This window comes from Carassius gibelio, chromosome B22 (assembly GCF_023724105.1).
Source record: "Carassius gibelio isolate Cgi1373 ecotype wild population from Czech Republic chromosome B22, carGib1.2-hapl.c, whole genome shotgun sequence".
Classification (NCBI taxonomy): domain Eukaryota; kingdom Metazoa; phylum Chordata; class Actinopteri; order Cypriniformes; family Cyprinidae; genus Carassius; species Carassius gibelio.
In genome coordinates this window covers 30,913,352-31,026,529 of record NC_068417.1, presented here as the reverse complement: position 1 = coordinate 31,026,529, position 113,178 = coordinate 30,913,352, and the positions used below count along the sequence as shown (strand labels likewise).

The 113,178-nt window shown below is 38.2% G+C and overlaps 2 protein-coding genes and 3 long non-coding RNA genes across 15 annotated transcripts; 1 reads left to right on the top strand and 4 right to left on the bottom strand.

Annotated features, from left to right (window-relative positions):
• Positions 1–13,369: 13,369 nt before the first annotated feature.
• Positions 13,370–16,297, bottom strand: LOC127987350 (uncharacterized). The gene is made up of 3 exons (XR_008161172.1): positions 15,601–16,297; positions 14,913–15,029; positions 13,370–14,117 (listed from the first exon to the last, which is right to left on the bottom strand). It is a non-coding gene; the product is annotated as an uncharacterized LOC127987350 (long non-coding RNA).
• Positions 16,298–18,403: 2,106 nt separating this feature from the next.
• LOC127987528 (beta-1,3-galactosyltransferase 2) lies at positions 18,404–69,932 on the top strand. Of its 10 annotated transcripts, none has more exons than XM_052589892.1 (6): positions 18,404–18,646; positions 21,033–21,421; positions 28,209–28,632; positions 28,785–28,952; positions 32,619–32,857; positions 65,748–69,932. In XM_052589892.1, exons 4-6 carry the CDS (start codon positions 28,927–28,929, stop codon positions 66,572–66,574), a joined length of 1,092 nt encoding a protein of 363 aa, XP_052445852.1. In that variant the 5' UTR covers positions 18,404–18,646; positions 21,033–21,421; positions 28,209–28,632; positions 28,785–28,926; the 3' UTR covers positions 66,575–69,932. The 10 variants fall into 10 exon arrangements, with proteins under 10 accessions (XP_052445852.1, XP_052445849.1, XP_052445853.1 ...); XM_052589889.1 differs by lacking the exon at positions 65,748–69,932 and having other exon boundaries at positions 18,443–18,646; positions 21,033–21,109; positions 21,251–21,421; positions 32,619–35,217; XM_052589893.1 differs by lacking the exon at positions 65,748–69,932 and having other exon boundaries at positions 18,443–18,646; positions 21,033–21,160; positions 21,251–21,421; positions 32,619–35,217.
• Positions 33,887–67,064, bottom strand: LOC127987543 (uncharacterized). The gene is made up of 2 exons (XR_008161245.1): positions 66,918–67,064; positions 33,887–33,978 (listed from the first exon to the last, which is right to left on the bottom strand). It is a non-coding gene; the product is annotated as an uncharacterized LOC127987543 (long non-coding RNA).
• Positions 69,933–76,963: 7,031 nt separating the features above from the next.
• On the bottom strand, positions 76,964–81,355 carry LOC127987540 (uncharacterized). Its single transcript, XR_008161241.1, has 5 exons — positions 81,217–81,355; positions 80,901–81,070; positions 77,826–77,866; positions 77,391–77,717; positions 76,964–77,228 (listed from the first exon to the last, which is right to left on the bottom strand). It is a non-coding gene; the product is annotated as an uncharacterized LOC127987540 (long non-coding RNA).
• Positions 81,356–88,954: 7,599 nt separating this feature from the next.
• Positions 88,955–102,565, bottom strand: LOC127987536 (CD276 antigen homolog). Of its 2 annotated transcripts, none has more exons than XR_008161234.1 (4): positions 102,256–102,565; positions 89,952–89,992; positions 89,545–89,871; positions 88,955–89,285 (listed from the first exon to the last, which is right to left on the bottom strand). XR_008161234.1 is itself a non-coding variant. In XM_052589904.1 (4 exons), the coding sequence occupies exons 1-4, from the start codon at positions 101,613–101,615 to the stop codon at positions 89,188–89,190; spliced, it is 477 nt and encodes a 158-aa protein (XP_052445864.1). In that variant the 5' UTR covers positions 101,616–102,119; the 3' UTR covers positions 88,955–89,187. The 2 variants fall into 2 exon arrangements, 1 of the variants encoding a protein (XP_052445864.1); XM_052589904.1 differs by lacking the exon at positions 102,256–102,565 and adding an exon at positions 101,605–102,119.
• Between the last annotated feature and the right edge of the window lie 10,613 nt (positions 102,566–113,178).

Here is a 113,178-nt window from a genome sequence, read left to right as displayed (position 1 = left end):
GAATGACGAGGGTACCCAAGACCTCACAGAGGTATTGGAGATTTGTATGATCTGTGATGACAGTAAAGGGGTGGTTAGCTCCCTCCAGCCAATGTCTCCATTCATCCAGAGCGAGATTGATCTCTAACAGTTCCTTGTTTTCTGGTGTCATAATTCTGCTCTGCTGGGGTCAGTTTCCTGGAAGAGTAAGCGCAAGGTTGGAGGGGTGGAGGCTCACGGAACTGCTAGGATGCCGGCTCCAACGCTGGTGGTGGAGGTGTCCACTTCGACCACGAATGGAGACTCTGGATTTGGGTGGCGAAGGATGGGAGCCATGCTGAAGGCTTCTTTAAGGCTTTGTGGGCAGTGGAAGTCCAGGGCAGGGACTTGGGCTTACCTCGAAGGAGAGAGGTCAATGGAGCAGTTTGAAGACTGAAATCTTGAATAAAGCGTTGGTAGAAGTTAGCAAATCCTAAGAACCTCTGGAGTTCCTTCACGGACTGTGGAACTTGCCACTCCTTGATGGCGGTCACCTTCCCCTGGTTCATCTGGATACCTTCTGGGCTGATGTTATAGGCGAGGAACTGATCCATGGAGTGGTGGATCTCACATTTCTCCAGCTTCAGAAAGAGATGGCGTTGTCGTATCTTGATGTTGTTGTAACAAATTCTGGGAATATATTAGGATATCGTGAATGTACAATATGACTGACTTGTTTAGGAATTCCAGGAACACCTTGTTCATGAACCCTTGGAAGACAGAGGGGCTGTTGGTGAGTCCACACAACATAACACAATACTCACAGTGTCCAGAAGGGGCGATGAAGGCTGTCTTTCATTCATCGCCTTTGCGTTTGTGAACGAGGTTACAGGCACTCCGCAGGTCCAGCTTGGAGAAGATGCTGGCTCGAGTTCCTCAAGGGCGGCAGGGACCAGGGGAAGTTGATAAGGGAGTTTAACAGTCTGTGAGTTCAGGGCTCTGTAGTCGATGCATGGACACAAGCCCCGGTCCTTCTTGCCCATGAAGAAGCTGGAAGCAACCGGTAAGCTACATGGTCAAATGAATCCCTGCTTGAGGGCCTCCTGGATGTATTGCTCCATCACCTTTGCACTCCAGAATGGACAGAGGATAGACATGACTCTTGGGGAGTTTAGCATCAGGCAGAAGGTTAATGGCACAGTCCCATGGCCTGTGAGGTGATAAGTAGTGAGGCAGTGTTGATGGCAAAACCGACTCCAACGGACTACCTCACTTGAGTCCCACCTGATTTCCGGAGAGTGTAATGTGAGCCAGGGGCATCCCAGGATGATATCTACTGATGGTCCCTCCAGTACCAGGAAATTAATTTCCTCTTCATGGAAAAGACCAACATTGAGGGTTAGCCCATGCCCACGTCCTAACGGCTTTCCCTGGATGGTCTCCACTTTCGAGTCAACCAGCGCTGAAACACAGATAGTACAATCGGGATTGACTATTCGGACTGCAAGAGTCTCTGTCCCTATATAGATCAGTTTCAAATATTTCCCATCAGAGTTTTATATGATGTAACGATTACAGCTGCATTGATGTGATTTGCAATTTACTTGTACTGAAGCTATTTGTTTAACTATATACTATTGGATAGATTAATATGTTTAGAGATACTGTAAGCTCATTGATTTCAAAGGATAGGCAATACAACATTTGAAAATTAATTAAAACTGACTGACAAAAGTAATGGAAGAAAATTATAATGTTTATCTCTAAGATGTAGTCTAGTCTAGACTACAACTATAAAGCTGCTCGAAATTGAATTACTTAAATACAAGCACCTTGAATTCACCGATATAAAGCTGGTTCGACGTTTGACATTTGTCAGAGATTCAGCCTAGGAAATCTTTTAATAGGTCTTTAACGATTTAGCACAATGACAAGAAATGCGGTGTTATATTTGTTTTCAAATGTAGAAGAGAACACAAAATGTGTTTTATTTATTTTAATTTGCCAAAGGTATTGTAACTGATAGACCTGACAGACTGTAAAAGTGCAGGATAGGGACCATCTGCAAAATGCAAAACAAAAAGCAAAAGAAAAATATAAAATTAAACAAACAATGGATTAGTTAACAAATAAATAAAATTTTCTATCTCAGCTTTAAAGGCTGTGTCTTCAGAACATTTCTTAAATAACATTTTCCAGTAGCTTTTAGGCTCAATCCCAATTCTACCCCTCAGCCCTTCCCCTTTCCCGTACCCGTGCGTTCACGTGAAGGGGTAGGGGTGTCTCGATTCTCTTTTGGTTGGAGGGGAAGGGGTAAGGGGAAAGTCCAGATAGCTCTTCAAAAGAAGATTTTTCGGGACCACACTTCAAATGAAGGGGTATGAATTATCTCGGCAACATGGCTGCTAAAGCGAAGAAAAAGACACATAAATGTACGCTGTACATTTTTCAACTACAATAAAACACATACTAACCAATAGATAATTCAAATAAATACAATCTAAGCTACAAAGGCTGTTTTGTTACAGATTTAATAAAATACATTTTGCAATCATTTTCATTGTCAAAAGTGATGCCAAATTCATGCTATTGACATTTAAAAATCGCTTGCCCAGCCTTCTTTCTGGCATTACTGCCCCCTAGAGGAAAATACTGCAGTTATTTTGAATGAGTTTGATATTCAAACTTATAGATTCATTTAAAATAAATAAAATCTTATATTTCAATTTTTAAATGTCAATAGCATGAATTTGGCATTACTTTTGACAATGAAAATGATTGTGAAATATCCTTTAAATCTGTAACAAAACAGCCTTTGTAGCTTGGATATAAGATTGTATTTATTTGAAACTAAATCATGTATTAATTTCATTTTCCATAGTATGTGTTATATTATAGTTATGTGGCTAAAACCATCATCAAAATGTTCTTCTTGGATCCAGTAATACGACATACCCTTCAGATTTGAGAAAGAAAACGGCATGCATTTCATTTTATTAAAATATTTGATTTTAATTCAATAGCATGTATCCTGAATTAGAAAATGCTTTTCAGGCCCAGGTAACAAGACACACTTTTGAAGTTGAGATGAAAAACTATATACATTTTAATTGAATTTATTAAAATATTTTGAACGTCAAAATAACTGCAGTATCTTCCTCTATGGGGCAGTAACACTGGAGACTCTTTGGAAGGCTTTGCAAACAATTCTTGAATGTCAGTAGCGTTACTTCTCCATCGCTTCTGACAATTAAAACTACTGGAAAATGTTTGTCTAGGAACCTCTAAGAATACAAAGCCTAAGGATATGAGAAAGAAAGCTGCATGCTATTTAGATTAATTCATTAACATATTTGAATTTAATTGAATAACATGTATCCTGATTTATATATGACCGTAAAACTTGCATAGAAATAAGTTTAGTTCCAACCCCAATCAAACATACCTTAACAAACAATTATTGAAAACAATAAAAAGACACACCACAAGGTTGATACAGTGTATGCATTTTAAATGAATACATTTATTGGTTTTAATTTCAATAGCGTGTTCTTTTTTGTTGTCACAATTCTGTGAATATAACAAACAAACAAAAATGTTCCCACAAGGACCTGGAATCAGCCTACTGCATAACCACTGGATTATGGAATGATAATGCCTTTAATGTTATTTTTTAATTAATATATTTATTAATAGTAATAATATAATAATAACCTTTATCACATATCTTGTTTACAATATTTCTCATTTAAATTCAGGTGAGTATCATAATTCTTCTAGGCTGTGTATGTAAAGATAAAGATTATTTAAAATAGTGTTTCGATCGTATACTGTTTAGTTTTCGTTTTAGTTTAAAATACTGTTTAGTTTAGATCCAACCCTAATATATATATTTGCCATCTTAAAAGTAGTTAAACACTTTATGCTATACGCACAGCTCTAACTTAAAAAGGAAAATTAAACTTTGGTAGAGTGTTGTAAAAAGTTGCTTTTTAATGTTGAGCACTTCCTGTAATACAAATTTCAGACAGATTGATTCTTAATGGATGTTTTTATTTTGTTTATAATGACCCATCCTGCAAATAAAGTGAAATTTATTTTTTTACCTGGCCCAACCTGTCATCACTACTGTCTATGCAGGGTCAGATAGCTCTCGGATTTCATCAAGAATATCTTCATTTGTGTTCAGAAAATGATTGATCTTACTGGTTTGGAATTGGAATTGGTTTCTCTTTCTGCCCCTGGAGACCTAGTGTCCTGTAGAGTTTAGTTCCAACCCCAATCAAACATATTGCTTGATTGATTGATTGAATACTTTATTGAACAACAACAATCAACACGAAGTGTTCAAAAGGATAAAAACACAAAAAGTCTATAGGCTTGTTTCCATACATACACTAACAACATTGAGGACAATAAAGAAAAGGGTCATAAAAGTATGACTCGAGTATCAAAAAGCTATTTGGAATCACTGCAAACCTCAAAGATTTGGTTCAGGTCTTTATCCAGTAGAGGACGCCACACAACAGAGAGACAAATGACATGACAGTGTAGTAACACTAGAGAATTCAATCCAAAATACCATAGCTAAATATATGAGGACAATCCCAAACGATAAGAATATCAGATTCATTACTGTCACCACAAAAAGAACATTGGTATCGATGTCGGATTTAAACCTTTTCAGAAAACCTTTAGCTGGGTAAAATCTGTGTAACACATTCCTCCAGTAAGACACCATATATGGAGTTGTTACAAGCTCCTTCTGAAAAAGTGATCTTATCTTATAGTTACTACGTGATGAAGGATGTGACAACAAGAATAGTTTTCCTACTGGGATTTCAAATGGGTCTAAAGATAAAGATAATGTGCTGGATGTTCTAACAGAGTCCCTTAAAAGCATAACAGAGAGCTTTCCCAGATAGCATGTAACCATTGAAACAATGTTGAGTCAGTGTTGATGTGTCAACGCTGATTACATTGAAATAATGTTAGAAAAAGTGATGTTTCTTTAACATCACTCTTGCACCCTCAGTTAATATTGAAATAATGTTCAGATTTCAACCACAAATCAATGGTGTTAAGATTGCTTCAACATTACAAAGTGATGTTGTTTCAATGTCACTTTTGCACCCTCGGTTAATATTGAAATAACGTTCAGATTTCAACCACAAATCAATGGTGTTAATATTGCTTCAACGTTACAAAGTGATGTTGTTTAAACGTCACTTTTGCACCCACATTTGAAACATTATTAATATTGAAGACAAAAACATGCTCATAACATTGAATCAATATTCAACCAACTATATAAAAATACAAAAAACAAACACTGTTTCAATCTCATTCTTTTTTAGTTTCCAGTCTTTGTTCTTTTAATTCATTCAACTCAAAGCACTCAATTCCATGTAATTCCATGTTGTTTGAAGTGCAGTTCCACCCACACGGTACGGTGCATATCGGAGCCATTTCTGGACTGCCTGACTATATTCATACTTGGAAACTTTTCCCACACCCATCTGCAAAGTCATAGCATCTAACAAAAGAAAAACAACAGGATATGAAATGTATTCAATTTAATACTTTAATGAAGGAACTGGAACAGGGAAATATTGGATGAAGTAAGGTCAATTCTGGGAACACAAAAGGCAGAACGACAATTAAAATCATTGATAGTAATAATTCACCAAATATACACATATTCAAGAACGTATCCTTGAATGCCCTCTTTTGCCTTGACTGCTTTTTAACCATCTTCCCAGCCCAATTTAGTGATGATGCCAGCTCATTGGTCAGTGCACAAGAAAGCATGAGACGGACCATAACTTCCAATGAGGTTCCTCCAGTTATGCTGAAGTGTTTTACCTGCCATACAAAATGTGAACACAAAGCAGAGAGAACATGTAAAAAAAAAAAAAAAAAAAAGGGTTAACAACAAAATGGTACCTACATAGAACCACAAACCATTATTGTCCTTGCTTCACTGGATGCTAATATCTCCTCTGCACTCTCAAGCTCATCACTATTGTGCAGAGGGACTGAGACAGGCAAGGGTTGCAGCGGTTAAGAATTGTGAAGAATTCCTGACATTCCTCACGCAGTTCCTTCACTTCTTTTACAAGTTCAGTTACAGTTACGATCAACTTTTGTAAAGCAACATCTTGTGGAAAATAAAAAAAAACATTACAGGTCAAAACATATTTAACATGTATACTGTATAAGTAGGAAAACTTCTCTGCACTTGCCTTTCATTAACTCTCTTGCAGAATCCCTTGCATCTGCAACAAGAAAAAACTATTGCTAGTGAACAGATTAGCAACCAAATTATATTTTAGGATAAAGTAACAGTATTGTATATTGGTGTAAATTGCCTGAAATTAGGAAGTTGGACATTAAAATCAAAGCAAATATTGGTCTCATTGCAAAACTGCCAAAGCACTTCTGGAATGGATACCCTCATGATCCTTGGAAGATGGTTCCTGGCAGGGGTACATGGCAGGCAGGGCTGTTGAGTCACTTGACTCAATCAAGTATGGAGAACTGCTGCACATCTGGTCAGAGGACTCTGGAAGCTGATTGAACAGGAGCCATTATATTGGAGACTGCAGTGAAACAGATTTTACGTGTTAGCAAAATTACATTTTGGAATGTCCACATAAATGGAACAATTGCATATATTGTGCCACTCAGTCTTAGTTACATAACATCACTGTTATACCTGGAAATAGAAGTCTAGGAGCTGGGCAGAGCTTTCTTTCTTTAACTTCCTCTTCTGTATCAGATGTGTTGTAAATGGGATTGGGTCTAATAGAGAAATAAAACTTCAGATACATCTAGGAATTTCATGTTATGATTATTATTTCCCCTTGTCATACATTGTGTTACATGGATTTTCTTTTTTTAAACTTCTCAGTTTCTACTTGAGACTGAATGTCACTTGTGTCGCAGTTCTCCTGTAGGTATCTTTTCAAACCCTTCTCAGCTTCTTCATATGTGGCTGCAAGTTATATGTTGTGAGTGTAATAAAGTCCACAATAATTCAAATTCCAACTCATATTAATTTATACACTCACCCCGAATTGCAAGGTGTCTTAACAGGTTCATAGGACAACCATTCCTCAGTAGGCAGCTCATATTTTTCACTGCAGCCTGTATCTTGGCTGTGTCTTTGGGTGGATATGGTGACCAAAGAAGCTTATTTCCAATCAGCCAGCTGTGTGGCACAATTTCTGTGCCACCATTTTGAAATTGATTGATGCACCACTACTTCGTTTTTTTAAAACAAAATAACTCCCCTACAACACGAGATTAGAAATGTAAACTTTTCCTTGGAGATGGAAAAGCAGGAACTAATTATGTTAAGTACAAGCTTTTCTTACAACAGCAAAATCATGTTTTAATCTACAAACAATTAATTATGTCATATGGATGAGTGGCATGGCAATGAAAACATTCTTGTCAGGACAGAGGAAATATTTCAGCTTAATATCTTGGAGCCTGGCCATTTCAAGATTGTCATGCAACTCCCAAACTTTATAACAACCAACTATTTGTACACAATTATCTCCTTGCACTATTGACAGAGTGTACTTTTCAGTGACAGCTTTTCTGAACTGTTTGCCAAGACTAAGGCTATGAAGAACTGGATCGTCAAAATGTGTCTGACTTAAGTTGCACTCATGAGGCTTTGGTGAATCTGGACTTGGCATCTCAGATAACCTTTTCACAACTTGCTGTAAGGGTAAGGGAGACGTTTTATTTGTTTTATATGCGCAAAAGACGTTTTATTTGTCCTAAATAATTCTCAAAAGGAAATGCTGACACATTATCCAAAGGTCCAAAGAGACGATACTCTTCAGCCAGATGAGTGAGCTGGTGTATATTGTAGACTATTTCATGTTTACCATACAGTTGTCCAAAGTGGCATACAAATGAGACAAGCCTCTAGGGTTCCAGAGGATAAAAGCAAATGCATTGCAACAGAAAACAGCATAAAGTTCTCATACATCGGCATTTGAATGCAATTCTGAAGCACAACAGGGCCTGTATACAACATACTGTAAATGAGTGCAGCTCAGTCACTTTCCAGCGGTCAATTTCTGATAACCCTCTTGGCTTCCGACTAAACTCAACCGGCGTGTAGGAACTCAGCAGCTTTAAGTTTTCAGATATGTCAGCTACAGTTTGAGTGGACAACCTAGTATGTGATTTACCTCTGATCCATAAGTTTAAAAGTTTCCTAGTGACGCCTAGACAGCACAAGTGCATATAATCTAATGGAAACATGGTAACCATTTTTACCAAGCCAGCTAAAGGAGAAAGTGTTTGGTTCAAGTGGTGGTCTTCATCAATCATATCATTAAAATCAGAATCCGTCCTCAACTTTGCATCAGTTTCTGGGTATGTCATTTTATTTTGCCACTCACCCACTTGAACACATTTGTCACAGCCTGAGTAGCCATTGTGAGATTTTATATTTTTAACAAAGGCTCTGGCAGGGGCATCACCTATATGTTTTGACCATTGTAAACAATACCACCCATAAGAACATCAGCTAAATCATCAATAAATGGCTTTAAGAACTCAAATATGCACTTGGACTTTTTCATACCACAGTAAAGGCCAACGAGGAAGGGATGTTTAGTATAGTCACAATTGACAATGGCAAGAATTGGCCAGAACTGAAGTGTATTGCTTTTGAAAAGTGGAAGGCCATCTAAATTGAATTGTACTTTAACTATTTTCAATCGTTCAGGCAGAATTAAGCTTTTCAAACACGACAGTATCCCCTTTGCCAAGCCAAAATGATAATACTCTCCACCTTGCATCTTTATGGTAAATACATGGGTTTGGGTCTTAAGAATTGTCCTGGCATCTGTGGGCAATTCTGGATGAAACATTCTCAAAATACTTAAAAGTGCACTGAGTGCAGCAAGTGAGACTGAGAAGGTTGAGGCCCAATATCGCAAACTCCTTAAAAGAAACTCACTCAGTATCAGAGTCAACGTCTGATAAGTTGAATGTGTCATTATTAAAGGGTATTTCATGCATACTGAGTTTTTTACACTGTTAAAGAGTTGGATTCCCATGCTAAACATGGACAAAGTTTCAAAAATTAAGTTGTACGTTTGAAGGAGTATTTCTGTTCCAAAAATACTCCTTCCGGTTTGTCACAAGTTTCGGAAAGTTTTTTTCGAGTATGGCTCTGTGTGACGTTAGATGGAGTGGAATTTCCTTATATGGGTCCTGAGGGCACTTCTGCCGGAAGAGCGCGCTCCCGTATAGCAGAGCACTGAGAACACACCAGACATTCACTGATCAGAGCGAGAGCGTCGCGAAATGTCACAAAAGAAGTGTTTTTGGTTGCCAGGGCAAGACAACCCTGCACAGATTACCAAAGAAAAAACAGCATTAAGGGACCAGTGGATGGAGTTTATTTTTACAGAGCATCAACGGAGTTGTGCAAGTGTTTGTTCCCTGCATTTCTAAAATGCTTGTTTTACAAACAAAGCCCAGTTTGACGACGGATTTGCGTATCATTTATTTCTTAAGGATGATGCAATCCCAAGGAAAAAGGTCACGATCGTGTGTTGGAACCGCAGGCGGTGAGTAAAACTGATTAAAATATCTCTGCCTCCTTGTTAGTGTGTCCGCCTCCCATCGGAGACCCGGGTTCGAGCCCCGCTCGGAGCGAGTCCTTGCTGCTGCTGCTCTCGTTCAGTTTCAGCCTTCACAGCTGTCACAGCTTCTAAATGCTCTCAACGCAACTGGCGCTCGTGATTCTTTAGCTCCGCCCTCACGTCGCGCCTCCAGATGCTCGTGTTTTTCCGGGAAAAATCGGTACAGACTATCTTTCTATTATGAATATAATAAAATTAAAGACTTTTTGGAGTTATGAAGGATGCAGTACTACTCTATAGGTACTCAAGATTAACATGATATTGAGTGAAAACGAGCATTTCACCCCCCCTTTAACATTGTGTATATTGGTTGGATGCCACAGAACCTCATCAGACACCCCAACAGGGAACTCATCTGTGGCTGAATCATTACAATCTGAACCAGCTGAGTCTATAACAACTTTAGGGTATTCAACATAATCTTTTACTGCTTCAACATGATTTTCTTCTGACACAGAATTTTGTGCACTGGTTTCATAGAATTGTTGTAGTATTTCTGCCTCTGTGGACTTAATCATTGATTTCAATTTACGCCTCTTTGACCACCGTGAAGTCATTATTGCTGCAAGTGGTGCAACTGTTCAATTTGATCAAATCTGGCTCAGACTGTGTCTCTTTTCTTTTGGATTCTCTGAAAAAGTAAAATAAGTTCTCATACATATAACATACATGCATACATACATACATAAAGTCACATAAAAATATATTGAAAATATAACATTTACTTTTAACTATTTATGAATACAGACAGTTAGAACATGATTTTAGTATCACTGATTTAAACTAATCTAAACTCTATTACTGTTTCAATATATTTTACATTTTGTGCTTAGGACATTTGCAAATGGAAGAGCTATAATACACAAGACATCAGTATGTTGACGGTTTGTAAATTTTATGGCACCTAATTTACCAATAACCTATTTATTGTAGCATATGAAATGTTCTGAATTTAGTTTGTGGGATGAGCTTAATTATAAAGCTGTTTCATTAAAGCTGCAGATTTACCTAATGCTAAACCAGTAATCTATTTGAATATCACATGAAAACATCTTTGGTTTTGAGCTGTACCTTTTAGAACTGTTACGTTTGATACTTCTTCAGGAATATGAATGTTTACCTAATAAATCTGCTAGCAGGAGATGGGATACAATCCAATCTTGTGACAGGCAGTTGTGCTGTGGACTACAACTCAATGTATGATCAATGTCAGCATGATTAAGGGTGTGCTTCTCTTTTCTTTAATTATCCATCCTCATCAGCCTTAACCCCTCCTACTGAATGCCTTGGAGTAATTGTAGAGTAACAGAAACATAGGCTATGTCAAGTTTAATATTCATGCTCATGAGCTCTTAGAGATCAGCTAAATATTGTAGAATTTTATCAATCAAGGCTAAAGATGAATTGGAGATAATTTTTCATCACCCACTTCCATTTTGGCTCTTGCCTTTAATCAAAATATCAATGATGATTCAACATGTTTTGGATGAAAACACTACATTGTATCAATGTCCCACGCTTCTGTACAATTTATTTCAACACTTTTTACTTACTTTGAAAATTAATGTATGTTAGTAGATTTAGTAACAATAAATACAATGCAAGTAAAAAGCATGCTAAAAACAGAAATTAATTATATGCACCATTGTTTGAAACTCAGAGAGGTCATGCATATCAAGACTTCCGTATAGGACGCACCTTGTGTTTTCTCTCAATAAGGAAGCATCAATTAACTATTGAGAAGCCCACATGCAAAACCAAAATGGGCGTATACCAATTAGTGCCAATTTTCAAACTACAATTGGTTTTTCAACCATTTTTCTAAAGACTTGCTAAAATCATGAGGGCCCACCCCTAAACCAAACCCCCAGTGTATTAGAGCAAATGAGGCATTGAAAGTGCCCATCATAAACTGAAACGCCCCACTGATGTGGAAACCCCCAGTAGTGTTTTGCACAGATACATGCCTGCAAGATATTGTGCTCATGAACTAAGACTCAATGTTAGTTCAATGTCACTGTCTTCACCCATGTGTGCTGTTCCCTTTCATCAAAATTTCAATGCTGATCCAACACACTTTAAACATTGAAATTGTGATGTCAACCAAAATGATGGTTTGGATCAAAACTCAACATTGAATCAATTTTACCATGCTGTCTGGGAACTAATTGTACATTTATTGTATAAAAGTGTTTTCGTATATTTTTATACAATATTGAACAAAGTCAAATTTGATCTTAAGTTATATTCAACAAATGTTCAATGCTTTATTTATGAACTCTGTAGCTGTAAATAACATACGTTATTGCAGTATTGCAATGCAGTATTTCCCCACAGCCTTGCACTGAATTCATGGCGGGACTCCGCAAGTTAATTTTCTGCCAGCAGGAGGCGCTAAGCGGGAGAGGTAGAGGTTTCTCCGGTGACGACTGCAAAGCGGCGCTGAGCTCACAAACACTGCCTAATCAAGCACATGCAAAAAGAATTTGAACATTTTCTAAATACAGTAGTTTTCCTTCTGAAATACAGTGATAAAAAACACCCGCTCTGTTTTTTGAAACCCTGCAATGTAGTCATTTTAAACCATAAAAAAGCAACCCAGCCGGCTGGGTTAAACATGATAACCCAACTGGTTGGGTTAAAATAACCCAGCATTGGGTTTGTCCCTTTTTGACCCAGCGCTGGGTTGCCAAAATAACCCAAATTGGGTTGTTTTCAACCCAGCAGTTTTTAGAGCGTATACACGGTATACTGTCCATGTCCAGAAAGGTAATAAAAACATTTTCAAAGTAGTCCATGTGTCATCAGAGGGTCAGTTAGAATTTTTTGAAGCATTGAAAATACACACTCTAAAAATGGCTGGGTTAAAAATAACCCAATTGGCAACCCAGCACTGGGTAAATATTGGACAGAACACATGCTGGGTTAAAGTAATCCAGCATGCTGGTTTACACATTTTAACCCAGCATGCTGGGTTATTGAGAAAACCCAAGATAGAGTCATTTTTACCATTTGTGGGTTTGCATTTTTATGATTCTGGGTTATTCTTGCTGGGTTATTCTCATAATTTCACTTTTGCTTAACAAAGCAATCATGGATTAATAAATAATGAAGAATACAGGTTATTTAGACTGTAAAAAAATATTTTTAATGCCATCTGACATTAAAAAATTTGTACCAATGACAAACAACATGAAATTTTCCCTTTTTTTGTTTCCAGCAAATGCAAAATAAATAAATAAAAATCACAGAAATACATTTGCAATAAATAAGAAAATTATTTCTGAATGACCTGTGTCTAGCTGTTTAACTATTACATTTTGAGATTTTTAGCTATTTAAATACACAGTGAAATGACATTGACAATTAACATTCTTTAAATTTAAATGTAAAATCATTTAAAGATGTCCTTAAATTTATATCAAGTTTATAAAGACTCCTACGTAGGTAGATGTGCACTGCTTAGGGTAGTTCAACATATAGTTCACCAAAAAATGAAAATTCTGTCATTTATTACTCAACTTCATGTCGTTGCAAACCCGTAAGCCCTTCGTTCATCTTCAGAACACAAGTTAAGATATTTTCGTTGATATTCGAGAGCTTTCAGACCAGGGTGAATAATTAGTGACAATTTTCATTTTGGGGTGAACTATTGTCAAACACTTAAGCTCTGAAGCAAAGATCTACACCTGAGAGCAGTGTACTCTGTTATAGAGCCTGTTAACTGAAGGACAATTTTCAAAAGGAATTGCTAATTATATTTTCAATTGCGTTTTCCACATGTGACAAATTGTGACAATCCAAACACAATTGCAAATCTTGAACAAAAACAGTTTCAAAAACACTGAACAAAAATTACGGTTTCAGTTTTCATGAATGCACAGTGACTGCCAAATTTCAAATGGAAAAACAAAGTCAGTTTGTAGCTGTATTTTCCATGTATTATGAGTAATAAGCCTGTCATATTGATCAAATACTGCATCATAGCAGCTTTACAGTATTAAATAGGAAAATAGTGTATAATAATGCAAAGGGACAAAAGTAAACACTCAGTTTTCAGTTAAAGTCAATTCGTCATTGATTCAGTGATGTATCGTCCCTCTGTGCAATCAAGTGGATGATATCGCTTGATATTAATTGTCCCCAACTAAAGAAAAACAAGGAACCAAAACTCCATCGGTGACAGAATGGAGAAAAATCCTTGGGAGAAACCAGGCTCAGTTGGGGGTCAGTTCTCCTCTGACCAGACGAAACCAGTAGTTCAATTCCAGGCTGCAGCAAAGTCAGATTGTGCAGAAGAATCATCTGTTTCCTGTGGTCTTGTCCTGGTGCTCCTCTGAGACAAGGTCTTTACAGGGGATCTGTATCTGGGCTCTAGTTGTCCTGGTCTCCGCTGTCTTTCAGGGATGTAGAGGTCCTTTCTAGATGATGATCTCCATCTGATCTGGACACAGACTGGATACGGGTGGCTACGGTGACCTTGGAATAAGAGAGAAACAGACTAATGTTAGCATAGATGCAACATAAGAACAAGTACATGAGGTTTTATGAATTACCATGTCTGTTTTTTCACTGTGTCGCACATGTTACCTGCCAAAACTCAAATGGAATCTTTAGCATCTGAATTTCCAATGCCTCACATTGAAAACTGTCAATTTTTGTCAGAGGTGGGACCATACTATGGAGAGTGTTTGTATTGGGAGGTGACGTCACTCAAAGACAACTGTGCAAAATGCTTTGAACAATGGAGGTTAAGGCACTACTAAAGGCATCTGCCGCTCCGAGAGATGTGTGATAAAGAACAGACAGTGCAACCCGGATCTACCTATATTCTTGGCACCTCACACAATAAATAATTCTGTCATTTTTACCCCAAATGCAGCTACTAACCCCTGCTAACCGTTAGAGCCACATGGTACTATTGGTCAATATTCACCATTAACCAAATGCTTTTCACCGGAGGAATAAAATATAGGGTAAGATGCAGCTAGGTAAATAAGAGTAGAACTGCAATGTTGTTTGCTGACGTGCATCAGAGTGCAAACAGTGAGAGATTTGGGGTAAAAACTACAAAATATCTCCCAATACAAACACGCCCCATAGTATAGTCCCACCCTTGACACAAATTGACAGCTTTCTGTGTAAGGCATCTGAAATAAAAATGCTTTTCAATTGAGTTTGGACTATGTCACAATGTATATGTCCACATGTGGAAAAATACAATTAAATATACAATTTGCAATTCCTTTTGAAAATAGTGCAGAATATCCTTACCTTTCCATTGATTATGATCAATGCCTGAGAGATCTGCTGTCATTTTTAAATCGCCACGACAACTGGATGGGGTTTTGTGGACTCTGCTCAGTTAAGGAATTCCATGTTTGTTCCAACCTTTAAAATAAAGTTTAAAAAAAAAGAAAAAATACAAATTGTTTTAATAACAGTGATTCAGTTCAATTAACTGTGTGAAGTTAATCATGAAATTGACCCATCATGATTATGAGTTAAATTCACCTATGAGTTGCTCTACAGAAGCAGAATATGATATAGTGATTGGCTGAAAGGTGTGCTTTCAAACTGTCTAATCAATGGGATGTTCCAGTCATTATAAATCACAGTTTTATGTTAATATGCTGGCTATATCAAACACACACAGTCACTGGCACAGATAAGGGAGATCACACTGCATGCGCGCACACAGACATTTCTATGACAAGTCACGTAGGTAAAACAGTCCATATATAAAAACTTATAGATGTACCAAAGTGATAAGGACAAGTCAAAAACACGATCTGGAAAATTAATATATGATGTTTACGCTCATAAATTAGGTACATTCTGGTGCAGCTTTAACTATAGCACGAATTAAAAATATATGTGCGTTTAAGTTACGTGAGGGTTAACGTTAGTTGATTATCACAGACAAACAATTATGTAAAATGTATAATAAACACGAACTTACCGTTAGACGCCTCAATAAGACTGCACTCGACGAGTTTTTCTCTCACAAATGTATCCATGCGCTTTTCTGACAGGAAAAAAACACATTTTGAATTATAATTTGTATGTAAAAAGACTTTATAAACCACAAAAGCATCAAATCACTTCACTAACGCGGCCAGCGTCACTCGCTGTGCGTGCGCGCACTTTGAAATGCCCTGAGACGTCGATTCTTTTCCGGGAATCACTTTGTTCGAGAATTACTGAACCGGTTTACTTGAACTGGGTCGTCGGTTCTTTTAGACCTGCGGTCCGACTATATTGTACGTAATTTGTATGATTTAAATGTCGATATGGACAACTGCAGGCGTTTACATTAGAGCAGAAAGTCGTATTCACTTTTTGAACTCATTTGACTCACTTAAATATCAAATTCACTTTTCAGTGTCAGAAACTACTTTTTCCTCTATTTTCACAGGTATTCGCATATTTCAGCCATCAGTCACTGTCTGAAACTTAATAAAACTTTATTAATCTGTCGTCTCAGATACCTTAACACGATTATGCGAGTCGCGTAACGTAGGTTGGCCGTTTGAGGTAAACAGTTCATCATTTAACGTAAATAATGTTGGCCTGTAGACGTTTAACAGTATTGTTGCTGCAAAAAAAAGTTATAATTCTGCCAATTTAAAATAATTATTATTGAAAACATTAAATAAACTTACCTTAAAACAGTTGAAAGCCGTGGCTTTGCCCCGTTGTTCTTCCAAAATGACAGTTGGGGAGCGATTTAAACATCTTCAAGGCGCGTTAAATAACCCAGCGCTGGCCTGAAACAACCCAGCGACGCAACCCAGCAGGTTTAACCCAACACCTGGTAAATTGAAACTACCCAAAAGTGTTTAAAAACAAATTAAATAACCCAACAAAATGACCCAAGAGACTCAACCCAGCATTTTGGGTTAAAAAATAACCCAGCCGTTTTTAGAGTGCATTTTGGTCCAAAAATAACAAAAACTATGACTTTATTCAGCATTACACTGCAGTGTAGTGTTATCCGGTTTGTGAACTAATCATTTGATTTAACTGGATCTTTTTAAACCAGTTCACTAAATCGAACTGAATCATTTGTAACAGTTCGCGTCTCCAATATGCATTAATCCACAAATGACTTAAGCTGTTAATTTTTTTAACATGGCTGACACTTCCTCTGAGTTAAAACAAACTAATATCCCGGAGTAATTCATTTACTCAAACAGTACACTGACTGAACTGCTGTGAAGAGAGAACTGAAGATCATTTGTGGATTAATGCGTAATGGAGACAAGAACCGTTTCAGTTCGATTTGTTGAACTGGTTCAAAAAGATCCGTTTACATCGAATGATTCGTTCGTGAACCGGATATCACAAACTGCTTTGTTTTGAACTCTCTCTCACAACAGACACGGAAGAGAAGACAATGCTGAATAAAGTCATAGACTCTCTGATGTCACATGGACTATGTGATGACTATAGATGATGTTTTAATTAAATTTCTGGACGCGGACAGTATACCGTACACACAGTTTCAATGGAGGGACTGAGAGCTCTAAGATTAAATATAAAATATCTAAAACTGTGTTGCAAAGATAAATGGAGGTCTTACGGGTTTGGAACGACATGAGGGTGAGTCTTTAATGACATTTTTATTTTTGGGTGAACTAACCCTTTAAACTGGAATTATAAATAAATTGACTACAAGTTGGCAAAGAGCCCATCTGCAACTTTCCCTGAGTAATGTGTCAAATGAAGTGAAAGTGATTTTGCCAAGTAGGATATGTGTACTGGGTTAACATTCTCGTTGGTCATGGAACAACATCCCTGTCAACCAATCAGATTTCAGGGTTGGGTTTGGGGCTAAAATGTTAGGGTTAGGCTGGGGTTAATGTTAGGGCATGTGAACTGTTCTTATCAATCAATAACTGTCCTCTAATCTTAAGGGACGTGTTTTTTGGACTGAAATGTTGCTCCAGGATCAAACAAATAATAATAATTATATATAAACAAAGCTGTTGATCTCGAGAACCATATCTTACAAGAGCTGTTTTGTTTGTTTTCCTGAAACATGGGAGAAAATGTTCTGCACATTGGTTCCCTCAGGAACTACTTGTGGGATTTTATTATTTGTGAATAATAATAAAAAAGGTCTGTGGTTGTGAAACTTTTGTTTTCCTAATGTGAGTCTGCAGAGCTCACATCCCTGAACACCATGTATACAAAGAAAAAATAAATAAATTGACTGATGTTAAATGAATATGAAGCTTAGTTTAATTTCTCTTCTTCACTGTTTAAACTACAAAATAGTGTGCTATTTTCACAAAACAAAGAAAATTATCCTGAATATTTTTAACTCTGAATATGATTCATAATATGAAGGAGGATCTTCACCAAATTACCCTACTGGTAAAATGTTCAATGTTTTAAATGGCTTGTAAGACATTGAAATGAACATAACATAAAAATAATAGCAATGCACCACAAAAACAAAAATACAACATGCTAATGTCAGATCAAAATAATAGTTTCAGCTTTGACCAAAAAAAAAAAAAAAAAAAAAAAAAATATCATGGATTAATTGCATTTTGTGAAAAATTATTTGAAAGTCAAAATCTGGATTAGAATTCTTAATGTTGTTATTATAACCTAAAGATGCTATGTGAACGTTTTGAATAGTAATCGTTAAATTGTTCTTGGTAAACAAAACACATTTGTACTCAAATGAATCAAAATGGATTTATTGCGTGGTGGATCCAAACTCTTCATATAAAGAGAGAGAGAGAGAGAGAGAGAGAGAGAGAGAGAGAGACAGACTTTATTTCTGAAATACTATTATGTCAACAAAAAGAAACGTGAATCTCCCACGTCTTTTGTTTATGTTTTTTGGGGTCTGTACTAGATAATATAACGTCATCTATCGTCATCTATTTCTAGGTAAAAGAGCTTTTAGAACGATGTCGTGTACACTACACGAAAACAGCGTTTCATACAGAATTCATCGATGATCATCATGGCAGCTCAATAATATCAATGTAAGTTTAATTTGACAATACTACTTATACATTTTTCACGAATTAGGGTGAAATTCTACTTTTTCATCAATGTATTATAAACTCTTCTACTTCTGTGTAATATTCTCAGATGTAAATTACAGCTGACACGAAAAAAAAAGTCGTCTTCAGACTGACTTCAACAACAGGCTGACTTTCATGCATTTTTTCACATATACTATTATCTTGATCTTCAACTGAATTTCCACCAATATTAAGGAGAAACTCGATTTGAAATGAGCGAACGATTGCGCAAGTAGGCTACAGTGCGTTTACTTTCATTTCCGCATTCTGAACCCGAGAAACTAAAAGAGAAAGAAAGCAAGTTTCACAGCCTTGTTCAAACAGTTTTTTTTTTTTTTTATTATTTCATTGACATGTGAATATGTTCTTTTGCGTTGCTTTAATGCTAATAGATTGAATATTAAAGTTATATTATTCATATGATAAAAAAGGTTTTACAGTGCTAAAACATTGCTATCATTAAATTATAGACATATACACACAATTTATAAACTCAAAACAAGTGAAAAAATAGACCATTTCCATGCATTCTTTACATTTCAGACCGTCCTCCAAAAAAAAAAAAAAAAAAAAACTTATTACGACCCATATTTATGTTTTAGAGTTAAAAATAACGACAGTGTCGTGTTGAATTTGTCGTCATAAAATGATGCATGACTGTAATTAGCAGTTAAAAAGCATGTTTATTTAAATGCAATTATGGACTCCCGATCTCACTGGAATTTGTACATATTTAAATAGGTGGCTAAATCATTTGTAACCTACCCTCACAGAAATCGAGAAAATAAATCATTATTTATAGTGTTAACATTTTATGAGCGCAAGCATTCTTTGAGATCAAACCCATGATCGCATGATTTATGCATATGCAATGCTCTACCAACTGAACGAAACCCGAATTATAATGCAGATAAGAGACTACAAATCATTAATATGAAAGCGTCCTTTTGCCGAAAGAGGCACAATTGTAGTATAAAGGTTTCGTATTTTAGGCCTATATGCTCCAAACTAGTAACCAAGTAGGTTTTTTTTTTGTTTTGTTTTTTAATCCGATACTTTTTTACTCTTACTCAAGTAACTATTCAGACTATTACTAATAAATACTTCTATAAGTACTTTTACTTGAGTGCAGTTTTTGGGTAGGCTACTCTATCCACCTCTGAAAGTAACGCATTACATGTATACATGTATATTCCCATCCAGTTACATAAGACTGATAGACTGCAATGGTTTGAGCTCAAAATCTCAGTTTGTGTTCTACTGAAGAAACAAAGTCGCCTACATCTTAGCAGATAATCATCAAATTGTAATTTTTTAGGTAAACTATGCCTTTAAGCTTTACACAATCAGCAGCCACATTGTGCATGATCAATATGTTTTTACGATTTATTTTTGCCGCTTTGCCTTTATTATGATAAGACAATTGAGAGCAGGGGATGTGGTAGGGTGGGATCAGGACTTGGGACGCCTGTAACGCAACAACGTTATAGGGGCAACACACTTGTCCACCAGGCTATCCCTGTATATTTCATATATTGATGCATAAAACTACAAGATTTTTTATTTTTTTTATATATTCCCTCAAAGCAAGTCTTGTGGTCATACAGATTTTTGTTTCTTAAATATATTGAATTAAAGAAACTACTACAACTACTTTTATTTATTTATAAATACATACTATGTTTAGGTGGAAAAGGTCAGGGAACAGGTCAGGATGCTGCATACAAGAGCCCAATTTGTTCAGTTTGATTTTTATAAAACCAAAGAAAAGGATTTGCATATGAGCTCATCTCATTTTGTGCAATGTAATATCTAATTTGATGTGCATTAACAGAATAAAAACATTTTTCTCATTAAATATATTTCTAAAGGTGCTGTTTACATGACATTTTCACCAGATGTCGATAGCAACCCAAGTAATCCATGCACACAAATAATAATAATGATGATAAATTCAGAAATGATGTTCTTTGTAATAAAATGGGATGACACAGGGGAAAATGTATTGAACACGCTTACTGAAATCTATTTTAATACTTCGTACAAACGCCTTTGTTGGTAATGACAGCTTGAAGAGTCCTCCTGTCTGGAGAAACTAGACGCATGCATTGCTCAGGTGTGATTTTGGTTCATTCTTCCACACAAACAGTCTTCAAATCTTGAAGTTTCCATTGGCCTCTTCCTCTTCAGACTTGTTCCACTTCTCTAAATACCAATTCTTAGTGGTGATGGTGATATGCGTGGTGAATTATCCATTTAATGAGCTAATGAGCAATGTGAAAACTGCTGATAATACAGATTAACCTTATATAATAATGCTTATATAGGTGTTGTATTCCCATAGGTGGATGGGGATCAGCTGATGCAAGCTTGACTAATGTGACCTGCCAGAAATAACGCTACACTTGATATTCATCTTCAGTTTGACATATTCATCTAACAAATAACTTGCATGCAAAAGAGGAGCACTTTGTATTGTATCATAACAGAATAACGCTATATTATATTACTTCACAGTGATCAGACTTGTTCTTAAATACATGCGTCTCATTTATTTTGCAGGTGAGCCATCTGAGGTGTATCAACTGATGGCACTGTTTGATGTTTAACATTCACTAAGGCACCAGGATGCTTGAATTCTGAACACTGCTGCAAATCAAAACAGCCCACGTCCATTCCTCTAACAAACTCTGCTGCTGATGGACTGATGAGAGAATTAAGGAATCAGATCTGGTAAATGATGTGCATCTTAAAGGGGACATGACACACACAGTTTCACCCAATCTAACATTGATCTTGAGCAGAGTATGTGAGCGGAGTCGAGCGGCAACAATTTCCCCTCCGCGCTCCAAGCATTTAATAATCACTCCCCTCCGGGTTCACCATTTCCTGCTCGCACTCCTCCGCCTTCACTCCGCAGCTAAAGTATTTCTGTATGTTTGAAATATCACAGTTCTGTTCATTATATAAACATAAACAAATCAAAACACATGACAAGTTAATAACATGGTTGTCAGGATTAAAAGGTATAAATTGCTGCTTGCTGATGTGTATATTTTGTTTTTGATGAAAATAACAGTACATTTTCATTAGTTATTTTACCTACGGATTGCTGCATTTCTTACATATTTCTGCTCATTCGAAATCGGATACAGATGAATTAGCACTGTAAATTTATATTGGTTTAAATGCATTATTGAGAGAGCGATTGCATGTAGATAAGTGTTGTAGTACTTGTTTAAATCATGCTTTCCCTACTGAAAGTAAACTTAATTCGTTTAAAATTGAAAAAAAAAAGTCATATGCTAACAAAAAATGTATATTTAAATATATATAAAAATAGTAGCATTATGCTTATGCCTATTCTCACAATACAACTTTTAACACACTTTAAAACAATTGTAATTTAGTATACTTTTTAAAATTACTTGGAGATACATTGTTTTCAGAGAGTAATAAAACAAATAAATAAAGTGAATGCATTATAAAGTGTACAGTTAAGTTAACACTGTCTATATTGCATGGCTAAAACACTCAATCTGCAATAATAGTATTATATCCCTGCATTATTATAACATTATACATTTTATGGAGAAACAAAGCTGAAGAACAACATTTGGCATTGATATCTGTATAAAGCTGCAGAAGTAGTTCCCCATGATCAGTTTTTAGACCTTTTCAGTATTGTTTGGAAGAAGAATGTCATGCAGTTTGTCTTTAGACCTAATTACACATTTACATTTGAGTGATTGAGGATGGACAGCAAATATATTATGATACACTATATACATGTTGAGGATATACTGTATTTAGCTGAATATCTCTAAAACAATATGTTCCTCAATGCAAGCTCTTTAGTTAAAACACAGAATCTGTTTGTGGTGGATGCAGAAGATGCCCCATCCTCACACATAAATTAAACGGGGTCATAATTTCAAATGTTCCATCACTTTACTGTTCAACAGATTTTCTTTTTCTCTTTTTAAGAGTCTTGTTATTACAGGAATGATAAAGAACACTGCTCAAAAAATATTACATTATGTCAGGTTCCTGTTCAAACACGACTGCATCAATTAAATAGATATTTTTTTTTCTCTTACTTAAAAAAAAATTAAAAATAATAATAATTATTATTTTATAATGTTTTTGTAGAAAATGTATAGAGTATAGGGCTATATGTTGTTATAACTAATAAATACATAAACAATAGTAAATACATTTACTAATATTTACTATATTTCCCTGAAGAAATTATACATTGAATTTACAATTTTTTTTAAGGAAAGTGATTGCAATCAATTTATTTTAGCTACATTTAAATAAACAAAATTAGCTGAGTAACTTTTAAAATATTTTGTATAATTTTTATGTTTTATATCAATGCTACAATAAGTGTTCTTTTTTTAATGTAATAACTAGGGATGCACCAATAGCACTTTTTCCAGAACAAGTCCAATAACGATACTTTCATTTTTTGGTACTCGTTGATACTGATACCGATACCAGTATTTTCACAGCCTATTTTTTTTTTTTTTTAACAAATGTTTACAAAATAATAATAGTAAGAAAAAGAATAATCATAATGTGAATTGGCTTCATTACCAAATAGAGATTTCCTTCTGTTATTTACACACTTAATTATACCTGTTAAAATGTATTGTATAAGCTTTTTGCATTGGTGCAGAATGAGAGAGACACTTTTAGCTTAGCGCATTTCACACTGTCTGCTAGTTTCACTTTTGTTTTAATCGTGTATGTTTGACGTTTAAAATAAATGTTGTTCATAGTAAATGGCCATATCATTTTTTTGTTTGTTTTATATTTATGATTTAGTTTTAATCAAAATGCATGATGCGCTAATGGAGCAAACAGCGATCACGATCATGCAACAGAAGTGCGCTATCTCTTTCTCTCTCGCTCTCTCTCACACCCCCGCTCTCTTACGAATCTCTAGCTATACTCACCGTCAAATAACTTTAGTAACTTGTGTAGTGTTTTACTTGCTTGCGTTTTACATATCTGACCGAACTAAACTTTCCAGTGATGTCTGTGGGATATTCACTCAACAAGATCGCGCATTTGCGCAGCCACGTACGGAGCCCTTAAAGGGTCATTGTGGTGAAAAAAAAAAATCTGAATAAGTGAAAAAATTTGGGGCGTTCTCTCGCAAAACTTTTGCGTTCTCTCGCAAAGATATTTGCGTTCTCTTGGAAACATATTTGCGTTCTCTCGCAAAACCAGCTGAGTTCAGACAAACACTTCCTGTTTAGCTTGTAGTGGTTCATACAGCTCCATAAGTCCACAATGGAGCAGTTCATAGAGTTTTCTTTTGAACTCGGAGAAATAGTCAGTGCATGCTTATTAAGGCATGGTTTTGGGACATAGTAAAACTATGTAAAACACTGTGTGACGAGAGCCGAGGGAACTGAGCGAGGCCGGTGGAGCACCTGCGCCATTCACTGGTATCGAGTCCCGCAGGAGTTTCGGAGGACAGTGTTGGACGAGAGAGGACCAGGCTAGGACTTTATTGGGTTTTGGTTCTGTTTGTGTGCGACAGTCATCCACGAGAAGGGGAATGACCGGCCTATAAAAAATAGCTTAGGAATCACTCATTATACCATATTTTCACCCAATCTTGGATTCAATCTTTTTGTCAACTTGTTCTCTTTCAATTAGGACTGATTTTGCATTTAATTTTCAAACTATTTAATTGTAGGAGTCATTTATCCGAGCTTATGCACCTCAGTTTTTGAGTGAAAAAAGCATTATTTGTTAATAATTTTGTCAATATTGTGAAAAAGGTGAAAAAAAGTGTTGATCACACTAGCCTACTTTAATGTTTAACCAGGAATTTTTTTTTTTTTTTAAATGCTTTTATTTCGTACAAAATGGCACAAAGTCACACTTGGGATGTTCACGGTCAAAAATGGCCGGCCATTGAAAGTGAATGTAGAAGATTACAAAACACAGGGCTTGTATTTTGAAATGCTTTAATTTTCAGAAAAGGGGTGCACAGTAACACTTGTGCTGTTTCCTGACAAATCTGACCATTGTGACATACAAAAAATAAACACATTAACGCTGTCATATAGAGAACACAAATCAAACACTGTTCATTTTCTTTCAGTTTTCAAAATTATGAACTAACCAAAATAAGAAACTGTGACGGTCTCTGTGTGAATTCATGCAAGTGACTAACAAAAGCATTTTTAAGGTAACTTGCAATTGGTCATTTTGTGTCACTTATGCACATGACTGACAACAGTATAATGTATGTGCCTTGCAAATGTGCACTCTGCATTTGAAACAGACAGTGCCTGTTTTCACATATTTTGGGGCACACAAACTGCCTCTCTTTTGTTTCTCTCCTTTGCCTGTGCCAGCTGAAGGACCTGGTTTTGGTGTTTGTATGTCTCTCACCAACGTAGCAGAGGGCAGTGCTCTGGGTATATTTTGGCGCCTCTGTATCAGGGGGGTCACCATGGATTTCCCGAGCTCTTCTAGGAACAGCCTCCTCCTGAAGGTTTTCCTTGTGTAATACTCAAAAAAGATTGTGTGTTTTAACGTGTGTGTGTGTCTGGGTAGCGTGTGTATAAATGTATCGATACATGCACAGGTCCAAGGGTTCGATGTTTGCAAGCACATATGCTCATATGTGTACATGAAAATAATGAACATGCTCCTGAAAACTAAATTGTTCTGTTATTTTCAGTCTCCCCATTCACTTTCAATGGTCGGTCATTGTGGGAACACCACAAGTGTGACTATGTGCCATATTTTTTACAAAACTAAAGTTTCAAAATAAAATTCCTGGTGAAACATTAGAGTAGACTAGTGTGATCAACAATAGCCATTTTTTTCATATTTTTTTTTATATTTCCAAATTTACTCATAAATTATTTGTTTTTTACTCAAAAAATGAGATGCCTACTCTCAGATAAATTAGGCCCACGATTAATCAGATGCAAACAGAAATATAAAACCAGTCCTAATTGAAAGAGAACAAGGTGACAAAAAGATTTAATCCAAGATTGGGTGAAAATATGGTATAATGAGTAATTTATAAGCCATTTTTTATAGGCCAGTCATTTTTAACCGGGAACACCACAAGTGTAACAAGGTAACAAAACCCTCACAAAAAAGTAATAAAATTTCCCCCAAAAATTTTTATTTAGTTATACCCTTTGGGAACAAAGTCACTAAGTTTCAGTCCAAAGTGATAACATTAACTATTATTTTCGGGAAAAAGAAAATCTTCTCAAATGCCATACAAATGAAGCAATGTAATGCATGGTTCTCCTCACTGTATGACAACCACCTTCTTTTGGTGCCATCTTTACAGCAGAAAACCTTTTGAACCGAAGCTTTGCTTGAATTTTGTTGAGGGTGGAACTTGAAAAATATGTCTAGCTTTTGTGATGTCGGTACAGTGAAGAAATCAAAGCTGCGGATGGCTTCCTGACTCTGACTTGGTCTATCTTCCTGAATCTGAATTAATTAATTAATTAATTAAAAACCATTACCCCTATGGGATGTCCCCACTTCTCACAAAAACAACCGTGTGTGTGTGTGTTAGTGGGTGAAGAAATGCATTTCTGAAATGCAGTGTGATGGAAAACACAGTTTTATGTTATGCATTACACGTGGGTAATCATTAAATTTTTAAGCTTACAGATGTATTAATCTGTTGTCAGTATGAAGTGGCAGGTCTACTGACTGATCTGGAATCAAATGTGAGCATAAACTGTGATCTTGAATAAAATTATGTTTATTGGATGTTTATTTACTGAAAACACCACAAAAATTTTATTTTTACTACACCAGACTGTAAATATCATGTATTAAACTCATAATACTTAATAAAATTAACATCATGATTAGCAGAGAGGAATTCCTAAAATGAGGTGCTTCCAGAAGTCATAGATCCTCTTCTGACTATTATTAATTCCTCATTGTCATTCGGATATGTCCCCAAAACCTTCAAACTGGCTGTTATTAAGCCTCTCATAAAATAATAATAATAAAAAAAAACACAACCTGACCCCAAAGAACTAGTTAATTATAGACCGATCTCGAATCTCCTCACAATTATATTCATTCTTAGAGAAAAATGGTATCTGTGAGGATTTCCAGTCAGGATTTAGACCGTATCATAGTTCTGAGACTGCTCTCCTTAGAGTTACAAATGACCTGCTCTTATCATCTGATCGTGGTTGTATCTCTCTATTAGCGCCATTGGATCTTAGTGCGGCGTTGAACAGTATTGACCACAACATTCTTTTGCATAAACTAGAACACTGTTGGCATTAATGGAAGTGCAATAACATGCTTTAAATCGTAGTTATATGACCGCCATCAATTTGTAGCAGTGAATGAAGAGGTATCATATCGATCACAAGTGCAGTATGGAGTACCTCAAGGCTCAGTACTAGGGCCGCTACTCTTCATGCTTTACATGTTACCCTTGGGAGTTATCATTAGGAAACATGGTATTAGCTTTCACTGTTATGCTGATGATACTCAGCTCTATATTTATTTGCAGCCCGGTGAAACACACCAATTTAAAAAACACTAATGGAATGCATAGTCGATACAAAAAAACTGGATGACGAGTAATTTCTTACTGCTAAATTCTAAAAAAAACAAAAAAACGGAGTTGTTAACTTAGGACCTAAAAACTCTGCATGTAATAATCTAGAACACTGTCTAAGACTTGATGGCTGCTCTGTCAATTCTTCGTCATCAGTTAGGAACCTAGGTGTGCTATTTGATCGCAATTTTTACTTAGAAAGCCACTTTGTAGCATTTGTAAAACTGCATTTTTCCATCTCAAAAATATATCTAAATTACGGCATATGTTCTCAATGTCAAATGCAGAAATGTTAATCCATGCCTTTATGACCTCAAGGATTATTGTAATGCTTTATTGAGTGGTTGTTCTGCACGATTAGTAAACAAACTACAGCTAGTCCAAAATGCTGCAGCAAGAGTTCTTATTAGAACCAGGAAGTATGACCATATTAGCCCAGTCCTGTCAACACTGCATTGGCTCCCTATCAAACATTGTATAGATTTTAAAATATTGCTTATTACTTATAAAGCCCTGACTGGTTTAGCACGTCAGTATTCGAATGAGCTCTTGTTACATTACAATCCTCCACGTCCGCTGCATTCTCAAAACTCAGGCAATTTGATAATACCTAGAATATCAAAATCAACTGTGGGTGACAGATCCTTTTCCTATTTGGTGCCTAAACTCTGAAATAACCTACCGAACATTGTTCGGGAGGCAGACACACTCTTGCAGTTTAAATCTAGATTAAAGACCCATCTCTTTAACCTGATTTACACATAACACACTAATATGCTTCTAATATACAAATCCGTTAAATGATTTTTAGGCTGCATTCATTAGGTAAACCAGAACGGGGAACACTTCCAATAACACCCGATGTACTTGCTACATCATTAGAAGAATGGCATCTATGCTAATTTTAGTCTGTTTCTCTCTTACTCCGAGGTCACCGTAGCCAACAGATCCAGTCTGTATCCAGATCAGAGGGTCACTGCGGTCACCCGGATCCAGTACGTATCCAGACCAGATGGTGGATCAGCACCTAGAAAGGACCTCTAAAGCCCTGAAAGACACCGGAGACCAGGACAACTAGAGCCCCAGATACAGATCCCCTGTAAAGACCTTGTATCAGACGACCACCGGGACAAGATCACAAAAAACAGATGATTCTTCTGCACAATCTTACTTTGCTTCAGCCTGGAACTGAACTGCTGGTTTCGTCTAGTCAGTGGAGAACTGGCCCCCCATCTGAGTCTGGTTTCTCCCAAGGTTTTTTTTTTCCATTCTGTCACCGATGGAGTTTTGGTTCCTTGCCGCTGTTGCCTCTGGCTTACTTAGTTGGGGTCACTTTGGAGTATCCCTTTCTAGAGTATGTTAAAAGTTGTATTGTGAAAATAGGCAAAAGCATAATGCTAATATACTTTTTATACATTTAAAGATTGTAATTTTTTGTTAGTATATTTACAGTGTTCTATTAAAACAGTGAATATATTACAGATATATATATTTTTTTTTCACTAGGGTATCACAGGTGCAAAAAAACTACAACAAAAAAACAATTGCTTTCAAGCTCCACCTCTAGTTAACCTGTTGCTAAATATGAGAGAGAGGTTTTTCAACAGGGAATATGTGAAGCTGCAAGATCATAGCTGCACTCCTCAGAATGGCTACTAAAAACATTTGGCAAAGGTAAGCAATTTCTTCCTTTATTATTGTTATTATTATTATTATTATTATTTTATTGTATTTATTTTTTTGCTTCATGTTATTTGTGTTATTTACATACAATATCTTATTACAGTCTTAGTAACTTGATGTGCTTTGAAATGAATCTGTCTGAAATCAAATTAGAACAATTATCTGTGCCAATACTGATCATATCTGCTTTAATTAGAAGGTGAGCATGTGTGTGTCTGTGTGTGTATGTGTGTGTGTGTATATATATATATATATATATATATATATGTAAAGAAAGAAGGAAACTGGCAGTCCTGGCTGTCAAATTGTAACATCTCAGTTACATATTGTAACCCTCGTTCCCTGAAGGAGGGGACAGAGACACATCTGTGACCTGCGAGATGGGATATCGGTCTGATAGACCAATCTACTTTGAGTGAAAACTAAATGAGCCAATGCACACTGGCATGCAATTATTGCATCCAGCTGCTGCTGATCACAGCGTGAGTATAATAAGGCAGCAGGTGCAATGCATACCAGGTTTTTGCTGAGTAGCCGAGCCGGTGACCCAGCTGCTCAGTGGTGATACAGCAACCGTGGCGATGTGGTGACCAATGAATTGGGATCCCTACCAAAGCGCCATGGGGACTGCCTCTACTGGGTGAGCACTACCTCACTGGGTGAGATTGGATAGCACTGGGAAACCGTACATGTTTCACTTGGAACAGGGATGCTGCAGAATTCACGTCCTTCCCGAAGGAGTTTTCGGAAGCAAATACAAATATAGCATCTATTTTGGTGTATATGGAGAATCTTGAGGTGATTAAAACCCTCTTGGGAAGGCAGATCTCTGCTGGGGGGAAACAGGCTCTAAGGCTATACCGTGGACTCTACACATATGAGTAATGCTTAGGTCTGAATATGGAACCCAGCCTTCCATGGTTCTCACAGATTCATCATGAAGCAGGGTCTACAGTACGGACACTCTGGAGCAGTTTTAGCAAGCTGACTCCAACTGGGGCCTCTCTGTACCACTACCCATTAGTGGTGAGAACAAAGGAGGATACCAGCTCCACACAAAGGCTATAGAATATAGCGAATGTGTTATGGGTCAACCAGCCCTTAGCTCTACAAATATCTGTCAGCAAGGCGCCATGAGCCAGCTTAAAGATGGCATTACCCTTCTGCTGGCCTCCGTAACAGACAAAGAGCTGGTCTGAGGTCCTGAAGCTTTGTTTCCGGTCTACGTAGCACCTCAATGCTCGGATTGGACAGAGCAAAGCCAGGGCTGGGTCTGCCCCCTCCAGGGCCAGCGCTTGCAGGTTCACCACTTGGTCTTTGAAGGGTGTAGTGGGAACCTTAGGCACATAGCCGGTCCGGGTCCTCAGGATTACCTAGGAATCAGCCAGCCCAAACTCAAGGCATGAATCGTTGAAGAATATGTGCGGGACCCCTACCCTATTGGAGGCCAGTGCAAGAAAGAGCAGAGTTTTCTATAAAAGAAACTTTAGCTCAACTGAATTGAAAGGCTTGAATGGGCCTTGCTAAAGTGATTTTAGCACTAGAGTCAGGTCCCAAGAAGGTATGGGGGGGGGGGGGATTTAACTTCCTGGCCCCTCTAAGGTACCTGAATAAGAGCTCATGCTTACTTAAAGACTTCCCATTGACAGGGTCATGGTACACAGGACGTGGTTGCCACACTGTGCCCCATTTCTGAGTCAGTAGCTCCTTTCCATAGAGGAATCGATCAAGGAGTGTCTGTGGTGATGAGCACTAGTTCGAGGAAACAGGTCTTGTGATGGGAGTGCAGACCACATTGTCGGTTGATGTACGCAATAGGCACTGTGTTGTCTGTTTGGTCCAGCATGTGCTTGCCTCGTAAGCACCTTTGAGACGGTTCAATGCAAGACGCATTGCTAACAACTCTAGGCAATTGATGTACCAATGCAGCTGCCGGCCCTTCCGAAACCCTAAGAATGCATGCCCGTTGTACATGGCCCCCCAGCGCCTGGAGATCTGCTCTAGGGACACCCCGGCCCGGAGGAATGCAAGATCTTACCATGGGGTGAATGTTTGGTGACAGGCTGTTATAACTGCACTTCCACGCCTACCTCAGAACTCAGCCATAAAGCCAGTGCTTGAGCGGTCTTATGTGTAACAGGATAAGCAGTGTAAGGGTCCCAAGAGCCTCTGAAAAAGTTTCAGTGTGACGCTGTCCTGCCCTTGAATGTATTCAAGAAGGCTAGCACTATGAGGCGCACTGTCTATTCGAAACCAACTCCATACAGAGAAAAGAGATCCTCTGCATCAGGTAAGCTTGTTCTATTCCCAGTTGACCTGAAGGCACAAAATGCTGAGGTGCTGGGGCACTAGATCCCTGTGCTCACACAACTGATCCCGATGCTCTGTAAGTATAATGCACCCGAAGATGCATATCTGCGTCAACATCATGAATGGTAGCTGATGAAGGGTCCGGTTCAAAACTCACAGATCCAAGACTGGCGCCGTAACCCACCGCCTTTCTTGAGTACAATGAAGTAAGGGTTGTAAAACCCTGCCATCATATCGGCTCAAAGGAGGGGCTCTATCGCATCCTTCGCCAGTAGGACTGCAATCTCTACCAACAGAACAGGGGCATAGGCCGCTTTCACTGTAGTGAAGGCGAATTGTAACACATAGCCGAGGCTAATAGTCCACAGAAGCCAGCGAGACAGGCTGGTTAGAGCTTACCAGGTGCCAAGATCCACAAACAGCGAGTGGGGCAGCGAGGTGGAACACATGGATCCAACTCGGGTGGCTTGTGAGAGGGCTGGATGAGGGATGAGGGGTGTGAGTGTGGAGTGCATGGCTCACCTGGTTACACAGGTTGGCAGAGGGTGTGTGAGTAGGGTGAGCGAGTATGCTCTCGAACTGCCCACTGCTGCCATCTGGCGAAGGAGGAGGATGAGTGAGGTCCGTTGCTTGGCCCTCTGTGCCCTCCTGGGACTCTGACATAGAGAAACCACTCTCTTGTCGAGATTTCCAGATTCTCCACCCGGCCCTCCTCCAGGGCAAAAGCAGCTACTCCTCTCTGGGTCATCTGTCCCTGGGCCTTTTGCTCTTCCGCTCCCTGCCAGGACGGGTGTGGCGGCCTGCCTATGCCCAGCTCTACACCGCCACTTGCTGGAGGCTGCTTTGGATGCAGCGCGTGAGTGAGGGCGGACACAGGGGGCCACCCTCGGCAAGGAGCAGGCTGGGGAGCTGTGGCCAGCAGAAGGGTGGAGGCAGCAGCTGCCCTTTGGGCAGAGGGTTGGACTGCCTGAATCTGCTCCTGTGCAGCCTAGAACTGCCGGGCAAGGTTCTCAACTGTGTCGCAGAAGAATCATGGAGAGATGGTCATCTTTTTGCATTGGGAACATGACTCATCCACGAAAGCCACCTCAGCGTGCTCTTTGAGAGAAATTTGCTCTTTAGGAAATGCTCTTTTAGTGCTCAGGCACACAGTGAAATTGGCCACTTGCAACACGACAGGGGGTAGTGCAGCCACCCACAAGTGCGCAACCCACAACTGTTGTTTTAAAATAATAATAACAATTATAAAAATTTATTAATTACAGGCCTATTTAAAAAAACACATTTCAACAGTTTATTCTCACTATGAAATATATTTTTGATCCATTTCTCTTTTTTTCTCTGCAGTTTGGCTCAAGATTGTGGTCTATTTAAGCGTCACATGAAAAAGACATTTATTCTGCTGCTTACATTAGCATTTTTATTGTCTGCTGTTGCTTATGTCTTTGAGACCACTACATTCTCTCAAACCTGGTTGAATAAAGTCATGAATCGGACTCATTATAAGGTAATTAAAAGCACTTCGGCTGATCGTAATCAAAAGGATTTATTAGCACCTTTGCCCAATCAGTATATCCAACCAAGAGGTACAACTATCTATCATCATGTGGCTCATCCAAGCAACTATCATTTCATCTTGGATGAACCTGATAAATGTAAGCAGGATCCGTTCCTGGTCTTGATGGTCCCTGTGGCCCCCCATCAGCTGGAGGCTCGTAACTCCATCCGCAGCACATGGGGGAATGAGAGCTCAGTGCAGGGAAAAGCAGTGCTGACTCTGTTCTTGGTGGGTTTGACTGGAGGAGCTGTAGCTCAACATCAGCTGGAGGAAGAGAGTCGGCAACACAGAGATTTACTGCAGAGCAACTTCGTGGACTCCTACTTCAATCTGACCATAAAGACCATGGTGATCATGGACTGGCTGGCCACCCATTGCCCTCAAGCAGCTTATGCTATGAAGGTTGATTCTGATATGTACATAAACCTGGAGAACCTGATGAGCCTCTTATTGTCACCCAACACACCCAGACAGAACTACATCACAGGTCATTTGATGAGGAACGAGGTTGTTGTCCGAAACAAAAACTCCAAATGGTATGTGGCAGTGGAATTGTACCCTGAACCGACATACCCCACATACCTACTGGGAATGGGCTATGTTTTCTCCAATGACCTGCCAAAAAAATTAGTTCAGGCTTCCAAGAAAGTAAAGCCCTTTAACATAGAAGATGCATATGTGGGCGCTTGTCTGAAACAGTTGGGCGTTGCACCCTCATCTCCCCCAAACCCTTCACAATTTAAACTCTTTCTGGGACAAGATAATCAAGAAGATTTTCTCAGAGTTATCACGACAATCCTGAGTTCCCCACAGGAGCTAATAAAGATTTGGAAGGACTTAAAGGGGCTCACATAAGTCTATTTAAGGCCTCAGTCAGTGAACATTTTGTAAATGTCTGAAAGCTGAGATTGGGTCTCACATGTGAGACATACACATGTGGACATGGTGACTCTATTTAGACGGGGCAAGGGGATTGTCTGAGGAGCCACTCATGCAAAATGCACTCCTGGGGAAGAACTTCTTGAGACATGTTTAACTTCTTTTACCATGAAACAGGGTTTTAAAAACACAGCATTCCACCTGAGGCACAAATATCAAAGAAATCAGCAATGTTTGTTTACAAAGAAAAATAAAAGAACAAAAATGAACCTTTCACAGGCTCTATTACAACTTTTAAGATTAAATGTATAGTTTTCTGAAATTAACACAAAAGTATAGACTGTATGTATACATACACAAAGATTAATTCCACATAATAATAATTATAACTGAAAGGTTAAACAGTGTTTGAAAAGCAAAAGTATTTTTCCGTAAATCTCTTTTGGGGCAGGTTGTCAACTGGTGTTATATTTACCTTGTATGTTGATAACTGTAAACTAATTAATTTACCATTTCTGTGGGTAAGAACAAAGGATGGATTTATGTGCATTGTTTTTCTTTTTTATTGATTTGTGAGTTATTATGTGTTTCATAACTTAATTATTCTTTAAGTATTGCTGAGGAAATGTTTTCCTAGATCAATGCTCAATCTTCTGTCAAATTTTTAACTTAAATGTGCCGTATATGTGTTATTTTTTATTTTTTTTTGTTGTATACATCTGTTTTTGTTTGCGAACTGTGGGTTTCATTTTACTTTTAAGGTTCACATTCTTAAACAGTGATCTCAGCCTTGCATTTATTTTAAGTATTTAAGTAATATGAATTAGATTGCCTTTACAAGGTACACAGCTGATAATATGCGCACACGTTTCTACATTTCTAAGCAATGTAATATTATATGAGACATTTCATTTAAATAGTAACTAATAATTTTGGGCAGAAAAACTTCCTGTTTGAGTGGGCAGCAGGCCAACTCTCATCACCCTTGTTCCCTCCAAAAAAAGCTAAAGCATTTCTCCTTTGGCTTTGGGTGGGATTACTCCAGGAAATAAAGTTTATGATTCTTGGATATTTTATCAATATAAACTTCATAACACTATAAATCAATACAAGCTTTATGCATTTTGAAGCCTAATATATAATCACTCTTCATCCATCGTATGAACATCCATCTGTCCATCTTGTGAACAGCTGATAATAACGGCGTACACACTACACTTTATATTTATATACACATACACTTTATTTATCTAACACACATACTTAGTATACACTTAAATTTTGCACATAATATATATGTACATACATAACTGCATTTTGTAATATACCTGCCTACAATTGTCATTTGTATATTGTCATTCACTATCTACTTATTTGTATTTTTTATTCTTTTATTATGTGTTTTATGTTCTGTCGCTGTCATTCTGTTGTACTGCGGAGCTTCTGTCACGAAAACAAATTCCTCGAATGTGTAAACATACCTGGCAATAAAGCTCATTCTGATTCTGATTCTGATTCTGATCACTAGCCACTTTATTTGCATTCCTGCAGCATCTGAAGACTAGACTGTAGGCTTTCTCAGTAATGATCCTTTTCTGAAGATAATGTAATCATGTGGCCTAACAGTAACACAATATTCTATGGGCCTCTTTTATGACTCTAGCATAGATGAATTATATGATTTATATAGAAATATGTCTTGCAAACTCATGAAATGTATGAAATAATATTGATATCCTACAAGTAAACGGTTACCGTTGGTTAGAGTTTTAATTTTCATGAAGACAGAAAAAGCAATGGGTCTCATTCACTAAATATGCGTAGGCACAGATTTTTGCGTGAAATGTGTGTACGGACGTTTTCACGAATAAATCATGATTCATCAAAAACTTTCGTACTAAAATTCATTCTAAATGTACGAAAAGATTCAAGAACAACTTATACCACACGTACGCAATAATCATGTACAAACGGGGGCCTTATAAGCATGTGTTAAGAACCCTATATAATTAGATGTTATTGATGAATTATAATTACAGTTCCAATTATATATATATGTATATATATATATATATATATATATATATATATATATATTACATGGCCGTTTGAAGGAATTTGGGGGCCCCAAGCAAAATGGACATAGAGCCCCCCCCCCCCCCCCCCCCCCACGCAAAGCCTACAGGAACCACAGCATAGCCATACAGTTTAAGTTCACCCGCACTTTATATAAATAAAAAAAAAAGTTTACTGTGCAAATACTGCTTGAAAATATAGTTTGGTGGGAATTCAATAGTGATTTGCACTGTTTTTTTTTTTTTTCTTCAAATAATATGACAGCACATACTTATCAGTTTAAACTCTGGGCTGTGCAGGATATCAGCTATGATTATAGAGCTTGTGGTACCTTGGCTATATAGAGGAAACATCAGCACTGAGAAGTGATGCATCTGTTGATGTTGAGGATGAAGTTGATGGTGTAGCTGGGAAAATAATTGAAACAAAAATCTGAAATTACCTGTGAAGACAACCTCAAACCTGAAGCTAAACCCACTGGTTTTTACCTCACAGTGTGGCGATGTGTTCCTCAGTTATGGCCGTAAGATGATGAAATCGCAGCGATTCCACATAGGAATGTAGAAATTAGGAATATTTTGTCCTAATTACCATTTCACTGTTTTTGAAAGAGGTCACTATTACCAGCTCAGGGGTGTGTTAAATAAACAACTAAGTTTCATTTTTTTTAGAAAAATAGAATGCATATACATCAAAAATAAACATTTAATTATTAATAATTGTTTTTCTGTCTGTACTTGTACTTTGAACATTGACAATAAAGTTGACAGATGAATTAAGTGCATTTAAATTAAACACCAAACATTAATTTATCTTTTAATTATTGAAAATTAAGCAAACTTAACTTTTTGTTAAACAAAGGGGATTTACTATTAAAAATAAAACATTGAAGAAATTGTGTGATTAAACCTTAAAATTTTAAAAAAAAATGTTTGATTTTTTTTTTGTAGTAGGCTATGTACATTCTGCTGAACAATAGTAATACATCTCTGGCAAATACTTGTCTAAAACAGGACTTTTAGTTTGACGGGTTGACGTACCTTTACAGCTCTGTGTATGTGATGTGACTCTAATTTTACTCAAATCAAACGGTCAAATGCTCATGAAGTGACTGTCAGAGCAGTTCTGTAGATGTTGTTCATGTGTTCACATGCTCATTTAGTGAGACATCAGACGCGAGACTGAAATCACCGCGAGCGTCGCGCGCGCTTCAGTGTGTTAATAAAGGAAGACGCGCTTCTGCTCCTTTCATTAACAGAGACACGCAGGATTCATATTTAAACAGACTGTTCCTGCTTAATATTTACAGATATTAGTTCGTATCGTGGTTTGATGTAAACGCAATGCCCTATTTTTAATTAATTCATTCAAAAATTTGGCAAATTACGTGTCATTCTGCGTTAAACTAAATTCGGTTTTTATGACTGGATTCCGCGATTCTTGCAATCGATACACGCCACAACGTTCTCTTTACGTTTGCCTGAGCCCTCAAATCAAAACACTGCTGACTCCTTGCAGATCTGCGTTTTCCTTATACCGTAAAAAAAAAAAAAAAAAAAAAAAAAAAAACACATATTACAGTAACCATATTACTTCCGTTCGAAAAAAAAAAGAAAAAAAAAAGCAGAGATCACTTGACTTGGTTGGCTGGCTGCTGTCAGTGACTACTGAGAGGGGCCCCCTTGAGGGGGATCCCGATGAAGGTGTCATTATAAATGTCATTACATTATATATAATATTAGAGGTCCAAACAATAATCACCTGATCGATCCTTATATAAACGGTGATTAATGGGTCTCATCTTGTGTTTAGAGGCATGGCACACTTGGTACTGCTTGAAGACATCACGGCGCGTGCTGTAATGAGAGAGTGCGTCTTTAGAGAGCGCACAGATATGTTCGCTTAGAGTGACGAATGGCTGTTCAGTCGCTTTAGGTTGCCCAGAGAAGTCCTCATTGATTTATGTAACTCACTGGAACCACACCTAAGCCACATCACCAACCATTCTCACCACCTTATCTCCAAGCCTGTGTTATAATGCTTCCTTTTTACCTGTGCCCGTTATGCCAGTGGATACACTTTTAAATAACAAATAATTTTTCCTGGCTTCCACCTCCGACAGCAAAACCTCACGTTCATTATCGTTAAAGTTATTTTTCTTTGTCTTTTGTTTCGGTGCCATAATTGTCTTTCTCTGTACAAGTGCCTCGTTGTGGAAAGCCCTTATATGGAGCTGGTTTGGGCGTGAATTATGCTAATTCCTGACCTCGTGCACGCGGGCGCTCATTTAGAAGACTCCAAATTCACTAACAGAAGAACGAGTTTAAGAACAAGCTCATGTGCGTACGCACGTGTTGTGAATTAGGCGGAAAGTTCTCGTGAGTAGTTCAAATGTGCGTATAAATAAGAAAATTGTACGCAAAAATTAGTGAATGAGACCCTTTTCTTTTGACATTCCTCTTTAAATGCTGCCACCTGCTGGTGACTGTTATGAATTACTGTGCAGTCTGTGAATCAGGGAGAGCTGTTTACATAATAAATTAAATTAAGCACTGTATAAAGCACATCAATATAGTTTTCAATGTACGTGCACTGATAACTTAAAGCTTTTTATGTGTTTAGCTGAACCCAGATAGCACATGTGCGTCTGCAAGATGTTTGTTAAAGATAACTTGATCTGGAAAGCATCGGTGTGCAAACATCTGGCAGACATCTGTAAGATGTCAGTTTTGCACATATTCTAAACATCTTAAAGACATCTAAATGTCTATTTGACATCTGATGGGAGACGTTCTATAGGCAGTGGCGGCTCCAGACAATTTTGATTGGGGGGGCAACGGGGGGGGGGGGTCCTGGTCTTTTCAAGGGGGGTCTCATGAAAACCAACAAAAAATACAGTGGACATGGCTAATAACTGCATATTTCTGCTACTAAACAACAAAAACACCTTTGCAATGCAAAAAAATGACAGGCTACATTTGTTATTCATATCCTTCACACTGCACTTTGATGTCAGGTATATTATGCATTTTTATTGACATTGATATTTTTACATTTATTTCCAGATAGATATTATTGAGTTTACAGGCTAAAGTGGTCTTGCTGTTGTAAACACTGTTGCTATTGTAGAAAAAAATATTTGCATGACATTTAAATTATAATTATATTTAAATTCATTTCTGAATTGATTTTATTTTTATAATGATAATTCAGTGAATGAGAAAATCTGAATAAGCCTTACCAGTGTTGTGATAATTATTTTTACGTGTTAAAAAGAAATAAGTACTGTAATATAATAAAAGTTTATTCAAATAACATAAAAAAGACCAGACCCTTCGATGCATGTGAAACTTTTCTCCCTCAAACAGCACGCTAGTGTTACTTCTACACTACAGGCTACACACAGCAATATAAACAACGTATCTGCATGTTCTCACATCACATCGTTCTTGTGAAATAATAATAAGTAAATAAACATCAAAATCTCTTTGCTGAGAATGAAACACCACTTTCCAGCTTCCACAGTGTTGAAAATATCCTCTAGCAAATAAAAAATGCGCGTGCAGCGTGAGGAATCTTCCCGGTTGGATGAGGTCGTTGTCAGGTGAAATGTCATCATGTTGGTCATTTTATTTACGGCTAAATTATTATTAATAAATTGTACTAATATTATGATTGGGCGTGGGCAGGCATTCACAAAAGTTTATGTTATTACAAAAAAAAAAAAAAAGAGGAAATTTTGCTTTGACAAAAGGGCACTTAAGGGGCAAAGGAGCAGGTGCTCAAATGAACCGGTTCTTTCGGACAATTCGATCAAATAAACCAGCTGAAAAAAAAATGGTTCACCGGTTCTTTTGCGCTCAATGTAATGCGGTCATTGGTGATGATTGCCCTTCATTCAAGCCTTTGGTTTACCCGCGCTTATAACATTAGCACAGAATCAGTTCAGAATCAATCACCAAAAGAATCAGTTCGGTTCAGATGCGCTCTGTGTCAGTCTGCTTCACGCTGAATCACGCATGCGCAGTTATCATCAGCTCATCGGTTCTCGAATCGGACACGTCCGACAGAAACGGTTCTCGGTTCAGTGTATGAATAAATGTCGAAATAATTATTATTTATTATTGTTCTGCGTAGTTTGAAGAGAAACATTTTTGGATCTTTATCCCGAATATATATATTTTTTAATCAGGAAGAGGCTGGGGGGTCAAATGGGGGGTCAAGGCAGTTTTTGGCAGGGTCTTGAGACCCCCCAAGACCCCCCCTGGCGCCGCCGGTGTCTATAGGTGTTTTGCAGATGAGCAAATCCTCTAAAAATACGTCTTGTAGATGTCAAATAGACGTCTTAGTGATGTACGTGTGCTATCAAGGAAATGTTTTTCATGTCAAGGTAGTGAATGTTGTATACGGTAGCTATTTAAATGAAAAAGACCAAAAAAACTCAAAAGCTGTTTGTCAAGATTTAAATTACCAACAAAATCTGACAACAATGGCATCACACATTTGGATCAAATTATTATTATTTTTTTTAATATATAAATACAATTATTACAACCACCATAGTGATCATTGACCCTTTTCTCATTTCTGGGTTTCTCAGCAGTGGAAGTCATCGTAGTTGGGTTAACCTCTAGAATGGGAGAGTACCACAAATAATCTTATTTTTTTTTTTTTTTTTTTTTTTTTGCATTTTCATTTGCTCAAATAGCATAAGAAAAACTCCATGATGGTGTTTTCACAACTTTCAAAACTGGGAACAAATTGAGAGAGACATTCAGAAGAGAGAATGATGATAAATGTGACCCTATATCACTCTTACGTCACACAGTTATATCTGTTGCAATATACAACAATGCATAGTTTCGGTATAAATCATTAGGATATTAGTGTAAGTAAAGATCATGTTCCATGAAGATATTTTGGTTAACTATTGGTCAGTATTAACAAACCATACATTAATGAAAAGCTAATTTATTAAAAGCTAAGTTTTTTTTTTTTTTTTTTAAACAGACCCTGATATGACTTTTTTTTTTTTTTTTTTTTCAGGGTTACAAATTTACTGTTCATTCCATGGACACTGCATTATAAACACCTTCGCATTGTGATTTCATGCAAAAGTGATATAATACAAAGTATAGTGTTATAAATGTATGCTTACATCCATAAAAAAAAAAAAAAAAAAATATATATATATATATATATATATATATATATATATATATATATATATAAAACTTTAGGAGATGTTGATGATGATGTTGATATGCGTCATCACAGTCTGGTGAAAGGGGTCCATTGCTTTTTACCGTGTATTTTTATATGAGTGGTCCATTTCCCCAGCCCACACGATACCCACGCCCAGCCCACACTGTACCTACACCCTCCCCACACCCAGTCCACACTGTACCCACACCCAGCCCACACTGTACCTACACCCTCCCCACACCCAGTCCACACTGTACCTACACCCTCCCCACACCCAGTCCACACTGTACCCACACCCAGTCCACACTGTACCTACACCCTCCCCACACCCAGTCCACACTGTACCTACACCCTCCCCACACCCAGTCCACACTGTACCTACACCCTCCCCACACCCAGTCCACACTGTACCCACACCCTCCCCACACCCAGTCCACACTGTACCCACACCCTCCCCACACCCAGTCCACACTGTACCCACACCCTCCCCACACCCAGTCCACACTGTACCTACACCCTCCCCACACCCTCCCCACACCCAGTCCACACTGTACCCACACCCTCCCCACACCCAGTCCACACTGTACCCACACCCTCCCCACACCCAGTCCACACTGTACCCACACCCTCCCCACACCCAGTCCACACTGTACCTACACCCTCCCCACACCCTCCCCACACCCAGTCCACACTGTACCCACACCCTCCCCACACCCAGTCCACACTGTACCCACACCCAGTCCACACTGTACCTACACCCTCCCCACACCCAGTCCACACTGTACCCACACCCTCCCCACACCCAGTCCACACTGTACCCACACCCTCCCCACACCCAGTCCACACTGTACCCACACCCAGTCCACACTGTACCTACACCCTCCCCACACCCAGTCCACACTGTACCCACACCCTCCCCACACCCAGTCCACACTGTACCCACACCCTCCCCACACCCAGTCCACACTGTACCCACACCCTCCCCACACCCAGTCCACACTGTACCCACACCCTCCCCACACCCAGTCCACACTGTACCTACACCCTCCCCACACTCTCCCCACACCCAGTCCACACTGTACCCACACCCTCCCCACACCCAGTCCACACTGTACCCACACCCAGTCCACACTGTACCTACACCCTCCCCACACCCAGTCCACACTGTACCCACACCCTCCCCACACCCAGTCCACACTGTACCCACACCCTCCCCACACCCAGTCCACACTGTACCCACACCCAGTCCACACTGTACCTACACCCTCCCCACACCCAGTCCACACTGTACCCACACCCTCCCCACACCCAGTCCACACTGTACCCACACCCTCCCCACACCCAGTCCACACTGTACCCACACCCTCCCCACACCCAGTCCACACTGTACCTACACCCTCCCCACACTCTCCCCACACCCAGTCCACACTGTACCCACACCCTCCCCACACCCAGTCCACACTGTACCTACACCCTCCCCACACCCAGTCCACACTGTACCCACACCCTCCCCACACCCACACTCTCCCCACACCCAGTCCACACTGTACCCACACCCTCCCCACACCCAGTCCACACTGTACCCACACCCTCCCCACACCCAGTCCACACTGTACCTACACCCTCCCCACACCCAGTCCACACTGTACCCACACCCTCCCCACACCCAGTCCACACTGTACCCACACCCTCCCCACACCCAGTCCACACTGTACCCACACCCTCCCCACACCCACACTCTCCCCACACCCAGTCCACACTGTACCCACACCCTCCCCACACCCAGTCCACACTGTACCCACACCCTCCCCACACCCAGTCCACACTGTACCCACACCCAGTCCACACTGTACCCACACCCTCCCCACACCCAGTCCACACTGTACCCACACTGCTGCTTAAACCAGCTCATGACCAGCGGCCATTCTTCAAACATCCCTAACAAGCATATGCTGGAGTTTTCAACAGGACTTGTGTGTTTATTAATTGAATTTTGCAGTATTTATATATTTTGGTGATCAAAGCTGAATTTTCAGCATAATTACTCTGGTCTTCAGCTGTCTTTACAGATATATACGTGAGGTACATTTACTTAACTTAGCCTATTGGTTAACACTAAATCTGAAACACCAGAATCAATGTGCTCGTCTCTTCGCAGTTTTCAGTCAAGCTAATGGTTATAGGGGTTTTTTTTTTTTTGGGGAGATTTGGTTTAATGTGCCAACGGAGGAACTGTTGTTGTTATTTGCTAAATTAACTAACGTTGGCCTGGCCATTCATGTATATCAACAAAATATTAGTTTAAATGATCTATAACTAGACATTTTTGTCTTTTCAAACAGAGTTTCAAAATGCCACATAATGCTACCCAGCTTATTGAATACAGTATCGAACAATTATCAAGTATATTCATAGACAGCATGATGCACATGCAGTCGACCATATATTTGAACTTTCCTTACAAATTGCAATTTACTAAACTGTGTAAACAAGTACTAAAGATTTAAATTGATCTGAAATAAAAACAAGCTTTTGGAGTGAGTGAGTTTGAAAAAGACAGAAAAGTCAAACAAAATGCACTTGGAGTTCCTTATGTATATGGACAACAAGGTTTCTTTTTCTTTTTCTTTTTATTGTGCCACAGTTCCTCCAAATAAGTTACTGGAGCAATTGAGCTTGAACAAGACTGGTGTACTTCAGGAAGTTGCACATTTGTAATTAGATATTAACTCTTTAACTATTAACTATTTTTTTTAGACAACTGTTATTCACAGTTCCTTTAAACAGGGTGCTGGAACAAGTTCAATTCGATTCAATTCAAGTTTAATTGTATAGTGTTTTTTTACAATACAAATCATTGCAAAGCAACTTAACAGAAAACTACGTTTCTACAATATTTATTAGTAGCTTATGTGTGGTGATCAGTTTATGTGCATATGACAGGAATTTTCAGCTCAAATTGTTACACTCACAATTGTTTGTTTTATTTTATGTTTGTTCATGTTAGAAGTAATTTTTTTTTTTTGTATGTGTGTGTGTGTGTGTGCCAGACCAAGGTTTACTTTATATATATATTCCCAAAAAAGTGATGTTAAAATGGCTTACTTTTTAATAAGTTTTAAGATCGAAAGTGAGTTAAAGTCCTACAAGCGTTGTTTGGGGATCTGTTTTCCCAAGAGCCAAGATTTTGTTGGCTAAAGGTTTCTTAAACATTGTGTTGCAACACTAAAATGGATAAAAGACTTAAAGTGAAGAAAGCAGTTTAAACTTTGTTGGTGCATGTTAAAGCCTTAAAAAAAATATTTGCCTGTTTTCTGTGCTTTTTTTTTTGTTTGTTTTTTTTTTTGCTTTTTCTGTAGATAACTGAACTTTTGATAATGCTTTGCGTCTTAGTGCTGTCCTCTAAAACAAATCCCCAGCTGAAAACGAAACCCGTTGTATTCTGCTGAAGTTAAACTGAGGAAGGAAATGAAGTGAAGCCCTGGCCATTATGCTCTGTTATTCAGCGTAAGCTGTGTTGTCGTGGAAAGACCAAACTAGCAGCTTATACAATCTTGACATCAACCCTTTGCAAGCATGTAGAGGTAAGAGAAATACTTCATTGCATTGGTGATTAAAATGAAGCTTTGACAGTTTAGCAAAAGGGTTTGCATAAATTTAGCGTGTGTGATATATGTCATCTGTGATAATACCATAGTTGCTATTTTAACAATGTTTGATTTGACATTATCAGTATTTTGCCAAGAGCCAAAGAAAGCACTTCTACAGAGTGCTGTGAAGTCTAGTAGATCAGACTAGTACGCGTGCATATAGATTGTATTCAGTCTGTTTAAATGCATTTAAAATGATCACAAAATTGAACATATAGGGGCAGAATATTTATATATTTAAATCATTTCATAGTAAATCAATATCACATGAAGAGTTCTGTGTTTTCCTTCAGAAATCAGCATGATTACACACACATTAATAACAATACAACAGTTTAATAAATAAAAAGTTAATTAAGAGACTTGAGATTTAGACACCACATTGCCTGTTTTTGCTCTATTTCGAAAACAAAAGTAATTCCAAACACAGCCACCATAGTACCGTTTTGCGCCTCTCCCATAGACTGTTACAAAAACGCAATGACGGTGTTTCGTACGTGAATGAATCACCAGTTTAAATGATTCGGTTCAATCAATGACTCACTTATTGACTTATCTTATGGTTTCATTATTCAAATGAGTATTTAACATCGTATGTCTTATATATCAAAACATTTTTTTCTGCATTTGTAACTGCAGGTTAAATGCATTCATGTCCTGCATTAAACAGCGGGTAAATACATCGAAATCCCACTTCCGATGAAGCTTCTGTGTTTCCTCTGCATTGAAAAATGTAATTCTGTTGATACTTATTATTATTATTATTATTTTATTCTAAATAACTGATTCCTTTAATTAAAAACAACTGGTTTGAGATTTATAGGCCTACTATCCCAGGGGTGTCAAACTCAGCTCTGGCTCAAACACACATACCATGTAGTTTTTGGATCAGATGTGTTTAATTATCGCTCTTGGTCTGTCCCGTTTTTGCCTCCCTCTGTAAAATGTAAATGAGTAATATTAAATCAGATACTTTTTACTTTTACTTGAGTAGTTTTTTAGAATTGTACTTTTACTTCTCCTTAAGTACAATTTTATTAATGTAATGGTACGTTTACTTGAGTAGACTATTTTTGTGCTCTTTCCACGTCTGCTTTCCTGTATGAACTTATCAGTCAAACACTTCCTGTACAGTATCCAAATCACCAACACAATTTAGTGTTTACATGACAGTGTTTAATCTGGTTTTGTTTGTGTATGTTTTTGGACTCCAAAAGTCATGGTTCCCATCTACGTACACAAGACTGATAAACTGAGATTTTGAACTCTAACTATTGCAGTTTGTGTTACCGAAGAAACAAAGTCACCTACATCTTGGATGTCCCGGGGGTGAGCAGATAATCATCAAAGTTTCATTTTTTGGGTGAACTATCCCTTTAAGTTTTTCACAATTAGCAGCCACATTGTGTGTGACCAATTTTTTTTATCATTTTTATTTTTATTTTGGGGCGTTTCGCATTTATTATGATAAGACAGTTGAGAACAGGCAGGAAGTGAAGTGCAAGAGAGATAAACAGGAAAGATCCTTGGACTGGAATTCAAACTTGAGACGCCTGTAATGCATCAAAGTTATACAGGCTGACCACTTGCCCACCAGGCTATCTGAGACAACAATATATATATATATATATATATATATATATATATATATATATATATATATATATATAGTTTTGTGCATAAATACCTGCATATTTCATATGCATTTCATTGATGCATAAAAAATACAGATTATACAGATCATAGAGATTTTTGTTTCTTAAATATATTGATTTAAAGAAACTACTACAACTACTTTGGTTTATTTATTTATAAATACAAACTGTGTTTAGGTGGAAAAGGTCAGGGAACAGGTCAGGATGCTGCATACTTGATTTTATACATATCTTGATTTTATAAAACCAGAATGAGGATGATTTGCATTTGAGACCATGTCATTTTGTGCAATGTGACATCTAATTTGATGTGCATTAATAATAAGTATTGAACACATCATCATTTTTGTTAACATGACATTTTCACCAGATGTCGGTAAAAACCCAAATAATCCATACACACAAATAATAATAATGATGATCAATTCGGAAATTATGTTCTTTGTAATTAAATGGAATGACACAGGGAAAAAATATTGAACACGCTTAATGAAAAAAAGCCTTTGTTGGTAATGACAGCTTCAAGAGTCCTCCTGTCTGGAGAAACTAGACGCATGCATTGCTCAGGTGTGATTATGGTTCATTCTTCCACACAAACAGTCTTCAAATCTTGAAGTTTCCATGGGCCTCTTCTACGTATGAACTCTAATATTTAGTTCTTTCCAGAGATTTTCTATTGGCTTCAAGTCAGGTGATTGGCTGGGCCATTCTAGCAGCTTTACTTTATTTATTTGAAACCAAATGAGAGTTTCCTTGGCTGTGTTTGTGATCATTGCCCCGCTGGCAGTGGAGGACGACGTACACAAATCAAGTACTTGAGTAAAAGAACAGATCCATATAATCAAATATAACTCCAGTAAAAGTAAAAGTAGGACTCGGTTTTTAATTTTATTTGAGTGAAAGCATAAAAGTACTTGAGTAAATTGGGGAAACAAATTCCACTTCTCTAAATTCTGATTCCTAGTGATGATGGTGATTTTGCCTGCCGAATTCTCCATTTAATGAGCTATTGAGCAATGAGAAAACTGCTGATAATACAGATGAACCTTGTATAAGAATGCTTATATAGGTGTTGTATTCCTATAGGTGGATGGGGATCAGCTGATGCAAGCTTGACTAATGTGACCTGCCAGAAATAACGCTACACTTGATATTCATCTTCAAACATATTCATCTAACAAACCCCTTGCGTGCAAAAGCAGAGCATTTTGTACTGTATTATAACAATATAACCAGTGCTTGAATTGAAGGGGTGGGGGTGTGTGTGTGTGGGGGGGGGGGGGGGGGAGCATTTAAGGCATTAGGGACCCCCCATTAGAAGTAAAAAATAGACCTGGGGGTCCCTCAGATATTTTTATTTGAGTAAAAATTATAATGACAAACGTGATTAAATTCACGCAATGGATATGGTAAATTCGGTGAATTCATTATTTACAATCATTTATATCAAGTTTGTTTGTCATGTCTCTTTAAATTTTAAACGCTGCTTGATTGGCACCGCTCCAGTGAAGCTTCCTTCAGCAAAAAAAGAAAAAAAAACAAGGAACAATGAACCACCACTCGCAGTCGGGAAGAGGAAGCTTCTCACGAACTTTTATTGAGGGGAAATTCTCTCTCTCTCTCTCTCTAAATATATCTTCCCACTATATTTATCAACTCCATGTTGGGACTTTTCTATTTCGGAAAATATTTTTAGGCCTGGTTCAGGGGTGCTAGAGATCTCAATGAGATGACTGACAACTTTTTTGTAATTATAGAAGGAGTGTTTGTTGTGCGGTTTCTGTGCTATATATAATCTATAGCAATTACATTGGCGTATAAATGCAGGAATCACTCTTGAAATAGCTATGATTGACATTGCAGAGTTTTGGACTGAAATGGTTGAATATAGTCTCCAGACTGACAGACACACTCATAACAATCCCTTGCCGTCATCTACTAGAGGTTACTATGTAAACTGCACTGAAATCATTAAATAATCCCAGCCAGTCTTGTCACAATTTATAGTTTTAATATATAGTAAACTAGTTTCTTGCATTTAAACAAACCTTTTGGAACAAACAGTATCACAAAGTTTCAATCATCCAGTTGTCTTTAGAGAAAATAATAAATAACTACAATAATAATAATAAAAAAAAAAAAAAAAAAAACTACATTTGTAAATAATTCTAGAATTATTCTGTTGGAAGTACATTACTGTTGAAAAGTCATTTCTGTTCACCAAGCCTGCACTGATTTGATCCAAAATACAGTAAAAATAGTATAATGATGTATCATTACAATTAAAAAAATATATATTTTTCTTCACATGATCTTCAGAAATCATTCTAATATGATGATTTGCTGCTCAAGAAACATTTCTGATTAGTATCAATGTGAAAACTGTTTTTCATTTTTTTTTTCAGGATTCTGTGATTAATAGAAAGTTCAAAAGAACAACATTGATCTGAAATAGATATATTTTGTAACATTATAAGAATTAAAATTATTTTTTTGGATGGTAAGAAATTGAAGAAATTAATACTTTTATTCAGAGAGGATTCGTTGAATTGATCCAAAGTGACAGTAAGTGACAGCAAAAGATGATATTTCAGATAAATGCTCTTCTTTTGAACATTCTACTCGTCAAATGATCCTGAAAACAATTTGTTCACAACTGTTTTCAACATTGGTTTATGTCTTCACCCACCGCTTCCTGTTATGGATAAATGAATTGACCTTTGAGAATATCCTGGACATGCCTATGATAAACTTGTGAACTATTATAAAGACTATATGCTGTTTGCCCAGTTGTCTTGCACTCTTTGTATAGTACCATATCTCATCTCTATAGTATCATTACAGCCTGATAGCTTTTTTTCATCCTTTTGCTACTGTTTAAGTAATAAATAGGCCTAAACAAGTCCATTTCAAGTTACTGACTGCTCCTTTATCACTTTTTTTCTCAGATTTTATTAAATAATTATTCTTGTGGGCTGCTGCTTTGTCACCCTCTAAATCCATTATTACTTGGAGTAAGCCATGCAACATTGGAATGATTATTCTTGTAACACATGCCTGTTTTTTTGTTTTTTTTATTTTTAGTATATAGCTAGGTGTGCATATTAAGTCTTTTGGTGGGGACATTTCCTCACAGTGATCAGACTTGTTCTTAAATACATGCATCTCATTTATACTGCAAATGAATAATCTGAGGTGAATCAGTTGATGCCATTTTTTTGAATATATAAATGTGTATGTGTATATATAAAAACACATGACAAGCTAATAACATGGTTTTCAGCATTAAAAGGTTTAATGCAAAAGTATAATGCTGCTCTCTCTCTCCTCACAATCAAATAACTTTAGTAACTTGTGCAATGTTTTGCTTGCTTTCTTTTTATATCCGACCGAACTACCAACTTTCCAGTGATGCCTGTGAGATATTCACTCAAGACCGCGCACCTGTGCAGCCGCGCGCTCAAGTCATGCTTCATTTCTTACGGTAACTCCCTTCTACTCTCAGGGTTTCTTTTTCTGGACGCGGCTCTGTTCACACGCTGTGTGGCTTTTCGTATCGGGGCATTTTTACAGAAGCGAAAGTATCGGTGCAGCCCAAGTAATACATGTAACTCATAGCAAAATATACATTTTAAGATGTTTCCTAAAAATATTCAAAAACCGTGACCATTTTCTAGTAAGTCCCATGACGTCGGCCCGTCCAATCACAGATGAGCTGAGCTCACTCAAAAACAACAGATAAACATTTCAAGCTTCTTTATTCCTATTTAAAGAGCTTTTCTTATCTTGTCTTATCTTATTATTTAAAGATTAACCATCTCAGCAACACTAATATATTTGCTGGCAAAAAGGAACTAACATGACATAACATAATTGATATAAAAATAACTCTGAATTTGGAAACAGGAACAGATGGTACATTTGAATGTGGACATATATATATAAAGAGAGAAAGAGAGAGAGAGAGAGAGACAGCACACTATAATAAGAAGCTTTTGAAACCGTCTCAGAAGACACAGTATTAAGCACGTATTAATCCATGTTGTGAAAACTGACGGGAAACCGTTATATCCTGCTCCCACTCATACTCGTAGTTCACAGTCTAGTGTGTCCGCCCCTTCAGGCGTCTGCTGCTGTGAATCATCACTCTTTTGTGTGTGGAACACAATCTACTACATATACACAACTTCATTTGACTGAAAAATAACAAATGAACAAATACATAATCATAATCCATGACAAAAGTACTATTATAAACTAGGTTAGTGGATAATTCAGCAGCAAAAGATACTCTAGATTCTAGAAAAATCACGGGAGCACAATAATTTGATCAAATCTAGTGAAATATTTTATTTACAAATAAAAGAGAATAAGTCTAACATCGGGTAAAATGTACGCATCGCTCTTTGTATTGTTGAAAATTACATTAATGTAAAAACTAGGGAGAGCAGGGGCGAAAGTACCATTTTTCTGAAAAAACTTCATTTTAAAAGATAATGTTGTATAAAGAGATATATTTCTGCTGTGGCCAGTAACTCAGAAGTGTGGTCTAAAAATACCAGGTGGTAGAAATGTAGAAAGACTTCAGTATAATTTCACTTTGAACATAAGTTGAACATTGTTACTTTCGACCCCCTGTTAGTCTTGATTTTCTTAAGTATACCTGATTGTGACCTTGTTAATAAGTAACTGCAAACATATTTTGTCCTTTATCTTTGCAAAAAAAATTATTAAATTACATTTTCATATTTTCATTTTATATTTAGGTTTAAGTGTCATCAGATATCTTAAAACCTGACTGTATTTTTTATTGTAAATTTTAATGTATTTTTATATAATAATAAAAAAGTTCTACAGAATGCACAATATAAAAATTTTATCACATTAGCATAATTAAAAAAAAAAACTCATAATGCAACAGTAGACCTATTTATGTTTCCATCCAGTTGTTTTTATGCATGAATTGAAAATGTGCATTAAAACATCTGGAAACATTGCAAATTCACAAAGTTTCATCCTTCATGACAGCATCCCACAGTACGCTATTATGAAACCTCAAATTCATAACAGATGAGGGTGGTGTCAATATCACCATATCAATTTGAGCCGGTTTCAGAGCCCGAGAATATTTCAATAAATCACGCACATGATTTACGAAGGTTTGTGGAAATCAATTTGCCGGTATTTGTGCCCATTATCTCCATTCTACCTTTGTTAAAAAATGTTTTCCTCCAATTCTGCCTCCACTTTGGAACAGATTGCATAAGGTCCTGGGCGAGCCCAAATCAATTTTGGAAACGTTTCTTTGATTGTGATTTTGGGCACAGGTCCAGTTTTTTTTATAGCATTCCCCTGCCATTCACATTCAAACAGTGCATGCCTTCCTTTTTGAACCTTTTTGATGTCTTTTGTAATTTTACAGTCGCTTGTTATGAGCTGTGGAGATGACAGATAAAGCAAAAGCTTCACATTAAGTAACGGTAATTTTCCGTTATTCAAAAATACAGTTTTTACATGAGATTTTCTGCATTTTTTCTGCACAGCTTTTAATGTTCAATAAGATGTTTTACATAAATATTGTGGAAAAAACATTAAATTATCATACATTTTGAACACTGCTTTAAATCAAATAATGATCATAGCACAACTGCAACAATATTCCAATAGTTTGTCCATAACTGCAATACTATAGAAAATATTATTACAAATGATCATCATACTGCAACAGTATTCCAATTAAAAAATAAGCCCAAAAGTTAAAATTAGATCACAACTTATCAATTCAGTATGTTCATAACTGCAACAGTATATATATATAAAAAAAAAATATATATATATATATATATCATAACTGCAGCAACACACTATAAAATAATTGTTAAAAACTGCAACAATATAGAAGTTTGGTAAACAAATATCAATTAATAATTCAATTGTCCTTAAAAGTGAACCACTTGTGAACAGATTAATTCATCTTGACAACAGATGATGCATGAAAAAAAAAAAATTATTCAAATGAAAGCAAATAATCAGCAAGTATTTTAAGTCTGTGACACTGTCAAGAATTTGTAAAACTGTAATCACAAAAAAATTTGCAAAAAAAAACTGTAATCACATGCGGTTGTCAGATGCGTTTGCTGATAAATTGCATTCAGTTATGAACAGGATATTGCGCAGCTTGTCAGTGAACTACAGCTCTGTGTATTAAATGCTGCTCCATTTGAAAACAGCTGATGGATATTCACTACTAATCACAGGTCCACTGATGAGACACACCTGACAAACGCATGTGATTAATCGGGCAGCCCTAGAAGCGTGTGTGAGGATGTGTGAGTGTAAGGATGCATTTGTAAGGGTATGTGAAAGTGTGTAACTGTGTGTGTGAGAGTGTCTGCAAGAGTGTGTGGATGCATGTGTGTGAGTGTGACACGAGTTAGAGTGAGTGTATGAGTGTGCGTTTTACCCTTTGCACAATTTCTTGCATTTCTCCTTGGGTTCCTGGCAATGAAATGTTCAAGCAGTAGTATGAAGCAATCATCAACTTCAGAGCGTTGCAGAAGTTGATGATGTGGCTGTTAACTATGACTTGGTCAACAGAAAACATCAATTTCTCTGGGGTCAAAGAGGGAACTTCCTGTTGATAACTGCAGATGATGAAGTTAGACGTGACTTTTAAATGCATTGTAGTTTCTGAAACGTAAGTGCAAAATGCCATGCAACAAGCTAATAGGTATTGTGCCTCTTTTCTGTGTAGCCCTTAATGTTGTGAGTTTTCAAAGAAACACCAAGTGTAATCTGTGAAGATCTTTGCATTGTGCAACTCACCCTTTCATGTTGTCCTTGGTTTTAGCCTCACACAGAATTGATCTGTAAGTACAAAAAAAAAGCATGTAAATGTGAAATTTTAGTAAATCTACAAAAATACAATGAAATGTATTGATAAATGTTTTATATCTATAGTTCTGAACCTTATCTGCATCACCTGTTCATCCCTATCAGTGAGTCTATCAATAATACCTATAAGCTTCAATAACAGTGCTTTCATTTAGAAGGGTGATTAAAACTGTCATGTCATGAAACAGAAGTTGTGAAACTTTTTCCCTATTACAAGATTACTCAGATCACACACTACAGACATTGTTTTTTCATGCACCATTTCAAGGTCTAACTGGTAAATGGGTTTAGGCACCAGCTTTTTAAAATACGTTTAATATTTGCTTAACCGATAGACAGATATATCGGAGTAACCAAAAGAAATAATTTATTAAAACATGATTAAATACTGTTTGTAACATTACAAACGATATTTCAGACCATCCGTGAGACTATATCTGGAAGTACAACAGTAAAACATGCAGTCCAATTAAATACTAGTTCAGTGAATTTAATTATACAAGCATAATAACCAGTGCTTGAAGAGTAAAAAGTGTCGACGAATGTAACGTTAAAAACGTTTCAAATCATGCGTCACTTTAAGAGCTGGTCCTGATAAATCTGTTTCTGAATTCAGAATTTTCATCCAATCTCGCCTCGGAAAATAGCATGTTTTCAGCTTTTAGATGACGCCTACGATTAAGTATATAAAAACTGATTAAAAACACTGCATTATGCATTGAAGTTCGGTAAAGTTGGCAACATATCTACAGATTCTAAGTTAACGTAACCTGAGCTAACTGTTAAACTCCTGAGTTCTTACAGTTTTTGCCCGTTGCTTGAACACATTTTGCAAAACTTCGCTCATTGTGCCAAAACTCTACACACAAGTAAACATGACACAACACTGGGAAATATACCATTCACATCTGTGTCAAATTGAAGCTCTACTATCAAAATCTAAACTCTAATATCAAAACCTAACATTCCTTTGTCAAAGTGTAACTCTGATGACAAAATGACACACACTTGCATCTGATGCATACACTTTCAGATCAGGGGGAACACACAGGTCTACTTTATATAAAACACTGCAGTCTTTAATTTTCACTGTTTATTCAGAAGGCATAATTTCAGGAGGCACATTTTCAAACAACCAAAAAAGCAAATAGGCCTGCTCAATATTGTACATTGTAGCACTGTACATTGCAGTAACATGAACTCAGATAAAGCAAAAAAAATAAAAATAAAAAAAATAAAATAAATATATATATATATATATATATATATATATATATATATATATATATATATATATACAGTCTTGTTCAAAATAATAGCAGTACAATGTGACTAACCAGAATAATCAAGGTTTATAGTATATTTTTTATTGCTACGTGGCAAACAAGTTACCAGTAGGTTCAGTAGATTCTCAGAAAACAAACAAGACCCAGCATTCATGATATGCACGCTCTTAAGGCTGTGCAATTGGGCAATTAGTTGAAAGGGGTGTGTTCAAAAAAATAGCAGTGTCTACCTTTGACTGTACAAACTCAAAACTATTTTGTACAAACATTTTTTTTTCTGGGATTTAGCAATCCTGTGAATCACTAAACTAATATTTAGTTGTATGACCACAGTTTTTTAAAACTGCTTGACATCTGTGTGGCATGGAGTCAACCAACTTGTGGCAACTCTCAGCTGTTATTCCACTCCATGATTCTTTAACAACATTCCACAATTCATTCACATTTCTTGGTTTTGCTTCAGAAACAGCATTTTTGATATCACCCCACAAGTTCTCAATTGGATTAAGGTCTGGAGATTGGGCTGGCCACTCCATAACATTAATTTTGTTGGTTTGGAACCAAGACTTTGCCCGTTTACTAGTGTGTTTTGGGTCATTGTCTTGTTGAAACAACCATTTCAAGGGCATGTCCTCTTCAGCATAGGGCAACATGACCTCTTCAAGTATTTTAACATATGCAAACTGATCCATGATCCCTGGTATGCGATAAATAGGCCCAACACCATAGTAGGAGAAACATGCCCATATCATGATGCTTGCACCTCCATGCTTCACTGTCTTCACTGTGTACTGTGGCTTGAATTCAGAGTTTGGGGGTCGTCTCACAAACTGCCTGTGGCCCTTGGACCCAAAAAGAACAATTTTACTCTCATCAGTCCACAAAATGTTCCTCCATTTCTCTTTAGGCCAGTTGATGTGTTCTTTGGCAAATTGTAACCTCTTCTGCACATGCCTTTTTTTTAACAGAAGGACTTTGCGGGGGATTCTTGAAAATAGATTAGCTTCACACAGACGTCTTCTAACTGTCACAGTACTTACAGGTAACTCCAGACTGTCTTTGATCATCCTGGAGGTGATCATTGGCTGAGCCTTTGCCATTCTGGTTATTCTTCTATCCATTTTGATGGTTGTCTTCCGTTTTCTTCCACGTCTCTCTGGTTTTGCTCTCCATTTTAAGGCATTGGAGATCATTTTAGCTGAACAGCCTATCATTTTTTGCACCTCTTTATAGGTTTTCCCCTCTCTAATCAACTTTTTAATCAAAGTACGCTGTTCTTCTGAACAATGTCTTGAACGACCCATTTTCCTCAGCTTTCAAATGCATGTTCAACAAGTGTTGGCTTCATCCTTAAATAGGGGCCACCTGATTCACACCTGTTTCTTCACAAAATTGATGACCTCAGTGATTGAATGCCACACTGCTATTTTTTTGAACACACCCCTTTCAACTAATTCAACTAATTGCCCAATTGCACAGCCTTAAGAGCGTGCATATCGTGAATGCTGGGTCTCATTTGTTTTCTGACAATCTACTGAACCTACTGGTAACTTGTTTGCCACGTAGCAATAAAAAAATATACGAAAAACCTTGATTATTCTGGTTAGTCACATTGTACTGCTATTATTTTGAACAAGACTGTATATATATATATCACTATACTGTAAACACAGAAAATCATGGCAATTGTGCATTCGTGAGCTCATGGATCCCGCCGTCTGTTGGCCTCATCCACATCGCAAGCAATGTCTTCTCCCGCTAGGTACCGGGGAAAATATCCCCTTGCATGTCGAAACCATCCATGGATTGCTGTCACCTGAATGTCACCACAGTTCCATTACCTGCAGAAGAGAAATACGGCGTGTGGGTGGACTCTCTGCCCAGCTTCCCTCACAGTCAGGCCATGGTTGATAACATGGTCCGCCAAAGTTGCTCTTATATCATCAGAAATAGGGGTCCGTGCATGGCCTCTTCGACCTCCTCCTCTTCCTCTTCCTCCTCCTCATCTTCCTCTTCCTCCTCCTCCTCCTCCTCTTCCTCTTCCTCCTCCTCATCTTCCTCTTGCTCTCCCTCCTCTTCCTCCTCCTCCTCTTCCTCTTCCTCCTCCTCTTCCACTTCCTGCTCTTCCTCTTGCTCTTGCTCTCCCTCCATCCTTTCTTGCAAAGTTCTTGAAATGGCTAAACTGAGGCTTTTTGTAGCTGGCTGATTGGTGTTCAGTTTTGCAAGTAAGTGCCTTCAGTTGTGTATTTGAGTGGTAGCAATTACTCAATGTGTTTTGTATTTTGGATACATGTGTTTTCCAAATGGAACTCTGAGATTTCATTTTTGAACAAAGTGTCTTATGTATGAAATAGAGTGTAGTATGCAGGACCAAGTGTGTTGCAGAATTGCAACTAGAGTGCAAAGCAGTGCTTTTGTTTAAAGTATGGGTACATGTGTTTGTGGGATGGTAACAAAAGCTTCAAGTTGTGTTACTTTAGTCTAAGCATGGGTCTATATAGTGTTCAAGCGATGGGCAAAAACTGTAAAAAAAAAAAAACCCTACATATTTGGCAGATATAAAGCATACCAGTGTATGTTTTTTGTGATAGTCCATTTTTATTTTATTATTACAGTTTTTGTGGATTGCTTAAGCACGATTTTCAAAACAGGGCCCGTGTTTTCAAAACACTACACACAATTAGCACAACCACACACCAAATTAGCAAAACACTACAGATCCTTTGCATATTTAAACAATCTTGGAAAAAGTATAAACTTCGGTTTAAAAACCACACTTTGTTACCATATGAAACACACACGTTTCACATTACTATACTCTGTTTGCACGAGTTACACTCTGCTGTGATAAACCTAAAACACTTTTAGCCCTTCTACTTCCCTATGATTAGAGTAGGCTACCATCAACGAAGTACAAATATAATGTAAATTCACCAAACAAAAACACAAGACCAATGTTGCAGACTGAAGAAACTCATTTATTTCTCAACACGCCCAAAATGTTGACATGGAGATTCATAACAAAATGCAGTACAATATGTAAAGTGACAAGTTTACTGTAAACAGTTTTTTTTTTGGATTGCTTACACACTAAAATGAATAGTACACTATTAGCAAAACCTTACACTCAAGAAGCAAAACATCAGCCCATATTTGCACAACTATAAGCACATTTTCAACCTCACACTTGTTGCAAAACTATACACACAGTGATTTGCAAAACACTAAACACACTTAACATACATTACACACAAAAATCTAGCATGACGTCACTTCCTTGCAATACCAAAGCACTGACTGTCAAATTACCGCACCGTCCAACCAATTGGTTCAACACAGTCATCAGGTATGAAAACAATTGTTTGCTTAATCGTAGACACACCAATCAGGTGTATAATCACTATAAAAAGCAGCAGGTGAGTTCATCGGTCTTCAAGCACAATGGAAAGAGTCAGAGAAAGAGTAAGACGAGGAGAAGAACGTGGAGGAGGACAAGGAAGAAGGGGAGGAAGAGATGGAGGTCATGCTGGAGGAGGAGGAGGACAAGAAGGTGCTCAAAGAGGACCGAATCTGACGAATGAGATCCGCGCAACACTGGTTGTCAACCACGGCCTGATGCTGAGGGAGGCTGGACTGCCAGTACAGCCAAATCTAAGCCGATACACCGTGGCAAGTGTGATAAGAACATTTCGACTGGAAAATAGATATTGTAAAAATATCATCATATCAAAAACATCTGCACGGTTTCAGTAACTGCTTACAGTACTGTATTCTATGCACTATCAGCATTTACCTTTTCCTGTGAAATTCCTGTACTATTGTATACTGTTTTATTTTTTTTTCTACATGGGATTGAGGGTCAGGAACGACAAGGGGGAAGGCCTCCTATGTTCACAGAACAGCAAGAGACGGAGATAGTAAACATGGTTTTGGAGGACCCCATTCTGTGTAACGGCTGCACAGAGTGTTATATTGCCCCCACGTTGCCCTGGGACGTTGACAATAGCCCTGTGGCCAATGATGTTTCTTCCCCTCCTTCGTGTTCTTGCCAGGTGAAACCCAGCCTCATCTACGTAAATAAAACTCATGCTGGATCTCCTCTCCATCCATTCGTAAAACTCTCTGAAGAACAGGGTCAGGCAAAATTGTGTAGTTCAATGTAGATCTAGTATACATATTACAGTACTTTAAAAGATATGAGACCGTATGCAAGATCACACAGCTAAAGTGAGTACATACCTCTGCATAATCATGCCGCAGTCGTTTCACCCTTTCAGAATTGCGCTCAAAGGGCACTCGATAAATTTGGTTCATCTGAATGTTTTTTTTTTTTTAGGATGCGTGCCAGTGTTGATGTTGAGACCTGATGGATATTGTTGAAACTGACGTGGTTATTGACAATGTTAGCTTGGAGCTGATTGAGTGTTATAGCATTGTTGGCCAAAACCATGTTTACTATCTCCGTCTCTTGCTGTTCTGTGAACATAGGAGGCCTTCCCCCTTGTCGTTCCTGACCCTCAATCCCATGTAGAAAAAAAAAAAAAACCGTATACAATAGTACAGGAATTTCACAGGAAAGGGTAAATGCTGATAGTGCATAGAATACAGTACTGTAAGCAGTTACTGAAACCGTGCAGATGTTTTTGATATGATGATTTTTTACAATATCTATTTTCCAGTCGAAATGTTCTTATCACACTTGCCACGGTGTATCGGCTTAGATTTGGCTGTACTGGCAGTCCAGCCTCCCTCAGCATCAGGCCGTGTTTGACAACGTGGTCAACCAGTGTTGCGCGGATCTCATTCGTCAGATTCGGTCCTCTTTGAGCACCTTCTTGTCTTCCTCCTCCTCCTCCAGCATGACCTCCATCTCTTCCTCTGTTGATTACTCCTCTGTTGATTCCTCTTCCTCCTTGTCCTCATCCACGTTCTTCTCCTCGTTCGCCTCCTCGTCTTACTCTTTCTCTGACTTTTTCCATGGTGCTTGAAGACAGATGAACTCACCTGCTGCTTTTTATAGTGATTATACACCTGATTGGTATGTCTACAATTAAGCAAACAATTGTTTTCATACCTGATGGCTGTGTTGAACCAATTGGTTGGACGGTGCAGTAATTTGACAGTCAGTGCTTTGGTATTGCAAGGAAGTGACGTCATAGATTTTTCTGTTTAGTGTTTTGCAAATCACTGTGTGTAGAGTTTTGCAACAAGTGTGAGGTTGACAATGTGCTTATAGTTGTGCAAATATGGGCTGATGTTTTGCTTCCTGAGTGTAAGGTTTTGTCAATAATGTACTACTTTAAATTTTAGTGTGCAAGCAATCCAAAAAAACTGTATTATAACAGCTGATGTTCAAGGAGCAACATGTTTGTTCATTTTCTATAGATTTTAGATCTGATTTTGAATAAAGGGTTGGAAATGAATGCTTTTTTTTTTTATCCGATTCATTGAGTTTCTATTTTCTCCAGTCATTCTGCTTGCTAACAGCAGCTGTTCTTTATTAATGCTCAATCAGCACTTATTCAGTCACTTACAGTTTTTGCCCGTTGCTTGAACACTATAGACCCATGCTTAGACTAAAGTAACACAACTTGAAGCTTTTGTTACCATACCTCAAACACATGTACCCATACCTTAAACAAAAGAGTTACACTTTGACAAAGGAATGTTAGGTTTTGATAGCAGAGTTTAGGTTTTGATAGCAGAGCTGCAATTTGACACAGATGTGAATGGTATATTTTCCCAGTGTTGTGTCATGTTTACTCGTGTGTAGAGTTTTGGCACAATGAGCGAAGTTTTGCAAAATGTGATCAAGCAACGGGCAAAAACTGTAATTATATCATGAACTTCAACACTGCTTCAGTGTTATTTTTAACTCTCTGTAGATTAGGACGATATGCACTCTGAGCAGAGATGATTTAACTAGTGATTTTGTTGTGCACATTATACAACAGAAGCAAGTACACCCATATAGCATCACTATGAATCAAATGATACAACACTATTCCTCAAACTGAACAGTATAGTATTTATAGTACAGATCAGGCTAAATTGTAATAGAGAAATGCTTTTTTTCTGTAAAGCTGCTTTTTGAAGTTAGTATACTCTAAATGAGGGCATAAAGTGCAAAAACAGCAGCAGTGCACTGACCCTAGACTTGGTTTATATCACCTCTTAATGGGCGTCAGGATCTCGTCACGGTTTCTCTATGCATTAAAAATGCCATCAATAAAATGCACCTGTCCATAACATACGCCGGCCCAACCCACTGCCACCATGGGCCACTCAATACACAACGTTGACATCTGCAAAATGCTCAACCTCACGACGCCATATGCACTGTCTGCCATCTGCCCTGTACAGTGAAAACTTGGATTCCTCTGTGAAGTGCCAAACGCCATAGAATGTGAGCATTTGCAGACTCAAGACAGTTATGATGACAAACTGCAGTCAGGTCCACAACCTAATGTGGACGATGAGCATACAGATGAGTTCAATATAGAATAAATTAAAATGCAATAAATCTATTGAATTAATATGAAAGTTATTTTTCATGTTGACACTGATGAAAATACACAACATAGTAAGTTGATACACATATGACAGCCTCTGAACTTGGTCAATACTAATTATATTATATCACAATCATACTTATATATAGCCACTGGACTAAAAATACATCCATCAATCATCGCTCCCGAAATTAATTGAACAGGTCATCTTGTTAATGCTATAAATTAGTTACAGCAATAAAATAAAATGTCATCATGAACAAGAACATGAAAAACATCACATTAGAATCTCACATATGAGATTTCCCTTACATTCAATTTTTGCCATGTTACATTAATTTAGTTGACCAGTGCTATGTGCTGTTTTCACAAAAACATAAATTTCATTAATAAAAACACTAACACTGAGAAGCTACGCGATTATCACGTTCACAAAATCAAATAATCGAATGCGATTCATCTAATGAACACATTACCGCCATTTCTTTCCGCGTGGAATGGTGCGCTGTGATTGGTTGAACAGATACTTCTAACGTATATAACGTTTATTGCATTTTGGAAAACAGACTCTTCATATATACCAAATTACAATAGTTTTAAAGTGTTAAAAGTTGTATTGTGAAAATAGGCAAAAGCATAATGCTAATATACGTTTTATATATTTAAAGACGGTACATCTGTTGTTAGTACATTTGTAATACAATAAAGATTTTTTTTTTTTTTTTACACTAGGGTATCACAAGTGCAAAAAAAAGTTGCTTCCCAGCTCCACCTCTAGTTAACCTGTTGCTAGGTATGAGAGACAGGCTTTTCCGGCAGGGAATATGTGAAGGAGCAAGATTAAAGCTTAACTCCCCAGAATGGCTACTAAAAAAATTTGGCAAAGGTAAGCAATTTCTTCCTTTATTATTTTTTGGCTAATGTTATTTGTGTTATTTACATACAAAATCTTATTACAGTCTTAGTAACTTGATGTGCTTTGAAATGAGTGTGACTTATAACTGACTGACTGATAACTTGTGTATTAAACATAGACTGAAGTAATTTAAGTCTTTGGTTCTTTAAATTGAGATGATTTTGGCTCATATTTAACAAAAAACCCACCAATTACAACTGATTTGGCAGTTGTCCAGAAGACAATCATTGATTCCCTTCACAAGGAAGGTAAGCCGCAAACATTCACTGCCAAACAAGCTGGCTGTTCACAGAGTGCTGTATCCAAGCATGTTAACAAAAAGTTGAATGGAAGGAAAAAGTGTGGAAGAAAAAAAAGCAAAACCAACTGAGAGAACCGCAGCCTTATGAGGATTGTCAAGCAAAATCGATTCAATAATTTGAGTGAACTTCACAAGGAATGGACTGAGGCTGGCATCAAGACATCAAGAGCCAGCACACACAGACGTGTCCAGGAATTTGGTTACAGTTGTCATATTCCTCTAATTAAATCACTCCTGAACCACAGACAACGTCAGAGGCGTTTTACCTGGGCTAAGGAGAAGAAGAACTGGACTGTTGCCCAGTGGTCCAAAGTCCTCTTCTCAGATGAGAGCATGTTTTGTATTTAATTTGGAAACCAAGGTCCTAGAGTCTGGAGGAAGGGTGGAGAAGATCATAGCCCAAGTTGCTTGAAGTTCAGTGTTACATTTCCACAGTCTGTGATGATTTGTGGTATAATGTCATCTGCTGGTGTTGGTCCATTGTGTTTTTTGAAAATCAATGTCACTGCCCCCCTTTACAAAGAAATGTTGGAGCACTTCATGCTTCCTTCTGCTGACCAGCATTTTGAAGATGCTAAATTTCATTTTCCGGCAGGATTTGACACCTGCTCACACTGCCAAAAGCACCAAAAGTTGGTTAAATGACCATGGTGTTGGTGTGCTTGACTGGCCAGCAAACTCACCAGACCTGAACCCCAGAGAGAATTTATGGGCTATTGTTAAGATGAAAATGAGAAACAAGAGACCAAAAAATGCAGATGAGCTGAAGACCACTGTCAAAGAAACCTGGGCTTCCATACAACGTCAGCAGTGCCACAAACTGATCACATCCATGCCACGCCGAATTGAGGCAGTAATTAAAGCAAAAGGAGCCCCTACCAAGTATTGAGTACATGTACAGTAATTAAACTTACTTTTCCAGAAGGCCAACAATTCACTAAAAATGCTTTTTTTTTCTCAGGAAGTATTTGTTTGTTGAAATGTTGTTTGATGTTTGTTTTTGTGAATTGGTGGGGTTTTGTTGAATGTGAGCCAAAAATATCACAATTAAAAGAACCAAAGACTTAAACTACTGACATCTTTGTGCACTGTATTTATTTAATACACGAGTTTCATAATTTGAGTTGAATTACTGAAATAAATGAACTTCTCCATGACATTCTAATTTACTAAGATGTATATACTAAGATGTATATACAGTCTCTCTCTCTCTCTCTCTAATTGTGTATACTGTATATATATATATATATATATATATATATATATATATATATATATATATACACTTCACTTTGTTTTGTTCGGTGTCTTTCAGTTTGTAATAGAAAAGGGAAATTGAAAGACGAATGTAAGATGATGCAGGGGAAGAAGAAATTTATTATTAAAGCAGGGAACAAAGTAACACATTGGGACTTGACACTTCATAATAATCCTGGCAGTCAAATTGTGATGTCTCAGTCACATCAGTGACATCACTTCAGTAGACCAATCTAATTTGAGTGTAAACTAAACGAGCCAACATACCTTGGCATGCAGCTATTGCATTCAGCTGCCGCTGATCACAGTGTGAGTATTACTGTGGCAGCAGGTGCAATACATACCAGGTTTTCGTTGACGAGCCAAGATGGTGACCCGGCTGCTCAGTGGTGGTACAACAACCGTGGCGGTGTGAAGTGACTTTTCACTTTCAATCGGTCACTCTCAAACTCACGTTGGTGACTGACGAATTGGTATCCCTACCAAAGTTGCATGGGTGCTGCCCCTACCAGTGCTCTGTGCGAGCCACCTGCGCCCCTATATGGTGTAGGCAGGGTCTTGGCAAGTCATGCTTAACTAAAGACTTCCTATTAAGGGGTCATGGTACGCAGTAATAGCAGCAACTTGGAATTTGAGGTTGGGGGAGACAGCCTTAGCTCCAGCCCTTGCTGCAGAAAGGAAAGAATGACCACAATCAGGCATCTTCGGGGGTCTTCTCGGCAAGAACACCACCACTCTACAAACAGGTTCCACATCAAAGCATAAGCATGTCTAGTAGACGGTGCTCTCGCCGAAGTGATGGTGTTCGCTACGTCGTGGGCTAGGTCACCTAGAACCTCTGCATCCCAGCAAGTGCCACACGGTACCCCGTCTCTGAGTCAGTAGATCCTTCCTCTGAGGAATCGGCCAAGGAGGGGCTGTCACAAGGCACACTAGTTGTTGGATCCAGGTCAGAGTGGGCGCTAGTGTTGGGCGATATTGTCATTTTACTGTATTTAAAACTCCTAGTTCATATATAGTCGGACGCAACTGTCATATCGCGAAACCTGTGACAAATCTGCCACATCTGCGCACAGAAGTTATCAGTCTAAATGTTCTGCAAAATCAGTAATTGGTTAAAATCAATAGTAGATTTCTGTGTGTGTGTGTGTGAAATGCGGTGCTGAAGTGAAATAGCTGGGCATTTTAATAGCCGAATTATAACAGGCCCCCAATAAAAATAATAATAATTATTATTATTATAATTTAATACATTAATAGGAGAATGAGAATAATATCGTCTTGATTATCGACAGAGACATCTGCTATCCTCGATACCTCTGACTATTGTCGATACACAATATTATCTTTTATCGGCACAACCCTAGTGGGCGCCACTAGGAAGATTTTGTGTCTAAGCAAGAAAGCTCACTGGGGAGCTGTATATTTGTGTAGGTGGGACCGCTGTCCTGCCCTTGAACGTATTCAAGCAGGAGTGTCATATTTTTAATATAAAACGTGATTGTGAACTGGATATTTTTTAACCTTTTATCACAGTCTTGGGCATGTCAAAGATTAGTAACAACATTGGCTTTGATGCATTGTTAGTTTTTTTTTTTGTAGCATTAGAAATAAATTAAAATTTGTCTCCCTCATTTAACAGGGAAAACCACCAACAATCAAGAATGCATGATATTATGTTGTCATGGCTTTGCAATCAAAAAAATGTCGTTATAATGGAAGTCAATGGGGCAAAAACAGCCACGAACAATAAATCAGTGGCAGCTGGATACAATAACTGCATGCCAATGTGCATTGGCTTGTTTAGTTTACACTCGAAGTAGATTGGTCTATCGAAGCACTATCCCAATGAATCGGTCACCTACGTGACGTCAAAAGTGACCAAATGAAAGGGAACTAATTTTACAATAAAACATTAAAATATATTTTTCTTTTTTTATATAATAAATAAATAAATAAATTACAGGCCTATTTAAAAAACACTTCTCAACTGTTTTTTTTTCACTATGAAATGCATTTTTGATCTGTTTCTCTTTTTTACTCTGCAGATTGGCTCAAGATTGTGGTCTATCTATGCGTCACATTAAAAAGACATTTATTCTGCTGCTCACATTAGCATTTTTATTGTCTGCTGTTGCTTATGTCTTTGAGACAACTACATTCTCTCAAACCTGGTTGAATAAAATCATGAATCTGACTCATTATAAGGTAATTAAAAGCACTTTGGCTGATCGTACTGAAAATAATGTATTATCACCTTTGCCCAATCAACAAATCCAACCAAGAGGTACAACTATCTATCATCATGTGGCTCATCCAAGCAACTATCATTTCATCCTGGATGAACCTGATAAATGTAAGCAGGATCCATTCCTGGTCTTGATGGTCCCTGTGGCCCCCCATGAGGTCAATGCTCGTAACGCCATCCGCAGCACATGGGGGACTGAGAGCTCAGTGCAGGGAAAAGCAGTGCTGACTCTGTTCATGGTGGGTTTGACTGGAGGAGCTGAAGCTCAACATCAGCTGGAGGAAGAGAGTCGGCAACACAGAGATTTACTGCAGAGCAACTTCGTGGACTCCTACTTCAATCTGACCATAAAGACCATGGTGATCATGGACTGGCTGGCCACCCATTGCCCTCAAGCAGCTTATGCTATGAAGGTTGATTCTGATATGTACATAAACCTGGAGAACCTGATGAACCTCTTATTGTCACCCAACACACCCAGACAGAACTACATCACAGGGTATTTGATGAGGAATGAGGTTGTTGTCCGAAACAAAAACTCCAAATGGTATGTGGCAGAGGAATTGTACCCTGAACCGACATACCCCACATACCTACTGGGAATGGGCTATGTTTTCTCCAATGACCTGCCAAAAAAATTAGTTCAGGCTTCCAAGAAAGTAAAGCCCTTTAACATAGAAGATGCATATGTGGGCGCTTGTCTGAAACAGTTGGGCGTTGCACCCTCATCTCCCCCAAACCCTTCACAATTTAAACTCTTTCTGGGACAAGATAATCGAGAAGATTTTCTCAGAGTTATCGCAACAATCCTGAGATCCCCACAGGAGCTAATAAAGATTTGGAAGGACTTAAAGGGGCTCACATAAAAGTACTGGAGCACAATAAAAAAAGATTTAAAAGAGAAGTCTATTTAAGGCCTCAGTCAGTGAACATTTTGTAAATGTCTGAAAGCTGAGATTGGGTCTATGACATACACATGTGGACATGGTGACTCTATTTAGACGGGGCAAGGGGATCGTCTGAGGAGCCACTCATGCAAAATGCACTCCTGGGGAAGAACTTCTTGAGACATGTTTAACTTCTTTTACCATGAAACAGGGTTTTAAAAACACAGCACTCCACCTGAGGCACAAATATCAAAGAAATCAGCAATGTTTGTTTACAAAGAAAAATAAAAGAACAAAAATGGTTTTGTAATATTACAATAACCTTTCACAGTCTCTATTACAACTTTTCAGATGAAATGTATAGTTTTCTGAAATGAACACAAAAGTATAGACTGTATGTAAACATACACAAAGATGAATTCCACATAATAATAATTATAACTGAAAGGTTAAACAGTGTTTGAAAAGCAAAAGTATTTTTCCGTAAATCTCTTTTGGGGCAGGTTGTCAACTGGTGTTATATTTACCTTGTATGTTGATAACTGTAAACTAATTAATTTACCATTTCTGTGGGCAAGAACAAAGGATGGATTTATGTGCATTGTTTTTCTTTTTTATTGATTTGTGAGTTATTATGTGTTTCATAACTTAATTATTCTTTTAGTATTGCTGAAGAAAAAAAAAGTTTTCCTAGATCAATGCTCAATGTTCTGTCAAATTTTCAACTCAAATGTGCCTCCCCAGTCTAAAAAGAGTAGGCTTATTTATTGAACCTGCAGATTCATAATTTCTATTTCTTCTTCTTTTTTTTTAATGTATACATCTGTTTTTGTTTGTGAACTGTGTGTTTCATTTTACTTATAAGGTTCATATTCTTCAACTGTGATCTCAGTAACTAGTAATTTTGGACAGAAACACTTCCTGTTGGAAAGGGCGGCAGGCCAACACATCACCCTTGTTCCATCCAAAAAAAAAAAAAAAAAAAAGAAAATCATCTCTCCATTGGAGGAATAAGGAAATTAACTCTGTGACCAACAAAAGTTTATGATTCTTGGATATTTTATCAATATAAACTTTACAAATCAATGCAAGCTTTATGAATTTTTAAGCCATATATATAATCACTAGATAATGTAAGATAATGTATATACAGTAGCTCTATCAAGTGGCCACACAGTAACACAATATTCTATGGGCCTCTTTTTTGACTCTAGCATAGATGAATTACACAATTATATAGGAATATGTCCTGCATTGTTACGTCTCCAGAATTCTGTGTTCGTTTTACAGTCATTTTTTTTCTGGTACTGCTTGTGGGCTCTTTAAAAAACTCCGTTTTGGATCAGTTTGGTCTCTCTGTTCCTGTTTTTGGTTTGGTTTGTACCCTGTGTATGTGTGTGTGTGTGTGTGTGTGTGTGTGTGTGTGTGTGTGAGTGACACAGCAAATGTTTTGATCGAAACATTTGAGAATAGTTATAAACTATTTCTGTGTGTTAGTAAACCTAACTTGCTCCATTTTTTTTTGGAACTTGTAGTAGCAGGACAGAGTGCTTGTGTATTTGTGGATTCTTTTAATTTGTATGAATTATTTTTGTTTCCTTTTCTCTCTGTTGTTTATAGGGAGTTGGGGAGTAGATTTAAAGGGTTAGTTCATCCAAAAATGAAAATTATGTCATTAATAACTCACCCTTATGCTGTTCCAAACATGTAAGACCTCAATTTATCTTCAGAACACAGTTTAAGATATTTTAGATTTAGTCCGAGAGCTCTCAGTCCCTCCACTGAAACTGTGTGTACAGTATACTGTCCATGTCCAGAAAGGAAAGAAAAACATCATCAAAGTAGTCCATGTGACATCAGAGGGTCCGTTGGAATTTTTTGAAGCATCTAAAATACATTTTGGTCCAAAATTTGCAAAAACAACGACTTTATTCAGTATTGTCTTCTCTTCCGTGTCTTTTGTGAGAGAGAGTTCAAATCAAAGCAGTCTGGATATCCGGTTCGCGAACGAATCATTAAGTTCACCAAATCGAACTGAATCGTTTTAAATGATTCACATCTCTAATACGCATTAATCCACAAATGACTTAAGCTGTTCACTTTTTTAATGTGGCTGACACTCCCTCTGACTTCAAACAAACCAATATAAGAGCCGTTTATGTCAGACGCGTACGATTCGTGAACGAGGAGCTGATGATACTGCGCATGTGTGATTCAGTGTGAAGCAGACCGACACACTGGTCTGAACTGAAGTGATTATTTTGGTGATTGATTCTGAACTGATTCTGTGCTAGTGTTATGAGCACGGGTAAACCGAAGGCTTGAATCAAGGGCAATCATCGCAAATGACGCCATTACGTCGAGAGCAAAAGAACCGGTGAACCGTTTTCTTCAACCGGTTTATTGAATCGAACTGTCCGAAAGAACTACCAGTGATCCGAAAACCGATGCAACCGGTTATTCACTCATGAACGAGTCAGTCTATTGTTCGTTTTCTGGCTCAGCTCGGTGTTCATCTGCTTTGATTTGAACTCTCTCTCACAACAGACATGGAAGAGAAGACAATGCTGAATAAAGTCGTAGTTTTTGCTATTTTTGGACCAAAATGTATTTCCGATGCTTCAAAAAATTCCAACGGACCCTCTGATGTCACATGGACTACTTTGATCATGTTTTTCTTAACTTTCTGGACATGGACAGTATACCGTACACACAGCTTCAATGGAGGGACTGAGAGCTCTCGGACTAAATCTAAAATATCTTAAACTGTGTTCCGAAGATAAAAGGAGGTCTTACATGTTTGGAACAGCATAAGGGTGAGTTATTAATGAAATCATTTTCATTTTTGGATGAACTAACCCTTTAAGTTTTAAGTCAGCTGTAAGTTTGGTTAGGGCGCATTGACCGTGTGCCAGATAGGGATTGTATTTATTTATTTTATTTGTGATTAGTATAGGTTAGGGGTGGGGTCCTTTTTGTTTATTTCTTTGCTTTGGTCCGTCCAGCCATCCCTTTTTCCCAGAAAATTATTGTTTATTACTTACAATTTATTATTATAATGGTTGCATTTTATTTTACAATACGTGTGCTAACATGTACTTATAGTGTACTTACAGTGTATTTATCTAAGAAAGTTCTGGTAACACAAGGTATCTACATGGGGTAGGGTTAGGTTTAGGGGTAGGTTCAGGATTAGTACCTAGTTATTAAATATTTATTTTAATTACTATAATAAGTACATAGTATGTACATGAGGAACAGGACTGTAAAATAAAGTGCTACCATTATTATTTACAATATTACCGTGGCTAATTAAAAGCTTTGTTTTTATATGGTATTTGGTGTTTTTTATCCTTGCCTCGCACCGCAACTATACCTCCTTTGCTGGCATTGGTGGGCCCGAGCAGTGGGTTGCCAGCCTTCCCTCCCTTTGGGGAGCTAGAACATAACATTGCAACAACGCAACAACTCATGCAATGTATGAAAATGTTGATATCCTTCAAGTAAACGGTTACCGTTGGTTAGAGTTAAAAATTTTCGTTAAGTCAGAAAAAGCAATGTCTTTAGACATTCATGTTTAAATGCTGCACCCTGCTGGTGAATGTTATTAATTACTGTGCAGTCAGTGAATCAGGGAGAGCCGTTTACATAATAAATTAAATTATGAACCCCAATAAAGCACTGATAACTTAAAAGCTTTTTAAATGTTTAACTGAACCCACATAGCACATGTGCGTCTGCAAGTTGTTAAAGATAACTTTATCTGGAAAGCATCGGTGTATAAGCATCTGGCATCTTCTATTTGACATCTGATAGGAGACACCCTATAGGTGTATTGCAGAAGAGCAAAACAAACAAACAAACAAACAAAAAATAAATAAATAAAGTATTGTAGATGTCAAATATATAAATCATTAGGATATTATTGAATGTAAAGATCTTGTTCCATGAAGATATTTTGGCCGACCATTGTTCAATCTTAAACCATACATGAATGAAAAGCTTATTTATTCAGCTGTAAATCTCAATTTCAAACAACTGGCCCTTATATGACTTTTTTGGGGGGGTCCAGGGTCACAAATGTACTGTCCATTCCATAGACACTGCATTATAAACACCCTCACATTGGGATTTCATGCAAAAGTGATATAATATAAAGTGTTACGACCCTCTTAAAAATGGTCTAGGGGTAAAAGGAGTAACATTCAAATTTTGTGGTAAAACTGTAAACTTGGAGGTAGCAAGAGACAATGCAGAGACACCAGTTGCCAACAAATGTGATTTATTATACAAAGTGAAAATATTCCAAATAACTACAAAAATATTGAAAATATTATAAAAATTATATAAATAGTTAAAGAGACAACCAATATGTACAAATATTTACAACTCAGAAAACAAACAAAAGAACAATATAAATCAACCCAAGAGAAAAAGGACTCTTGTGACGCCAAAAGAAAGAAAGAAACAAAACAAAAGCACTTCTAACTTATTTTAAACCTCTAACCTAACTAAAGAAAAGCAAGCAAATCTTCAGCGCCAAGCGCCATATACTTCCCTATCCTCAACTAATAAAAACCAAACATACAGGGGGTGGCATTCACCTCTTACCTAGGGTGTCTAAACAGATCGAGTTACCTAAATGTTGCACAATGGAAGTCACACGACATCTTTCCTATCCACCTTCCTCTTGGGTAAAGAGTCAATGTCCTAGAGCCTAAGCTCAGCAAAGCTCAAAGAGCAACGGCATCCAAGTCACAAAGTGAAAAAAAACAAACAAAATGGCAAATCAAGAAGAGGTCAGGTTCAAAAGAAAAATGTAAAAACAAACAAACTGAAATTTGGCATAAACAAAGAAACAACTCAACTCAAGAGACAAGTAACATAACAGCAAAAAACCCAGGAAGCAAAAGAGGTCTCCAGTTCACTTCCTTGCACATCCTTTTATCTGCTGGTGGAAACTTTACTGGCACTGGATAGGTCAGTGTCACATTGATTAATGAAGATGGACAGCTTCCAGAGCCAATCAGCAGACAAGGGAGGCTGCCTAAGAGATTGACAGTTAAGGAGAGAAAGAGAGCAAGAGAGAGCAGGCACAGGAATGTTTATGGACGTAACACTCCCACCCTTAAGAACAAACTCGTTTGTAAGAATAAACACCATACCCAACTAGCATCAGCTAAGACATTCTCTGAACCCTTCTTATGTCTGATTTCTAAATTGTAGCTCTGGACAATAAGAGCCCAGCGCATTAAACGCTGATTGTGGTTGCACATTCGAGTTAAAAACACAAGAGAATTGTGATCTTTATAAACCACAATCAGAAGACTACTGGAACCAAGGTAGTCTTCAAATTGTTGTAACGTGAACAATAAAGCAAGAGCTTCTTTTTCAATTGTTGAGTAATTCAGCTGATGTTTATTACACTTACAAGAAAAATAACTAATAGGATGTTCTATCCCATTCTCATCCTCCTGAATAAGGACAGCACCAGCACCCACAGCGCTCGCATCAACCTCCAATTTAAAAACTCGAGTACAGTCAGGTGCCATTAAAACAGGTGCATTACACATCAAACTTTTGGCTGAAACAAATGCATGCTGACTCTCAGCAGACCACTCATAAGATTTAGATGGGCTGAGTAGTGAAGTAAGAGGACTCGTAAGACGACAGTAGAGAAATTCTTACAGAAGCTACCATAATAGCCTTTTGGTAGTCCAAACGTGGAAAAGAATTTCACCAATTCTTTTACGATGACAGGCGCAGTGATTTTTCGTAGTGGAATCGCCTCAGGGAATCTGGTAGCCACACATCTTTTTTTTAATCCTGGCCAAAAGAAATGGCTCAAAATCCTATTATAGGTCTTCGTAACTCCTAAATGACCAGCAAGCTGGTGATCATGAGCCAAGCACAAGACATGTTGACGATAGGAAAACGGGACAACAATTTGATAAACAACGTTCCAGTCTGAATTCTTGTCAACATGAGAACACCACTTTCTCATCAATAAGTCATTGTCAATAAAATAAGCAAATTAATTTTCCTTAGCCCCATCAAGGGAAAGAGCAGAATTGATAGAAGTCACAAGAGTTTTATCCTCCTTCTGCGCAGCAATAATTCTCTCACGTGAGACTGGTAATTTGAGTATATCTGCATCAGACACAATTACACCTTTATTTTCTGTCTTTGAAGCATTTTTCTTTTCAAGATTCATATCCAGTGATGTGTCACCTGACAACAGTGGAAACATGAAGGAATTAGACAGATCAATCACATCACCTACTCTGCGTGACTGAGCACGCGTGACGGCACAGGCTGGGAAAACATCAGGGTAAGTTTCAGACAGTACCTCTAACTCACAAAACACATTTGGTTCATCAACAACTTCAATAACAGGCATTATCGTTCCACCTGCCAGTGAATGACACACAGCAACTCTCACGAAACCAGTACACGACTCGCTTTGTAAGTGCACACAATGAAGCGGGAATTTCACACAACTCATATCAATGCCCTGTACAATCATGCTAGAGCCACAAAAAGTGTTGTCAAACAGCTGTAATTTACCTGCCAAAATAAACGATTGCATGGCACCAGTGTCCCTGAGTATTCTTACTTCTTCCTGTTCCTCTCTAATCCCACTCAGTGATATTAACCCTTTTGAAATGAAGGAACTCTCATCAATTCTTTCCTCAGTATGCACAGCGACTGCAGATTTAAGAGCTTTCACAAACCCCACGCTCTTTGGTTGTGGTTGCTGCTTGCGCTTCAACACTAAGCAAACTGCGATCATGTGCACTTTTTTGTGACAGTTAAAACATTCATGCTCCTCTTTATTATGAGGTGGACTAAATCAGGAACGTGATGTTTGAGATTGCGAACTGACAATCTGTAACTTTTCAGGATGTGCAGAGGCAAATACATTCTTGTGGGTTAAAATAAACTCATCCGCAAGTCTAGCTGCACGTGACAGTAGTCACCTTCTGTTCACTAAGGTATACTACTATGCATTCAGATAAGCATCCCTTAAATTCCTCTAGCAATATCAACTCTCTTAAGGAGTCAAAATCACTCACTTTACTGGCAGCGCACCTTTTATCCACTACACCTGCCAGTGAATGACACACAGCAACTCTCACGAAACCAGTACACGACTCGCTTTGTAAGTGCACACAATGAAGCGGGAATTTCACACAACTCATATCAATGCCCTGTACAATCATGCTAGAGCCACAAAAAGTGTTGTCAAACAGCTGTAATTTACCTGCCAAAATAAACGATTGCATGGCACCAGTGTCCCTGAGTATTCTTACTTCTTCCTGTTCCTCTCTAATCCCACTCAGTGATATTAACCCTTTTGAAATGAAGGAACTCTCATCAATTCTTTCCTCAGTATGCACAGCGACTGCAGATTTAAGAGCTTTCACAAACCCCACGCTCTTTGGTTGTGGTTTCTGCTTGCGCTTCAACACTAAGCAATCTGCGATAATGTGCTCTTTTTTGTTACATTTAAAACATGTATTGCTCCTCTGTATTATGAGGTGGACTAAATAAGGAACGTGACGTTTGAGATTGCGAACTGTCAATCTGTAACTTTTCAGGACATGCAGAGGCATATACATTCTTGTGGGTTAAAATAAAATCATCTGCAAGTACAGCTGCGTGTGACTACTACGCGTTCCTTCCCGAGTAATCAACAGAACTAGGTGAAAACGGCTCTAACGGTGGTAAGCCGGCCTTGGCTTCGACCTCTGCCTCCACGTCAGCATCAACTCATCCACTACGCTTTCCTCGTGCCCAGAAATGAATTGCGCCAGAGCCACGCCATTCACGATAACCTCTCCACCCATTTCATCGCCTCCAACGTTTGACATAGGCAACACCTGCAACTCATTCAAACGCAAGATCAGTATTCATTTTATTTCTTTTTTAAAAGACTGTTTACTTACAACAATCTGAAAATGATCTGCGATCTGCATGAATAAATCCTGCTTCCTGCATGAATAAATTTCTGTACAGATGGACTGGTAACAAAATCTTGCAACTTAAACACTTCCAAAATTAATAACCAACCAATAAGCATTACACTACTACACCGCATGAGAAAATCTAACACAAAGTATAATGTTATAAATGTAGACTACATACATGAAAAAAGTAAAAACTTTAGATGTTCATGTTGATATGCATCATCACAGTCTTTTGAAAAGGGTCCACTGCTTTTTACCATGTATTTGTATATGAGTGCTCCATCTCCTCCCTTTAGCTTTCTCAGGATGGAATGAACTCTTGTTGAATAAGATCAACTTTAAAAAAGAAATGGTCTCAATTAAACCAATGAGGAAAATCTCATCCTGAGAATTAAAACCTATAATTGTAATTTCTCCACACTAGGACAGAGTGAAAATAGCATCTGTGTTTTAAGTTTTTGTACCTTTGAACTTTCTGGTGCCACTTTACATTTTACATCTGGCAAAATGTGCGTTCGACTTCATGAAGCACTGCGCAAACCGATTGCAGTCTGACTTGAAGCAGTTGTTTTTTCCGACATGAATGTGGCATCAAAGTACCGCGAGAGTGTTTCGAGAGCAGCCGGCTGACTCTGCAGTTTCTCCAGAGCGGCTGCAGGAGCACTTCACGATTGGCCAGTTTCACCACATGACAATGATCACGTGTGTTTCAGGTTAGTCGAACCAGAGAATGTCTAATATGGCAAGAAGTTTCACTCTCACTACACTTCGGGCTTCTGAACTGGTTGCAGTCCCACTCTGATTCCATATGAGGGCGCTCACATGATGAGTGCAGAATGAATGGAGGTCAATGGCGGTATACCCCTCAAAATCCAATTTTCTCATGATATAATTTTTTGTCTAGTAATTTGAATGTTGTATTTGAAAGGAGATGCAAAGAAATTACACATTGCTGGGTGCTAGATTTTTTAGAGTCACTTATTTGCTTTAAAAAGTCTTTTAAAATGTGTATGATGTCATACACATCTTATGACCAGAGATACTGCTTTACGGTAATCCTTCAGTCACTTTGGTGCTTTCAGCAATCGAGTAAGGGAAGAGTCCCCCTCCCAAAAACACATATCATTACAATCTGTGGTAGCCCAAAATTTCACAGTACATACACAACAATAGGCAGATAAAAGTGCCAGCAACCAAAAAAAGTTGCTCTGTTGAAAAGAAAAACTCTGAGGCGAAAAAGTAATCAGTCGTAATCAGTCCTTCACTGACCAATCAGCGTTCATTAGCAGAATGCTAACGTGTTATGGGCAACAACAACTCAACCTGTAATAAATCGAAAGGACATAAGTACTCGTTCATTCAACTTTCGACCCATAACCCATGTTGAACTTGCAAAACCTACAATCAGATCTGAGATTTCTCAATGGCAATTGGGTGAAAGGGACAAATTTAGCCGTCTAGCCCCATAGACTCCCATTCATTTTGCACTCATGTCGATTGCCCCCAGTGGAACTCTGGTGGAACTGCAACCAAAATTAGGTACAATAGGACTTAATAGGGAGTGGAAAGGCTAGTCGAACCTTTTCAGTTCCAATAATGGCAACAAATCTGTGTTTTTAGAATGGTAAAAGCATTTTTTTTTTTTTTTTTGTGGAAATTGTGATACATAACCTTGCAGTCTAGAGTAAGATTTAAGATAATATGTTTATTCAAAAAGGTTGCATGACATTGATGTAAAGGTGAAATCATAAAAATCTGACTTCTCATTGCTGTCTTTACAGTTATATACCTGAAGTACAATTACGTAACTTGGTTATCAGTTTATGTGCATATGACAGGAATTTTCAGCTCAAACTGTTACACTCACAATTGTTTGTTTTATCTTATGTTTATTCAAGGTTATGTAAGAAGTTATTTGTGTGTGTGTGTGTGTGTGTGTGTGTGTGTGTGTGTTTGCCAGACCAAGGTTTACTTTATATATTCCCAAAAAAGGGTGGTGTTAAAATGGCTTAATTTTTAAGAAGTTTTAAGATCGAAAGTGAGTTAAAGTCCTACAAGGGTTGTTTGGGGATCTGTTTTTTCAAGAGCCAAGATTTTGTTGGCTAAAGGTTTCTTATACATTATGTTATAAACACTAAAATGGTTAAAAGACTTAAAGTGAAGAAAGCAGATTAATTAAACTTTGTTGGTGCATGTTAAAGCCTTACCAAATTATTTGCCTGTTTTAATGTGCTTTTTTTTTTTTTCTTTTTCTGTAAATTACTGAACTTTTGATAATGGTTTGCTTCTTAGTGCTGTCCTCTAAAACAAATCTAATTGAAACAACAATATGGACATTCATTAAACTACCAAAACCATACATGAATAAGACATTAACTAGTTGATGTAAAAAGGCAGAATTTTATAGAATTTAAGTGCTTTACAAATATTGGGTGAATAAGAATGAATTTAATTAGACAGACACAATACAGACATTTTGATTCAATTAGTTGCAAAGAAGTCCAAGTTTACTTGATTTGATCAGAAATATATGATTAAATCATAATAAAAATTGAGCACTACAGCCACTACAATGTAAACACAGAGCAATGATGGTGATGCCACTGTATCTTCTCCTCGGTTTCTTTGATTAGTGAATGTGTTTTCTGTTTCTGCTCTGGATTCTGCAATAAAAACAATAAAGAAAAACAATATCATTGCACTGTGATAAATGAAACAAATCTGTCTTAAATTACAGATCTGAACACTTACTGTATTAAGATGTTCTAAAATTTTCTTTACAATTAATTAAAACCATCACACATTTATCAGTTACTTTCACACACCGTTGATGTTCAGCTCTACAGTCTCGTGTTCAGATGAGGGAGTGATGAGACAGGTATATTTTCCTGCCTCAGCGTGAGTGAGATCAGAGAGATTGATGGAGAAGTTTCCTCTCACATACTCTTCAGGGAAAGTTTTGGCTCTGTTCTTGTATCGTGGGTCCTGATCTTCTATTGAATCTTTACCCTGAACTATATCATACACAATCTTGCTGCCATTGTGTCTCCAGTGAACAGCAGTGTCTTAAAGTTTAATATGATGTTCAGCTGAAGAACATGGCAGGAGAACAGAACCACCAACAAAACCCTCTACTGTGAGCTGCAGACACACTGAAAAAAACACATACTTTAACTGTAAACACAAAGGTCTGCCATTAATACAGTATATGTTAATATGGCATGGATTTAACTCTTAAATGTAGTTTGTTTTGTTCTTACCTTTGGTAATGAGCACTGAAAGTACACAGATGAAGCAGCATCTACAGAAACAGAAAAATAAATCAGTAGATCTGAAATGACACTTTGCTACAATGTAAAGTAGTGAGTGTGCAGCTTTTATAACAGTGTGATTTTGCTGTCCCCTTAAAATAACTCAAAATAAACTGCTGGCCACAAAAGTGAGTACACCCCTGTGAAATGTCCAGGTTGGGCCCAAAGTGTCAATATTGTGTGGCCACTAGCCACCATTATTTCCCACACTACCTCAGCCCTCATGGGCATGGAGTTCACCAGAGCTTCAGAGGTTGCCACTGGAGTCCTCTTCCACTCCCCCATGATGACATCACGGAGCTGGTGGATGTTAGAGACCTTGCACTCATCCACCTTCCATTTGAGGATGCCCCACAGATGCTCAATCGGGTTTAGGTATGGAGACATGCTTAGCCAGTCCATCACCTTTACCCTCAGCTTCTGTGGTGTGTTTGGGGTCGGTATCATGTTGGAATACTGTCTCCGAAGGGAGAGGATCAATGCTCTGCTTCAGTATGTCACAGTACATGTAGCTCCAGTGCCGGCAGCACTCATGCAACCCCAGACCATGACACTCCCACCACAGTGATTGAGTGTAGGCTTTGTACCCCTCACCTGTTTGCCGCCACACACCATCTGAACCAAATAAGTTTATCTTGGTCTCATCGACCACAGGACATGGTTCCAGTAATCCATGTCTTTAGTCTGCTTGTCTTCAGCAAACTGTTTGCTGGCTTTCTTGTGCATCATATTAAGATGAGACTTCCTTCTGGGATGACAGCCATGCAGACCAATTTGATGCAGTGTGCATGCAGTCTGAGCACTGACAGGCTGACCTCCCACCCTTTCAACCTCTGCAGCAATGCTGGCAGCACTTATATGTCTATTTCCCAAATACAACCTCTGGATATGATGCTGAAGCACGTGCACAAACTTCTTTGGTCGACCATGTTGAGGCCTGTTCTGATTGGAACCTGTCCTGTTTAACCACTGTATGGTCTTGTCCACCGTGCTGCAGCTCAGTTTCAGGGACTTGGCAATCTTCTTATAGCCAATGCCATCTTTATGTAGAGCAACAATTCTTTTTTTCAGATCCTCAGAGAGTTCTTTGCCATGAGGTGCCATGTTGAACTTCCAATGACCAGTATGAGCGAGTGAGAGCAATAACACCAGATGAACACACCTGCTCCCCAGTCACACCTGAGACCTTGTAACTCTAACAAGTCACATGACACCGGGGAGAGAAAATGGCTGATTGGGCCGAATTCGGACATTTCACTTCGGTGTGTACTCACTCCTGTGGCCAGCAGTTTAGACATTAATGTCTGTTCTGATGAGTTATGTTGAGGGGACAGCAAATAAAATAAATTGTACCAAAGTGTAATTTCTTCAGTGTTGTCACATGAAAAGATATAATAAAATATTTACCAAAATGTGAGGGGTGTACTCACTTATGTGAGATGCTGTGTGGGAATATATTAATATAGAATATATATAAATTCACTAAAGTATACAGCTCAAACATCTTCGTTATTTATCATAACTTATAGACAAATTGAACCAGTTTTAATCATTTAATATAAATACAGTTTATTGCTACTTTGACATGTCTGCAAATTAATATATATATATATATATATATATATATATATATATATATATATATATAGATAGATAGATAGATAGATAGATAGATAGATAGCGTAATGATATAATGTAACACTCAATTCTCACTATTAACTACTTGGTTATTAGCATGCATATTAAGAACATATTGGCTTTGTATTAGTACTTATAAAGCACATATTGACCATATTTTAGATCCCTTAATGTATGGTTTAAATCACCATCTGTATTTATATAAGCAAATCCTTAAGATTTTATGGCTGAATGAGTATTTACACATCCCAAAGACTTTGCAACTCATTTAACAAATATTAAATCTATTGAATCGTGTGTATGCTGAAGTCATCTGTAAATATACAATTTAGTTAATGTTTATAAGAGGAGCATCGTCATACTTACTCTACTGATACAACATTAAATACCTTGAATGCACTCTAAGACTATCAAATTGCACAAAACTACACAAGCATCGAGATTCAAGATGATGAAACAAAATTGCTATTTCTTCTTTCTAAAAAACAAAATAATAATTGCAGCTATTTGCCTGACGATAAACTTGTTAATTAGGAATAAATGATACATTTATCTATTAAAGATATTTTTGAAACCAAAACACCACAGGCTAGTTGCAGATACGAGTTCTCAAACTATAGGCCCAGTACATGTGTTTGAAAGCATAAAATTTCATTCAGAATTCATCCAACATACCTGATCATCATGGTGCCCGAATTATAATAATATGTTTTATTTAAATGTATTAATATGGCTCGAATTTAAATTAAATTAAAAAAATTCAAACAAAAGAGTGCGTCGTACATGCTTTCGATATGCCACACTACGGATGACATCAGACGTAAGTGACGTCATTGGAACCCACGTGAACGATCAGAAATGTGCAGCAGATATTTGTTAATGAAACTCAAATGAACTTCAGTATATTCAAGACACCTCTCTGCCGTACTTCAATGTCTGTATCTGGACTCCAGTTCATCAAAATGTTTTATTTATAATATTATTTAGTAAGACTACAAAATATTGTGCCAGTTTCACAGATTTTTTTTTTTTTTTTATAGACTGTCATTAAGTGTTTCCACAGTTATTAGCATTAAAAATATAGCTTTAAAGTATATATATATATATATATATATTCCTTTTTAACAAATTATGTTCATTTATAACACTATAATGCTAATTAAGTTTTAAAATGTCAATTCAATTAGCTGTGTAGGAGTTTCTAAACAACGGCTGAGGAAATTATGGCAAATTTGAAAATTTTCTCTCATCTGACCAACATAATCAATCTCTGGCTGCATTAGTTATTAATATTTTCATCTGGCAGCTATAGACATCCTTACATGTTTTCATTTTAGTGAAATGAAAAGGAACAAATCAAATGAGATCATTAAATCAATAACTTACATGAGTATGATGATGATTCTTCCTTTCTTAAACTCATTTGAGAAAATTCTGGATTCTCAAGTGAATCATTTATCTGAATAATGTCTTATTCCTGCTGTCACTGAGTCTTTTCTTGTCTTGACTTCAGTTTGTTTGTCAGAGGAGCTTCCAGTTACATTTCCACTCGTGAGCTGCAAAAAAAAAACAGAAGAGAGAACTGAAAACAGGATTTTCCATGTAATGTCTTTCAAAATTGGTTTGATGTTAACAACACCAACAGATGCAGTTAAAAAACTGAAAAACAGTTACTCTCTGAAGAGAATATAGATATAGATACCTAATTTTTTTTGCTCCATATCTGGGCTTAGTCCAGAAAGGTCTTCTCTCACTTGCCTTCATCCTGACAGACTGAACAAGAGCTGTTGAAAACTGGATTGACTCTGTCAATCTGAGGAGAGGAGAGTAAGCTGTCAGACCTGATGAGCAGGTAAGTGCACAGATCATGTGGTTCAAAACAGAAGACAGCAGATTCTGTTAAGAATAAATGCGCCTGAACTCACTTTGATAATTAATATATATATATATATATATATATATATATATATATATATATATATATATATATATATATATATAATCAATCAAAGCCATACAAACACGTTTCTATCCATGTAAACTGAAGAGAGGGAACTGAAACAGGGTAATTCATGAGTCTTTCAAATTGTTTTCCATATCTGGGCTCAATCAAGAAATGTCTGACTCATAGTCTCTGTCACTTCTCATTATCCTGACAGACCTGTTAAAAAAGTGCTGTTAAAAACAAAACAAAAAAAAACACTGGATTGTCAATGTGTTGGAGGAGAGTTAGCTGCCAGACCTGGTGAGCAGCTGAGGGGGCAGATCATGTTTTCTAAAAACAAAAGACAGCAACTTCTGTTAAGAATAAATGCACCTGAACTCCCTCTGACAATTAAATACATTCCACAATGAAAACAACCGGTTGACAACAAGAAATCACCTGCATTGAGTTTTTTTCTTTTTTTCTTCTCATGTCTGGGCTCAATTCAGCAAGATCTGTCTCACAATTCCCCTCTCTCGTTTGTATTCAGACAAACTGTACAAGTGCTGTACAGAGACTGTAACATTCTCAAACTGATGAGAGGAGAGACTAAAGTCTAGACAACTGTTATCAGACCAGAAGAGCAAGTGAGTGGGCTGCTATCACACTGTCATGGCAGTTTTCTTTTTCATCAACAAGAAGAATGCAGACATACCTAGGAGAACAATCATACAAGGGATCACTGCACAATCAAAGTCGCAAACATTTAGTTTTGTAATGATTTTTTTTTTGTTTTCAATACTTCTTCCGCACTCTTTTTTGCTTTTGTCTATATTTGCTCGTTGTTATCCTTTTAATCTTTACTTCAGTTTAACATATTATTGATTCTGGATATATGAGCCTTTTGAGAAAACTGGAGCCTTTTGTATTATTATAGTTGTACAGTGTTTTATGTGGTTTGATATAATGGATAGTATGCTTGTAGACTGATATTATATGTATGTGTTTGTGCTTGCAAATGTGTGTGTGTGTGTGTGCTCTTGTTTTTGTGACATATCAGGACACAACTCTGTATAATGACATGGGTATGACAGGTATTTCAAGGAGAGGGTGACTTATGAGGACAAAACCCATGTCCCCATTTTTCAAAACGCTTATAAATCATACAGAATGAGTTTTTTTGAGAAAGTAAAAATGCACAAATATTCCTGTGAGGGTTAAGGTTAGGGGTAGGGTTGGTGAAGGGCGATAGAAAATACAGATTCTACAGAATAAAAAACCATTACGCCTATGGGATGTCCCCACTTTTCAAAAAAACAAATGTGTGTGTGTGTGTGTGCTCTTGTTTTTGTGACATATCAGGAAACAACTCTGTATAATGACATGAGTTTGATACAGTGCTTTAAGTGGCCCAAAAGAGGTGCCGGTACTCTATTATATCCTATATATATATATATATATATATATCCTATATATATATATAAGGGGGGTGTCTGCGTTCTTGGGTGACGGGATGGGGGCTTAAGGCCTGTTCACACCAAGCACGATAACTATAAAGATAACGATAAAGATATAGTTCTAAAAATCGTTCTCAATATTAAGGAATAGCAGAGTCCACACTACAACTATAACGAGAGAAACGGTATCGTTGGAATCATTTTCAGAATGATTTTTTTCCAGCTGATGGACGATACAAACATTGACATCCAATCAGAATCAATCCTGCTATAACGAGCTCAGAATAAACAGACGATATCGTTCGCTGGTGTGGACGCTAATATCTTTATCTTTATAGTTATTGTTCTTGGTGTGAACAAGGCTTTATGATATTAGACTTCGTAGCCTATAATAAAATATAATGAATTTCGAACCTTAACTAAACACATTTTTATTTAAAGATCAACCGTCTGTCATTACTCTTTAGTCTGCCACAAGAAACAACAACATTAAAATCATGAACTCAAATGTCAATGTAAAAACAAAAAAAAACAAACAAACAAACCAAAAAAACAATGACTGTTGTAACAGTGCGTAAATCAGACCTTTCTTTAACACTAACGCTAATGAGCTTAAACGTATTTTTTGTACACAGTGCCGCGAACTGTCAATCACTCCTGTACGCGTGCATCACTGTCCTCCTCAGCTGCAGCAACTTACGCTCTCTTCATCAAGCTTTAAAACAAAAAGGGGACAAAAAGGTCGTATTGTCTTTGTGTATTTTTGTATTTTTTTAGAAAAAAGATGCTGCAGCCAATGAGCAGCCGGCGGGGGCTGGTTGCAGGACGACTCAACCTCTGCAGACAGTTTTTAATGTTTATCAGACAACAACTACTCAATATTTTGCTTTAGTATAATTTTCGGGACAATTAGGACCTGATTCGGGATTTGGAACAACAGTTTAGATTTCGGGACTGTCCCGAATTTTTCGGGACGTCTGGTCACCCTACTTGAAAGAGTTACTGCATTACTTCATTTTCTTGCATCTGAGTTTGACCTGCAGCGATACCTTCCAGGTCTGGTGGGGTGTCGACCAGTAAGTCATCTGATTCTGATCGTGTTGTTTAAGTATTAAGAATCTGAAGCCAGTAGAACATGTTAAGTGTTCATTGTAATTGAATTATAATCAATCCGAATATGCGCGTTTCACACATCCTTTATGTCCACGTTGAGTACAGACAGCGGCAAAAGCGACGCGTGCAATATTTACTTGTAAAACCCAAGGGTGTATGGGGAATGCAGTCTCTGCTCTCGGTGGGATGATATAGGAGCTTGCATTGTGAAGGGCGCTCTGAAAAGCAGCAGCGCAGGCAAAAGATTAAAACCTCTATTAAAACAGATGTCCAAATGAGCTCAAAAGCTATATTTGGAAGTGGCAGTTCTGAGTACCAGTGCGTACCAGCCCACTCAAAGCACTGGTATGACACAAGTATTACAAGGAGAGGGTGACTTATGAGGACATAACCCATGTGTGTGTGTGTGTGTGTGTGAGTGTGAGTGTCCTCAGCATAAACATAATCAGAATCATAAAAGCTTTTGTTTTCAGGTATGTTTACTCACACAAGGAATTTGTTTTCGTGACAGAAGATTCCATAGTGTAACAGAACGACAGTGAAAAAAAAAAAAAAACAGATAAAAAAAAAAAACACTACTACTACTACTACTACTACTACTACTACTAATAATAATATTAAAATAAATTGACAATTTTATGTGTAGGAATATAATAATAGACAGTAGTAACGTACAGGGGTGCGTTTCCCAAAACCAAAGTCGCAAACTAAGTTAGCAACTTTGTTGGTTGCAGTGCAATTTCCCATTGCCAACCAACTAAGTTGCTAATCAGTCCATTCCTTGTGAAGTTCTTGGATATTTTGTTCAGACAATATTGTTTATCCAAATGTCCATTTTGTGTGATTATGCACATTAGTTAAATCCCATATAACCCACCAAAAAAAAAAAAAAAAAAAAAAAAAATTACCTAACGGACTGAGTCATTCAATCATAAATATTTGCTCTCGTAAATAACTACTGGGAATTTTGTCACACAGAATCTTACTGTCATTCTGTTTGGTTTGGTGACATAATTATATCAGAATAACTGAATCAATTGTTAAAGTTTGTAAAGTCACTGAAACTTATTACAGTGTAGTGAGTGGCTTTTTCAAGTAAAAAAAACATGAAGCAATATGGTTTTAGTCTAATATACCATGCCAGTGTTTTAAATGTAAAAAATATTGTCTGAAGCCTTAAGTAAACAGTTTTAATTTGACAAAGTGTTATTTTGAAACATAGTTTTTCAGGTGATTCTTATAGGTTCCTAACAGCACTATTGTTAATAATGCTAAAGGGAAATGAAAGAGTTAGTGGTCTTAAAAGTGGACATTAGAAACCGTCCTGTGGCTGTTGGATAACATTTTTACTGGAAATGTTTCACTGTGACATTTCAAACGCAACTTGACCAAATCTCATGGCAAAGACAGTATTAAAAGCACAAAGTTAATGCATGAGAGAAGCCACTGAAAATGAACATGAGCTGATTTTCTGGTCAAGGGTGTGTGAAAGATATGAAGGTTTCAATAATAATAATAAAAAAATTCTAATGATAACTTATCACATTTTACACATGTATAATGTTTTAGTTTAAAGTATAATTTGTTATTCATGAGGGTCTTTGGTTTTGTTCATGTTTGAGGTTTTATCAAGCATGTTTGATTATGATTTTCCTGCACAGGCAGCTGGGGCTTTTTTATTTTTTAGTATCTAAAAAGTTTAGTAACTAAGTCAGATACCCTCTTCCTTATAAAGGCTATGTTTTTATCCAATAGAGGGCGCCACACAACAGTGAGACAAAATACATTGTATTTAATCTGAAAGTGAAAGTGAAGTGACATTCAGCCAAGTATGGTGACCCATACTCAGAATTTGTGCTCTGCATTTAACCCATCCGAAGTGCACACACACAGAGCAGTGAACACACACACACTGTGAGCAAACACCCGGAGCAGTGGGCAGCCATTTATGCTGCGGCGCCCGGGGAGCAGACTGGGGTTCGATGCCTTGCTCAAGGGCACCTAAGTCGTGGTATTGAAGGTGGAGAGAGAACTGTACATGCGCTCCCCCCACCCACAATTCCGTCCGGCCCGAGACTAGAACCCACAACCCTTCGATTGGGAGTCCAACCCTCTAACCATTAGGCCATGACTTCCCCTTTATTCAAAACGCACGCACGCACGCACACACACACACACACACGCACACACGCACACACGCACACACGCACACACACACACACACACACACACACACACACACACACACACTACAGATAAACTCAACTTCAGTTCTCTGTCCATTCTTGCAAACAGATTACACATAGATTAAAACTATAATCAATTGAATGCAATTAACAAATAATAAAATGTCATTAAAAGTGTCTGCATAATGTCTTATTAATTCTCAGGTCTTGTTTTATTTCATGAAGAACTTTTAACTTCTACTCTTCCTTTTAATTACACGTCATACAAATGTCTTATTCCAGTTTTTTTTTTTTTTGATTGCTTAACGACAGTGAGCATAACTGAAGCTACATGTGCAAAACTCTAACTACAGTCTGCACTAGCAACAGTCACCTGAGCTAAACAGTTCACATCACCTGCAAAACTCATTCCAAGCAATACAACTCTTAACACACGGCTCAAAACAGACTCAGTGCAGCCAAACACTACACACAACCCTTAATGAGATAACACACACTGTCACTCAGAACACACTGAGACGAAAACACAAGCATCAAACGCCAATACAGAAAAAATACTCACGTTTCATCTTTTCAGTTTGAACTATTTCAGTGACTTCATACAAATAATATTTTCTTCAAAGAAAGGAGTGACATTCTTTCACGTGATTTATTTACATTTTTAGAACATAGTTTTTCTCAGTTACTTTGGTGCATTTCTCAAATCAGAAATGAAATACTCAAAACTACTTGTACAACCTCCACATCTAGTCATTTATACACATCAGAAAACCAGTTTCTCATTCTTTTGAACAAGTTGCGATTGCTTTTGTACATTTATGCAATTATGCACATTTATCTGCGGTTTCCTACATTATGAGTTGCTAATGTCATGTCGCTCAAAATGTATTATATCGTTTTATGTGGATAGTCCTACACCTCAAAACATTTAGTCTTTAGTTCATCGTATAAGTCATTAAATGCAAAATGGTTAGTCTAGTTGTCATAAACTGCCAGGCACACTTTTTATTTTTACACATTTTTATTAGACTTTTTGTCAATTTGGCATGAATTGTGCAAGTGAATCTTGACTAATGAAGAAAATGTAGATGATAAACCAATGATAAACCATTTCTCTGAAATAGCTCAAAGGTTCACCTCATGAGTCTTCAGTTGGAAACCCAGAGGACACACACAAGAGTTACAAATTATGAAAATATATTTTCATCTTTGTGCCTTGTGACTTATTTTCATCTTTGTGCCCATATTTCTTTTTCCAGACCACTAGTAAAAGTGTAACTGGCAATTCTTTATACAGATGTATAAAACAGGTAAAAACTAGACACTAGTTCAATGATCTCATGATTCATGGGTTACTGAGACATCATCGGCACCCAGCGGGGAACCAGTGACATTTCCGAAACAGTTGTGATGTGACTAAAGCTTTGTTTTCTGAAATCACGTGACTTTGGAAGTTTGATACACCATATTACATGCACACTTCAAACAAAGACTGCATTTTATTCTGTTGTGCAGTAAAAGTATAGATCTTATTCTGTAATGCAATACGATTACAATTGTACATCATTTGGTATTTTCAGCATGTTCCTTTGGCCGTTCATATAGACATCTATTATTTTACCTTATAATAATGTTAGTATTCCACATATAATTCATCCAAAAAATGCCCCGTGTGCACAAGCTGAACCTTTTGTATTATAGCATTGTGCATGCTGTTTGTCTATTATATGAACATATTGCTTTTGAAGCCTGTTCTCATTAGAGACCATGAAGACCTTCAATGTGCCCCCAAAGAGACCAAGACTACTTTTTCACACATAATTTATAAGTTTTTATTATTATTATTATTATTATTATTGTGAACATCCACATTCATTGAAACACGAGACTCTTTGCTCCTCTGAATGTGAGAATTGTGCAATATCAATTTTCAAGTTCTAGAATCACTGGCAGCATCTTTTATGCATTAACATGGAAACATTTTCATGTTGGGTTCAAGTTCACCTTGTCGAGACCTAGCCTTTAACCAAGTGGGAGATGTTTATTATTGTTATTTTCTAATCTTAAATGTATGTTGTTACTCATTTTTTATCTTTCATGTTATGACATTGTACGTTATAGGTATTTTGAGCAGTAGGATTATAAAAAAAAATATGTGCTAAAATTAAATTAAGTAACGTTAGCCTATATAAAATTGCAAACATCTATCTTTCAGTACTTTTTTACTTAAGTACATAAAAAATCAAGTACTTTTGTACTTTCACTTGAGTAAATTTGAAACAGGAGTACTTTTACTTTTACTGGAGTAATATTTTACCATATGTATCTGTACTTTTACTCAAGTACTTGATTTGTGTACTTCGTCCACCACTGGATGTTTCTAAGAAAGAAAAACATCTGAAATTGGATGTGAAAGAATGACAATATATAAACTTGAATTGAATTGAATATAAGAAATGTGCCTGACAATGCCACAGTCTGTGGATTTAAGAACAAAACTATTCAGTCCTGGAAACAGTTTAAGATTATTAATTGCTTCATTAAGCTCATCTGAATAAAAAGGTTTCCTCTTTTCATAGTTTTACATTGCCATGAAACTTTATTCTGTCAAAGCACAACATGAAGAAAAAACTACTGTGGTACAGAATTGATAAGGCAGGAACATATTGACAGTATTGCCAGAAAAAATTAAAAAGAATATATATATATATATATATATATATATATATATATATATATATATATATATATATATATATATATATATATATATATATATATATATATGTATGTATGTATTCTATCTATTTATTGTAAAACAGCAAGAGTATAACAGAACAAAAAGGTTTCAAACTTGTAATACATGCCTTAGAATTAGTGTGCACTGTACAGAAACAATGACAGCTGTACTAATTTAGCTAAATGTAACAAAGTTTGCCACTGTTCCTTCTGAGGCAGCTTGAGCTCTTTTCTCCATTTAAAAATCAAACAGGTTACAGACAGAACAGTTGGTGCAAGTAACAGAGAAAAACACAGGTCAATATCGTCATCCAGATAGTAAATAAGTTATTTCCTTTTTCTGCTGTTGATCCTGCAAATTCAGAATAATAAAAAATGTGATAAAAACAAGAGATGTGCCTTTAATTTATATACAGTAGCATTCAGACTGGAATTGTTTTAATATATATATATATATATATATATATATATATATATATATATATATATATATATATATATATATATTATATATATATATATATATATATATATATATATATATATATATATATATATATATATATATATATATATATATATATATATATATATATAGTATTTTTACACACCTGTGATGATCAGCTCCACAGTCTTCTGTTCATCTGAGGGAGTGATGAAGCAGCTGAACTCTCCTGCATCAGTGTGTTGAAGATTGGTGAGGATTATGGAGAAGTTTCCTCTCTTATACTCATCAGGGAAAGTTTCAACTCTGTTCTTGTACTGTGAGTTTTGTTCTGCTATTGAATCTTCACCCTTAACTATATCGAACACAATCTTGCTGTCTTTGTCTCTCCAATGGACATCAGTATCTTGAAGTGTAAGATCATGTTCAGTTGAAGAACACGGCAGGACAACAGAACCACCAACAAAACCCTCTACTGTGACCTGCAGAGAGACTAACATCACAGAGAAACATTATCGTAAACAGTTTTTTGCATGAATGTATGTTTCAAATACATTTTGTTCAGATACTCACCTTTATTTATCAGCAGTGCAAACGCACAGATAAAGAACCATCTGCAGAAACAGAACAGAACCAGTTCATTTAGCTTAATCTCAAACAGTGGATCATAACATTGACATTAGACTGGTTTGAGATGAACAGAACTGATCACTGGTGATTATGACTGTCAGAAAAACTCTGACTTGCTGTGGTGTCAGTAATTTCGCAAGATGCAGGTATGCAGTTTACCAGCTGCTCAAACTAAAAGCATGATGGGAAGTGATTCACTGCTGATAAAACGTAACACACATTGTTTTAAAATAGTGCTGAGGGATTTATTATTATTATTTATTTTTTAATCTTAGTCTTTTAACTCAAATTGGAATTTTAAACAAGCCGAATGTAGATAATGGGTTTGATTCTCACAAAACACATAATTAAGATGCCCCCTCATCTTTAATATTTATCTTGACCACATAGATTTTTTTCTTTTAGGGTTATGAATTTAAAATTGTTTTTTGTTTGTATTTTTATTTATTCATTTTATTTTATTTTTTTAATCTAAGATTAATATTGTCAAGTTTGTAATCTGGAGTCCCCATGAACTCCAATAGAGGGCACTCCACTCAGGACTCTTGAATTTGGTGTCTGTACTCCATTTCCCATAATCCTGTGCTTAGGGCTAATCACCACCAGGTGTTCCCCATTGCCACTCCCCTACCTTGTTTGGACTTATTATACTGTGTTTTGCGTTATTGTGAATCTGACATTTCTGAGCGGTTTCCTTGTGTTTTTTCCTGTTTTTTCGACTCTATTTAAACTGATTGCTGCCTGCCCTGACCTCTGCTTGGAATATATCTATGTCACTGAATTATCTGTTATCCCTGATGCTGGTGATTGATCTTGTCTGTTTCTCACCGTGATTAATAAAAGCTGCAAATGGATCCGCTCACCTTTGACTCCATGTAACAATTATTAAATTGTCACTGTGGTGTGTGACACTCCTTTGGGAAAATAACTAATTTAATTCAAAGATCACACATTTGCTGTGAACTTTTTGTCACAAAAACCGGCAATTATTATACATGAATTTTGACTGTAAGTTAAAGTATATATTTACTTTAATAATTAATATAATTTATAGAGTTACTATTTTAACACATCTTCATAACTCATTATAGCGTTAGAATCAGCTGAGTGGAATGATTCAGTCTGAATTAAATGTCTGTTGCTACAAACTTCCTTTTAATTAAGAATATTTATAAAATAAACATGTTAACAGGTTGACTAGATTTCATTTTCCAGTTGTAAATTGTCACTGTTTAACTAAATTGTCAAGATGTTTTAATGTACTAATTACAAAATTAACTATTAAATTAACGTGTTGCTATTTGTATCCCTAAATAATATACTGAATGTTGTATGTGCAGGATGATGATGTATCAGCCAATGTGTTATTAAAGAAAATAAATAGAAACATTTGCTAATTTAGTTGTCATAGCAGCAAATGTAAAATATTAAGAGAGGAGAGAGTTAGTTCCCTTTCAGTCGGTCACTCTCGACGCCACGTCGGATGACCGACGAATATGGGATATCGCTTCGATAGACCAATCTACTTCGAGTGTAAACTAAACGAGCCAATGCACATTGGCATGCAATTATTGCATCCAGCTGCCGCTGATCACTGCGTGAGTATAAGAGGGCAGCAGGTGCAATGCATACCAGCTTTTCGCTTCGGAGCCGAGCGTTAGTATCGCTCTGCTCAACTGTGTCTGCTGTGAACTACGGGTTCAGCACGCTCTCGGAAGCTTCGTGTGTTGGCGAGACGGCGCTTCAGCGGCGGTCGTTCCTGTGTCGAGTGGATTTGCACACTTCAGGTTGCACTACCCCTGTCGTGTTGCAAGCGGCCATCCCCCCTGTGCGCCTCAGCACTGAAAGAGCATTTCCTAAAAGAGCAAATTCTCTCTAAAAGAGCTTCACGGGTGCGTCTTTGTAAAGACGACGGATCGTCCTTATAAGGATGCCGTTTCACCCGTGCGTTTCTGGGTGCGGTCGTTACCTGGCACCGGGTGATGGTCACGATCGCTGCCTCACGTGTCTGGGCGTCGAGCACGCTGAGGTGGCTTTCGTGGATGAGTCATGTTCTCTTTCTGGGGGATGGTATAGGCACCTCTCCCTCCCCTGGAGGAGGGCCAGGCGGAGAATTTGGAAATCTCGACAGGAGAGTAGTTTCCTCCCTCTCTGGGTCCCAGGAGGGCACGGAGAGTTGCGGACGGCCAAGCACCGGACCTCACTCATCCTCCTCCTTCGCCAGATGGCAGCTGCGGGCGGTTCGAGAGCGTCAACAAAGGCCCTACTCACGCACCCTCTGCCAACCCGTGGAACCAGGTGAGCCCTGCACCCCACACTCGCACCACACTCCGGCCTGCTCACAAGCCGCCCGAGTTGGGCCCCTGTGTTCCACCTCGCTGCCCCACTGCGGGTACGGCTGTGGTTCTGCTGGTCCCGCTTGTACGGTTCTTAGGCGCCTGGTCAGCGCTACCCAGCCCGTCTCGCTGGCTTCTGCGAACCATCAGCCTCGGCTATGCGATTCAGATCGCCCGGCTTCCCCCCAAGCTCTGCGGTGTCCGCTTCACTACAGTGGAAGCGTCCGATGCCCCTGTCTTGCGGAAAGAGATCGCAGTCCTACTGGCGAAGGCCGCGATAGAGCCGGTCCCTCCAGCCGATATGAGGAAGGGGCTTTACAGCCCGTACCTCATTGTACCCAAGAAAAGCAGTGGGTTACGACCGGTCTTGGATCTGCGAGTTTTGAATCGGGCCCTCTATCGGCTACAGTTCAAAATGTTGACACAGAAATGCATTTTCAGGTGCGTCCGTCCCCAAGATTGGTTTGCAGCGATCGACCTGAAGGACGTGTACTTTCATGTGTCCATACTTCCGCGCCACAGACCTTTTCTGCGGCTTGCGTTCGAAGGACTAGCATATCAGTACAAGGTCCTGCCCTTCCGGCTGTCCCAGTCTCCCTGTGTCTTCACGGAAGTCACGGAGGCAGCTCTCGTTCCTCTCAGAGAGCAGAGTGTTCGCATTCTCAATTGGCTGATACTAGCACAGTCTCGAGATCAGTTGTGCGAGCACAGGGATGTGGTGCTCCGGCACCTGAGCCTGTTGGGCCTTCAGGTCAGCTGGGAAAAGAGCAAACTCTCACCATTGCAGAGGATCTCTTTTCTCGGTATGGAGTTGGATTCGGTCGAACAGACAGCACGCCTCACAGAGGAACGTGCGCGGTCGGTGCTAGCCTGCTTGAATACGTCCAAGAGCAGGACGGCAGTCCCACTGAAACTCTTTCAGAGGCTCCTGGGGCATATGGTGGCCACAGCGGCACTTACACCGCTCGGCCTATCACATATGAGACCGCTCCGGCACTGGCTTTATGGCCGAGTCCCGAGGTGGGCGTGGAAGCGCGGCACTCACCGGGTCCAAGTTACACCGGCCTGTCGCCAAACCCTCACTCCGTGGTCAGATCTGGCATTCCTATGGGCAGGGGTGCCCCTAGAGCAGATCTCCAGGCATGCTGTGGTTTACACGCATGCCTCCACCACCGCCGGGGGGGCCACGTACAACGGGCATGCAGTCTCAGGGGTTTGGACGGGCCCGCAGCTGCAGTGGCACATCAATTGCCTAGAGTTGTTAGCAACGCACCTTGCCTTGAACCGTCTCAAAGGTCTCTTACGAGGCAAGCCTGTGCTGGTCCGATTGGACAACACTGCGACTGTTGCGTACATCAACCACCAAGGTGGTCTGCGCTCTCGTCGCATCTTGCAACTCGCCCGCCACCTCCTCCTTTGGAGTCAGAAGGTTCTGAGGTCACTTCGTGCTGTTCACATTCCAGGCCTGCTCAGTGGTACAGCCGACGAGCTGTCTTGAGCAATGCTCCCGGGAGAATGGCGACTCCATCCCCTGACGGTCCAGCTGATTTGGAGGCGGTTCAGAGCCGCTCAGGTAGACCTGTTTGCTGCTCCAGAGACCTCTCACTGCCAGGCTTTCTACTCCCTGACCGAGGGAACTCTCGGCACGGACGCACTGGCACACAGCTGGCCGCGGGACCTACGCAAGTATGCGTTTCCCCCAGTGAGCCTTCTCGCACAGACGTTGTGCAAAGTCCAGGAGGACGAGGAGCAAGTCTTACTAGTAGCGCCATATTGGCCTACTCGGACCTGGTTCCCCGAACTAGTGCTCCTCTCGACAGCCCCTCCTTGGCTGGTTCCTCTGAGGAGGGATTTACTGACTCAGAGACGGGGCACCATTTGGCACCCGCGTCCAGACCTTTGGAAACTCCATGTTTGGTCCCTGGACGGGACGCGGAGGTTCTAGGTGACCTACCCCAAGAGGTAGTTAACACCATCACTTCGGCAAGAGCACCGTCTACGAGACACGCCTATGCCTTGAAGTGGAACCTGTTCATTGAGTGGTGTTCTTCTCGCCGAGAAGACCCCCGAAGATGCCCGATTGCGGCCGTGCTATCCTTTTTGCAGCAAGGGTTGGAGCGAAGGCTGTCTCCCTCCACCCTCAAAGTCCAGGTTGCCGCTATTGCTGCGTACCATGACCCTGTGAATGGGAAGTCTTTGGGTAAGCATGACCTCATCATCAGGTTCCTTAGAGGGGCCAGGAGGTTAAATCCATCCCGGCCCCCCTGTATACCCTCTTGGGACCTGTCTCTAGTGCTTAAATCACTACAGCAGGGCCCATTCGAGCCTTTGCATTCAGTTGAGCTAAAGTTTCTTTCATTGAAAACTGTGCTCCTGCTTGCACTGGCCTCCATCAAGAGGGTAGGGGACCTGCATGCATTTTCGGTCAACGATTCGTGCCTAGAGTTCGGGCCGGCTGACTCCCAGGTAATCCTGAGGCCCCGGCCTGGCTACGTGCCCAAGGTTCCCACTACACCCTTCAAAGACCAAGTGGTGAACCTGCAAGCGCTGCCCCTGGAGGAGGCAGACCCAGCCCTGGCTTTGCTTTGTCTTGTTCGAGCATTAAGGTGCTACGTGGACCGGACGCAAAGCTTCAGGACCTCAGACCAGCTCTTTGTCTGTTACGGAGGCCGGCAGAAGGGGAATGCCGTCTCTAAGCAGAGGATGGCCCACTGGATTGTGGATGCCATAACCCTGGCTTATCAGGCTCAGGATGTGCCCTGCCCGTTCAGGCTTCGAGCTCACTCAACTAGAAGTGTTGCATCCTCCTGGGCGCTGGCTCGTGGCGCCTCGCTGACAGATATTTGTAGAGCTGCGGGCTGGGCGACCCCTAACACGTTCGCTAGGTTCTATAGCCTTCGTGTAGAGCCGGTATCCTCCTGTGTTCTCACCTCAAACGGGTAGTGGCACTGAGAGGCCCCAGTTAGTGTCGGCTTGCTAAAACTGCTCCAGAGTGTCCGAACTGTAGACCCTGTTGAGTTCCTCCATCACCCTAGGCAGCTGGACGCGGCGGAACGTCCGGCGCCAGGCCTTCATGATGAATCCGTGAGAACCATGGAAGGCTGGGCTCCATATTGAGACCTAAGCGGTACTCGTATGTGTATAGTCCACGGTATAGCCTTAGAGCCCGTGTTTCCCCGGCAGACTTCTGCCTTCCCAAGAGGGTTTTAATCACCTCAAATTTCTCCGTATACTCCTAAACGGATGCTATATGTGTATTTGCCTCCGAGACCTCCTTCGGGAAGGATGGGGCTTCCGCAGCGTCCCGGCTCCAAGCGGACCGGGTACGTTTTCCCAGTGTTATCCAATCTCACCCAGTAAGGTAGTGCTTTGACAATGGTGAGTGGAGCTACTTGTTCTGAGCCCCGGCCTACACCTAATAGGGGCGCAGGCGGCTCGCACAGGGCACTGGAAGGGGCAGCACCCATGGCGCTTTCATAGGGATCCCATATTCGTCGGTCATCCGACGTGGCGTCGAGAGTGACCGACTGAAAGGGAACGTCTCGGTTACGTATGGTAACCCTCGTTCCCTGAAGGAGGGAACGGAGACGCCACTTCCCGTCGCCATGGTTGCTGTACCGCCGCTGAGCTGCCGGGTTCCCGGCTCGGCTCCTCAGCGAAAAACTGGTATGCATTGCACCTGCTGCCCTCTTATACTCACGCAGTGATCAGCGGCAGCTGGATGCAATAATTGCATGCCAATGTGCATTGGCTCGTTTAGTTTACACTCGAAGTAGATTGGTCTATCGAAGCGATATCCCATATTCGTCGGTCATCCGACGTGGCGTCTCCGTTCCCTCCTTCAGGGAACGAGGGTTACCATACGTAACCGAGACGTTCTCCTCCTAAAGGATAAAACTTAATAGAAAGAGATATAACAAATGACAGACAAAGCTGAAAGGTAAAATTATTATTAGGTCTGGTAAGTGATTAATTGTTTTATCTAATTAATTACATGATGTGATTAATTAATCTAATTAATCGCACATTAAATTTGGATAAATTACATATAATCTTTTTTACCATGTGAGTAAATGATGACAGAATTGTCATTTTTGGTTGGGTGAACTATAACTTTAATAATTTATTTTCTTAATTTTATCATTATTACTATGAAAATATAAATGTTTTTCTTTAATGAAATGATACTCTAAATAAGAAACTAAAACTGCCAGTAGCTGGTGGTAAATGTCTTAATGATTAAGTCATCGAGTCATTTATTCATTCATTTGATTCGTTCAAATGGCTGATTCATTCAGGAGTAGAAATAGTAAGTAAATAGTGTTTTTATGGCTGGTTCATTGAATCATTAGGCTTGTTCGACTTGAAGCGGATCATCACCATCAGACTGACAAAATATCACAATATTAAAGGTCCCCTTCGTCGTGATCCCATGTTTTAAACTAGTTAGTGTGTAATGTTGTTGTTAGAGTATAAATAATATCTGTAAAATTCTAAAGCTCAAAGTTCAATACCAAGCAAGATATTTTATTTAACAGAATTCGCCTACAAAAAACGACCCATTTGGACTTCATCCTTCTAGTTCCTGCAGTAATGACGTCACTAAAACAGTTTTTTAACTAACCTCCGCCCACATGAATACACAAACAGCGGGGCGTGGTCTTGTTGCGCTCCGACGGAGAAGAGGAAGAGCTGTGTTTGTGTTTGTTGCCATGTTGTCTAAACGCTGTGTTTTTCATCTCTGAGTCCAATCATCTTTGTTTGGGCTTCCCAGGGATGCTGTACTTGGAGATTAATGGTTACAATTTACATTTAACTCGTTTCCCGAAAATTATAATCCACTTGTAAAATTATGTGCAGCACAGCTTGCTGAGGACAACTTTCTCAATCTCAATCAGTTTAATGCCGGATTCGCACAAAGATTATTCCTGAAAGATGGAGCAGTTCCCTCTTTGTCTGGAGAAGGTGTTGTTTATGGACCACAACCGGTAAGTGTATTTTATTATTTAAGTTGGTGCGTTTAACAGTTTCTGTAACTTACTACACAAAGGGCAACGCCGTTTAGCTTTGTTAACTAGATGTTAGGGCTGTGAAAAAAAATTAAACGCGATTTTCATGCTCATCTCGTCAGTAAAATCGCTTCTGTGATTATAAGTACATCTCCAGCACATGCTCCTGCCCAGTTGCTTCTCAAAACAAGTCCAATTTCTGAAGGAGGGACTTTATAGAACAAGGAAGTCATCAGCCCGTTTTTATGACAGTGAAAACAGCGGTATACAGATAGGTGAATTGTGTGAAAAATACTGTGTTTTTTCACACGCAAAACATGAACACGTTATATTGCACACTGACACAATCAAAGCTTCAGAAAAGCGCGAAAAACGGGACCTTTAACTTCTTAATGAACTGTTGTTTAAGATGAGTATCACATTTGCACTCGTGTGATATTGCACTTAGTCTACAACTCATGTGATATTTCTTAACTATGTGATGTAAATATGAGACAAAATTTCCAAAATGGGCATTTTACCCCATATCTTGAATTTTAGGGATGTTCGCTAGGCTCCATCATGCAGTAAGTTGTTGCTATGCCTCATATTAATCATCAATCGACTGTATGAAATGGCAGATGATGCACATAGTTCTGGGGCGGGGCCACCGGCGGCGCCAGGGGGGGTCTTGCGGGGTCTCAAGACCCTGCCAAAAACTGCCTTGACCCCCCCATTTGACCCCCCACCCTCTTCCTGATTAAAACATATATATATTCGGGATAAAGAACCAAAAATGTGTCTCTTCAAACTACGCAGAACAATAATAAATAATAATTGTTTCAACATTTATTCGTTCACTGAACCGAGAACTGTTTCTGTCAGACGCGTCCGATTCGAGAACCGATGAGCTGATGATAACTGCGCATGCATGATTCAGTGTGAAGCAGACTGACACAGAGCGCATCTGAACCGAACTGATTCTTTTGGTGATTGATTCTGAACTGATTCTGTGCTAATGTTATAAGCGCGGGTAAACCAAAGGCTTGAATGAAGGGCAATCATCACCAATGACGGCATTACATTGAGCGCAAAAGAACCGGTGAACCATTTTTTTTTTTTTCAACTGGTTTATTTGATCGAATTGTCCGAAAGAACCGGTTCACTTGAGCACCTGCTCCTTTGCCCCTTAAGTGCCCTTTTGTCAAAGCAAAATTTCTTCTAATTTTTTTTGTAATAACATGAACTTTTGTGAATGCCTGCCCACGGCCAATCATAATATTAGTACAATTTATTAATAATAATTTAGCCGTAAATAAAATGACCAACATGATGACCGTTCACCTGACTACGACCTCATCCAACCGGGAAGATTCCTCACGCTGCACGCGCATTTTTTAAATGCTAGAGGATATTTTCAACACTGTGGAAGCTGGAAAGTGGTGTATCATTCTCAGCAAAGAGATTTTGATGTTTATTTACTTATTATTATTTTACAAGAACGATGTGATGTGAGAACATGCAGATACGTTGTTTATATTGCTGTGTGTAGCCTGTAGTGTAGAAGTAACACTAGCGTGCTGTTTGGGGGAGAAAAGTTTCACAGGCATCGAGGGGTCTGGTCTTTTTTATGTTATTTGACTAAACTTTTATTATATTACAGTACTTATTTATTTTTAACACGTAAAAATAATTATCACAACACTGGTAAGGCTTATTCAGATTTTCTCATTTTCTGAATTATCATTATAAAAATAAAAACAATTCAGAAATGAATTTAAATATAATTATAATTTAAATGTCATGCAAATATTTTTTTCTACAATAGCAACAGTGTTTACAGCAAGACCACTTTAGCCTGTAAACTCAATAATATCTATCTGGAAATGAATGTAAAAATATCAATGTCAATAAAAATGCATAATATACCTGACATCAAAGTGCAGTGTAAAGGATATGAATAACAAATGTAGCCTGTCATTTTTTTGCATTACAAAGGTGTTTTTGTTGTTTATTAGCAGTAATATGCAGTTATTAGCCATGTCCACTGTATTTTTTGTTGGTTTTCATGAGACCCCCCTTGAAAAGACCAGGACCCCCCCATTGCCCCCCCAATCAAAATTGTCTGGAGCCGCCACTGGGCGGGGCAAGTGCGTTAAATGCATTAATAATTTGAGTGCATCATTTTTCAGAATTAATTAATCTAATTAACATGTTAAATTACGAGCCCTAATTATTATATGACTTAAATACATGCATACCAGTATATGTATTAACATATTTCATTTCCCATATTTTAATTAGGGGTGCACGATATATATCAGCCGACATGCATCTAGACAGTAAAGCCGGCTTTACAGACTAGATGTGCATTAATTATCACCAATATATATCGTGCACCCCTCATTTTAATTGAATATATGTCATGATAGCAAAACTATGAATGCAAATGTAATGATTTCAATCAATAAGCCAATGGATTTTAATGAAAGCTAAAATTTCTGAAATGTACTCTTAATACTGAATAATAAACCCATTAATTACTAGAAGTATTACATTTATATAAAAATAATAACACTAGTAGTCAGGGCCATAGCCAGCAATGAGGTCACCGTAAATTTTTCATGATCTAAAATAAAATTTGATCTCTGATTGACTCATTTGCTGCTAAACTCCTCATATGAATGTCTGCATGTATTATTCTCAATGTTTAGCATCCGTGGTATGAAAATTATCGGAATGCTTCCGAAGTGAACAAGTCTTCAGAGAGTTGTGAGCGAGAGCGAGAGATTTCTCCCAGCTATTATAAGCATTTTCTGACTTGTTTTTCCACTTATTTTGACACTTTAGAAAGTTAATAAAGTAGGAAGTTGCGTTTAAGGGTCAGCGATAACTTTTTTCTTATTTAATTGCCAAATTCTTTTTTTAATAATTTTGGTTTATTTTATTTATTTATAGTTTGTTTATTTTAATAGCAATATATGGCAACATTGCATCACCGACATTAGTCTGGCAGTAATCAAAAAAGGCACTGGCTATTTACACTAAGTGCAAATATCTATAGATTATATTTATACTGTGTTAAAACAGCAGGATTTTCTGCTATTTATACTACATACTGGAAATTGTGGCAATTATCTGCACCTCAGTATTGTAGTACATTATAAAACAGTATGCAATAATAACTTATTGAGTCTAATATAATGGATGCCACCTTTTTAAGACAATAAAGCCCTCCCTACACCTACCCTTTTTTGATTATTTACTCAATTTAAAAAAATTAGCCAAAAGGTGGATTCGAACCCAAGTCGATCACGTTAAAATATGTATGACACATGCTTTACCATCTGTTTGGTGGGTAATATGTATGTTTGCATGAATAATAAAAAAACTGATAAAATTATCCACCTTAAGTATTGACAAACTCTGATTCAATAAACAGGGTATGATTTAAAAATTAGCATCCCTCCAAAAATATTAACATTTCTGTCTCCTTTCAAGTGTTATTGAGTAACGTTATATAAGTATATGATTAGTTGTATTTATAGGGGTTATTATAGCACAATTCCATAATTATTATAAAAAGTCCCCGGACCTCACTAATTTTCAAAGCTAGTAGCTATATGTCACTTGGGGCCCATTCTGGTGGGTTATATTAGGGCCTAATTGTTTTTGTTTTGTTTTTTTTTTACTTCAAAATAAAAACTATAATTCTTTCTTCATAAATCTAACAACAATGATTTGTCTACAGAGCCCCCATTAACATATAGACACCAAACAATTGATATTCAGTATCATGTACAGTGTCATGATAGATCACTAATTTCCAGAAACACAAAATTAGATAATTCCTCAGAACTGTTTTGACTGAGAAAATCTCACAAACGTTTATATTCAGATAAAATGACAAAATTAATAATAGCCAAGCCTGAAAAGTGCTGAGATGAAATTTTGGGCAATCTGTGGTTAGGAGAAAAAATTAAGGGGAGATCATCTTGGCCCAGGGGACATCTTATCACATCTTACCCTAAATAATGATGTTCTTAACTGAGAACAAAGGGGCCATCTTTATCTATTTACCCTACTGGTAAAATATAAAATATCTTGAATGCATTGAATGTAAGAATCAAGTAATCATAACAGCACATGCACCGCGACACAAAGACAATACAAGCTAATGCTAATGCCGAATATACACGTGTCACAGTGTTTTGAATGTGAAACATGAGAAGTGACTCAAAGCAAAATTTTATTTAAATATCATAAACATACCTATTGATCATGGTGCCAGCTCACAATATAAACGATATATGCTGCGAATAAAACTTGTGGCAACGTCTCCGCGTACTGCAACAACAAAATGTTTCCGGGTGCTTTTTTTGTCGGAAGTCGTCATAGAGTCAAACAACGCTTCCGTTGAATTACGTCAGGTTTTTATACATTTGTATACGCTAGACTACTGAAACACAAGTTGACTTTCACATATGTTTTTATGTACTCTGATTCTTGATCTTCTACTGAATTTTCTGATTTCATTGTATCTTTCATTTTCATGACACTTGTATACTGTTGTTGTTCTCTTGTTGACCTGACTGCTTCTATTGTTCTCATGTGTAAGTCGCTTTGGATAAAAGCGTCTGCTAAATGATAAATGTAAATGTTAATCTTTAATCACGTCTTTCATAGACTTTAATTGGTCAATAAAAACATAACAAATCTTATATTTCTCATTTTATTGGTTTGACTAAACTATAAAATATTGAGCTAGTTTCACAAAAAAAAAAAAAAAAAAAAGTTTCATATGTAAAAATACAAATAAGCTTATTGCAAGTTGCTATAGATATCCTTGTGTCCGATGTGACATTTGATCCAATAATGGAAAGAACAGCAGTGAATTAAATAAATAAATGTACTCAGACTTACCCGAGTATGTGATTCGTAAACTCCTCTTGTAAATCATTGTATTCAGGCTCCTGATCCTCAAGAGAGTCATTTCTATAAATTATTTGTTATTTATTCCTGTTGTCCATGAGCCTTCAATAGAATGTTATGTCTTGAATTCAGATTATTGCCACTGAAAAAAGTGGCACAAAACTGCAGAGCTTCAAATAAAATACTCATTCTAATCTACAGAGAATTTTTAAGAGAATTAAAAAAAAAAATAGTTGTTAAATAGAAATAAAATAAAAAAGCATTTCAAATGCTTTTCAGAAATCAACAGGCAGTTATATATATATATATATATATATATATATATATATATATATATATATATATATATATATATATTTTTTTTTTTTTTTTTTTTACAGATGGGCTCAATCCATAAAATTCTGCCTCACGGATCCTGTCTCATAGTTTGATCTTGACAGATTGTTTAGTTGCTGTGGGACTCTGTGGGACAAAAGGTAATATTTGATGACGCCTTGTTGGGAGGAGGAACTCAGGGATATGGGCAGGTTAACCATTATTCATGACATGACAAAATGCTTGTGATGCTTGTTTTCATCATACCGTTTCTGAAATATACTGAAGCATTCAGTATTTATATTCGGCTAAATATGGAAAAGAGGAAGGATTTCAGAGGAAGTATACCCAATGGGATTTTTGTAGTTGTTGTTGGTTATGGAAAGACTTTACGTTTCAGTAAAAATGTATATTATAGAAATATCCCAAAAACTTCAACAATGTATGTCTGTAGTTTTAAAACATACAACTTTGTTAAAAAAAAAAAAAAAAACGATGATAATCTGTACAGTTCGTGATGAGATAGAATGTACAGTATTTTCCAGCACCAGTATATTAATGATTGATGGTTTTGATGGAGAAGTTTACCCTTTAGAAAATGTTTCAGTTCACACTCTGGACCATTTTCTCTAGTAAATGAGTAAATAAATTGATTTAGCTTTAAGGATGTGTAGATAATTTACTTAGACATAAATATGCAGTATTTGGGTGGCTAAAACACAGCAGGGAAGAGTTCAGGACGCTGCACACAAGAGCACAGTGTAGTTAAATTTGCATTTGTTTCCTGAGATCAAATGTAAATTCGTCATGTAGATCATGCAAATCTGATAAAGGTTAAAGATAAGGGCACCATCTACTCATTTTGTGCAGCATTTTTTTCCCTTAATTTAATTTTTCATTACTTTGTATGTATTATAACATGTTATTACACGGCTCTGTGGAATACTCGATTCTGATTGGTCAGTCACCACATTCTATGTTATTTCCCAATAGAAACCAGTAAAAACTAATAACACAGGATCACTTGGTAACGACAGTCTATGCTATATGTTTGATGCAAACTTTTTTCTTTGTGGAAGCTATGCATTTGTTTGGCTAATAAAATAGTAATACCAGTATAGCAGTATTAATAGCGGTATTAATACTAGTATATGTCATACTAGTATAGCAAACTCACTCTCTAGTTTCATAAAAACGCAGCTGCTGCCATTTTGTGAGGATTGTTTTGCATACTGTGATGATTATAAAATAAGATTATAAGATGCTGATAAGCCTTGGTTAACAACTGGCTGGATGCACATTATAACTTACTTTAGTTGAATTTCATGACTGTGTAGACTTCATAAGTTAGAGTTTTTAAGAGTTAGATTTGAATAATATAATTCAAGTCTCCAAACTAAACTCGCATAGGTTTAAGAACTGGAAAATATGATTTGATGTGCATTAACATACATGTTAAACCTAAGCCTGATGTGTTTAAAATTATTGTACACATACCAAAATATGTTCTTTTCAATTAAAGTTTGTTTTATTCTGAAAGGATTTAAGATATTGTTGTTGTTATTTTTATTATTATTATTATTATTATTATTTTTCTGATTTATTTTATTACAGATCTACTCATATGGTGTAATTGAGGTTTAAAGCAGGAGTTGGAAAATTAAATCACATTGATGTCAGATGTCATTTGGGGTGATATGAAATACTAAAGCTAATCTGATAACCATTGGATACTTAAATTATATCAGTGGACATTAAGTGTTACATTCATATTTATTCAGTAAGGTCACTGGCTCATTGTTCAGTTAATGTAAATGTAATAATAATGTGCATGTGATTCTCATAAAAAAGGAAACTATGACAAACGCTGTTTTGAAGGGTGATCAACATTGAATTGATTTAGTTGTGATTCTGTATTATTTGTAGATAATAAGACTGAACTTTGTTCTGATCAGACTGGTTCTCAAATACATAGATACGTGTCATTTAGTTTGCATGTCAGCTGATGTTTTACTTTCACTAAGGTGTGGAATTACTGTGTTGACACTTAATACAAGGATGATGAACATATAAACACTGTCAAAGCATCTCAAAATATATCTCAAATATATTTCTCTACAAAATTCTGCTGCCAATTGACTGATATTTTAAGGGATTCATTAATCATATTTGGTAAAGGATGTAGTTTTAATATTAACAAACATAGACAGATATATTAATACAACTATGAGTACACAAAGCATGGAGCTCATATGATAGGAGGAATATAAAACTTTTCTTTACGGAGGATAAAAAGTGTTAAGAATGGATGATGGATAGATGGAGTTAAAATATATTTTTACATATCATGAATGAACAATTAGAGAATGATGTACATATAATCCCATCCATTTTAGGATTCACATTTACAGATGAATTGCCATTAACCTATTTACTGCAGTAAAGTCTCATTTGGAGACAAGCATCATATACTGTAAAAAAAAAAAAAAAAGAAAAAAAAATATATATACATATATATATATTTCCACATTTACTTACCTCAAAACGTTATGCAACAGTAAGCCTCTATGCAGCAGCAAACAGGGTTTATAGCAGCACTGATGGATGTTAATATAATATAAAAAACAACTGCAGTAAATGTTTACCTGGGCAATAGAGTAGGGCCATTGCAGGGCTATATTTCACGGTTGGTAAACCGTGATCTCGGGTTGTTTACACTTTGTGGTGAATTCTGTGTGTTCTGCGTCTGCACTGATTAGTTGTGGGCGTCTCCGTTAATTGTATCAGCAACAGCTGCCACTCATTACTCATCTCCTATATAATGGCTTGTCTCACGTCTTGTGTTTGTGAGATCGTTGTTTCATGTCGTTGTGTTACCCCCGTCTGGCTTTAGTGTTAGTTTGCGTTTGGATGTCTGTGTTTTTCCCTAGAACCTCATCCACTCTCCGCACGATCACTCAGCCACGGACACTTACCTTCGGCTCTATTCCCCGCAGTTCCTGTGCCACTCTCTCCTGCTGCCTCACGCCACCAAGACCCGGACTCCCCACCTACACTCCACTTCCGGCTGGATTTCTCACCTACCACCGTCTCCCTGGAGTGTTATCGTCTCATCGTCTTTGTGTGTCATTGTATTATTTGTCTTCATCTCATTAAATCCTCTTAACTCGCATTTGTTTCCGGACTGTCTTTCACCAGCCGTCACAGAACGATCTCACCCAAACATGGAAGCAGCGAGCACCAACATCCTCACCGATTTCAACAAGTGCTCTATGCTTTTTGCCCTGCAGCCCCGCACTTTCGCCGCAGAAGAATCCAAGGTAGCGTTCACGCTCACACTATTATCAGGCAAGGCTGCCTTATGGGGAACGGCGGTGTGGGAGAATCAACATCCGTGCTGTGCCTCGTTCCACCTCCTATCTGAAGAGATGAAGAGAGTTTTCGACCGGGCCGCCACCGGCAGGGAGGCTGCCCATCGCCTCTTGGAACTCCAACAAGGACACTCATCTGTCACTGAATACTCCATGCCAGTGGAACGAGGCGGCGCAGTGGGATAGATTCCTGCATGGGTTATCCGACCGTGTTCAGCAGGAGATCTACCTCCTCGAGCTGCCTCCTACCCTCAACGAACTCATTGACCTGGCGTTGCGGGTGGAGGCCAGGTTTAATCGCCTGGGCCGTCAACACAGTCCCTCCAGACAACCCTTCTCTTCCGGTAGGGGGCGCTTGAGTCGAGAGAACACGGTCGGTTCTGTCGACGATCACGAGCCCATGCCTTATGCCGTTCGGGCTTTCCAACTCGCCCGGGGTTTTCCAAGCACTCGTGAATGACGTGTTGAGAGATATGGTAGATCAGTTTATATATGTTTACCTGGATGACATACTGATTTTTTCTTCATCTCTCCAGGAACATGTCCAACATGTCAGACGAGTGCTCCAGAGGTTACTAGAGAATGGGCTTTTTGTCAAGGCGGAGAAGTGCGTATTCCATGCACAGTCGGTCCCCTTCCTAGGGTTTATCGTGTCGTCTGAGGGAATACGAATGGACCCTGACAAGGTAAAGGCTGTGATAGATTGGCCATCTCCAGATTCCCGTAAGGCCCTACAGCGGTTTCTGGGGTTCGCCAATTTCTATCGCCGTTTAATTCGTAATTACAGCCAACTAGCCTCACCTCTGACAGCCTTGACCTCCCCCAGTACTCTGTTCAGGTGGTCTGACGCAGCTGAAACTGCGTTTTCCAACCTAAAGAGCCACTTTGTTTCGGCTCCCATCCTTGTCGCCCCTGATCCCACACGGCAGTTCGTGGTGGAGGTCGACGCATCAGAGGTGGGGGTAGGAGCAGTGTTGTCCCAACGTGCTGCTTCAGACGATAAGGTCCACCCTTGCGCGTTTTTCTCTCATCGATTATCTCCTGCCGAACGTAATTATGACATTGTCAATAGAGAGTTGTTGGCGGTCAAATTAGCGTTGGAGGAGTGGCGCCACTGGTTAGAGGGTTCAGGGGTTCCCTTTATTGTTTGGACCGATCATAAGAATTTAGAATACATTAGAACTGCTAAAAGACTCAATTCCAGGCAGGCTCGGTGGGCACTTTTTTTTCGGTCGTTTTGATTTTACCCTATCGTACCGCCCGGGTTCCAAGAACGTTAAACCCGATTCTTTGTCACGTCTTTTTGATCCCTCCGCCCGTCCCGTTACTCCTGAGTGTATTTTGCCTGAGAGATTAGTTGTCTCAGCACTCGTATGGGAGGTCGAGTCAAAGGTCAAGACGGCCTTAGAAGGGGTAATGCCTCCGTCCGGTTGCCCACCGAACCGCTTATTTGTGCCGAAGGAGTTAAGGTCCGAAGTTGTCCGGTGGGGTCATTGTTCCAACATGGCTTGTCATCCAGGGATAAGTAGAATTAATGGGTTGGTTAGACAACGATTCTGGTGGCCACGTATGGCTCGCGACGTCCGCGATTTTGTTTAGGCTTGCTCAGTGTGTGCCAGTGGTAAGTCATCTAACCGACATCCTGATGGGCTCCTTCAACCGCTGTCTGTCCCTTCGAGACCCTGGTCACATATCACTCTAGATTTTGTTACCGCCCTCCCGCCCTCTAATGGCATGACAGTCGTTTTGACTGTAGTGGACCGGTTCTCGAAGGTGGCACATTTCATTCCCTTGCCCAAATTACCGACAGCCAAGGAGACAGCTGTTACTGTTTTAGATCACGTCTTTCGGCTCCATGGCCTCCCGGTAGACGTGGTCTCAGACAGGGGATCCCAGTTTATATCCAAATTTTGGAAAGAATTTTGCAAGTTATTAGGAGCGTCAGTTAGCTTGTCGTCGGGTTATCATCCCCAAAGCAACGGACAGTCTGAGCGAGCCAACCAAGATTTAGAGAGGACGTTGAGATGTTTGGTCTCCAAGAATCCTTCTTCCTGGAGTCAACAACTCTCTATGGTGGAGTACGCTCACAATTCGTTGCCAGTGTCAGCTACAGGCCTCTCTCCGTTCCAGTGTAGTGTAGGGTACCAGCCACCAGCATTTCCCATTCTGGAGTCTGAAGTCACGGTCCCCTCCGCTCACGCGTTTGTCCAGAGGTGCCACCGCACCTGGACCAGAGCCCGTGAGACTCTGCTCCGGGTGAGGGAGCGCACTAAGGCCAAGGCCGATCGCCACCGGTCAAAGCCTCCCGCATACGTCGTGGGTCAAAAAGTGTGGCTTTCTACCAGTAACATTCCATTGCGATCTGTTTCGAACAAATTAGCTCCCAAATTTATCGGCCCGTTCACTATCACCAAGATCATTAGTCCGGTGACAGTCCACCTCAAACTACCCCCTGCGTACAAGAGGATACACCCCGCCTTTCATGTGTCCAAAATTAAACCCGTGTTTTATGCACGTATTAATCCGCCTACTCCGGTTCCCCCGCCGCCGCGTCTCGTAGAAGGGGAACCAGCATATTCGGTTATTCGTATTCTGGACTCGAGACGGAGGGGATGAGGATTCCAGTATCTGGTGGACTGGGAAGGTTACGGTCCGGAGGAGAGGAGTTGGGTACCTGCTAGGGACATATTGGATCACTCCCTTATTGATGAATTCAATCAGCAGGTAGGCCCTTCTGGGAACTCCAGGAGGAGTTCTTGCGGGGGGGGGGGGTACTGTCACGGTTGGTAAACCGTGATCTCAGGTTGTTTACACTTTGTGGTGAATTCTGTGTGTTCTGCGTCTGCACTGATTAGTTGTGGGCGTCTCCGTTAAATTGTATCAGCTACAGCTGCCACTCATTACTCATCTCCTATATAATGGCTTGTCTCACGTCTTGTGTTTGTGAGATCGTTGTTTCATGTCGTTGTGTTACCCCCGTCTGGCTTTAGTGTTAGTTTGCGTTTGGATGTCTGTGTTTTTCCCTAGAACCTCATCCACTCTCCGCACGATCACTCAGCCACGGACACTTACCTTCGGCTCTATTCCCCGCAGTTCCTGTGCCACTCTCTCCTGCTGCCTCACGCCACCAAGACCCGGACTTCCCACCTACACTCCACTTCCGGCTGGATTTCTCACCTACCACCATCTCCCTGGAATGTTATCGTCTCATCGTCTTTGTGTGTCGTTGTATTATTTGTCTTCATCTCATTAAATCCTGTTAACTCGCATTTGTTTCCGGACTGTCTTTCACCAGCCGTCACACTATACCTGTGCAGAAACGTCTCTGATGCAAATCATTTAGTAAGCATATAACCATGTTGAACAGCTTCATCACAGTAAGGCTACAACAGTTTAAGATGTATTTGTACAATACTTAAAACAGGTGAAGAAATATATATATATATATATATATATATATATATATATATATATATATATATATATATATATATATATATATATATCTTATAAAAAAGGCTTGATATCAAATAATAAATTAAATCCAAAAGGTGACAATGTATTTAAAGTTTAAATCCAAAAACATTCCCATAGTAAAAGTATCCTCTCAAAAATTCCCCCTCTTGATGTTTTTGTCCCCTCTCTATGCCAATATACTGTAAAGCACTAACATTGTGGCCCATTCATTCCACAGCATGAGAGAAAGGTCATATGAAATTATAGATGACCAATTACAGCATTGCAGTTCATATGCTTTCATTGTTTACTAGATTTACAAATTGCCAAATGTGTAAGTTCACAAAAAAAAAAAAAAAAAAAAAAAAAAAAAAATGCTGTAAAGTTACACCCTCAGGCCATCCAAGATGTTTTCTTCCTCATTAGAACAGTAAAAAATTTTTTTTTGTTGAAACAATTATCCTTGGTGATTAATAAAATGCTAGTCAGCAGCTATCAGCTATTGAGAATCAAAAAAGCATATCAGGGAACAAAATTAATACCTGTGGCTCCTGACAATATTCTGAGGCTTTATGAAGTGAAAAAATTGGTGTGTGCAAGAAATTCTACATTCTTTACAATATCATTGCCTCCAATCTAGCCATGGTCAAACAGGGAAGTCTGATTATTTTCCAGCAAACTGGTTCAAATAGCTGATTCACCAGTTTATTTACATACAGTAATACCGTAAGGTATACACAATTTAATCCCCCAATAATGGACATGGATATTTTTCCTCTCTAAAGGATATCAAGTGAATAAACGACTATTAATCTAGTTATCTTTTTACATAAACGGTGCAAAAACATAAAAACTTTCATTACACACCTTCATCCGAGTACTCAGTTCACACATGTGCATATAACCGGCTCATGGTGGCCATGTCTTGAATGGCGCCCTAAACCCTTCCGGTCTTCCTCTGAGTTTTCACCTTCATGACGTAATCCGTTTTGTAAAAGTCTGCTGCAGAGCTCATCCCTAGTGGGGGCTCAGCAGAAGTGCGGATCAAGGGTGCATAGTGGCTGCAAAATGGGTACCCTAAAATGACAAATGGGACACACTACTTTATTGTGAATTTAACGGACAAGTGAACAAGGCGGCTATTGTAAGTCCATAAGACCGCTATTACACATGAAGTGTTCCATTTAGGACAGGACTGGTCTTCTGTCCTAGTCAAATCTGTTTCCTCAGTTTAGAGGCTCTTTCCCAAATCACACCCTAAACCCTTACGTGTCCATACTTTCGTGACATAATTGTCACGATCGCAATCCAGAAAACACAGGGAGAGAGATATCCAAATGCAGGTATGCTTTTATTGGGGTAATCCAAATCGTAATCAGTCCAGGCAGGGGTCAAAACCAAAGTAACAAATCAAACATGAACAGACACAAAAAAAACGGGTGACTAAGCTTAAGGGGGTGGAAGCATAACGAAGACGGCCTTGGTGAATTGATTTTGAGGTGAACACAGTCAGCAACAAGATGACCGAAATCCGGGTTTTAAAACAAACCAGTTAGCGTAATTTGTAACGAGAAAATGGGAACAGGTGTATGGGTTAATCAACGTGTGCTTGTGATTGGTGACTAGACTGGTTGGAGTACTTTAAATACCCCAGGAAACAACAGTATGGGGGGTGATATGGAGGATTGAGGATCAACTGGAGTGAGGACATTGGAGAGCAGGCAAGTTGAGAACCTATGTGTTTGGACTACTTTGAGTTGAGCGATGAAGGCTAAGGACATATGGCTAAAAGTGGAGCTTAGGAATTGGATTGGCAGTGACCGACTCTGTGGACATGAGGAGACTGAATATATCCACCCTCAACAGATAAGTGTTTTCTGTATATATTGAGGAGACTGTGTAGCTATGCTAGGAAACTAATAGTGTTGTAAATGTGACTCTACACATGGCTGGTCCTCTTCACCTTGCTCGCTGACTCCCTCGACTGGTAAATAAGTTACCAGCTCCGCGTGACGACGGACTGGCATCTCTTATGCAAGCTGGTTATTTCATGCCTTCCCACTGTGTGAGGTATTGCTCCATACTTTGTTTACACTGTGTGTTATTGCATGGCGCTTGTTTGTAGTGGTCATATGCTGTGCATGTTTGGTTGGAGTATACCCCTTGTATGAATACTTTGAGTGCAGTTTCATTCACGAATATATTTAACTTGGGTAATTTCTCTCACTCCACAGGAGCATGAGACACATTGGCTCGGAGTGTTAATAAAAAACCTTGTACATTGTTGCCTTGTAACAACAGAATCTAGAGAGCTGCTGCTACAGTACATCCCGCTGACCTCCTTCTTCACTGTTACGCTCTAACCATCTGAGTCTGGAGAGCCGTTGTTGTATCAAGTTATACTGTCCCATTGCTGTTATGCTCCAACCGCCTGGTGAGCCCGCCGTTACACTAAATTTACATATAATCTGTGCAGTGTTGTCTTGTTCCCGCAGAGCCTTGAGAGTTGTTGATGTATCAAGCTAAGCTGCCTCATCACTGTTATGCTCTGACCGTCTGATTCTGGAGAGGCATTATGTAACAAGCTAAAGTGCTCCATAGCTGTTACACCCAACCGCCTGAGCCTGGAAAGCAGTTGTTGTTTCAAGTTATACTGCCCCACTGCTGTCTCATGCTCACCTTAATCTATAAGCATTGCAAACACACAGATGAAGTAGCATCTGTAGAAAAAGGGGGGAAAAAAGTTCCTATGAGTTCCTGTAACTTAACAAGTAGATCATCACTAGTAATGTCAAGGACATAAGTTTGATCCTCATGTAACATAAATAGAGTATATGTTGTGAGAAAACATGATAAGGGCACTGAATATAACAGTGAAGACATTTATTAACACCTAGCAGGGACAGAGTACATGCAGCACCTTCGGTTCAATGAAACTGGAGTGAACCCCATACATCCTAAATGCAAACCTTTTAACCGTTTACTAATCTTAATGTAACAGATGTGTTTGTAAGTTAATGAAGTTTAGACCCAATGTCTGAGATCTCAGTGTCCCACACCCATTTCCATTCGACACTGTGATCGGCCTAAGTGGTGACTGACTTCTTTAAAATAACTAAGCCACTTGAGCATATTCACCAATCTTACCCTACTGATAAAACATTAATACCTTGAACTCACTGTAAGACTGGACATATAAAATAAAACTAACTGCACATGCAGACACAAAAGATGGTCAAACAAAATGCTAATGCTAATTGCTAATAACTCAAATCAAAATAATAGTTATTGTTACGAATGATGAATAAATAGTAATTAAAGATGCTAAAAATCTTAACTCTAGTTTAATCAAACAAACTGACGACCAGAATACATCAGGCAAAAAACCCCTGAAATGAACAAGCGAACTACAAAATAAGTCATATCAAACTGTCTCTGTCATGTGTGGACCTTATATCAACAATAAAAGACATTGCAAAAATTCTTACTTTTTGTTTTCTTATCTTCATTGGTTAGACTACAACATTTGCCAGTTTTCATAGAAAAATTATTAAATTCGTTAAAAAAAGAAGAATAATCGCTTGTCATTTCAATATGAATCCTTACATTTAATGTGATTTGATCACAAATACACATTAGTGACTTCTTGTAAGGCATATGCAAATAAAATAGGCAAATATGTACATATTAAATTAATATTTAGCTCCATATTCAGTTTGTAATCCTAAACAAATAAGAGTTTTTGTTTTTTTTTTCAAACCAATGGTTTCCT

Bases quoted from the DNA above. Each gene is read 5' to 3' on its own strand.
- LOC127987528 (XM_052589892.1), top strand. From the start codon at position 28,927: ATGGCTACTAAAAACATTTGGCAAAG. The intron at 28,953-32,618 runs GTAAGCAATTTC...TTTTCTCTGCAG, and splicing joins ACTAAAAACATTTGGCAAAG to TTTGGCTCAAGATTGTGGTC. The intron at 32,858-65,747 runs GTACAACTATCT...TCCAACCAAGAG, and splicing joins TCAGTATATCCAACCAAGAG to GTACAACTATCTATCATCAT.
- LOC127987536 (XM_052589904.1), bottom strand. The intron at 89,872-89,951 runs GTGAGTATCTGA...CTGTGATGTTAG, and splicing joins TGCACTGCTGATAAATAAAG to TCTCTCTGCAGGTCACAGTA. The intron at 89,286-89,544 runs GTGTGTAAAAAT...CTGAATTTGCAG, and splicing joins TGTGGAGCTGATCATCACAG to GATCAACAGCAGAAAAAGGA.